The sequence below is a fragment of the Lepisma saccharinum genome, chromosome 4 (assembly GCF_977018435.1).
Source record: "Lepisma saccharinum chromosome 4, izLepSacc3.1, whole genome shotgun sequence".
Classification (NCBI taxonomy): Eukaryota; Metazoa; Arthropoda; class Insecta; order Zygentoma; family Lepismatidae; genus Lepisma; species Lepisma saccharinum.
The window spans coordinates 72622171-72766349 of record NC_139232.1 but is presented as its reverse complement, the minus strand read 5'-3'; the positions used below and the strand labels follow the sequence as shown (position 1 = coordinate 72766349).

Genomic DNA, 144179 nt, shown 5'->3' with positions numbered 1-144179 from the left:
AAAACAAGGAGATGCATTATCTCCATTGCTCTTTAATTTTGCCTTAGAATATGCTGTAAGGAAGGTAAAAGAAACTAAAGAAGGACTAAAATTAAATGGTGTGACTCAGTTGTTAGCATATGCAGATGATGTAGACTTACTGGGGGATGATATAAATACGATTAAGAATAATGGTAAAATATTTTTCAAAACTGCTAAAGAGATAGGTTTGGAAGTTAACAAAGAGAAAACTAAATGTATGCTTACAGGCCGAAACCAAGTGTTAGGTAATAATCAAAATCTAATTATTGATAACAACTCGTTTGAAACAGTTTCCAAATTCAAATACTTAGGAGTAATATTAACAAATGAAAATTATATTAAAGAGGAAATAAAAAGTAGGCTTAATTCAGGAAATGCATGTTACTTCTCTCTTCATAAACTTTTGTCTTCTCGTTTAATATCTAAGAAACTAAAAGTTAAAATATACAAAACAGTAATTTTGCCTGTAGTATTATATGGGTGTGAAACTTGGTCCCTTACATTGAAAGAGGAACATAAATTGAGAGTATTTGAAAATAAGATCCTTAGGAAAATCTTTGGACCTAAAAGGGATGAGGAGACAGGTGAGTGGAGAAGGTTACATAATTTAGAACTACATAATTTGTATTCATGTCCAGATATTATTAGAATAATTAAATCAAGAAGACTTAGGTAGGCAGGCCATGTGGCACGAATGGGAGAGGAAAGAGGAGTTTACAGGATTCTTGTTGGGAAACCAGATGGTAAGAGACCTGTAGGAAGGCCAAGACGAAGATGGAGGGACAACGTTGAGATGGACCTAAAGGAAATTGGTAGGGATGGAAAAGAGTATATAGATTTTGCTCAAGATAGGGACAGATGGAAGGCCTGTGTTGCTGCAGCCATGAACCTTCGGGTTTAAGAAGGCTAGAGAGTTAGTTAGTTAGTTTATTATTATTCGAACATAAACACTATTCATCTGTATATGTAAATTTAATTTTCTTTTCAATATAGCACCATAGCTACCTATTGTGCTGATACTGAGTTTGAATTATACTGACTAACAAGGTTAAAACTTGGGTGTTTTCACAAAGGGTCACCCTTACATCCCAGAGAGAGAACACCAACCGTGGGTCTTAATGCTCACATCCATATATTACAATAGTAATAATTGTCCATTCTTAGTTTTGGACTTTTAACCACTGTTATTTTTAAAATATCAACGTTTCGGAGGCTGATTCTGCCTCCGTCTTCAGGGTAGTGTGTAATCTACTAAATCATACTTCAATCCCTGGACACATGATGTGTTTGTGGATGATAGGTATATAGAGAGTGAGAATAAATGGTTGCCTTGTAGGATTAATGTCGGTGGCCAATTCTGCACCTCGTCTGCCGGTCACAAGGGCCTTTTGCACATGAAGGTGCCAGGAAGGATTATCAGTAGCCCAGGCTCCACTTCGTCTAATGGTCTCGTCAAGATCTGTTTCTATACGTAGGCTGCCAGGGAGGATTATATTGTGGTGGGCCAGGCTCCACCTTGTCAAAGGATTGATACTGTAGGATATCAACCCCCAAAAATGTAATACTCCTTCAGTGCCGCTTACGTTCAAGTGTCAGACTCTGAATGGTTGAGGGCATACAGTCCTCCCAGTGCGTGTGCTACACTGATCCTCGTTTGTATGCTGACTGGCCAAAACAGGGTTGGAGATGTGCAGTATCTTTAAAGTGATCTTTAACACAGTGGTTAAAAGTCAACAACTAAGAATGAATGAATCACCACTGATCTGCTACAAAGAAATAATAATTGTCATTATGAAATTTGCATTTGAATTTTTATTTAACTCACCATGGACGGATAGGCTAATCGGGACTGGACCTACAGTTTAAAGTGGGATCCGAACCACTATGTGACTCCACCGGGAATTGAATCCGTGACCCCTTGATTACAAGGCGACGACGTTATCACTACTCCATCGGGGAGGCTCCAATTGTCGTTATTACTGATGTTAGTAGTAATAGACCTGCAGATTCTGCCTTAGCCACCATAACCGAGAAGCAAGATGCTGGCTTTTAAATATAAATCTGAAAGATAACGTACGAAACAGCGTTTCTGTCATAGCAAGAGAGGGAAGAAGAGTTTCCATAAACGCAGGCGAGTGCGTAGCAATAACTCCAGCAATCACCCGGCCTCTACCCCCATTCGATACGCAATGAAGATCAAATTACCAAGTCGTGATTTGCTGGGAGAAAAACCATTAGGAGAATCGAAGACCGGGGAAAACAATAGCTTCACGTTCGGCCACCGCCTTACAAATGGACAACGCATGTGAGTCAACAATGAACGGATAATGGCAGGAGGAACCAGTAGGCAAATAATGCCAGGTGCAGAATGGTGAGCCTCTCTGTCTCCCTTTCGTTGTGTTCAAATAGAAAGGTTGAGTCACTCGACACATGAGAATCTCTCTACCCACTTTCTCAGCGGAACCGCAGCGCCCCCTCGGGGTGATTTGATGCTCTCGGTTGGGGGAAACCAAATTGCGTGATGGGAAGGGGGCGATGGGGATGGGGGGCATCTGGGGGACTCCCGGGAATAAGGTATTGATGTGCCACCGCGTTCATTCCAGCCGGCGGAAGCCCACATTGCCAAAACAAAAATACAAGGCACATCATTATTTCCCGTTTTTACTGGGAAGGGAAAGAATAAAATTCTCGACGAAGAGAAGAGAGATTTTCCTAACGCAGATTCCGAGTGAGACGACCTATTGTAGTGAATCCAAGCAATATTGTTATGGCTATTTCATTTTATCAATATTGTAAAATAGAAACATAAAAATCACAATTTATGGACAAGACATTTACAGTTGAAATTTCCTGTTCATAATGAAAGTATGATACATAACAATAATAATTCGCAATTTATTTTTAATCTAAACATTACTTACCTAGTTTTGATTGCGATAAGTAGGAGAGGATTTGTAGGTTCTAATAGTCAGGAAAATAATTATTTTTATGTGGTACAAATATTACAAATATAGGAATTGTAGTTTTCCTGATAACGTGACTCGAACAAGTGTTCTCGGGTAACCAGCCAGTTTAAATCGCTGTTAGCCTCCAACGTTTCGAGCGCATTCATTGCTCTCATCTTCAAGGAATGAAGTGAATGAGAGAATGAATCTTCCTTGAAGATGAGAGCAATGTATGCGCTAGGAACGTTGGACGATAAAACCGATTTAATCTGGCTGGTTACCCGAGAACACTTGTTCATATTAAAAATATGTTTAAAATTGGAAAATATTTGGCAATATTTTAAAACTGATCTACCCGTGCTGACATATTTAAACATAACAGTCAAGTTTCGTCTAGGCTTACTTACCTCTTACTTACATAAAAATACATCCCCTTGTGCATTACCATGACAGCATATAGGGGATGGGGAGATAGCGTTCCACACATTCTTGATATCAGCCGGAGCGTGGTGCTGATCACAACACCTCTATTATGATTGATTGATTTGGTTTAAAGCCAAGTAAAGTAAACCAAATCAATCAATCAATCAATCATAGTGAAGGTGATGTAGGCAGCACCACGTTCCGGCCTCGTTCAATCTGTACACATTGAAAAGTTGTTCCTTTTAACAAAATTTTCAACAAAATCGTCCAATATAGTTACCTCTCAAATTGAAAACTTTAACAAATTCCCGCCGGAATGAATTCTTAATTGGGAAAGGAGTGAAATGAAGAAGAAGATATCGGTTAATATATTATATTAAATTAAGTAGATCCTGCAGGCTATTGACCAAAGAAAACTGAATGAATGCAGCCCTATCATTGAGCTAAAAAGAATGCTTGGACATGGTAATGAAGAATTAACCTACTATTACTTTTGTCATCCGTTGTACGTACATACACAGCGCGAGGCCACTGCATCCACCGAGAAGTTCTCTCGCAGTTATTGATGGCCAAGTCTCTGTAAAGCAAGAAAATAGAGTTATCCAACTTTTCCCAAAGGGAAAGAATAAAGACAGGAACTGTCAAGACTGTTCCAACGCATTTCTTCTATCTTTATTTCCCACTTCCGATCTGATACGTGCAACGTCACAGCGCCCCTGTAACCTTCTGCCCTCTACCCCTTCCAATTTAGAGCGGAGAGGGCGAGAGTTCGCGCCACAGAAATTGCATTCTGAGCTGCAAACGTGACTCTGGTTGCCGCTGCGGTTTGCCCGTGCGTCGGAATTCCCAAGTTTTGAGCTCTACGTGTTGGCCAGCGAGAGGAAGAGAATAGAGGCATGTGTGCTTGTTTTCACCTGCAACAAACTACAATTCCCTCATATATTTACTATTACAATACAATCACGAATTACAATAGTTCACATAGCGTCATACGAACTCAGGGAACGGATTTATATGTAAATACATATTTATGTACTTACTTACTCCACGGCTCTACAGCCTTGGCCTCCTTGGTGATAGCTGCTCACTCATCTCGGTTCTTTGCTCTAGTTCTCCATCCTCTTATGCCCATTCGTTTGAGGTCTTCTTCGGCCTGGTCGAGCCATCTATTCCTGGGTCTGCCAACATTCCTCTTGCCTTCTTGTTTCCCTTGGTAGATCTTATGTGTATACCGCTCTATCTGGTTGCATGCTTTCTACGTGCCCCAGCCAGCTAAGACATTTGGCTCTTATTTCATTTGTTATACTTGGGTTCTGGTAAAGTGTAGCTATTTCTTCGTTTGTCCTAATTCTCCACATGCCATGTTCATTGATTGGTCCATATATGTTACGTAAAACCTTCCTCTCGCATATACGGTATCTAGCCTTTCTTCTTTCTTTCTTGTCAGACAACAGGTTTCCGACCCATACATCACAATTGGTCTCATTATGGTTCTGTACAGTCTTAGTTTCAGCTTTCGGTTCACTTGTGAAGATTTTAAAATGCTGATATTCTTGCTTTTATCTCTTCGGCAATGTTATCGTTGAACCTAGATATTTGAAATTTCCAACTCGCTCAAACTTTTGACTGTGTGTTTCAAACTCATTTAAAGTTTTAGACCTGATCTTGTGTCTTGTTGTTATCATGTATTTCGTCTTATCCTGTTTATTTATAGTCCAATCTCATGTCCACTTTGCTGTAATTGTTTCAGGGCATCTTCTTGTACTTTTGGTGTTCTGCTTAGTAAGGCAACGTCATCAGCAAATGCAAGGTATTGTATTGTCCTATTTAAGACGGTTTCTCCAGGATTTATTTCAATCTTTCTAATTACATGTTCCAAACTTATGTTAAACAACAGTGTGGAGAGGCTATCCCCTTGTCATAGTCCTCTTGCAATTTAAATTTCTTCAGATAATTGGTTTTGTATTCTAATTTCGAATTTCTTAAGATCATTTCTCTTAATTGTACTAATTTTTCTGGGATATCCACCTCTCTCTCATTATCTTATAGAGTTTGTCTCTTTGTATACAGTGAAATTCTTGTTGAAGGTCAACATATAATTGATGTATGTTAATTTTGTGTTTAAAAATTTTCTCTAATATCATTCTTAGTACAAAGATTTGGTCTATTGTTGATCTATTACTTCAAAATACGCACTGGTAGTCCACTGTCAGTGCTTCTACATATGGTTCTAGTCTTTTTGCCAGAATTTTTGTAAATATTTTGTATGTCACATTAAGGAGAGATATGCCCCTATAATTCTTACAACATGTCTTGTCATTCTTTTTGTGTATCGGACATATTATTGTTACTGTTCACTCCTTTGGCATTTCAGCTTCTTTCCAGATCTGTTTAATATGCTCAAAAATTTGTTTCTTTAGTTCTGGTCCTCCATATTTGAGCATTTCAGCAAAAATTTGATCTTCTCCTGGTGCTTTGTTATTATTAAAGCTTTGTATTGTTTTTGTGACATCTCTTACTTCAGGCAAGTCTTGTTCTTCATCCCATTGTTGGTCAATTCTTACTTCAGATATCCTATTTTCATCGAAATCTAATAATTCTTTAAAATATTCTGCTTATTATTTTCTTTTATTTCCTTTACGATTTCCTTCTTTATCTCTGCTCAAATGTGTTCGCGGTTGAAATCCTTTCTTATAGTTTGCTATTCTTTGATGCATATTCCTTATTTCTTTCTTATTATGTAGTTCATGTAATTCTATAAGGTTTTCTTTTTACCACTCCCGTTTTTTTCCTATTACATTCTCTTTTGGCTTCTCTTCTTTTCACTATCCAATTCTCTACACTTGCTCTGGTCTTCCTTTGGAGAACTTTATTTCTAGCTACGTTTCTTTCATCTAATGCTTTCTGGCAACTCTCGTCAAACCATTCCTTTCATTTAGTTTTCTCTTCCCATCCTATTGTCTCTTCTGCTGTTTTCTGAATGTTTCCCTTTATTCCTTTCCATTTTTCTTCTATTGTTACGGGATTTTGTATATTTTCAAAATTTTCTTTCAATCTAGTTTGATATTCTCTTCTTTTCTCTAGATTTTTTATCAAAAGTTTCACATTATATTTAGTCCGTTTAATCCCTTGTTCTTTCTTTGTGTTTCAGATCCGCTGTCTATATCTGATGGTTACTAAGTAATGATCAGAGTCTATATCTGCTCTTCTATAGTTTCGTACGTTTAATATATCACTGCAATGCCTTCTGTCTATTAATATATGGTCTGTCAGATTGTTTGTAATACCATCTGGAGACTGCCAGGTAGCTTTATGTATATTTTTGTGTGGGAATGTCGTGCTACGCACAATCTTATTTTTACTTGTAGCGAAATCTACTAGTTTTTCTCCATTTTAATTACAGTTTACGTATAAGCTATGCTTCCCAATAGTTGGTTTATATACATCTTCTCTTCCTATCTTGGCGTTGAAATCTCCAAGAATTATTATAACATGGTGTTTTGGCTGTTTATTATATATACTTTCCGACAATAAAAATATGCCGCCGTGTGACCGAAAAAATTGGGTGAGTTTCTTACAACTGAGAAGGTCCAAAGCGACGTTAAACAAACGAAAGTTTACGATCTTTTAAACCCTCCAATTCAGTTACTTACAAATTTCCTGTCATCACAACAATTTTTGTACACCTCCAACTTTTGCTATTGTAAAACACTTGAAATTTCTGTTTATTTACAATTTTTGTCAATAATAGAGAATGAGGGCTCAAGCATCGGCTCCTGATTGTTACAAACGTAATTTTGGCAACGTTGGAAGAGAGTCTCAAGTCGAGTAACTCATTGCTAACCCCACCCTCACTACTAGTTGCGCGCCCGACAGCAGAGCCAGAAGCAACGATTTTGTGGCACACGTACGGGATTCGCTTCTGGTTTCTCTTCAAGACAGTTACGGTAATAGTTCCAATGCTAAGACTGTATTTTATGTAGCTCATGTAGTGTCTTATATTATTAAAAGTACATTTTTACAATGTTAAGTCCATTTTTAACTCCATAATTTTGTAAAAATAACTAAATATGTATTTACATATTCAGCACTTTTTTACTACATACCTATAAATCCGTTCCCTCATTACTCACGCACATTATCTGCTATGAACTGTATTTTTTACATCGTGCTTGTTTGATCTTCAAATTTTTTACATCTCTAAGCTACATGCGGTGATGAAGATGACTAATCAATTAGTGAAAGATCGTCGCACCAATGCCGAATCGGGAAAGTGCTAAATCTTACCTTCAGATAAAAGCATTTTAATACTTTTAATAATTTCAATGTCCTGGGAGGAAAACAGCTTTTATATCTGGATAAATGCTGTCATCAGTGAAATGTGTAACTACTTATGACTGTTTGTTAGGTTATATGAGTGAGTTAGCATAGCAGTGGCGTATTCTCCCATGTTACCTGGCATTAATGTACACTTCTGTTCAGATAAACTGGCACACTCGTTTGAGTTGGTCCATCTTCGTAGGCGATCGAGTGTGGCAGTACAGCCGAAGTAAAGGTTCGGAAAATCGCACGCTGCAGTGTTGCTTTTTACCCTCCAAATCAAACTAGTCTGCGCCACAGATTACAATACTAGCTACCCTAAGTTCAAAACAATGCTAAGATAGGGCAGTCACATATTGTTGCACCAATGCCAAAACAATGGATGTTCAAATGTTGACTTTTTCATCTAGTGCAGTTTCACATTACTTCTTGTTGGTAGATCCATATGCTACAATAGCGTGTTCTGAAAATTTGACCTGGCTTACCGCAAAAAATTAATTCTTATTTATTGTGTAAATTTATTATACATTAATTCTATATAATAGAATAAACGTACGGACATAGAAATTGTCGGGAGCGCTGCGACGCCAAGGGTACCGGGTTCGAATCCTGGTCGGGCTTGGTTGTTTGTGAATGTCCATTCTTCAATTTCATCATTTCATCACTCATCCCCATCTTCGCAAATTAGCCAAGAGGCACAAAACGCGAAGTAAAATAAACTAAATCAAATCAAATCAAAAAATTGTCGGGAAATTTGAATTTGTGAGACTTTTTGTTTTTTGTTTGCATTAGCGTTTATTCTATTATATAGAATGAATGTATAATAAATTTACACAATAAATGAGAAATAAGTTGTTACGGTAAACCAGGTCAAATTTTCAGAACACGCTACTGTAGCATAGAGATCTATCAACAAGAAGTAGTCTGAAACTGCATAGGTGAAAAAGTCAACATTTGAACATCCATTTTTTTGGCATTGGTGCAACAATATGTGACTGCCCTATCTTAGCATTGTTTTAAACTTAGGGTAGCTAGTATTGTAACCTGTGGCCCAGATTAGTTTGATTTGTAGGGTAAAAAGTTGAACTTCTGTGTTGTGTTGTGTGTATGTGTGCATACAAGATCCACAGTTATTTAACCAGCCATGTCATTTATGCCAATTAAAGCAGAAATATTAAGATTGTGGTCCACATTCATCTGAAAAGTACTGAAATGTTACTACTAAGTTATTTCTTGGTATTTTATGGAAGAGAAGATATTGTCTCCTTACCGTATCTGTGTCTGTAGTGCGTCAACTGTGTAGAAATATGCGAAGAAAAATCTCATCTGGTTTTGTCTCGTATTGATTATGTGCCTTTGAGCTGTATAAAGTATGACGAATTTTTCGCCAAGGGAATATCATATAAATTTCAAAGATGGTGACTCAGTTTCTCAGCATTTCGTCGTAATAGTGCTGAAAGATGTTTGGACGAACGTATACCTATACCTGGCTAAAACTTGGTGGATGATATATCTATTTAGGTATTGAGTCGTTGGACACTTAAACTGATTTGACTTACTTTCGTGGCGGAGAGTATTTAGTAATTAAATCCTAATCTCGATACCGAAAGTTCCGGGATCACCAGTGAGTGGCCTGCACAGAATTTTCGAAAAAGAGGGTTACGTATACTTCTTTTTAGTAGTCAAACCTCAATTTTACCATTTTTTCCTGCCTTTGACGTTCTTTTTGTAGGAACACCCTCCAGCAAACCACCCTTGTCACGCCACTATGACCAGTGTGCTGGATAACCACTCATCTTGTGGAAAGAGTATAAAAGTTTTCCTAAGAATATAGCTAACAAAAATAATATTTTTGGCATTAAATAATAGTTTATCATTATTATCTCATGTTAATAACTATTTTGTTATTATTTCTACTATCAATGGTCTGACTACAAAGAGTTCTGGAGAAGCCCACACACATGGCGTCAGAATTGTACAGAAAGAAATCCTGGGAAGGTTTGTGACTAGCCAAAAGGGAAGTGACAACAATGCGTCGTTTCCGTCATAAAAGAAAGCAGGGACCACATGCTGGTTGCTGGATGCCACTTATTTATTGAAGCAACCAGCACGCAGCAATTCCAGTCATCACCGGGCGCTGCCGAAATGAAAAACGTCATAAACGATGATGACGTTCTTGAAAATGGCAACCTTCATATTGAAAAAGAGGAAAAGAATCTGGCATCGTAGCCTCTACCCTTCATGGCCCAGCAGAGAATAAAATTCAGCTTCATCGTTCTTCCACGGCCATTCCATGCATTATTGCCATAGAAAAAGCACAAGGGTAAAAAAGTAGAAAGGGGTGAAATCAAGCTCTGGGTCTGCAAACAAACTGCGCCCGCTTCTGCCCGTATTCAAATATGCGATTGAAGCTTGCACGTTGAATTACTGTTGTGGACAATGCCGGGACAAAGTGACAGTTATTAAATCCGCCACGTACGCGCTTTGTGTCATTGTTCCTTCTTTATGTCACGCCCTTTCAAGTTTGCTGTGGCTTCGGGGGGTAGGAAACTGCTGGAATGCGAACTGTTTGAACAGTAAATTCTGCAAGCACTGGCGGCCAGGAGTGGAAATCTCTTCTCTCTTCATTTTTAATGCCGCGGGACGTTGCCAAGAGCATGGAATTTTTCCGGCGCCTGTCAATGAAGAGGACATCAGAAAAACGTCACTTTGACAGTATTTCAAACATTTTCCACTGCACTTGATATGCATACCATCCACATTAACTCAGGTTCCTTTATGTTCTATTGGTTTGAAGAATTATAAAAAAAAAACATTCCTCTGCAACAGGAAAGTGCATCCACATTAACGATAGTAAATTCCAGGAGTTTAGAGCAACATTGGTCTAACCCACCTCGACACGATCGTGCAGTTCTTGCTGTCTTTCGTGAGCATAGAAGCTGCTCTAACAAGATATGTGAAAAAGAACAACTACAATATCCCGTTACTAGATAAAGATGTGTCGAGATGAGATGAAACGAGACACGGTCTCATCTCGAGTTAGTCGGGTAATGCTATCGTCAGAGATCAGGCATATTTTTATCCAGAGGCTTCAACATGAAATAAATTTTGGGGGGTAAGATTGGAATCAACAATATTTTATATGTGTAAATGTATGTACTAGCTGTCCCTTTACGTGAATTTGGGGGAACGGGGGGGGGGGGGGGGGCAGAAAGTGCCTTGCACCCTCAAAGTAACTGAGACATTTCCGCCATCACAAAATCTGATATCTTGGATGTTATATATGAGATGGAGAGCTGTACGATATATCAAAACTGTTCTGTTAACTTTGATTCTGATCACAACACCATTAAAATCTTAAATAGGAAAGGGAGTCGAATGGTACTATGAAATGCGTTTCATAGGTTTATTAATTTCAACCAACTTTTACATTTTCCGATATGGATACTGTGCACCCCAAAAATACTTTTCCCTAATACAAAACTTCATAACTAGGTGCAAGATAAAAACATTCCCTGTACACTTCATACATCTGTAAAAGCACAGACGAACAACCAATCTGACTATATACGAAGGCTGTACCTAATATAATGTAAAAGTAGGCATATTCTTTATTAACTGATATAGTTATTTCAATTTGAACACGCTAATACAGTTATTCTTCCTCCATAGTTAGCTCTTGTCCTTCTTTCCTGGTAAACAACGAGATTCAAACAGAGGTAACATATCGCCATTGAGATTTTGACGAAGAAGGCTACAGAATGTTTACTCTGAGATGGTAACATCACAAAAGCAATGTGGACAGATTGATGAAGTAGTTTTTAGACGGAGAAATCAGCATCAAAAACCCATCACCCAGTAGGTGACCATCAACAGCGACACAAATCGTCAGCCACTGGATTCGGACAGATGAGCACAATTCGCGAGCTTAATACAAAAGTGGATTGTGGTCACAACACTATACAGAAGATCGTGGAAGACTTAGGGTGACGGATAGTGTGTGAAACCTCGGCAGTTGACAGCTGATATGAAGGAGAGAAAGGTGGAAGTTTAATCTGATCCGCTGGCTGGCATTTTTTTACCCGAAAATGAAGAATCAGTCCCTGGAATTGCATTACACCTCTTCTCCAAGACCTACAAAGGCTGAGAAGAAAGTACACGACAATGCAGAACTGTTTATTTCTCCAAAAGAGGAATCGAGAGTTGGCCTCTTGTGATGGAGACCATGTTGACTAGTACCTTAGTATATATCAAAAGTTGCTTTATCTACGTGTGCAATTCGACCCAAGTCAGTTAAAAAAATGTTATTCTCAGTTTTCTTTACTTTCGGTACAGCCCTCGTACATAAACTGTTTAATTCGTCTTAATGTATTAGAAAGTTCCGTATGTAACTAACTTCGACATCGGTTTTTAGTTTCTCCCTTCCAATGTTCTCTATGGAAGTTAAAACAAATTAATAAACCCATCAAACGATGTCATTCAATCCCCTTTCTCATTTAACATTTTGAAGTTGCCACGCATGCAAGTCCTTGAGGGGGGAGCACAAAATTCTCTCTTATGTACTGAAACAATGACGTAGAAAGTTCATCAAATTTGTTTGCTATTTCCATAATATTGACAAATATACAAACTATTAAAACCGTACAAAATCCTTTGGTGCTCATTCCAAATCGGTGATCCAAACCATTTAAATTAATAGGCCCTCAAACGGGCTGCTATTTAATATTTTAAATCGCATGTACATTTTTTGAGAATATCCTGATTAGTCTCTCAGCAAGGAACCACTAAGGTTCGAATACCACCTTTCGATTAAGCCTATACATTTTCATGCAGCGACATTCAAAAATTCGAAAATTGTATTATCAGTCTCGACAATATTAGGCTGTAATAGATTAGCACTGTATACAATAACTGTTCCAGTATGCTCTGTCCGCCCGTGTTCGCAGTGCAGTAGACGGCGACGGTCATCCGCTGTTGAACCACGTTGGGTTATTGACTAGACCCCGGATTTTTATGTAACAATAATTTATAAAATATATACCTAAACATGTATTATCAAAAGAACATGTAGCTAAATAAGCATCCAAGCAATTTCAAGAATTCTGCTAGATATTTATTCATTTGAACATATTCAACATAATTTTAAGGACATAAGTTGTTCAAATCAAAATTTGTGTAAAAAAAAAAAAGAAAACAGAAATATGTACATATTTAAGAAACCAATTTTCTCAACTATTAATTACTTTTCACATCGCAAATTAGTGACATTGAATTTTCGCGATGCGCGAAATTACGAAATGTGAAAAAAAGATGCAATTTTGAACATTCTGCACGTAACTACACCACCAATGATGAAATATGCATGAGTTCTATTCGCGAAGTAATGCGAAATGTGTGCGTTTCCACGAAATGAACGCTTTTTCGCGAAATAACCGTGAAATATAATCAAATTAAGTGGAAAACGCGCAAAAACCGGCAATCGATATTGTGTGCGCAAACTGTCGATTTGTAACGAAACGTTTGCCTAAAGTTTCCTACCACTTGCAGCTGAAGAACGTTTTATCTTCGATCACACCAGGAAGACGCTGCAAATTGAGATTTCCCATGCACATAATCTCAGTTCGAAAACTTCGCTCCCTGTCAAACTGCATTCCTTTCTTAACCCGAATGTCTACTCAACTTCCAGTTTCATTGAACGTGCTAGCTGTAGCAGCGATAAGATTAGTCTGTTCCCGCACATCAAGGGAAACAATGGTGTTATTTGTGTTCAGTCATGAATGAATTTTGTTCATCATCATGTGATTTTCAACACGTGTTTGTGTATGTGCAGTAGTGATTATTTTATTTGTTGGACAGCAAGCATATCCTTTAAATACATACAATGGATATATCACTTGAGATATGCAATTTAGAAATGAAGTGATTTTGTGTTGTTTTCTTTTTGGTTGGACAGCTAAGTACTTGTGTATGTGTACAGTATATAAAAATGAAGTAGTTTATCAATTTATAGCTCTTTTGCATTTTGTTTCCTCTCATGATGAAAAACTGTGTGCAAACTTTTTTTTCCACCGCTGGTATATACCGCTGATCTAACATTTTATTTACCGCTCTCATCAGTTTTTATTTACCATAAATGTGTCTCCCTATCGCAAATTATTGTAGAATATGTAAATATGTACTTGTAATTTTAGAACATAATTTTAAGGACATAAGTTGTTCAAATCAAAATTTGTATCAAATTTAAACCCCCCCAAAAAAAGCACAGCAACATGTACATATTTAAGAAACCAATTTTTTCAACTATTAATTACTTTTCACATCGCAAATTATTGTAGAATATGTAAATATGTACTCGTTGTAATTTTAGAAACAATTGTAAAAAGAAGCATCCGCAGAAAAAACAATCGAATGAAAATACATAGCTACTTTTGTAATTCTTGTACAAGGAAACATATTGTGTAACTCACTACGTACAGGAAAGTAACTTTCTTGTCCACCGATGTCAAGTTTCTAGGTGCTTTGCTTAAACCTAAAGGCGAAACGAAAATATGTAACCAGAAAGAAGGGGGGAGTAGAAACTCCAGTATCTTTCGAAATATAACAGTTCCCGTATTTTTATTTATAATTATTATTTTTATTTTTTGTCTTCAGCCTGTCTTTCGATTTGGCAGTCAATTTTAGCTGACCGTAAGCACTAAGCATCTTATTGATTAGGGTCGGCAGTGAAAATTTTTTTGGCATGAAAGAAAGTGTCCCTTTTAGTTTTCGAGCTGCTGAAGACGAATCTGAACTTGGTTTTTGTCCTGAACCTTTAGATTTAGAAATAATGCCAGTTATAGTATCAACCTTTAGACCCCGGCCAAAATTTGAAGGAAATCACAGAGCTCCATGTTGGCGGCCTTTGTGCCCCTCTACTAATTATCCCAGAATCACAAATGATACCTCGTTGGAAAGCTTATGGAACACAGATTCCAACGAGGTACATATGGGACCCATCACGCCTAATTTGTAGAAGAAGAAGATAATAAGAAAATTGGGGAAAAAGTTAATTTAGGAGTACTTGAGGTAAGTTTGCAACACTTACAGTTGCGCTACGCAAACATAAACTCAGTAACACACATCCTAACGGAAGTTGTCCTGTAGGACGAATTTCAATGAAGAATCATATATAAAGCATACATATTGCAATACCCAGGGTGAGTCAAAAGTCCCTGACCACCCTTTATAAAATGAGAGGGAGTGTAGATTGCAGCAATTGGTCATGGTAGCAATATGTTAGGCCTAGGCGGAAGCTTTTTGGTGCATGTCATGACAACGTCCGCTATCTTGGTGACCGCCATCTTGGATCCAACTTCATTTCTTTAAATGGGAAGGGGGGGATGTGGGGTATGGTTTGGCTATAATTTCACCAGGAATTAAGTGGTGAAGTCAGATTTATGAAAACTTTAATGATTAGGAAGTTAATGGCATATATAAAGTTCCACAATGTGTTCAATATGCTGTCCTTCTCGTGCTATGCACATGTTGAGATCGTTCTCCCATGCTCTGTGGACACGGAGCAATATCTCAGGTGTGATTTGAGCACAGGTATCTACTATCCGTTGCTCCAAGTGACCCACATTCCGAATCTTACCGGCATACACGATTGACTTCACATGACCACACAGGTAAAAATTGAGTGGGGACAAATTTGGTGATCGGGGAGGTCATTCCACTGACCCACGTCGACCAATCCATCGACCAGGGAACTGGAGGTCCAGATAGTGACGAACGTGTCGCCCATAATGAGGTGGTGCCCCATCCTGCTGAAAATATGAGGGGAAGCTGCCATACCCTGTCAAAACTGACGGTCAAATGTGTTCTTGTAACAACTGCAAGTAGCCCGCTGCATTTAAATTGTCATGAATGAAGAATGGGCCAATGATACGTGTCCCCCAGATCCTGGTCCACACCATAACCTTCCAAGCGCCAACCATATTGTTCGGATCTCTCCGTAACGGGTTCTCGGAGGACCAACACCGCATGTTCTATTTATTGACTTCCCCATTCACATAAAAATTTGCTTCATCAGAATACAGAAAATGCAGTGCAAAGTGTGGGTCCTGGCGAATTTGCTCCACAGCCCAATCACAAAACTGCATTCTCCCATCTGGGTCGTCCTCAAAGAGATGGTGCTGCAGCAGCAGCAGCTTGTACGGGTGTGACTTAACCATCTTTAACACCCTGCAAATGAAACTCTGCCTGACACCACATTGCATAGACATTCGACGCTGCGGAGACTTGGCAAACGATGCTAGCACTGCCGTAGCTGTTCCTTCGTCAGTGGCAGTTCTGGCCCTACCAAATCGTGGCCTATCCTGGAGTAATTGGGACACTGTAACGTGCGACACTGGGTTCCGTTCGTTAAAATCACGAGCTACAGCACGGGCACCTCGGCCCCTTTCCCCCTCTCCCCCCACAGCTTGATGACCTGTATTTGTTCGGCGTTGGTCAATGGCATGGTTCAGCACCTGCGTACCTATCACATATGTCCATAACTTCCTTATCATTAAAGTTTTCATAAATCTGACTTCACCACTTAATTCCTGGTGAAATTATAACCAAAACCCATACCCCACATGCCCCCTTTCCCATTTAAAGAAATAAAGTTGGATCCAAGATGGCAGTCACCAAGATAGCGGACGTTGTCATGACATGCACCAATAAAGTTTCCCCCTAGGCTTAACATATTGCTACCATGACCAATTGCTGCAATGTACACTCCCTCTCATTTTATAAAGCGTGGTCAATACCCTGTGTATTGCAATATGTATACTTTATATATGATTCTTCAATGAAATTCGTCCTACAGGACAACTTCCGTTAGGGTGTGTGTTACTGAGTTTATGTTTGCGTAGCGCAACTGTAAGTGTTGCAAACTTACCTCAAGTTCTCCAAATTTAACCTTTTCCCCAATTTTCTTATTATCTTCTTCTTTTTCATCTTCTCCGGTAGCAGTCGGAGAGCAACGCGCGAGTGCATTCAGGAAGAGGTGCTATGTGGCTGCAATCTGGTGAAGTCGTATCGCTGTGAAGAAAAGTCGTTTTAGGACTAATAGAAGATGACAGCTCTCATACAGTGTTCCGCCGACTGTGAGGTACGTGTCGTAATCTGATTTTTGCATGTTCAGAAGAGGACGCCGGTAGATATCCAGCGGCAATTATGTGACGCGTACAGACCGGACATCATGAGAGACAGTATGGTCAGACGATGATGCAGAGTATTCACGGAAGGCCCATTCAATTTACACGACCGCATACAGCTAAGCGGACGCGGGCTCTTTTGCATCACTTCAATCCGATCTCTCGCCTTGGGACTATCTTCCTCTACTTCAGCTGAAGACAAGGACGCTGAGGCACAGACACATATGAGACGAGCATAAAAAGATGGCATCAGGCTACGATAAACGCCTGAATAACGGTGGTAGATATGTCGAAAAATTGGTTACGAGTCACTGTAATTACAAGTGTACAACAGATGCTCTTTTTTTATTTTTACTAATCCGAACTTACTTTTTCGACGCGCCTCGTATAAAACTTTTAGTATCTCTCTAAGAGTCTATCCTTTGTCAGGAAACACACACTAGATGCGTGAATGTATAATCATTGATGTGCTTTAGTAATTTATTAAAAGTGCGTTAGTAATAAAAACTTATATCCAGACCCTCGTGCGTAATTACTTTCAAAATTATATATATATTTTTCTGTGTACTGGATCTTTCTTTCTCATATACACTATGTTGCCATTCGTCACCGGACACCTCATACCAGTACGTTAATCCGGTCGCAGCACCACATCAGTATCGTGTAGGACCACCTTTCGCCGCAATGACGTCCACAACCCTTCGAGGAAGACTTTCCACCAATTTGCGATACGTATCGACTGGAATCTTGCCCCATTCCTCCTGCAAAGCTACAAACAGCTCAATGGTGTTTTTTGGGCAGCATGGCCTGGCTCTCAGGCGGCGCTCCAACTCGTCCAAAGGTGTTCAATGGAGTTGATATCTGGACTTTGGTCTGGCCAATCAAGTTTTTGCACACCCATGTCCTGGAACTACGTGTTGATAATGCCTGCCGTATGACATGGAGCATTGTCGTGCTGAAACAGGTATGGGCCAATACCGAATTGTTCCCACAATGTCGGTAGCGCAGAATTGTCCAGAACTTTTTGGTATGCATCGGCATTCTTATTTCCCAGAACTAAAATAAGAGGACCAAGACCATACCACGAAAAGCAGGACCACACCATGATGCCACCTCCGCCGAATTTCACTTTGGGTACGATACAGTCCTGTAAACAGCGTTCACCGGGCATACGCCACACCCACACACGTCCATCGGACCGCCACATCTGGTAGCGCGATTCATCACTCCATAGGATGGATTTCCATCGTTCGAGAGTCCAATGGCGGCGTTCCTTGCACCACTAACCGATAGGTCGCATTGCGGGCTGTAATATGCGGCTTGTAAACTGCTGCGCGTCCATGAAAACCAAGTGCGACGATCTAGCGGTGGATATTACGATCACTTGCAGCACTACTGAAAGCCGATCAAAAGTCCTCTGCCACTATCTGTAACGACGCCTTCCGGTTTGACTTCACCACACGTTTCAAGCATCGACGGACAGGATCTGTTAATATTTTTGGTTTACTGGGTCTGGGAGGCATGTCATAACTCCCTCTCAATTCCACTTCATGATAACATCACTCACTGTCGACCGGGGTATCAGAAATTTGTTGGAAATCTCACGGGTCAAATGCCCAAACCTGTGGGCTCCAATGATCATCCCTCTTTCTGCCTCACTCAGTTTGCGTCGTCTGTCCATATCGACTACTGTAGCTGGTATGAGTGTATTCTCAACCGGCAATGCCTTTTATAGGTTGTATGACGTGTACAGACGATCCCGAGAACTTTTTGAGGGGTGTCCGGTGACGAATGGCAACGTAGTATGTGTGTATATATATATATATAACATAATGGTATTTCTTGATGTTTAGTTTGTTCTTATTTATTTCTCTTGTCTATGTTTCTATTTTGATGTCATTTTTCAGTTGGATGTTATCGTCGGCTGAAATTATTTTGTTGTGAAATTCAGATTGTCTGTGAAAAGTAACTTCTATCAACTTAAAATTTAATCTCCATTCAAATCATGATCGAACGAGACAGGAAAAATGGCCATAGAATTGCAAAATATGAATATCACGTTAATGTATGTATCATCAGACGTAATAACAGCAAAACTGAAGGTGTGCAAGTTGATTCTAAATATAATTTTAGATTGAAAATGAACGGACAGCCACATTTTAATCAATAAACACTTTTAAGACTCGCTCATGTGAAACACTGATAATGAGAGTGAATTCAATACTTTGATGTACATTACACCTCTCTTTCAAATGGATCACACGGTTTTTCAACCACATGTATTTACAATTGAGCATTTTCATTACGGTTCAGCCAGTACATGCATTCATCCCGTTTCATTTGTGTCTCTATCTATTTGCTGCTGGTTGCTTTAAAACAAAAACCGTCAACAATCAGTACCGAACACGGCTATCCAAAACACACTTTTAGAAATTGCTTCTAATGGAAGCTGAAGTATCATAAAACGAAAGTAATTGCAAAAAATGTTAGTAAATAACACATCTGTTGTTCCTTGATGAAAGTCCCAAATTCTTTCAACTCTTTCCCATCGCAATATTTGTCTACAACGAACGCATCAACACATTCAACATGCAATGTCGTTTCGAAGTACAATATTACAAAGGTTACTGATTTTAAAAATACTTCTAATTTGGAATGGTTTATTTGACTTTAGAACAATTAGAGTAAAAAAATACAAAGTTATATTCTGAAGTGGGACATAGGCCTGCCTACCTATACTGAAAATCACTGGCGTACGCAGGATTTTGTTTTTGTAGGGGCTGGAATTGTAAAGAGGATAGTGCATAGTTCCTATCTAGGGACGGCATACAGAATGATATATTTTGCATATTAAAATCTTTCCACTCTCAGGAATGGCAATCTGGGGTCATTGTACGGGGAGTTTGTATTTACCACTCTGGTTAACCGAGTTCTTCACAGCTCTTGTATGAAAATGTTATTTTTCTCAAAATTTCGGAGGGGCTGTAGCCCCTTCAGACCACTCTGCGTATGCCAGTGCTGAAAATCATTTAACGTCGTGTTAATATCTTATCGTCAAATAGAAGTGTTTTAAGAGAAACAGAGAGTGTGTGTGTGTGTGTGAGAGAGAGAGTGAGAGAGAATGAAGAATGGAACATAAATGAAAGTTGGTGTGTGTGAGAGAGGGGGAATTAAAGAAACGAGAGAGAAATAAAAGAATGCGAGATAGAGAGTGAGCAAAATAAAAGAAGCTAAAGAGAAAGTGAAAGACAATATAGAAGAATAACGAGACAGCCAATAAAAGGGGAAAGCGGTAAGACAATCAACAAGAGAGCAAGAACAAGCAAGGAGAAGACGTAAAGGAAGGAAGGCAAGAAAATAGAGAACGGAAAACAGAACAGATAGAGGGAAATAGAACAAGAATTCAAGAATGAAATTACAAAGAAAGTAATAATTTCTGGAGATAACGAGGCCAATTGACTCACTCTGTTTACCCATACTGTAGGGCCTCCCCCATGGCGCAGTGGTAGCGTCGTTGCCTTGTAATCAAGGGGTCCCGGGTTCGATACCCGGTGGAGGCACAAGTGGTTCGGATCCCACTTTAAACTGTAGGTCCAGTCCCGATTAGCCATACTGCGCATAAAGTGGACTTAAAACACCAACTCAACAATCAACAACAACAACCCATACTGTGAACAAGGTACCAATGGCATTGACGGTTAAATTTCTGATGCTAATATATTTTTCTTCCTTTTTAGTGCGATCAATTGCTACGTTCTTCCACTCTGCACATTGTGTAACTGCATCACAGGGACAATCTCAATATAAAGGAAACGCTTTACTATATATGACTTTTTGAAGACAAGAAATGATGGAAATCATGACAGAAGCTTTCCAATGATTTTCATTTTCGAGTAAACTCGAGACCGACAGCCCCCATAAAATACGCCGCTACTGCTATATATATTGGTATGTCTGCTTTGTTATCTGATATGTATACATATATGCATCTCCAACTATGTTGTAATTGCGACTTGCGATTTGTGTTGATTGACAGGACGTGCATAATGCATAATAGTAAATATATGCATATTACGTTGACGATAAATTTGTAGATGAATTATTTATAGTCATAACTGAGAACCAGACATACTCAGTCTCTCATAAAGTATGAGACTAGTTTAAATATCTTATTAATATATCTTCATCTGAGTTTGTAACGGAAAGAACAAGAACCTGGTTCAATAAAGGCTTATCTGGAAGACAAGACAAGGAAGTTAGAATGATTACACTGGTCTAAAAAAATGATTTTTTTCCTTTCACACGAACAAAACTAACTGAATCTAGAAGTACTTTTCATGCTGAATGCGAATATAATTTTAGATTTTTTCCATCAGGCAGGGTTTTTGTATGACAGACGTATAATTTTTTTTTAAATCAGTACTTAATGTACCTCTATATAATAAAGAAATATGTCATTCTAGATTAGATATAACATTGAAGACAATGTTTTGCGGGCATATTTTACACTCGGGATATTTCTTCACTGTCCAGCTGAAGTCAGCCAGCGTACGGGGAGTCCATTTTTTCCATTGTAGAAATCTGCTGGTGTAAACGCTCGCCATGCTCATCGCTGACAACTCCAAACTTTTTTGGTAGAAGTCTATATGAGAGTTTAGGAAGTGAATTTTTAAACACATGTTGCATCCCACAGCTTTGTATGAATTCACAAGATCAGTCATTATATCACGATAAATTTCTGCTTTATGATTTTCAAGAAAATTGCAACAACAAATTTTTTAGAGACTGCCAGGCTGCTTTTTACAGTAGATTTAACAGGTCCTCAAAATGTTCGTCAGCCATTTGTGGCCCTATAGAAATTCCTTATTTCAGTTTCGCATCACTGACGTTGGGAGATGTAGATTTGAAGTACATAAATGCAGCAGAGTTTTTATCCATTGCTTTCACAAAATCTTTTATGACTCCCAACTTGCTGTGCATTGGAGGTAAATACACTTTTTCAGGATTCACTAAGCTGTTTTTGACACATTTTTCTGCCCAGGAATAAAAGATAATATAATATAGTGAGACTTCTACTGTCCCATCAGCAATTGCTTGGCCGGTGGCGTATTCCCCACTCTCCACTCCCCCTTCCTTCTCAACTATTGAACATGTCAAAACATGCATAAACCTACACACACACTTGATTTCCCGATTTCAGCATAACACAACACCTAACGTTATACACCTTGAAGAGAAACACTGCATATAAGTTACATACAGGTTAAAGCATCCCATGGCATGCTATAAAGAACGCTACAATTCAATTTTAAAAAGTTATTGTCACAGAAAAACTGTGCCTGATGGAAAAATTCTAATTACATATTTGAATTCAGATCAATAAAAATACACTATACTCTCCATTTAGTTTTCTTGTGAAAAAAATCATGTTGACCAGTGTTATTACAATGAGTGCTGCTCTTTCATATTTGCCATACCCTGTGAATCAAAAAACTTCGTCGATCAGTGGATGGATAATCTTAATGCATGTACGTACCAGTTGCACTGTGGAATGTTCATGGGAAATGTCATCGAACGAATAACACTGGAGAAGGCTGGAACAGTAAGTTGAATGCATCTCTTGTCACCAAATCACAACATATTCGTTTTCATGCATGCTGAATATTCAGCTTTGCTTCTTAAAATACTAGGCAACCAGAAAAAAGTATACATAAATCAAGACTCGACAATTAAATCTACCATGTAATGATACAGGAAAATGTCTTGCATCACTTTCGTGTAGAGTGAAGTTGTAGTGAGACATTTGTAAAATTACCGCAAAGTCTGAATTTTGGAAAAAAAATATTTTTTGTGAGAATATATTTTTGACCTTTCAAAGTTAATAATTGAAAATAAATGTACCGTAACGAACTTTGAAACGGGTCTTGATGTAACAATATGTCTTCCATCATTTTGTGGGTAAAGGTAAGCTTTGTAAAACGATAAGTAGCAAATTACCTCCTTGCCCCCGGACATGTACGAAAATTCCACGTCACCTGCCACTTATTTAGGGGATGTGGGGGTAGGGCCCCACACATTCTCGATCTCGGCCATTTTGGAGTTGCTGGTGATCAGTACCACGCTCGCTGTACTTAAAGTCCACGAATTTTGATTCTACGCATATTCCATGTACGCATCGTCTCCAACAACCTGTAATTAGTCATTACCCTACGAAGACTGGGGTTCTGATCACGAGCATCAAGGAGTGGGGTTCGAACTGGTCCACCGGCCCCTCTGGAAATTGATATCGTTCATTTCAATTTACAAAAAAAAAAAAAAAAAAAAAAAAAAAAAAAAAAAAAAAAAAAAAAAACGGGCAACTTCATGTTTTTATAGCAAACAATAATTATAAAACAATAAGCCGTGGCTCTACAGCCCTTAAGGGTCTGGTCTATCTCCCTACTGTTAGTCTCCTTCCCACAATCCTACCTAGAACCGTGGAGATCTTCAACCGGTAATGTTGTGACGTGGGGTCATCACGTCGAATCCTCAGCCGTTGTAGGAGGCATCCGTGACCGGGTTACGCTCCCCAATTTCCTCAAGCTGGTGGGTTGCACCGACCCTATCCACAGGCGGAGAACCTAGAGACTGAACCCAGGCGGACTCGAACCCATGCCGTCTAGCAGCCGAAGCCCAAAGCACAGTGCCTTAGACCGCACGCCCGCGGAGGAGGACATAGTAAACAATAGAACAGCAAAAAATGAGGTTGATCGAAAAAAGTGGGTGTAAAACTATTTTACGTTTTCAAAATTTTTAAAAAATGAGACTTTTATGTGAGAGATTGCATGTAAACTTTATGACTAGAAATTTCTCCTAACTTTCACAGGATTTTCTTGCCTAACAAGTGTGAAGTTAATAACAAAATAAAATATTTAATCATTGCAGTGTATTAACTGTATGGAAAACGTAGTAAGGAAGCACAGTTTTATTTGATAGTCTCTCCCCAATGATGGAATAATAATAATAATAATTGTTTGGCAGTAAATAGTGATTTTTTTATTATTTATTTCTAATATTAAATTTCATATCAGCGGTCTAAGCACTCCCTACAAAGATTTCTGGTGACAGCTACGATTCTAGGCTGACTTCCGTGGCGGAGTGGTAGCATAGCGCGCCACGACGCCAAAGGTCCCGGGTTCGAATTCCGAACTTGGCATGGCTTTTCTTTTTCAATGTCCCCTGCCCGCCGAGTGATTAGCACATCGCGCTACGACGCCAGGGGTCCTGGGTTCGAATCCCGGCCTGGGCATGGTTGTTTGTAAGTGTCCATACATCAATTTCATCATATCATTACTCATTTCCATCTTCGCAAATTAGCCAAAAGTGGCACAAAAGGCGAAGTAAAATAAAGCAAATCAAATCAAATCCAGCTCCCCCCAAAAAATTCTGCGTACGCCACTGGATACAACATAAAGGAAACGTAAGAATGCAAAGGAACACTCTTGAAGTGTCGAGCAAATGCCCGAAACCGGGCCATAGAGAAGCAAGGCCACTACTTTCAATTCTTGTAATTTGACGCGGCTAGCTCCATGAGAAGCGGCGTGGGGAGAAATGCGATATCGGATATCAAGGTAGACACCGAGGAAGGAAAGAGTAAGGCGGGCGCGGTCAGACAGACCGGATGAGTTTGTTCGGCGCAATTTCTGCGCGTTGCGCGCGCAACGGACCGCGCGCGCGATCTCCTCGGCACGGGAAGATGCGGGTCGTGAGTTATTAGGCTTAGCCGTTCTTTAGTCTTGCGGGCCCCGACGCTGAAGCCAGTGTCTCCGCACCGAAGAACAGGCCGTGCGCGACCGTCAGCCCCATCTCGCGGCGAAACCTTGAACTACGGAGCAATCGTGTTGCACGTCCTTCCCCTCCTCTTTGTGGTAACTCTGAATGTTTTTTGCCGCTGCGAGTAGGAAACGTGCTGATTTCTATCATGCCAACAAGAGAGTAATTTTATCTTTTTGAGGGTAACCAACGAATAAACACCTCTTGGAACATTGCGACAGAAATGGTCTTGCTTCAAAATGCGTGTGTAATGAAAAACAGTTGCTAGTGCGTGTGTGTCTGTTGATAAAACACTACCAAAACTCGAGATCCAATTGAAAGTTGGGAACTGTATCAGTGCTTTTTGTAAATTCTTCCCAGTTTTGTTAATGTACATTACAAGGCAATGGTTATAAGGCGGAAATAAACAAAGATTTCATTGTTGAATATGAAGAGTGCTGGAATAGTCGTGTATTTACGCATGACAATCCTGACGCTTCTTGCATCGCAAGGTAAGTGAATGGAATTCTTACCCTGAATCTTGGTTCAGTAAAAACTTTGTTGTATGATGCTTGACTGACGTTGCTTGATGCTCAGTGTTAATTGGGAAGTTGAACATTAATGATAAATTGATGCAATCTATAAAGGAATGAGCTCAAATATTCATGCCTAGCCCACGGGTTCGAACCCAGAACCTTTGACTTTGCAACATGTCACGATAACCACTTCGCCGTGCAGGTAGCCTAAAGGAGGTTCGCTAACTGGTGCACAGCGGTGACTTGATATATACAGGGTGATTCAGAAGGCGTGCAAAAATTAACCAGAAAAATGGGTGATGCGCCACCGAACAATTTGAGATAGTCAACCTAGGGTCGAAGAAGCCAGCGTAACGAGATATGGGCTGAGATATGTCGAGCTCTAGCATGTACTATGGTCTATACGAATTACAAATAAGTGACATCAATGGACAGGTAGTAACATTGCTTTTTTACAATGACCAGTGACATTTATTGACTTTGATTTACGTGTATGAACTACTTTGCTTGACATTTGGAAATTAGTGACATAACTTTGACAATCAGATGTGAACAACATACGTATAATCATGTACCTAACAAAAGTTGTTGAAAATGTCGGCGACGAACCAGAATGCAAGCATGACAGCAGTGTACGAAATTCTGTCACACCCTTTAAAATATCCCTCAAAGGCGGCAACAATACTGGCAAGTAATTCCTTGTCATAAACAAGTGATTTGAGACATCCCCAGACGGAAAATCGAGTGGATTCAGGTCGGGTGACGTCGCAGGCCAGGGAATAGAACCTCCACATCCAATCCAGTAAACAGGAAAGGTAACATCCAGCTGATTCCGGACATCCATACTGAAGTGAGGTGGTACTCCTTATCTCGATACCCTGGCTTCTCCGACCATAGGTTCTCTATCTCAAATTGTTCATTGTGCATCACCTATTTCCTGCCTCATTTTTGCACGCGTTTACTGAATCACCCTGTATAGTTTCATGAGAGGTTGTGCGACACTGTAGCGCACACTGTGTATCGAACCACGGAACATATTGTCTGCAAGACCAAATCGGGACCCGTTGTTGAGGCACAGTCAGTATATCTTCATAGCTGTTGCTGTCACCTTTTCAAACTGTTGGTAACGATTTCAGTGCAGACGTGCCGGATGACGCTGTAGTATCGCTATTGCCTTGTAATCAGGAGGTACCTGGTTCGATTCCCGGTGGGATGTGTGTTGCACAGTGATTGGTATCTCATTTTAAACTGTAGACCCAGTTCCAATTACTCTATCTGAGTATCAAACAAAGTTTTGATGTTGCAGTGTCAGTACCAGTGGCGGAGCCTAGCGGTTCTAGGTTCAAAATCTGGGTGAGGCATGCACACAGAAAAGAGAGTGCATCAGTTTTAATTGCAACTGTGTGTTTAATTGTTGGTTTCTTGTTTCGTTATTGTACAGTTACCGGCAAAAAAAATGGGACACTTAGATCCTGAAAGGCGTTATGTGTGTGGCCTGCCGCTACTGCGAAGAGCCGACTTCAATAGCATCTTTTCAATAGGAAGTTATTCTAACGCCGTAGAATTATGCAACACACATAGCGCATTGCAGGGAAGCGAGTATTTCAGGATCTAAGTGTTCCATTTTTATTCCGTTTAGTGTACAAACTTCTGTATTTTTTATGCAACAAGAGAAAGTGTAGTGTTACGATGAATGAGAGATACTCGAATTCTTTTTTCCACTTGAATCAAAATTTAATGCGTTTCCTTGCGTACATCCATTTCATTTCATAATTGGTTACATGAGAGCTTTACTCTGCATGCACTTTTATTTTTTTTAAAATTTGACTTAAAATCTGAAACGTCATCTAAAAAAATTTACTAACATTTAATGGATTGTGTCATATCTGCTTACCAAAACAGGAAATATTATTGTAAACATCAGGATGAACTAATTGTATTTTAAGAATTAAAAATAAATTTTTGGAAGTTAAATTATTTGATAGCGAATCTAGTAATAAAATATTGATGAAAAAACTAGACACAATTTAGTGCATATGTAATATCTGATGCATTTGCATGCTGTATTGAGTATGCACTTCCTCTTTATGTAGATTCCTGCGTTGACTGATCTATTTACTTTTCTGTGTATGGGCTTCTCAACATGTTAGTTGATTCATCAATTTATCAATTCACGGCTGGGTAAGAATTAATGGGATGGATGCCACGGAGTCCTTCCCCTCCAAAACACTCAAGTATCCATGGCAACAGAGGACAATTTTCAACACTGCCACCCCATTCCTTGATATAGAAAATAAAATAATCCTATTTGTAACACGAATGTTTACAAATGTAAACCTGTTCACTTTTCGTGCTTTCAAACATCGTATTACTACAACCACTGACACTGCATTCAACTGTTGTGGAACTGACAACATGTAACAAGTTTATTATCAAAAAAACACTTAACAATATTTTTATGTGTTTGTCGTTATTTGACAACAAAGGAGTCAAATGTATGGATTTATTGAAGGCCTTGCCGGCCCCAATGGCGGAGTGGTTAGAACATCGCGCTACGACGCCACGGGTTCCGGGTTCGAATCTCGGCCTGGGCATGGATGTTTGTGAGTGTCCATTCATCAATTTCATCATATCATCAACTTCTTCTTCTTCTTCTTGAGGCATAACAACTTCGTGTATTTGGCCTTCTCAACAACATATCTCCACTTTACCTATCTTGGATGCTCTTCGTCCAATTCTTTACTTTCATGTTTTTCAAATCTTTGATTACTTCATCTTTCCATCATTTCTTTGGCCTGCCTAAGGCTCGTGTTCCGAGTGGTTTCCATTTACATATTTCTATTACTAATCTTTCATCAGGCATTCTATTTATGTGCCCAAACCATCTTAGTCTTTGTGATTTCATGAAATTTACGATGTTTTCATTCCTTATTAATTTGTTGAGTTCTTCGTTAGTTCGTATTTTCCAATTAACATCAGGTTACAGCAGAGGTCCATAAATTCTCCTTAAGATTCTTCATCATATCATCACTCATCCCAATCTTCGCAAATTAGCCAAAAGTGGCACAAAAAGCGAATTAAAATAAAGCAAATCAATCAATCAATTAATGAAGGCCTTCAATTCATTTACATTATTGAACGCTTATAACAGTTTATAAATGGTTTATGTTGTTTTTCTTAAAACCTTATCAACAATAATATAGAAAGAATTCTAAGGATTTCCACGTCCTTTCTACATTTCGAATTCAACTCCAAAATGAGAACACATGAAGTTCATTAATCTATATACACTGTTGGTCAGAATGTTAAATACCAGGAACTTATAAATAATTCTCTTTGAGGCAAATATGAATACGCATGCATTCAAGTATTTTCCAAGACCCCTTTATACTATAAAAAAGAAAAAAAATACAAATTTCTCAGTGAAAGAACCTTTACAAACTGGTCCATGAGACAAATATATTACAGAGTACTTGGGATGGTTTCATTATGTATTTGTTGCTGTCTATTTTATTGTAGTATAATTCAGCGACTCCGAAAAAAAATCTTATGGGTTACTCGTGTCCGTTTGTGCCCACTACCAGTATCACAGAAACTACAACAGTTGTAAAAATTAACCGGATCTGTCCCCGTGTTATTATTTTCTTTGGGGTATCTGAAAACAGAAATCTTCCAACCAACCCCCCACGGACCCTCAATGAACTTAAAGATCGGATCCGGGAAGAAGTGGCTCAGATTCCTACCCAAAGACTGATAAAGTGTGTGGAAGTAAAGGAGGTCATCGTAGTTATTTTCAAATAAATCAAAATGTAAATGTATTTTAATTTTGTTTGATAGTTCTTCCTCAATGAATAAAGTAGTTAATTTTGATTTAATTATGTATGTTATGTCATAATATTATATGCTATTTTGTCTTTAGTGTGAAGTATTTAAAATCGCCTGATTCATTACCGCACCCCGTGCAAATGTGTGTGTATATATATATATATATATATATATATATATATATATATATATATATTTCTTTAATATTTTGCATCACTATGATCACACATTTTTTGCTTCTAGCCTCTCATGTTGCATTATAATACAAATAAAATCATCACAATTCTTTTAAGTTCCTATCCTAGTACATATTTTCTCTTTGAAACAACTAATCTGTGTATTACCTTTCTTTGCCGCATACACTGCCATCTGTTGATAAAATGTGAAAACGTTATCAAACATCTCTTTGCGTACGAGTGCGAATTCAGACCTTTCAAGATTTCCAATAAAAACGTTGTTCAACACCTTATAAATGTCGAGTTTGTTGGACATTGAACTTTCTGTTTTAATAATAATAATTGAATCGCGTTCGGACGACTCAATATACTGTATTGTTTTCAACAATAAGCTATTCAACGAAGTCGCGACTCATGTAGGTAGAGAGAGACCCCCTGGACTTCTATTAAACAATGGATTATGAGGTGTAAACCCTTCTTCCCCGTAAAGGAATTTCCAAGACTACTTTGAAAAGTGTTTACCAACAATTGTGCGACACGTTAACATACGAGGGCTGATCAAAAAGTTCGTGCCATCAGGTTTAAGGAATCAACGTAAGAAAGGAATATTTTTTCCCCCAACTCCATTTACTTTTAAACAAACAACATCAACTGCACTGTGAAGACAATTGCCAGGAAGGGTTAAAGGGATGTTCTGCTTTTACATTTTGGGAAAAGTAAAAAAAAAAAAAAAAAGCCGGAAGTGTATGACTAAAATACTAAACGGGTGGGTTTGGCCACTTAGAGATTTGAGAACTATCAATCATGATTATATCGATATTTAGGACCACCAGCGGCGGCGCCAGGATTAATCATCTAGGGGTGCTGAGGGGGTGCGGATTAAAATTTATGGGATGCGACGTTGAAAATGAAGAAAACTTGAAATATGCATGCATGTTTTAGTCCCTAAATCAAATATTAGGCAACTTTTGGTAGGCATCTATGTGATAAGCTAATGAAACTGAAGAATCCTATATAGCGACTGCCTTCATTTTTGCCCGATTTTAGTACAACAACGACGTCTGGAAATTTGAAAGGAACAGCTTGTTCAAGGGAGGCCAATGACATATATGGACGACTCGAGGATTTTTTCCATGGATAGGCAAGCATATCCTCCTCCCCAAAATAGTGTTTCTCACTCTCTAAAAAAATCCCTTCAGTTTGAAGTTACCATGTTCCTGCAACGCTCTTATAATAATTAACAATGTTTACGTACGTATATGGCCGTGAATGAAATGTACACTTTTAGATTGACATCCATTGTTTTAAGTTCACATTATGCACATATAGGCTAATCTTGGGTTGGACCTACAGTTTAAAGTGGGATCGGAACCACTATGTGCCTCCACCAAGTTTAGAACTCGGGATCCCTTGATTACAAGGTACAACCAATTGAGGTTCAATATTAAGTTATTAATCAAATATTAAATGCTTTGTACAGGTAACAACAACTGCTGAGTGTTCAGCTTGTGTGCGTTAGGTAAAATAAAGAAATCGCTACTACGCGACCTAAAGTTCTGCTATTTGAAAAAGAAATAACACAATAAGTACGAAATTATGCAGTCACTTTCATGTAATTATCAATTCACTTTTTTTATACAGCTTTACTTTTCTGAAAATGTTCCTTTGCTTTGTTACACCTCTTTTCATATGAGGTCGTTTCACATAATACAGTGTATCAACAGCGCAAATGAAAACATACAACTGACACTGAGTTACATACATTTATCGAAAAACGCAAACAGACTACTTGCAACACAAGAAGAAAAATATTAACAACAATTCTGAAGAAATAAAGACAAGGGGCGCTCATCTTTATAGACTGCCGTGCCGACAGTAGAGGAAAATAAATACAGAATCTCTTTGAGAGTGGGATCAATGCTTGCCTATTGTAAATAATAAGAGAAGTCTCACTTCAGTACCTAACATTCGGCCCTTAATATGACAACGACATGACAGAGTATGACACTGTAAGAGGTAATGTTTTCGGTAGAATATAGATTTATGACAGGGGGTGCTGATGGGGGAGCGGAAGAAAATCAAGCACCCCTTCGCACCCCCCTGGCGCCGCCCCTGAGGACTAATGTATCCCCATAATGTTGGGGTTAATTATCCTTTTGCTTACTGTATTAGTAAATAAACAGTATGATTTTGATACAAATAGTATGCGCTTCACTCACTGTACAATTTTCTAAGTGGTAACTTATATTTTGTTTCTTAGATAAGGGTTAAAGTGAGTGCAGTGAGTATAATATCAGTTTATCCCTAGAGGAAATGCTTGATGTTTTTTCCTTGGTTGAATGTTCGAGAATTAATATTATTGAAAGAAATAACATAAAATTCTCCCCTCCATCTACTTAATGTTCACGTTTACAGGTGGAAATAACTTCTATTATGTTTCTTACACAGTAAGGTTTATAATGAGATCATAAGTTCGCTATGAGGGGGGACGGGCTTACGTTGGACATGGTCTGTATTGCCTCATTTCATGTCGGTGACTGAAACAATGTCAAAAAGAAAATTATCCTTCCCGGTCGAAGTTCATTAGTCATGATTTCGCATAATATTCTCATCAGAACGACAGTTACGATTAATATTAGTGCATAAACTGAATTTTCCAAGAAAAAGCCTCGTTTTTTCGTTCGGTTGATAATCAGCGTCGCTTTTCATCGTCGTTACATCCCTTGGAGCATAATTACGCGACGCAACACGGCCGAGCGCACAAAACGCCTTCATAGGATATGGAACCGCATATCAACGCTTTAAGAGCCGCCAATCTCACCCATCCCCACCCTCCATCTCACCTGCGGCACGGGATACCTTTACAGTGCACCCGCGCGGAACATTTGACATCGGGCTTATGCAGTAACCAGCATACTCCGACGTTACAAAGGAACTTTCTACAACAGTCCTTCGCAGGAACACGGCTTAAAAATTCAACAATCACCATGGCAACAATTAAAGGGGACGAGTTCATAACGCGGCACATGTTACTGTAATCAAAGTGTCTAGTCACGATACTGGATGTGGTGTGGGAGGATGTTGCATATGTTCACAAGGCGTGGTGAAAAAGGAGCAGAATGTGTTGTGGACCATGACACAAATTTAATGGGGAGATTTCAAGGGTTCCTCCCCCTCAGTTGCCCCAAGAATACCAGATACATTTTCATTCCTGTCGATTGATTGAACTCAAATTGTAAGGTTCGTCGGCACAAATGGACATTCTCTACAACCTTCAATATATAAGACGAAATATACCCTTATTTAAATTTTTACTTAAAAATTTACAAGGGGTGTAAAAAGTGCCTTGAGAAGCGTTAAAAGTGCAAGGTTGTAAAGGGACCTGCAGAAGACACACATAACATATTAAAATAGTAAGAATAACCTAAGAGCTTCCTCACAGACAGTGGAAGAGTCCAGATCTTCGCAAAAACATAAAACCAATTGTCGTCATGTCCAAACAGGAATGATAAACTGTTGGGAAGATTAAAAGTCTGCCTGAGGAAAGCATATTCTGATACGTTCTAAGCACAATTACTTCACGCGTCGTATTATTTTACTATTAATATTAACTTAATAATACTCAGCGGTGAACGATGAGACTCGGTGAAGTACACAGACTCCTCTCAGGTACAGGGATAGTGTTAGGCAAAGACAATATTCACAGCACAGAGAAATAAAACCACATTACTGCCGTATGTATAAACTGAAAAGTTTTATTCTTTATTTATTGCAATTATAATGCAACTATACTTGAGACGAAGGCGAGGATTTCGCTTTGTCGATGAATTGACTCAATTAAAACGCATAAAACTCAATGCGTGGCTATCGGCAAGCCTATGATCACATAGACCTAGCTTACGCCCCGAACTACCACACCAAGAGATATGCAATGATAACTGAGCCAATATTTGCTCTTTAGCCTTTTATTTCCAAATTAATCTTTAGGCTAACTTTATTATTTGACGTAGAATGGTTGCAGTATTGTGCATATCATCAATGCATGGCTATCGGCGTACCTATGTTCACATAGGCCTAGCTTGCGCCCCGAACTACCATACCAAGATGTATGCACAACACCGAGGAGTTCTTTTTAAGTTTAAAAGCTTCGTCGATCCGTGGCGAAAAAGTGTGATGATTTCTTACACGACATCCTCGCTTTTATACTAATTTCGAGAACACAGATTAAAGTACAGATGAATCACTCACTATCTACAAAAGGATACTATCAACAAAACTGACATCTATACATCTTTAGAAATACAAATTCGTATAGTGCACTCTTGCAAACAAAGATACATTAAATTACCCATAATGTAGCATAAAGTACAATAAACAATAAACAAAAGATATATATTACAAAAAGGGTGCCATATTACATATAATAACAAAGAAATTACGCTTTCTTTTACAAAAATAAATACATCAGTGACATATCTTCTACTGGTGACGTCGCATAAAAATGTGGATCATATCATCTGCCCCTTCCTTTCGGAAACTAAGTTTCAGGAAGGAAGTTATCTACCTGGAGGAAACTTAGTTTTAAAGTACAAACTCTTTCTTTTTATCCTCCGAAAAACGCACCAGTTTTAGGTTATCCAAGTTAACCTTATCATATAATTCTTTAGTCCTTGGAATTAGCAATGTCACAACATTATTTTCCACTTTGTCCACTAGATAAGGTCCTATCCACAACATAAATAACTTTTGAATGGTCCTATCTAGTGACGAGCTTAAGGAATGGTTTTTAACCATCACGAAGTCTCCAACTGTCACTGTCTTGGCGTTTCCCTTCTGTTTTAAATCCTTCGACAGCTTCTTCTTCTCCCTGACTTGGGATAAGAATAATTTGGACTTCCAATCCGGTTGGGCTTCTTCCCGTTCGGGCCAATTGAAATGAGTTAGGATCTCTCTGGGTATAGGATGATTGAAGAATAGTTCAGCAGGTGAATATCCAGTTGTTTCGGAAATAGAATAATTAATTAACCAAACAACTTTTGATATGTATCGCGACCAAGTCTGATGTTCTCGATAACAAAATAAACGAAGTAATCTGACTATCTCTTGATTTGCTCGTTCTATCATGTTCCCCTTTGGATTGTAAGCTGTTGTGCAAACATGATGGATACCACGGCTTTTGGTAAATTCCTTCCACTGCTTAGAGGTAAACTGAGCTCCTCTGTCGCTCAGGGTAAACGTAACGTTTGGATAGTGAGCAAAATATCCTCTCTGAAGCGTGTTTATAATTTCTGTGGTGCTGGCAGTCCGTAAAGCATATGCGGAGACAAAACGTGTACCCACATCAATAAGGCTCAAGATGTACTGGTATCCATTAGACCGAGGAAGCTTCCCAATCAAGTCCAGAGAAAGCATCTCATGAGGTTGCTTGGGACTGATATGAAGGGTCTCCTTGAGTATCCCTAATTTGTCTGGTTTACTCTGGGCACAAATTTCACAATCTCGGATGTACTGTATCACGTCATCCTTCATGCCTTTCCAGAAGTATCGTACTGCAAGTCGCTTCAATGTCTTGGATACTCCAAAATGTCCAGCTTCATCATGAATTATTTTCAAGAGAGGTTGCTTCATTACCACCGGAACACACAGTTTCCAAAGGGACTGATTGTCTGATCCTCTCTTAAATAAAATTCCTTCTTGAATGCGATAGGAACGATGCAATCTGAGGTTAGGTTCCTGAGAATTTAGAGATTGGAGTAAATTTTTGCAGAATTCATCTTCAGATTGTGCCTCTCTCCACTTGTCGACGTCATCTATTTCTCCTCTTTCGGCCCACAGGTAGTTTATTCTGAATGTCTGCTGGCTATTTTCAGGTTGAATCTGGGGTATATCATCAGCAGGATATCGAGATAAAATATCTGCCAGATCGTTTTGGCGACCAGAGACGTATACTATTTTATACTGGTACTGTTGGAGTTTTAGAGACCAGCGAGTCAAACGACTGTTCCAGTTACGGGCGTCTTGTAACCATACCAACCCTTTATGATCACTGTAGATAGTGAAGGGCCTACCTTTCAAATAAACAGCATACTTCTCAACTCCAAAGATGATGGCCAAACATTCTAACTCATGGATGGAGTAATGGCGTTCGTTCTCCTTCAGTTTTCGGCTTGCATACTGAATGACCTTTCTCTCTTCACCATCCATTTGGAAAAGAATACTACTCAATCCTTTCCCAGAAGCATCGCATTGGATACAGAATTCTTGTTCAAAATCAGGCTGTGCTAATTCAGCATCTCTTACAAGTTCATTCTTCAGTAGCTGGAAACTTTGTTCTTCCTCGTCTCCCCAAATCCAACGTTGATTTTTACCTAACAGCGTGGTGAGCGGTTCAGATTTAGCTGCAAAATTTTCAATGAACTTCCGCCTTCAGTTGGCGAGGCCAAGAAATTTCCGAACATCCTTTCTAGTTTTAGGTTTAGGAAATAACTTAATGGCTGAATTTTTGTCTGGTTGGATTTTGATCGCATCTCCAGAAACAATGTGACCCAAGTAGGTAATTTCCTTTTTGACAAATTCACATTTTCGCAGCTTTACAGTCATCCCCACTTCTTGGAGTCGCTGCAACACTTCGTCCAGATGTTCGAGATGCTTGGAGAGTTCTTTGTCGAAAATCAGCAAGTCATCCATATATTGAGTTAGATACTCTTCGGTTTCAGGACCAAATACAGCATGCATGGCAGCTATGAAAATTGACACAGCACTAGAGATACCAAAAGGCATTCGAGCAAACATCCACTGACGTCCTTTATAGGAGAAGGCAGTACATGGTTGGCAGTCAGTTTTTACAGGGATCTGTAAATATCCAGAAGCCAGATCCAGATTTGTAAAATAACGAGCACCTTTAAATTTTTGTAAGGCATCCGAAATGGGCTCAACTGAATTTCGTGGAACACGTACAATTTTATTCAAATTTCTGAAGTCAATGCATGGGCGTACTGTACCGTCAGGCTTGTCGACTACAATTAAAGGGTTCAAGTAAGGGGAATTACAAGGCATTATAACACCCCATTGTCTCCACCTTTCTAATTCTTCCTCCAGGAGTTTCCTTTTTGCTATAGGTATGGGATATGGAGATCGATACACAGGTTCTGTGGTTGTGAGTTCAATCTCACACTGGAAGTTTTTAATAGTACCTGGTCTCTCGGAAAATACATCTCTATGCTTCAATAAGACGTCTTTCAATTGGCTTCTACCCCTTTCGCATAAAATCTCATTCGCATTGACCTTCTGCAGAATGTCGTCAGGACTAGCCGTCCACTGATCGACATGGGAATCTTCACGAACATTTCTTACATACATCCCTTTCGAAGATCCATTATTCACGAGGTCCTGCTCTACCGGAACTCCGTCTACGGTGAGGGATAACTTCTCGCGCTGTAGGTCTATTCCTGCTTCATATTTCCTGAGGAATGGGTAGCCCAAAATAAAGTCAGCTTCGAGACCCTTCAAGACAAACATGTCCTCCAATAAATTTCTTCCAGCAATCTCCAGATATACTTGTCTACATCCTGCAACTCTAGTTTTGTTTCTCCCAGTGAAATCAGTCAGCCTAACATCTGGACATGTTTGTAACTGCAGTGATGGCAGCTTCTCTTTAATCTTCTTCCAAATGGCGTAGCTCATGAGATTACATTCGCTGCCAGTGTCCAGAACACAAATAAAATCGACGCCGGTTACAGTTGCTTTAATTAACGGAGCCCTGGGTAAATTTTCCTTTCTAACTGCCTGTTGTAGTGCTCTATCTAAACTTTGTTCTCCCTCATTCAGAGTCAGCACAACAAAAAGATGATTATCTTCACTATTTATATCGCTGTCATCGGTTCCCAGAGAAGTCCAAGATTTTAGCCCAACCGTGATCGGGAACGAAGAATTCACGTTGGGCGACTGGCTAAATCCGACTGCATACCACTCGGATTAGCACTAGTCGATGGTGCCCAACAAAAGTCTCTTGTCATGTCGACGCTTTGACGTTGCTCGTTCGTCAAACGTGAAGCAGAAGGTTCAAACGGAGGCGCCGTCGCTCTGAAGTTACTGGGTTCAGAGGCGTTACGTGAAGAGTCACGGGAATGATCTTCTGGATCAGATCTGGAACGACGCGGCCCACGTGCGTAGTTGTTCCTGCCATCCCTTCTCGGAGGATTACGCCGCCTGTTGTAATTGGAATATCCATTCCTCTGGTTCTGCATAACTTGTCTGACTCTGGGTTGTTGGTTTCCAATTCTATTTTGTCTGGGAGCATTTCCCTGGCCTGCACCTTCCCTATTCCACACAGGTTTCCAACTGTCCTGTTCCTCAAGCACCTCGAACCTTTTCAGAAAGTCGGCTAGCTGCCGTACAGTTTGAGGAGAATTAGCTAGACTCAGACTGCGAACTCTATATGGAAGCTGGGAGATGATTAAATTCACAATCTCAGGTTCTATGTAATGGACAGACAGATTGCGGTAGGCTGAGTAAATAGACCAGGCATATTCCTCCATGCTCATACCGGACTGCTTTAAGTATCGGCGAGATCTCACTGCTGTCAGCTGCCTCTCTTTGGCCTCTTCTGAAGCATATTGTTTGCGAAAACGACGGCAGAAATCAGAATAGGACTTGAACTCTAACTGGTTTGCTCGAAACCAATGCTCAGCCTGGCCCTTGAAAAGCCGAGGAATAATTTCCAATCGGTATTCGTATGGAATCTGCATTAAATCAAAATTGATATTAAGTTCTTTTAAGTATTGCTCAGCATTCTGGGCTTCCAGGTCTCCCTTGAACTTCGACAAGGAATTAAGGTCTGCCATCCTTGGAGTTCCAGTCATTGCTGATCGCTGAGTTGTTGGCGGCGACTCATCTGGCCCGCTCCTTGAATTTCCATGCCTTCGTGTTCGCTTCCTGATTTTTGCTTGATACTGAGAATCAGAGCTGGTGCTGGAAGAGGAGGAACTGCGATCTTTCTTCCTTTCTAGACGTTTCCTCTTTGTCCTTTCTTCATAAAGACTGTGCCGGGCCCTGCGAGATTCACGCTCTCTGTAACCTCTGTCATCGCCCGAAAGACTAAAGGTAGGTGGAACAGCAGACGCCACTTCATTAGCTCTTGAATCAGCAGTAACTCGTGGGCGACAGACTTGTTTGTCTTCTCTAGTTCTCTCTCCACCGGCTCTGTCCATCGCTTCATTTAGTTCAATGTTCATGGTTGGCAACGCTGCACTCTCAGCAACTGCAGACGGATGACCAGCTGTTCGAGATCCAGTTTCTGTTTCCGTTTGTCGGGTAACGTGCATGGTCTCTAACTGATTCGTAAGTTGTTCTACTTGAGTTTTTATTTCCTCAACGTCCTTGCTTCTTTGAGACACAATTACTGAAATCTGACTAATATTTTCTTGGATCTCAGCCCGTAACTGTATTTTGTCAGACTCGGCCTCGGCCAATATCTGTTCCATCGTCAGCTGTTTTTCAATAATCTTATTGCACTCCTCAGTGAATCTCGAATTAATATCCTCTGCATCGATGCGAACACTTTCCGTGGCTTTATTAACATCGGCTGCCAAGCTACGCCGGAACTCATCAAAGTCCATCTCTCTAGCCTGCCGAATTTCTTCAGAGAATCGGGCCCTAGTATTCTCGTTCTCAGACTTTAGTTGTTGTATTTCACAGGCCATCTCGCCTATTTCAGCTCTTAAAGCTTTCATAGATTCACCGTGCTGCTTACTGATATCATCCTTTAGCAACGCACATTCTCTGAGGATATCTTCCTTCAATATGTCAGATTGTCTACAGATATCAGCCTTCAGTGCTTCAGACTGTTTACACATATCAGCCTGCAATGTTTCAGACTGTTTGCAGATATCAGCTTTCAAGCTGGTAATGGAATCAGCTTGCTGTTTAATATCAGCCTGCAGTGTTTCAGACTGTTTGCTAATATCAGCCTGTAATGTTTCCATACTTTCAACTTGCTGCTTGCTAATTCCTTCAATCATGGTTTTTAAAGCTTCAAACATATTTAATGGATCAGATGTAATAGTTGTAGACAATGATTCACATTCTTTACAAACGAAATCGGTAGACTCGTGGCTTTCAGTTCGAATATCTAGGCCACAACATTCAAAATGTAGAAGCTTTGTACATTTCTTGCACACAAATGTGGTTTTATCTTTATCAATGTCCCGACAACAATCGGGAACATTAAGTCCTGAACTCGAAGTGAGATTTTTATTTGCGCTACGCAAATGCTTCTTGTCCATATCGAAACAAAATAACTCTGTGCTTTTCAATAAATATGAAAGTTCAGTGCTCTTGCACAATTAATCTCAACTTTAAACAATTGTCTTGCCCTTGTACACTACAAAATCGAGCCAACACGTTGAGCTGCCACTTGATACGTTCTAAGCACAATTACTTCACGCGTCGTATTATTTTACTATTAATATTAACTTAATAATACTCAGCGGTGAACGATGAGACTCGGTGAAGTACACAGACTCCTCTCAGGTACAGGGATAGTGTTAGGCAAAGACAATATTCACAGCACAGAGAAATAAAACCACATTACTGCCGTATGTATAAACTGAAAAGTTTTATTCTTTATTTATTGCAATTATAATGCAACTATACTTGAGACGAAGGCGAGGATTTCGCTTTGTCGATGAATTGACTCAATTAAAACGCATAAAACTCAATGCGTGGCTATCGGCAAGCCTATGATCACATAGACCTAGCTTACGCCCCGAACTACCACACCAAGAGATATGCAATGATAACTGAGCCAATATTTGCTCTTTAGCCTTTTATTTCCAAATTAATCTTTAGGCTAACTTTATTATTTGACGTAGAATGGTTGCAGTATTGTGCATATCATCAATGCATGGCTATCGGCGTACCTATGTTTACATAGGCCTAGCTTGCGCCCCGAACTACCATACCAAGATGTATGCACAACACCGAGGAGTTCTTTTTAAGTTTAAAAGCTTCGTCGATCCGTGGCGAAAAAGTGTGATGATTTCTTACACGACATCCTCGCTTTTATACTAATTTCGAGAACACAGATTAAAGTACAGATGAATCACTCACTATCTACAAAAGGATACTATCAACAAAACTGACATCTATACATCTTTAGAAATACAAATTCGTATAGTGCACTCTTGCAAACAAAGATACATTAAATTACCCATAATGTAGCATAAAGTACAATAAACAATAAACAAAAGATATATATTACAAAAAGGGTGCCATATTACATATAATAACAAAGAAATTACGCTTTCTTTTACAAAAATAAATACATCAGTGACATATCTTCTACTGGTGACGTCGCATAAAAATGTGGATCATATCAATTCAGTACATTCAACAAGAATATGCCGTATACTTATAACGACATTACAAACACGAAACATTGGAGGGTCATTCCTGTCAGTTATTATTTATTCTATCAACACCCCTATCAGCCTTTAATCCCTAGTCAAGTTAGTGACATAAATTTTCCCATTTGTTTGTTTCAAGTTCACTTTATGCGCAAAAAGGCATATTTTTGGATCTTAACACAAAGCTCTAGCAGGTAAAATATGGATTCATGCCCAATTCACAGACTGCCTGAATTCCTTCCCGATTCACCAATCATGACCCCCGGCGGAGTGTGACACTTGCAGTCTTATCGCAACTCTTCAAGATTCACAGATTTCTCCCCTCCCCTTGTCCACAATACGCGACCACCTCCTCGGAGGAAGTACCTTACCACTCCCCCACAAGCTCCACGGATTCATTCAATAAACACACACGAATTGACGTGTTTGTGCGAAATGAACATTTTGTGATCCAAGTAAAAGTTGTTTGGTTTATGAGATTTGAACCCTTGAAAAATAATGATGGAGGTAAGTTTTATTGATATGTAAACTGCGTTACTTCCACGTTACGTACCTGCTCAAATACCGTTATGATGAATTATGTACATACTTTTGTTTGCAGCCATTGATAAGGCAAGCTTATGTAATAGAGGGTGTAATAAGTTTTCGATGATGCCCAATCGACTGAGTCTGCCCATTTTGACTCGGGTTTTTCTCCAGTCAAATGCCGTAATCACGATCTATATTTTTGCTTTGTAGCCATTTAAAGAAACTCTGTATATGTAATATGTCGTTAACAGATTTTCAATAATGGCTATTTTTCTTGCAGATGATAGATTTGCATAATTCTCTCTAATAGGTAGAAGGACAGTGTCCTAACCTAACCTAACCTAAAGTGGGGAGGGGAGGGGTGAAATCTATGAATTGGGAAGAGGTTCTGCACGTGAAAAGAAGACTGCACGTGTGCTGGGGGTCGGGAAGGAATTCAGGCAGTATGTGGATTGGGAATCTGTGAACTGGGAAGTCAACAAAATATGAAATACATCGCCACTGTTCTTTATTTATGAACACGGATAAGTGGCGTATCGGTGAAAACATTTTAGTGCAGGTGCCAGTGGCGGAGGGATTCAGCGTAATTTGCTACGAAGCCAGAGGTCCCTGATTCGATTGTTGGTGAAGCAATGCGCTTTCATAATTCATTTCATATGTACAGTAGAGCGTCGATTATCCGAACGTCGGTCAACCGAACGACCGCTTAACCGAACTGTGTACTCGCTCGCACCTGTTACTCTCCCACCCTACCGTCCATCATCCCCCTCACTCCCAAACCAAGTTTCCCACAGTAGTCGCCGCACTGAGCCACCGCTGGCGGAACATTGCTTCTAATGGGGCCTTCATAAGGCGCTGCTGACCGGCCAAGCCGCCAGTCGCTGTGTTTCAACAATCAGCACACTTCTGTCGGTGTATGTATTGTTCATGCAAAATGCGTATGTAATATGTACATATTTTTGTTTAATAAACTGTACCACATACTATATATTCCTACTAAAGTTGCCTTTGTACGTTACTTTGTAATACTTAAAGAGATGCCTGTTTTTATGAATAAATTTACTGTACAGTACTTCTTTTTGGCAAATAAACATGTACAGTTCGATTATCCGAACAAACCAGTTTTCCGAACACCCATGTCCCCCAATTACTTCGGATAATCGACGTTCTACTGTATATCAATCATCTTTGTCGTAGCGATTAACCCATCATCTATAAAAACGACGAACAATAACCAAAATGGAAATACATGCCGTTGCAGTGTAACCCTTTGCATTGTGTGCTACTCTTATGGTCTTATGTATTTTATAAACAGTGTCATCAAAACATAGCATCTAGGTGAATTAAAAACAGTAATCTTTAATTCGACGTGGAATACAGCTGGGTATATTTTTCTGGAATGAGTTGGTGTAAGAAGAGTAATTCTGGAAGTGATCAAAAAAAGAAACAGAAATTGGCTAAGACACTGACTAGAATGAACTGCCTGCTAAGAGACACACTGGAAGAAATGGTTAACGGGGAAAGGATTGGTGAAGAGGAAGATATCAGCTGATAGGTAGTATCGAATTAATGTATCCTGCGCTGTCATGAAGCGCAGGGAACAAGATCGGAAAACCTGGAGTTTGCAGTGAAAAACTTGCCTTTTAAGGAGAACGATGATTGAAAACCCTGAAGAAGAGAGTGACGTCAGCTCTCGAAAGCTTGGAATCCTTTCCATAAGTCACCGAGAAAATAATTTCAGGATTATTGTTGGTTTCAACCATCTCTAGAAATGAACACTTGTTCTACAGTCAACATACTTTTCCAATGGCTTTTCTATGTTCCTCCGTATGTCGAGGTACCCTTCTGTCTCTCACTATGGGTAGTTGGAAAATCTCTCACCAGATGCCATATCAGATAACTGAAATCACGAATGGAGAAAAAGAAAAAAAACAGTATTGGTTATAGCAGACTACGGAAGAGGGTTGGTTAATAATAGTAATTTCTCCAACGAAAACCAATTCAAGATACCAGATTTATAAATTTCTTGCGTAACAAATAATATTCATATACCGAGATACCGAGGATCCCGTAGGCTTAAACCAAAGATACCGAAGATACTGAAAACATCCAAGTACCGAAAATACCGGTCTCCGATACTTCCAGTAGTTTAAAATGCCAGTACGAATATCCACATATGTATTTTCAGTAGCATTAAAATGTTCACAGTTTTTCAATAATCCTTCTTTCTAGTATCTTGAGGTCCATTGAGGTCTGAATTTAATTCTACTGAGACAGAGAGAGTCTTTTGAAAATGCCGAAAAATGAAGAAATGACCAGTTTTCCACGCACTAAAGAAAAGAATGTTACAAATAGTCAGAAAGAGGCACTACCCTAGCTATTAAACTTTCATATTGTGTGTAACGAAAAAAAATATAAATCTACTCTTCAAAAATTAATATTGCTTAACATTCCAATAGATAGGTAATTCGTTTTCATAGCCAGGCCCGATTTAGGGGAATGAGGAGGGCTATAGGAGGATCTCAAGATGTTGTTAGCCCCGAGCTTCCACATACTGTATTTGAGTCTGTTTCCATTTCTATTGTAGCTGGACCTTCTCTTACACGTATTTGAACATCTGCTTTCCTTCCGCACAAATATATATATATATATATTTCATGATTACAGAAAAATGATGTTCAGGTTTGTCTAATTCTTACAATATAATTTTTCTTGCGCTGAGGGCTGGTAGATGCAGCCGAGTTTTCTCCTCCATGCACTCACTTCCCCTCACGCGTTCATTGATCGAACCTTCGCGAGCCACTTCTTGCGCAGAGGTTTTTTGTACGTTTGCCTGCTCCGGAGATTAGCAGTTACAAGATAACATGTGGGTATTGCAGAGATTCGAACTCGTGACTGTCAGTGTCCCAGTGCTTTAGGATAGTCCGTACAGGCCAAAGGCTGGTGTTTATCACGACCATGGACGCAACTGCGCATGCGCCAACTGGACGAGTCGAATGGCAAGATAGGGGTGAAGGATGCAGTGAAACGAAGACAGGGAAAGTAGTTCCTTAACAATCGCCTGCTGACAGAACATCGAAGTTTCAAACGTATTAACTTCCCTGTAGTAATGAGCTGCCACGAACAACCAAACGCACACAAACGAAATACTGATTTGAAATTAAACGAGTAGTTTCGACCGTGTTTCTACCTACTTTCTCTTTTGTACGAGGGCTGTTCGTTTTTTAATAGGCCCTTCAGAATCACCTACTGCTTCCGATTATGGAAAATGTCTCCCGCGAAGGCGTTTCTTCAAATTGGAGAAAATAAAAAAGTAGCATGTGGCTAGGTCTCGATTGTACGGAGGATGAGCACTTCAAATCGTTTATCGCGAGATATTCCGAATCAATATTTGTGATGTGCGGTAGTGCATAATCGTGGTTTTGGAACCCACAGCGCACAAACACGTCACATGAGTATTTTTTTCTGTTACCCACGTGTGGGTGGCACCCAATTAAATTTTCAGTATTTCTGATAGTACTCTTAATGTTATTCGACGATCTGTTATTTTCTTTGCGTAAGAGCATTGACCGGAGCTCCAGATCCACCTTCCTTTAAAATTGATTGTCTCCACCCTTCAAACCACCTTCCAACTGTCCTATAGGGAAGAACAGACTTTCCATAGGCCTCAGGTGACGATTTGTTCAGACAAAATCTGCAAAATTTCAACGCCACGTATTGTTCGTCACGTGTTACCTCCATTATTGCCATAAGCGAAATTGAACATGCCTCAACCTCGACGGCTGTCACAGGCGCACAACTGAAGTCAAAACAATGAAACTAGTACCGCATGTACATTACACATTAAATGAACAATATATACATAAAAATATGTTTTAGTGTGAGAAATTACGTGAGTAAAAAAAAATAACCATTCTTTATTGAACTGCCCACGCATTCGGACACTGAAGCCAGCATTTATGTTTCAAAATAGACTGCTTGTAAATGCTTCATAATTTTCGTCAATGATGTTTGCATATCAATTATAATCAAGCTGAATTCTGCAGAAACAAAACGGAGGGAGGGGGAAAGTTACGATACCAAAACGCAAAGCCATGCTTTTCCCGGCTTCGGTTATTTCGCCGTTGAGTATTCTAGGAGCCCAGGACGTGTTGTTTTGCTTCGGTGACAGTGATTTTAGACGCGGTGCGCCATTACCATTTGAATCGGCGAGCGATGGAGCGTGTCTGATGCAATTATCGAGTGACAGGTCTCGTCAGGAGACGGCGCTTTCATAATGGACGGGAGTTCAAAATTTGTGGAAACGACGTGATAATTCCCGCAGCTAGTCATGATTTTTAAATGGACATTTTGTGTTCGTCATTGTTTTCATGACGTCAATTCACTAAGACCGTCACTCCTTTTTTTTACTCCGCAAATATGTATGCATGTGTGGTGGATATGTGCATATGCATACATTGAAACAAGGTTACTAAACGACTAGGCAAACTGTTACAGTGCATAGAGAGCGTTTAGATGAAAAAACCCTCTTACGCTGGCCACCAGTGCAAATGTTGCGCTGACTTTTGGAGCTATTTATATCTACCAATCTTCTTCTAGGCTCTGTACCCTAGAACAAATGGCGAATAAATGGGAATTATTGTTGGTGTACGTGTAGGAACGTTAATGTTTTCTACGATCAATTTCAACTATTTTGATTGGTTGAATAACATAGTCAGGTGTAGGGCACACACACACCTTATACTGTCCTGTGACACAACCAATGTTGCCTATTGACAAAAACACAAGTTTTTATGAATATGCCATAATTATCCCCATAAGTCGTCTGTAATGCATAAAATGCGTAATAATTTATCGTTCTTTTATTACTTCGATACATACCAACAGAGATCGATACACAGAAAATTATTGCAGCGACTCCATAGCTGTCTCTTATCCATGTGTCTTTTTACTTCGTACAAAAACTTTTTTTACACCTCAGTAGCTTTTAACTCATTACGTTCATGCAGAACATGACTTTCTTCTTTTAATGTTTAAAAATATCCACATAGATAAAGTTAATACCCAGCGGAAGGTCCTATTGCTTTTTGTACAAAAGTCACATGCGTTCAAAATCTTGCTTACGTGACTTTTCGTACACCCTGTATTATTCAATATTATTGATGAATTGATTGAGTGATGAAATGATGAAATTGATGAATGGACATTTACAAACAACCATGCCCGTGCGGGATTCGAAACCGGGACCCCTTGCGTCGCAGCACGATGTGCTAACTACTCAGCCACGGGGTCCGGCGCAAAGAACTTGGATTACATTTCTTACATAGCAAGGTAAATAATGATATAATTTATTGTACGATCTGGGACGTCGAACCTGGATATGGTATTCTAACACCTGTTCAAATGCATGTTTGTATCACGGAAAGCACCATTATAACTAAACACGTACGAAGCACAAGGCTTGGCTGTTTGACAAAGTTTCCCATGGCGACATTACTGGGTGCAGGAACGAAAGCCTTGCGGTAGTTGATGGACTGAATTGCTTAATAGGGTAGGCGTGAAGGTCACAGGGGCACATTAAGCAGAAGTCATCAGAAAGCTGTCGCCACGAATTGACCTTTGAGTGAGCTCCTTGCTGCTCTTCAATTATGCACTCGTCACCAGATGCACTGTCCTTCGTAACTAACTGATCTGAAACAAAGTTATTTATCCACGAAACTAGATATACTACTTAGAGCCACACTGGAAGTTTAACTCGGTATCAGTTTCGTAGAATATGTTACTTATTACCGCAATAGTTAATACACACGTGATTTACCTTATTTTCATAGCATGTTTCCAAAGAATGAATGAAGTTTAATCGAAAGATTTTGACCTAAACCCCGTGACAAGTTAAGTTTGCAGCAACTTTTAACATATATAGACCCAAACGTGCGCGGAGACTGTAGTTTCGCTGGAATACTGCAGATTTTCTCACTGTCTGTGACATGAACAGCTCGGCGGTTGAGACAAGACTCGCACGGGAGATTCTGAACGTCATTTCCGCGTGGATTAATACATAAAACCTGCTGCAAACATAACCTGTCGTGGGGCTTAGACATAAATAGCTTGTTTAGTTAGTTTCTTTTGTGAGGTAGGAGTACATGCTAGGAGGAGTGTTTTCTGAAAGTTCCCCGATTTCCCCCCGCTAGATATCCTGCAAGAAAATGTGAGTGTGGGTAAGTGACAAGAGATATGGAATTTCGAAATGAAGAGCTCTGGGGTAAAACATAATATGTGACATTTTGGTCATTATTGTAAATAATGTAAATATAGTAAAAAGAGCCCTTCTTCAATTTTCGCGTGTAATTATCATGTCACTCTATTTGCAATGGACTCATTGAACCCTTCTAAAAATAACAACACGAAAACAATTTATCTACAGTATAGCTTCTAATACTCTTTCTGCTTAATGAACTCAAAAATTACCAAAATGCCACTTACCATATTTTACCCCCGACCCCTTCAAAAAATTCCGTTTCTAACTTTTCGACTCAAGCTTACGAGGACTCGGGACAATCCCTCCTAAGCGATTCAAGCCATCACAATTTATGAAGTTCATAAAATATATGTATTACTGTTTTGTGACCTCACAAATAAATGTAATAGTGTAATATCATAGTGCAACCCCCCTGAATAACGTATTAGGAGACCCAAAAAGATCCATTTCTACGTCATAGCGCTATGAAAATGTTGGTCTCCTTTCTTTTACCGTTTTTGTAGAAGTAGAAATGTTACTCCGTAATTTCGATTTTTTGAACTTCGGGAACGTAATTTGTAAAACAGGCAACTACGGTACCATATCAAAAGAAAATTATTTTGGAAGTTATTTGAATGAATTATCCTTCATAGTATAGAAGTTACCTAATACAACATTCACATATAAAATTTTAGAAAATCATAATTCCGTTAACCGAACACCATAATTACGATAACTGTATAAATATTTGTGGCAATAGTTTTTGGTTAGCTTGTAATCACAGGTTACGCCATTGACAAGACCATAGCCAGAATCTTATTTCGGGGGAGGGGGGTCATCCCATATCAGCAGTCGCCGGCCCCCGTGGCGGAGTTGTTAGCACATGGCGCTACGACGCCAGTGGTTCCAGGTTCAAGTTCCGGGCGGGGCATGGATGTTTGTGAGTGTCCATTCATCAATTTCATCATATCATCACTCATCCTCATCTTCGCAAATTAGCACAAAATCGAAGTAGAATAAAGCAAATTAACAACAACTTATCAGCAGTCACCATCTAAAGGCGAACACTTGGGGGTAGAAGTCCTGAATATAAATTTATCAATATATTACAACTTGTTATACAAAGTATTTAATCCTGCTAAGGAAGTAAAATTAACCACTATTTCCTACGAAACATTCGTAAGATTTTGGGAGAAGGGCTTCAGCCCCCAGAGTCGACCCCCCTGGCTACGTGGTTGGTCATTAACAATGTCGGAGGGGATTGAGGAATGTTCCCGTCCCTCAGTCATGATCCTTGACGCATTCACCTCTACTCCTACCCACAAGTAGATAAAAGAAATTTGGTAATTCGGGGAAAATACACACTGGAAGTGCTTAACCGAAAGAACACAATCAGATTCAGCTAGTTTTATATTTGTGAATAAAACTATGGAGAATATAAATATTATGGAGCAACATCAATTTATCCCTAAAGGGGAGGGGGGAGTATTTTGCATGATTATCTAGGGAAACTAGGTGGAAGAAACGGGAAACTTTCAGAAAACGCTCCTCATAACTTTCACCTTACAAAAATATAGCTTTAAGCTAGTTATGTCTAGGTACCCCTCTATTTCATCTTAAAGTTCCTAAACTATAAGTTGTTATTTTCGATTTGTTTCGAATTTTCTCTTGTAAAGATGATTTTTGAAAATCTCAGTTTACAAGCATGAAGATAAACTGAATCAATATTACCCAGCACAGAATGTGTTATTTGAGAATTTTCACTAATCTGGTTCAGTCGTTTGTATTTCCGATCATCCTACATTGACTGACTACATGGCATAGTACATTTCGATGTCAGTCACGAGGAAAGTAGACACCTGCAGCGAATTCAGAACGATTGCATTCGCTCCGTTTTCGGCATAAACTATTTTGTACACTTGACACGGTACTATGCGAAAGATGAGTTCAAATTAACCACTAAACGCAGTAAAAATAATCTAATTCTATTTTTTGGACTACGTATTAGCTTTTGAATATTTATGTATTTTCTTTACTTGTGTGTGTGTGTATGTATATTACACATTACCTGTATTGTTCGCTTTGGTTAAGTGGTAGAACTTTAGCCTAAACTTCTCCATGCAAGCAAAAGTAAAAAGAGATAAATATAAAACTAACCGTTGATTTTCATCTTACCTGGCACACAAGTGGCAGCATATTTTCATCATGGCGGGTAGTGAATTTTGTGCTTGCAGACCTTAACACAATTATCAGTATCTATGAAATGATAAATAAGTCCAAGACACCTTGAACAAAAATCATTATATCAGAAAATTTTTGAGTAAATTTTATGTAATTATAGTAATTTATATTAACCTCTTCCTTAATTAACATAATTCATTCTAAAAAATATTTACAGTATTTGTTTTATGAGTAGGCTACTCTAAAGGGGACCCTTATGAAAGGAAGCTGTTAATCCTCAGATCTCGTTTCTTCTCTACAGTAAGCACATGTACTAGCATGCCAAACAAGACATTTGTGGAATGTACTGTTTTGGTTTTGCATATCAATCAATCTTAGATTTTTAAAATAGTTTTGAGGTGATTGAATCACAATATCTTTGAGAGGTAACCATAAAGATATGATCTTTTTCCTACAGTTAAGAACTGTATGGTAGAAAGTTCCAGTAAAAATGTAGTCTTTGAGACTTAATTGGGACAAAATGAAGGGATATATGGTTAAAATATTCACGGTTTCATATTAAAAAGATAAGCCTAAAATGACTACAGCAAAATTATATTTCATTTTATATTTTGTTACAATATATTATGTTCCACCAGAACTTGCATTTAATCGGTTGTTCTCATCTTGATTGATTCATTGACGTTTGATTTGTTGGTTTAAGTCCATTTATGCAGATAGGCTATTGGGGACTGGACCTACAGTTTAAAGTGGAGTCCTGTTCTCATCTTCTTCATAATCATATAATTGGATTAATGTTATTAATACGAAAGAAAATTAATTTCGTTGTATATTAAATTGTACCGATAACACAATTATTAAATTAACTGAATTAACCTACACGTTAAAAATCTATAAATATATGGAAATAAATATTACTATTCCAAATTTTTGAAATTTTAAATTTTGGACCATTGATCAGATGACCAGATAAGCCAGCTCCACATGATATTGAACACCGCTCGGACGCTTAGTTACCAGGTGCTTTATGAACGGAGGAGTCTTATTGCTTTCTATCGCATAACTAGACTTAGGAATTTTATAACCATCTTAAGTAGATTTTAAAAAATGCAATTACCCCTGAAGAAGACTAGTCACGTACGTTTTACATATAGCTATAAAATTTGCAACCATAAATTGCTACATGTTAAATGAAGTTCATGTTAATGTCTTCAAATGCACTTTAATAAAAGCTTTCACACCATTTCAGCAACTCTTTTAATAGTCAGTTCATTTTATCCATTCATCTCGGTTCTCATAATTAGCAGCAGAGTAATTTATTAGATTTCCCCCAATTTTCCTGTAGGTAAGCTGTGCATTATAGCTGTAGAATAATTTTAAAGGCAGAACACGATACTACGTTTATCGATACTAATTCCAAACGATCAGTCTTCATATTCACTTCTACATGAATGTCTTCCTTTGCACCCATGAACCCATGATGCCCTTCAGAGATGACTAATGCACTGTCTACGGTGGAGAATGGAGCACACAACACTTATAATATGAGAGATAGTTGTACCAATTCTAGTAAACAAGAGACTGTAAAAAAAATCGAGCGTATCTATGTGATGAAATTTAGCCTAAAAAGGCAAAAAGCAGGTGGCAAACCACCATTTTAGGCCATTTTAAGGGATTATAGAACTCTCCCGGCAGGTCTAATTTTGCATGAATCGTAAATATTTAAAACTACTTTTCCATGGAGAAAAATAAGCACTTGCTCAAAAATTCCTTGATCCACACATAACACATAAACTGCATCTTTATTCTGAGTGTATTTTGCAAATATGTGAACTATATGGAAGGATATTTGTTCGCTGTCCCTTTATTACTTGGCGTCCAATAATTCCGAAACGAATCGGTATATAAATTAAAACTGACGACAGGATAAATCAGTTGCTCCTCCCCATCAACTTTTTTTCCACTGTTTCCAACTCAATAAATTCCTGCATACGATATAATTACGTCTCTGTGTGTGCGTGTGAGAGGTAAAAAACATTTGGATTGAAGTGACTGATATGGCAGTTGGTTTTCCCGGCAAGCGAACACCATCGTTATGAGTGCTGTTTGCAGTACGCGGCCGCCCCTCATGCATGTTAAAATGGCGCATGGTAAACGTTTTGACACATACGTGCAAGGATCATTTACCGCGGATGCGAACATGAATTAAAAATGTACGGTTCGTTTTCCATTTTCAGCCCATTAAACGCTTCCCCGCCCGTAAGCTTGTTAACCTAGATGGTCGTGTTAAATGCGTTTGACAGATGGGCCTCGCGAAAATAAAATAGATAAAAAAAATCATCTGTCTTTACTAATTGATGTGCATGGGCTTGCTCTTTCTGCTCAATTTGCAGGAATTAATGCAAAGTCACTTTCAGTAATCACATTTCTGCTGCATTAGTTAAATAAAAAAAAACAAAGTTTAAAATAAATATTTTCATTATCTGGACCAGTAATGGTATTTTGCCACTGTAACAATAGCTATTCCTAAAGTATACAATGCACATTAAATGTCCCCACACGTGGAAGCACACTAAGTGTAAATTGTCTGTTTGAAGACAATAAAACAACCACCCTTTGCTTTACGTATTATAAAGCTTAATTATCCAACGTAAGGACAGAAGTAGGATAACAGAAACACAAGTGAAATATTCGGGGACAACAAGCCGAAATAAAGCTAGAAATACCAGTGAGTAGCAGCTTTCAGTGGAAGAAGTTGAGAAAATAATTTGTTAGATGGTAGATGAAGAAAATATTGGCAGAACTGAAGAAGGAATGAGTAGCAATTATAGTAGAATGAGAAAACAATGAAGAAACAATGTTATCAGATTGGAAGAAGAGAGAAAAAGCAATATTACAAGAATTGGAGATAAAAGAAAAGGTAGCGTTAGCACAACAGAAGAAGAAACAAATAACAATATTAGCAGAATGGGATAAGAGAAAAATAAATGATAGTAGAAAGGGTGAAGAAGAAATCCATGATGGCAGAATGGCAGGAGAAAGAAAATCAGGCTAACCGAATGTGAGAAGAAAGAAATCTAAAGTAATTGATGAAAGGTAAGACTATAAACTAGGAGAGGAATAGGAAAACCAATTACAGAATGGGAAAGGCACCTGCCAGAAAGTGTTGACAAGGATGGGAAGACATTGCGAGAACAGGTTTTAGAAGACAACTGGAGGACACATAAGAACATAAAAGGGAAGAAGAAGTAAGAAAACAATACGAATGAACTGCTAAATATAACAGGAATGACATATTAACGGAGACATTTGTAACCATGAATATGTTCAATTGGGTGGATGCAATGAGGATAAAAATGGCCTAGAGAGAGAGGTCACTCCGAGTAAAAACAACTTCATTTGAATTCTTTATTGGCCCTCGAATATCCAATACCCTTTCAGTTGATATTCCAAGCAGCTTTATACCTTAACGCATTAGTCTGGCACTAGATTTGAGCAAAATCGGCAAACGTGTTTGAGAAGAGTGGACTTCATTCCTACCATACACGAATATTCCAAAATACACTTGGCTCGATCGATGCGAAGAGATATTTTTAATATTATCCTGTCTCTGACTTACTTTGTTCGCTAGGTCTGTCTTACAAACTAAGAAATTGCGACTCTCTGCACGACTTGCAGCTGATTTCCTTTTACTGATTTGAAGCATGTTTGCTCCGTACTGTTGCAACACCTTCCTATCTGATCATCATGGCTAAAAAGGTTTCTCAGGAAAGGGTTGCATCAGCCACTGGGGAAAACTTTATGTGGCACTGGGAGGCTGGCCGATTAAGTGAGAGAGAAACAGAGAGGTGGGGGGGATATTGTTTGTTTGCAGAGTAATCTTTCCCTACAATTATTGTTGTTTTAGACACAAACACTTTGCATACAGAGAGATATATATGAGGAAAAGTTACTATTGATTCAAAAATATTGATATGTATAGTGATTTTAAAATCTTTTCTGAAAAAAAAAAAACAACTTTATTTCTTCAATTCTTTAGCTGTTCTCAACTGGCTCGTACAACATTCAATGTAATCAACCTTTTTCATCAATGACCGCACTGAGATTATGTATTTATTATATTGTGGGTGGGGGAAGCAAAATGATATTCTGCCCTCGTTAAGGTACTTTTGGGGCCCTATGGGCATGTGCAGGAACTCTATATCAAAGATGGTCCCATCGATTATTGAGTAGATCCTATATCATCTGACCTCGAATAAGCATTTCTATGGAAACATCAGATATTTCTTTCTCCTTCTCCGGCTATTGTTCATATCCTCGTCTCTTACCTTCCTAGCCTGAGCAGAAAGGTTCCTCAAATATAATACCTCAAGTAATCATCCACTTGGACTTCTTCCATCTTCTTTTAGTCGTTTCAGACGCTGTGTTTTGTGATGAAGCGTGACTCCTATAAAACTGGTCTTCCTATATTGACCTGGGGATATGTCCACACCGTCCTTGAAGAGGAAGATCTGCAGAATCGATGTCTCTTCCACCAGAAATTTCGAAGCCACTTTCGTCAGACAAGAAATATGCTTGTCGAGGATGAATTCCATAGCTGAGCCTCCGAACTGAGTTTCATTGCTTTTTTTTTCTTTCTTCCCGAAAGGAAATCGAAGCTGCCCGATAGGAGCTTAGGAGGGGGCTCTTAGAAAGGAACTCGCCGCCGAAGTCCGAATCTTAATACGGAGATTTATTATGTCGATTTTTGGTATAAGGACCACGCTGATTCCAATTGCGATCATAGACTCTTTGGAGATAAGTCGCTCCGTACAAGAAACTTTATGCTTGGATTCGTAACAGCCTTCAGTCATATACTGCTTAACGGCCCTGTCTGTCAAACAGTTCTTGATTCCGCAGACTGATAAACGGACATCATATCAGTGGCGGCTCATGGTCTGACTTTATGGGTGTGTACTTCAGTGTGCACTTCAGTTCAGACTCGTGTCCAGAAGAAGTGTTATCAACCCTCTCAAATACTCGCACCCGTTTTTGCGTACATAATGATGCTAAATTTATTGACAACACAAGTTATGACCACCTTCTACTGAAAATGAGCCTATGAGAGAGTTTTATTTCATGAAAAATATCACAAATATTAATATATATAAATTGGAAATACTTCGGTGAATTTTCCGTCGATCACGAGAAGAGCGATGTTATTGGCGGTATAGATAATTCAAAATTCGATAACCTGACAAAATCACTATAAACATAGAAATACCGATCTACAATATTCAATATTATTGTCGATTTGCAAAATATTTAGTAAAAGTTTTCTCCTTCGCTCCACTGATAATAGTGAACAAGCATTATTTGCATACACCCAACAAGCAGGGCCAGGCAATTATCCTGGGCGCCTAACCGAGGATCCTCCTTGATTAGAGGTAAATCCTATTTGTTTCTTTGTTTGAGTTTATTTTTTAGGTCCACTTTATGCACAGAAAAGCAAATAGAGACCACCTATAGTTTAAAGTGGGATCCGAACCACTATGTGCCTCCACCGTCTCTGTGGCTATTTGTTTTAAAAAAGAGTTGGATTTATTGTTGACAAGAATTAATTGAAGTTACTACTGAATAACGTAATAAGTATATTGCAAAATCATGTAGCAATTTAAGCTAAGAGTTTTTTGTTGTTTTGATGTCATGACGTAGGTATTAATTAAACACATGCCTACAATTAACGTGTTCTTCAACAGTATTAAAGTATTTTTAAAATATGGCTATTATTTTTCGTCATTAAAACCGTAAATATATAACATGGTAATGATTTATATTGGAAGAAGGTGGAAAGTAGGGGGCGCTAAAATTCCACCTCGCCCGGGTGAACATTTTATCTCGAGCCACTCCTGCAAACAAGGTAGCAGATCCAACGACCGCATGCATAAAATCAGTTGTAATCTATCTAGCAGTTGTTTACATCTAATGACCGACAGAAGCAAGCGAAATCAAGATAATAATAAATATTAAAGGAAATAACAGTACTTACTCAGTCCATTCCACACTGCCCTCTTCGTACTTCAAACATTTCCTTTCCCTTCCACCGTATCCGAATTATTACTGCATTCACTGCACGCTTTGTAGCTAACTTCCCTCCAAAAAATCAACAACATTAAATATTACGTCTCTGCTTTCCCTATGCACAGTTTTTCCTTTCATTATGAGAGCAAACACTTTCCACTGAAACAGGAACGAACTTTTGACAGTGCCACAATTTTGTAACGCACGAACAGGCACAGCAGACTGGTCCACGGTTCCTCTGCGCGGGTTGATAATTCGACTACAGCGCCACAGGGGCAGTTTATTTTGACGAAGCTGCACTAAGCAAAGACAATGCAAGACATTTCGCTTACAGTTGCTCCCCCCCATTCCGTCCTCTCTTCTTTCTTGCCCCTGTCATGCTGGGAACAGTGTGGGCGAAGATACCATAGAAATTCCCTTTTCCAAAAAAAAACCTCGATTTATTACGATGTGTGGGTTGCCTCTGCTCCGCTACACGATCTCGAATGAAACGGGATTGCAACACTTGTATCGTGAACACAACACTAGCAGTGTGCCTGAAGCCCATAATAGAAGAGGAAATCCCTTCTCTTTTCTTACGTGCTGCAAACAGCGGCAAAGGAGCACAGGGCGACTTGTGTTCCTAGCGAACGTCTCAGCGGCAGGCGCTGGTAATGCGAACCCGATGGGGCGATTTGGCTTCGTAACGTTTGATGTTTTGAAGGAGATAATGTACAGTGAATAAGTTGCCACGTCCCTCGCGTAAACACCTACCAGCTTAGCACAGGGGAGAGACAATGAGATACCTCTGGGCACAGATCAGGGTTACTAACGCTACAAATATATGGAAAGAGACAATAGATTTAACCCACTACGGAGGGTACAATTCGTAATATATTCTTGAATAATCATGTACAAATATTAGATAACTTTGGAAATCTTGTTATACAATAATTTTCTTCTATTTTTATATCTCATTAATTGTAGCCAATCTTCTTCTTTGGGCTTCTTCTTCTTGTAATGGCTAAGGCTTCTTATTATTATTGCTAAGGCTTCTTCTTCTTGTAATTAATAAGGCATCTTCTCCTTATTACTACTAAGGCTTCTTCTTGTAATTACTAAGGCTTCTCCTTCTTGTAATTACTAAGGTAAGGCTTCTTCTTCTTGTAATTACTAAGGCTTCTTCTTCTTGTAATTACTAGGTCATCTTCTTCTTGTAATTACTAAGTCATCTTCTTCTTGTAATTACTAAGGCTGCTTCTTCTTGTAATTACTAGGTCATCTTCTTCTTGTAATTACTAAGTCATCTTCTTCTTGTAATTACTACATATTGTGTATTTTTTCTTCTCTGGGCTTCTTCGTCGATCTTATCCAAATTGACGTAAATATTAAGAAAATCGATCTCCCAGAAAAACAAAGAGAAAGGGGTTAGTTATAGATCGCCGCCTGGCCGGCGCTAACCTTAATTTGGAGCTACAATGTATGCGCCTCCAAATGTGCTTGGGTGCTGCCGAGAAATGGCGCTACACCTGGGGAAAACAACCCAAAAACCGTACGAAACTCTCAGTTCGTGGGAACCGAAAAAGACCCAGAATCGTAATTACAATTCGACTTCTTTACTTTTGTATATTAATCGCTTATGTCATTACTGAATGATAATTCCCCTTTTCTCCTTATTTATATCCTGTTATTATTTTCAACTTATTTATTTATTTCCTTATAATTAGTATTAATATATACAATCGTTATTTCATCACATCTGCTCTTTCCGTTGTCTCTATTTACAATCGTATAAGTTCTCCTAGGTGGTGCCATCTCTTACCCACTTTCCAAACTTATTTATGCAGCATCTTTTATAACCGTTGTTCCTCTTGCATGCTGCCATCTATGGTCCTTTATTTCAAAGAATAGCAACGCAGTTTGTGTACGTGACAAAGTATAATAAAAAAAATAATTGCCTTGCAGATTTCTTCCTGTGTGCACTTGCGAATAGGCAGAAGCCGCTACTGCATCATATCTACCATTGAAGTGATTTTCTGAAAGTTGAGGATTTTGCATTTCACCATGATAGCATTTAACTACATATCCTTCAATAAATCAAAAAGTCTCCTGTTGTCAATAACAGTGATATCGTTTATAATGCTCTCCTTCAATTTTTGCTAATGTCCGAAGGCGTGTACCTAACACTTTTTCCTTAAGAGACCCCTCACAGGAATAAGTCGAGGGGGTTCAAGTCAGGTAATCTCGGTGGCCACAAGTTCCAGGAAATTATCCGGTCCTCAAAGAATCTTTGCATCAGCACCAAGGACTGGCTCATCTTGTTGAAAAATACCCTGGACACAGCTCCGTCATTCAATTATTCATCAAACACTATGAATATTCGTAGCGTGTACTGCATTTTCACAGCGACTGAGACAATATGGCGACATAAGCTACCAAATCCTGCACAGCTGCGCACTCTCTTGAGAATGTATGAATCTCCCAGATATCCCGCGTCATGTGAGACTAACACGGAGCATTACGATGTATCTGATTCATCTACTTTGGTTGTTTATAAGTCATTTTTGCTACTAGGTGCATCATATTTATTCCGTTAAATGAAGAAAAGGAAAGATTTAGGGGGAAACCAAGGGAAGTGTTCAGTATGATTAAAAGAGTGACTCTCAGTAATGTGATAGTAATGGACACGCTGTCGTAATTAAATAATTTAGATAACTCTTGTAGTTAGCGCCATTGGTCTTAGGGGGATGGCCCCCTCTGCCTCCCCGCGATGCCTATGCTTAGTGTTGCCCACGGGACGAGACGGGACAGGCTTTTAAAAATTCGAGACGAGACGAGATTGACCATGTGTCATAAGACAAACGAATATTTTCGAGACGAGGCAGCATTTCCACGAGACTCCACGAGACGAGACAGGCCAAAGTCTCGTCTCGTGGGCAACACTACCTATGCTAATAGCCTATATACAGGTTCAGAGATTATTTTGTGGGGCCTCCCGATGGCGTAGTGGTAACGTTGTCGCCTTGTAATGACACAATGGTTTGGATCCAACTTTAAACTGTAGGTCCAGTCACGAATAGCCTTTCTGTGCATAAATTGGAATTAAAACAACAAATCAAACAAACAAACAGATTCTTTCGTATAGGTGTTTAACTGTGGAAATGATTTTCTTTCATTCCCATCAATTTGTAATACACTGGATTCATTTGTAGGTATGCAAGAGCAAGATTACTTGACAAGTCTTCTTTTTGGTCTTCAAACTTTCAAAAAAGAAATTTTTTAAACGCACGGTAACAGCATCTTTGAAGATCTGCTCACTTTAAACCCACTTTATGAAATTTCGAAATATTGGCGTAGACTTTGTATTACATAGAGATTGCGAAGAGGTGAAATGAATAAAACATGCTTTCATTTGAATCCTGAAAACTGCTGAATCTTATCATCTGTGTTCTGAGTGTGTCTACAGCCGACGGGGAAGCACCTCTCCAACTCCTTCCCCGCCTGCCTTTTCATTCGGGGATCATCAAAAGGAGGCGGCGAGGAAAAGATTTCTCCTCTTCAGTTCATTTGTAATTCAACTGCTGGAGGGAGACCGAGGCAGCAGAAAATAGACAAAACTTGTCTCCTTCTTGCGTTGCTAGTATCTTGATGTGCGTTTTGTCGGAATGTGCACTTAAACAGAGATTTTCTTGCTACGGTCTGTGCGAGAAGTAAAAATTAGTCTAGTCCTAAGATATGTACAGGATGCGGCAATGAATCGGACGATTTTGCATTGTTGCGTCAGAGGTAACACTTACCTGCCACCATTTTGCAGCCCTTTCTTTGCCATTCAGTTATGATGGGGTCTTATAGTGGGGCAGAGCGCGCATTCTCTGTAAAGTGTATTACAAAAACAACAGCGGGGATATTCCTTGGCCCGCCAAATCAACGGATCTGTCCACCTATTATTATTTTTGGGGATGGGAGAGGTATTTTAAAGTAAAAGTATTTCAACCAACCCCACGCACCCTCAATGAACTTAAAGATAGGATCCAGGAAGATATAGCTCAAATTCTACCAAAAGATTGATAGAGTGTATGGAATGAAATGGAGATCGTCGTAGTAATGTTATTTTAAAAAAAAAATCAAAATGTAAGGATTGTATTAGTATTTTCTTTTCGTATTTCTTCGACAATGAAAACTAGTCCATTTTATCTAACTCATGTATGTTTTGTTACGTATTATTTTGTCTTTGTAGAGTATTTTAAATCGTCCGATTCATTGTCGCGCCCTGTATGGTGTTATGTATCTCGGAAATGTTAGCAGTAAAAAAACACAATCTCATAAACATTATTTCAATTGTGCACGTTTCACAAAATCTAATTGCACTCAACGCTCGATGTCGTTAACTCGGTTGCAGTGAACATTCGGTTGTAGTGACCTTAATTCAAATTCAAATTTAATTTATAGTGAATCTTCTACTTCGGTTTTAGAGAACCTATGCCTCTGAAACGTTATTGTAAGTATCCTTACCACACCCTGTCTCGGGACTCAGTGGAATAAAATCACGCAAAATCAGAGACGTCTCGTGAACGCATGCGGTGCAAGCTGCGCATGCGTCAATTGTGGGAAAAAAGGACAGCTTGCTCTGCGACGACATTAATATTTAATGAGCACTTCTACATTCTAATTTCTTCATACAGGAGAAGTATTTATTTTACACGAGAGCGCTCAACTAAGCTTATATTACATTTCTTGGATCTGAAGTGAAGGAAAGTAATAATAATTTTCCCACAATTGATGCATGCTTCACTTCAGTTCCAAGAAATATAATATAAGCTTAGTTCAGCACTCTCGTGTAAAATAAATCCTTCTCCTATATGAAGAAATTAGAATGTAGAAATGCTCATAAATGTCGTCGCAGAGCAAGCTGTCATTTTTATCACAATTGATGCATGCGCAGCATGCACCGCATGCGTTCACGAGACGCCTCTGCGCAAAATGGTAAAGAAGGGGAGAAAGCGAGAGGGCGGAGCAAAGCAGTGCGCGCTGCTGCAAAAGACTATACTCTGTCCTGCAAAACTCTGGACCGAGCGAAGAAAAACAAGTCTCTGCACAAGTGGTGACTCGGGAGGGAACGGGATTGCCTGGAGGGGGAAAAGGGACTGCAGTGAACAGTGGTTTGCAGGAACATGTTCTGCTTTGTTCTCCCCATTAGCTTTCTGCCCTTCTCTGTCGTTATGCGCGACCTTGCTCCAGAGATTCCCTGGATAGAGTATAGTAGCTGCAGCCGACTTTTCCCCCTCCATGAGCTCACTTCTCCTCTCAAGTGTTCATTGGTCGAGCCCTCTCAAGTAACTACTTGCGCAGAGGACTTGTATTTGCTCGCTTGCTCCAGAGACTAAAGAGAAAGAGTGTACGGTACAGTTCTTGAACGGGGAGTCTTACCTGGTTTTGTTTAGGATGGTGTGTTGATTCGGTTTTTTTGACTTTGCTTTTCTGCCACTTTTGGCTAATCGTGAAGATGAGATTGAGTGACGAAGGAAGGGACGGAACACACACAACGAACACCCTTGCCAAGGCCGGGATTTGAACCCGGGATCCCTGGCCTAGTAGCGCGCTGTGCTAACTATGTTATATCATCACACAGATCGACTAAAATAGAACGGACGAGAGAGAAAATTTCCTCTTTGAAAATGTTGAGAAAATAAATTATTCATTTTCTTAAAACCCAGCTCGAATCTTTAGAATCTCTATAATTACAAGCGTGAGCCTACCATTTGCGGATAACACCTCCTCGTTTAATAAAGTAGTTCCTCTGAGCGTATTGATCCGATCCCGATATCTTCGAAGCAAAAAGGGATTTCGTTCACCATTAAAAAATGAAGAGCATGCTTCGTTCAGAACGATTACTTTCAATTCGAAATTTTTAAGAGATCAAAGAAAGAAATTCTTGAAGAGAAAGGAGAGAGAGAGAGAGAGAGAGAGAGAGAGAGAGAGAGAGAGAGAGAGAGAGAGAGAGAAAGGTATCTGAAGGAAATTGGAAGCGGTGGAAAATTTTCCCGAGCAGATTTAACGCCAATGATGATGTAAAACACGGAAGAAAAAGAAGTTTTCCGTCTCAATGTCAGCAAATTTCCATAAATTAAGCCAGCGTAATGAACACAGCTGGCACGGGGGAAAATAATAATGGTCAAAGAAGCAGATTGGGGGATTTTCATCGCGTTAATTCCCATCGGAACGGAAAAAAAGAGACGCCGAACGAAAGAGAGGGGAAGACAGATTTATGTTGCCTCGAAGATGGAGCCGAAAAAGAAAACTTTTAATTGAACGCTTAATTCGTTTTTCCTTGAATTCTCCGGTTAGAGTTGCTTTCGGGAAATCTTACCAACTAATTATACTTATTGTTGTGTCTGCCTTTGTTTTTCTCGGAACGTAACAAGGATTACGAGACACATAGTCTTGGTGGTAAATGCTCATCATTGAATTTCTCATGACTCAGCTTAGTTTATGGTGTGTTTTCCTCTAGAGCCCAGGAGAGATTTCCAATATTTTCGACTCCACTACTCACAGGGGCGGTCCGTGACTTTCACAGCAAGGGAAGCACATATCGTAAGACACTTTAAAATTCATTATTATTATTATTATTATTATTATTATTATTATTATTATTATTATTATTATTATTATTATTATTTTGTACCATTGTTAACTAAAATTTACAACATGTCACTTACTTCTGGAATATTTCCAGATATCTGGAAAAATGTGTTTATTGTACCTGTAACTAAAAACAAAGATGGGAAAGCCAATGATCTTAATAATTATAGACCAATTACTATATTAAATTCCATGGCAAAGGTTTTTGAACACATAATTGCTGACTATTTGTCTTTTTCTTTTAAACAATATATTGATGGAAATCAGCATGGATTTTTTAGAAAAAGGTCTACTATCACAAATTTATTGGTTTTAATAGACTCTCTTAAATCTAACATTAGGAAGCAATCCCAGACCGATATTTTATTTATTGACTTGGCTAAAGCCTTTGATAGTGTCAGCCATCAGTTATTAATTTACAAACTCGACCAAATGGGATTATCACCACGATTTCTGAAATGGTTTTCCAACTTTTTAGTAAATAGAAGTTTCTCTGTTAAGATTGGTGAAACAAATTCTTCTAAACAAGAAATACTTTGTGGAGTACCTCAAGGGTCGCCACTCGGCCCAATTCTGTTCGCTGTTTTTATCAATGATGTTACATTATGTTTTAAATCTAGCACATGTTTACTATATGCAGATGATATAAAAATTTTTAAGAGTATTTTAACAAATAATGATGTCGCTCAACTTCAGGCTGATCTCGATAGAATGACATATTGGTGCAAGATTAATGAAATGGAAATTAACTTGAAAAAGTGTAAAGTTTTAAGATGTACTAAGAAAGTTCATTATATAGTCTCCAACTATTTTATTTATGAAAATAAAATCCAAGTGTGCGACAGTCATAAAGACTTAGGAATAGTAATAGACTCCTCTCTCATATTTGATGAGCACATTTCAGAAATTTGTAAAAGAGCAAAGAGAATGCTTGGTTATATATTTTTCTCATGGAAAGTTTTTAAAAAGGAAGATACCTTAATATTCCTGTATAAAACGATAGTACGTCCTATTCTTGAATATGCAAATGAATTATGGTTTCTGACTGCAACCAGTCACCTTCAAAAAGTTGAATCAGTTCAAAAACTTTTTATCAGGTTATTATGCACAAAGTTTAAAAAAAATTACTATGACCAACATTACTCTGAATGGTTATCACAGTTGAATATGTTTTCCTTAGAAGAAAGAAGAAAAATGAAAAGGTTAAATTTTGTAGAGAAGATATTAAATTTCCAAGTTGACAGTGAATACTTTTTGAAAAATATAGCTTATAAAATTCCCAGATATTCACATAGGTATATCTCAATTCTCACATGCCTAAACAAGGCAAGAGGTTTAGTAGCTGATCTTGTTGAAACCTACAATTTGAATTTAAGTTGATGTATAAAATTGTAGGATCTACTGTTTTATTTTATAATTATGTATTCAATTTTTTTAATTTTGTATAACACAGTGGTTGTTTAATCGTTATCATCACTTCAATAAATATGATCATTATTATTATTAGAACAATACACAGTTAATTGCACAATATTATATAACAATAAACAATTATTAGTATCAGAGATATAATAGATCTCATTGAAAACTGTAACTTGAAGTGTAAATGTGCTAACTTGTTATGTTATGTTATTCTGCAGCTTATGTATTTTATTCGTGTAACTTTGTACTTTTGTATTTGACTTAGTGCTGTATTAGGTTTCATACTGTGCTCAACACTTAAAATAAACTATTATTATTATTATTATTATTATTATTATTATTATTATATTTTCATGTAGCTGTTTCCCAGGATGACTATGATGTACTATTCGATGAAAATATCTGGCCTAAAGGGGTATTAGTAACAAGGTTTTATGGCGAATTGAAAAATGACAATATAGTTGCCAACAAAAACAAAAGTGTATCTGATACAAATAGTAACAGTAAGTCTGGAGAAAACTCAACTTCAAAAAACTAAGTTTGTCTTTCCTTAGTAATAATATGATTAAATGTTTTTATCAGAATGTTAGAGGAATTAACACCAAATTTGAAACATTAGTAAGCAATATAAATATTGAAAATTATGACATAATTTTTCTTACAGAAAGTTGGTGTAAACAAGATAGAGATTATTTTATAGATTTAGATCCAATGTACAGGGTGATAAGAAAAGATAGAAACCTGTATTTAAACAAACAGAAATCTGGTGGTGGTGGTTGTCTTTTATTTATTAAAAACAAGGTTCAGTTTGTGATCTTGGAATCACCTTTTACAGAATTGGATGTAATTTGGGTAAAATTAATGTCAAATAATTCTGATCCAACCATAATAGGATTGCATTACTTGCCACCTGATTTAAACTGTGACTTGTTTGCAAACTACTTTGATTGGGTAGTTCAAGAGATGTTAATAAAACACAATAAAATAATTTTAGTTGGAGATTTTAATGCTGGTGGAATTGACTGGGCTACTGGAAATTTGTATTGCTCTAATTATTATGTTAAAAGAAAGGCTGAAAAAATTGTTGAAATCGCAACACTTTCTAATCTAATTCAGCACAATGTATCGTATGACCCTTCACTGCCTTTTAATGTTTTAGATCTTCTACTTACTAACATTTCCACTTGTAACATTAGTTTTAATGAACATCCTTTATCTAAAATTGATAAGTTTCATCCACCGTTTTCATTTTATTTTGAATTGGATAGGTCTAAAAAAGACAATATAGATACAAGGGAAAATAATATTTATAGATGTCTTAATTTCGCCAGAGGTGATTATGTGAATGTTTATAATGAATTGTTGCATTTACCATATATGGTTGAAATATCTAATGATGTACAACAATCTGTTATGGAACTGACTAGAAATGTGTATGCAATATTAAAAAACAATATTCCTTCAAAAGTTAAAAGAACAAACAATCAACTGCCTTGGATGACAAGGAAACTAAAGAGAATGATCAATAAAAAGAGAAGGTATCATGATAAATTTAAACTTACAAATAAGTGTGTATATTACACTACTTATTCCCAATTAAGGAAAGATGTTAAAAAGGAATATTCTAATGTAAAGGAGCAATACTACTCCTCCTTAGAAAACAATGTTAATGGTGACAAGAATGCTTTTTGGTTTCACTTTAATAGAAAGAAGAGAGAAAATACTATCACTGAAATTATTTATGATAATGATGTACTGTTCAATGAATATGATATTGCTAATGCTTTTAGTGAGCTTTTTCACAAATCTTTCTCAAAAAGAAGTCATGTAAATTTTAAAAATATTATTCTTCATTCATACACCAACTTAATTGATGTACCTGTTATCTTGGAAAAGGATGTAAGTGATACAATTAACAAACTAAAAGGCAGGTCTTCAATAGGTCCTGATGGCATACCTAATTTTATTTTGAAAGCAAACAAAGATGTTTTTGTACCATTGTTAACTAAAATTTACAACATGTCACTTACTTCTGGAATATTTCCAGATATCTGGAAAAATGTGTTTATTGTACCTGTAACTAAAAACAAAGATGGGAAAGCCAATGATCTTAATAATTATAGACCAATTACTATATTAAATTCCATGGCAAAGGTTTTTGAACACATAATTGCTGACTATTTGTCTTTTTCTTTTAAACAATATATTGATGGAAATCAGCATGGATTTTTTAGAAAAAGGTCTACTATCACAAATTTATTGGTTTTAATAGACTCTCTTAAATCTAACATTAGGAAGCAATCCCAGACCGATATTTTATTTATTGACTTGGCTAAAGCCTTTGATAGTGTCAGCCATCAGTTATTAATTTACAAACTCGACCAAATGGGATTATCACCACGATTTCTGAAATGGTTTTCCAACTTTTTAGTAAATAGAAGTTTCTCTGTTAAGATTGGTGAAACAAATTCTTCTAAACAAGAAATACTTTGTGGAGTACCTCAAGGGTCGCCACTCGGCCCAATTCTGTTCGCTGTTTTTATCAATGATGTTACATTATGTTTTAAATCTAGCACATGTTTACTATATGCAGATGATATAAAAATTTTTAAGAGTATTTTAACAAATAATGATGTCGCTCAACTTCAGGCTGATCTCGATAGAATGACATATTGGTGCAAGATTAATGAAATGGAAATTAACTTGAAAAAGTGTAAAGTTTTAAGATGTACTAAGAAAGTTCATTATATAGTCTCCAACTATTTTATTTATGAAAATAAAATCCAAGTGTGCGACAGTCATAAAGACTTAGGAATAGTAATAGACTCCTCTCTCATATTTGATGAGCACATTTCAGAAATTTGTAAAAGAGCAAAGAGAATGCTTGGTTATATATTTTTCTCATGGAAAGTTTTTAAAAAGGAAGATACCTTAATATTCCTGTATAAAACGATAGTACGTCCTATTCTTGAATATGCAAATGAATTATGGTTTCTGACTGCAACCAGTCACCTTCAAAAAGTTGAATCAGTTCAAAAACTTTTTATCAGGTTATTATGCACAAAGTTTAAAAAAAATTACTATGACCAACATTACTCTGAATGGTTATCACAGTTGAATATGTTTTCCTTAGAAGAAAGAAGAAAAATGAAAAGGTTAAATTTTGTAGAGAAGATATTAAATTTCCAAGTTGACAGTGAATACTTTTTGAAAAATATAGCTTATAAAATTCCCAGATATTCACATAGGTATATCTCAATTCTCACATGCCTAAACAAGGCAAGAGGTTTAGTAGCTGATCTTGTTGAAACCTACAATTTGAATTTAAGTTGATGTATAAAATTGTAGGATCTACTGTTTTATTTTATAATTATGTATTCAATTTTTTTAATTTTGTATAACACAGTGGTTGTTTAATCGTTATCATCACTTCAATAAATATGATCATTATTATTATTAGAACAATACACAGTTAATTGCACAATATTATATAACAATAAACAATTATTAGTATCAGAGATATAATAGATCTCATTGAAAACTGTAACTTGAAGTGTAAATGTGCTAACTTGTTATGTTATGTTATTCTGCAGCTTATGTATTTTATTCGTGTAACTTTGTACTTTTGTATTTGACTTAGTGCTGTATTAGGTTTCATACTGTGCTCAACACTTAAAATAAACTATTATTATTATTATTATTGTTAACGCTTTCTTTATGAATTCTTCTATCACTAGATTGTAGAATTCATCTTCTGCATTTTCATTTCAGTTTTAGCAGCTTCTCAATTACTGTCCTTGGGTATTTCTTAGGTGTGAGCGGGATCCCGAAAAGTCGGGACCGGGATCGGGGGAAAAAAAATCCCGTCCCGATCCCGACTTCGGGAAATACCGAATGGTCATTTTAAAAAGTCGTTAATTCTAGACGTTTTTTGCATTGTAAGTTTCTGGAACTTATCGGAAATTGTTAGTTTTTAGTCCAGAAATGCAAAAAACAACAATCATTTAAAATGAAAATGACGTGTAGAATTCGAGATTTCCAGACTTTGTCGGGAAATTGCGAATTTTTCCGGTCCCGAATGTAGGATTTTAAAAAAAATTTCCGTCCCGACCTGGAAAATTCTGTCCGGCACACCCCTAGTATTTCTACATTAACTGTGAATTCGGTAAAATGATGAAAAAAATCGTGCAGCACTAGCACTACACACGGGAATTGTTTAAACCAACTTAAGTTGAACAATTCAAAGAAGTTTTCCTTCAAGTAAAACAAAGGTTTTTGTTCTCCCATCGAGATATATTGATCTGAGGAATAAGCGCCACTTAGTTCACTTCTGTGACGAGCCATGTCAAATGTTGATCACAACTTTTGCATTCTTTTTATCAACTAATTGTAGAAATTTTAATTTTTTTTATTCATTATCTCCAGTTCGGGCTGTTGATCTTTTTGCAAGTTTATTCTCTGCAAATGTTGTCAAGAGAATTTCAGCGTGGATTTGAGTTTGCCGATGACGCTGTGATGTTTAAGTTCATATCATCGAAACCTGAACTGCTCCACACACCCTTTTCACTTGAAAAAAGGTCTCCAGATGGTAGAGTGGCAACGTTGTCGCTTTGAAATGAAGGGATACAGAGTTCGATACCCGGTGGAGGCATATAGAGGTTCGGATCCAACTTTAAACTGTAGGTCCAGCCCCGATTAGCCTGTCTATGCATGAAGTGGGCTTAGGAGCAGAACTCATTTGACAATTGGACCTAAAACCAACAGTAGAGTTTTAATGCCCGAGTGGCGGTCATGCGTTCCCTACGCTGAAGACAGATCCGAAGATCTACGAAGAATGCCGAATGCTCCCTTCCCTTTGCCGAGGATGAGCGCCACGGACACTGATGCTCGTCTCCTACGACGAGGAGACACGTCTCGCGGTTTTTACAGTAGCCCTTAGAAATAGATATACGACTACATAAGAATAGTTTGAATAAAACTGAAAATAAATTGACCACATAAACAGGAAATGCCTCTACTTTGTGAGGGAATTACTCATTCCCTTCATTCCATGGAATAACCGCCCATGACTACTCAAATAAATGAATTTAATTTTTTGTTTTGGTTCTGCGGTTTGGTGAGATTGTTACAAGTGAGGCAATGGAGAGAGAGAGTGAGATAAATAGGCCGTAAAAAGATAGATAGAGGGAGAAAAAGAACGATAGAGATATATAAACTTGTAAATGAGACAACTGATCTTTCATCCTTTCAAATGTCATATTAAATCACTGGCATAACATCGAATTATTATGAATCTCACAGTATACAAGGGGTGAGTCAAAAGTTCAACACCCCCTACAAAATGTAAAGGAGTTAGGCTGGGCACAGTTTGTCGCAGACCAGTATCGAGGGAAAGGTTTGGAATGTAGACTTCTACATTAATAATTTTTATAAAACGCCATAATACATCTGTAATAGATGAAAATAAAAAATCAGTAGAGTAAAACAAATAAAAATTAGTGACAAGCTGAACGATTTGTTAACAAGGTATTAATTACCCTAACGTTTTCACTTAGTTAACATTTCAACTTCAAAAATAAGGATACCCTTCCTTCAAAAATGCAACTTTTACTCAATTTTATTAATCTTTCTTGATAAGTTAGTTTAGCACTTTGCTAATATTTCGAGAAAAATATGTTACTAATACTACTAGTGTTAATAATAATTATAATAATAATGTGCGTATGTATACTCCGAGAAGGGAGCGAATGTTCTTTCATTCCCCGAAAGCATATTCATACACTGGGTATAAGAATAGATGTTTAAAAGCTAAGAAGAAACATTTGAAGTAAATTATATTTTATATGAACGAATACAGGGCATTTTGTGTCAGTTTGACGTATGATTAAAAATTACCTGATAAGTTCAATTGAGTTAGAAGCATAGTGCTTCTGATAAACGAACAAACTTCCATTAACTGATGGCTAGAAAATAGAGCATTGCATGAAAATTGAAGAAGATTCCATTAGCTTCTGCAAGGGAAAGATTGAACAGACTTAATGGGAAAGTTCGGAGAGGTGACATTTCGCTGCTTTCTCCTTTCGGGAAGTAAAGGATGGACCTCATGGAAAGGACAAGATGTCCGTGGCAATCGGTGGAAATTTTCTACAGCCACTTCCAGGTATAAAAGCTTTTACGTGCAATTAAGTTTTAGAATCTTCCTCGAGCACAGGTGTGGCCCATCCAGTCTTGGTAACAAAGTAAGTTTATTTCAGTATCGAAATTAATGTCATTTGGAAGATCCTGTGTAAGGAATTCAAGCTAATTTGGAGTGAATTTAACAAGTCAACGTTTTCCTTGAAAACAACAGAGAAACGATTGAAAATGATTAAAAATTGAGGGGGATTATCATTTTTGAAAGTTGCCAGTTTTGTATTTGAAGTTTTACAAGGTATCTCTAAAGGGGAGATGATTTTATGGGCAGGTTTCAATTCTTCTTCAGTATTTTAATTCCACGGCTCACGAAGATGATATTTTTGTTTAACTTGTTGCGATAAAATCTTCTGGATGTAAAACCTAATCTGAGAGTCCTATTTTAAAGTTATAGCTTAGAATTTACTAAAAATTTTGATTTTTTCTGTAACGACCCTGCGTGGTCGCCACATTTAGCGATCATACGTGCTCGCCATATCCTTTAAAATATAATTATTAAAAGCAAGCGAAATGCTCTGCGAGGCTTACGCATTCAGTTTATATTTTATCTAACCTTATGCACATTTCTGTGATTGTTGTTTAATATGTAACTTATATTGTAGAATCTCTCTGTCTTGTACGTGGATTGTAACTTGTATCTGTAACGTTAATTCTTTTAGCACACAAGGATTAAGATTGTATTAGCACGTGCTTCTAGTAACTTTTTATGTTAGTGATTTTTACAATGTAAAAACATGATAATTCATAGCGCACAGGTTGGAACTCTTAAATGTGAAGGGAGTTTGCAACGCTGCAGCCGCCTTAGTTCCGATCTTCTCCACCCGCTTCTGTGCTGCCACCAAACAGTATATAAACACAGCAGCGAGGCCCGGAACTCCTCTGTCCGAAGAGATGTGGAGTGGAAAGCTCACGGTGAAAACGATGATTTCAGACCATCGAACGTAGAGATCGCCGCGTCATAGACACGCGTTCGCGCGATGTCAGTGAAGAAACTCAACCTACCCGACCCCGTCCAGGGAAATAAAGGAAGACGTCCAACAACCCAATCATCCGATAGGCCAACGAGCTCAACCATTCAGGGGACACATTTAGTGATCCCACTTCATCCCTCAGAACGCCTTAGCGATTCTGATACGCACATTATCGACAACCGGGAACTTCAGGGCATTTGCATCTGAGTACGGCTACACATCAGATTCTGTTGTAAATGAAGAGAGAAGAGTATCCGCTCACACCGAAGCCATCTCCAAGTCGCAGGGAGGGAAAATGCATCCACCACGACGAGTATATTCCAGATCTTCAGAAAACTTCTTAATGAAGCCAACGGATAGAAGAGAACGTCATATGCAATCCACACAAACCAAGACCGTTGATCGCGATGGGTTTCAACTCGTCCCTCCAAGAAAAACAGTTCCTGCTAGTGCGGTGACTGCTAATCCACCATCAACAATTGAAACATCAAACAGATATGATGCGTTCACATCAGACCAACCAGAATTACCACCTGAAAATATGCAGATTCAAACAGAGGGAGAAGATTAAATACCTTCAGTTTCCACACCAAAACCTATTAGAGCACCGTTGTCTATCATCAACCGGCACCTCATAATTTTGTCATGAAAAACATCGAAACTACCAAGATTAACCCAAGGGTGCATTACACAATGGATAGTACACGTTTCCAATGTACTTCATCAAATGATTTCAACAAATTGAAAACATATCTTCAAACAAATAGAGAAGATTCGCCATAGCTCCGAATCGCCAAAATCGTCCACTTCGGGTTGTAATTCGACATCTTCCTATAGATGTAGATACGAAGTTTATCATGTCGGAGCTCATTGATTATGGATTTGAAGTTATGACTGTTCACCAAATGAGCCAGCGTAACCCAAAGGGTCCCGTAAGGAAGACCATACCACTATTTCTGATTACTCTCAAGAGATCACCAGCAGCATCAGCAATATTCGATTTGGAAAGTATTAACATCTATAGGATTGAGGTTGTAGAATATCTGCCACCAGCAGTTATTAATGCCATAAATGCCAACGTCTAGGCCACATCCAGCAACAATGCTTTACCATACCACGCTGTTTTAAATGTGATAAACCACATGAAGCATGTAAATGTCAGAAGAAGAGGGATGATCCCCGTCCACGTGTGCGAACTGTGGGGGAGAACATCCTGCAAACTTTAGAGACTGTCGGATCTTCACTGCAATAGATAAACAACAGAGAAAACCTCCGATGATAACTGCCAGTCAACCTGCCAGAACCACGACTGCAGCTCCCGCAGCTCTGGCTCCAGCTGCAGCTTCAACATCTATCAGGCCCCCTGAAGCAGCACGTTATACATCTTATGCCTACAGAGGTGACACACAGTCTCGAATGGGACAACGTCACCAACCAGCAACAAATACTGGGCAAGCTGGACAAGGTCTGCAAATACTCCTTTATCTGGCTAATACATGGAACTTTACCAAGATATGGCAACATATATCCCGAGGACTACAAAAGATATCCCAAGCAACCTCGGGAATGTCTATAATATCAATCATAATACAAATACTAATGGAAATGCAATCTGATGGCTGTTTTTAGTCGACATAATTTACTTCAACATATCAATTTGCTGATCTACAGTGCCGATGGCATAGCAAATCAGACACCTAAACTCATTCATCTACTTTGCAATAAAAATACAGATATTGCACTAATTAACGAGACTCACCTCAAACCACATATGAAATGGACCATCTCTCGTTATAGAATCTTCCGTGAAGACCGACTCCAACAAAGAAAAGGCGGACTTCTCATATTAACAAGGCAAGGACTCAACGCGGCAAGAATAGCACTACCCACATTTACATCAATTGAGGCAATTGCAATTAAGGTGCATACTACTTCAGAAGATCTGATATTAGTTGCAGCGTATCGGTCTCCAGCTACAGTGCTTGATTATCAAGACGTAATACAATTGGATACACTGGGACCCAACGTTATTGTTGGAGGCGATCTTAACGCCAAACATCCTATATGGCATTCCAGAATATCTAACCCGTCTGGAAATGTTCTACTGCAAGAGCTGCCAGATACTGAATTTTCTATATCTGCTCCACTGGACCCTACTTTCTACCCTAGGGGTAGAGGAAGACCTGATGTCTTAGACGTACTTTTCAACAAAGGAGTAGGCATCAGTACTGCACCACATGTTGAAGACGCTCTTACCTCGGATCATCTCCCTGTTATCGCAGCTATTGCCCAGGGCATCTACTATCGTAGGTTCCAGGTACTACAGGAACCCAAAACAGATTTGAATGCTTTTCAACGGCAATCACATATGAAACTGAACCTCCATCAATCAATGAATACGGCTGAGAAGACCGATGAAGCAGTAAACAACATTACACAGGTTAATATAACATCTTGGGGTCGAACAACGATTACTATGTCTACTTTACCTACATCAATCACTTCTTCAGTACTGGAAATTTTACTTTGTTTGACACGATGGGCCCGACGTCGATGGTATAGAACTCAATCACCATATTGTCTTTACGAATGGAGGTTGCTTGCCAAAGAATTACATAATTTCCTAGAAAGAGAGCGGACCTCCCAATGGGATGAACGTCTACGAAAACTGGAACCACAAGATGGCCAATTTTGTAAGTTAGCGCGCACTCTCAATTCAAGAGATAAGCCGACGTTTTACTCAATAAATTTTCCTGAAGGACCTATAGTGAATCCTCAGGAAATAGCAGAAATTCTTGCAGACCAATTCCAAATGCATTTCAAACTTAATGTAGAACTTAATGATCAAGAAACAGAGCAAGAGGTTCAAAATATATACGACCAACTTCTACAACTTCCATGATGCTCCACACGTAACACCTCGTGAAGTCCAAAGGCTGACAAAAAATCTAAAACCGAAAGCAGCACCTGGCCTAGATGGTATTCCACCTGCGGCACTTCAGAATCTCACAAGAAAGGGGTTTGTACATCTTGCCAAACCTTTTACTAACATTATACGACTGGGCTATTTTCCAACACAATGGAAACTGGCAAAGATAATTCCAAAAATATAAAAGAATCCGTACGAGAAGACAAACTATAGGCCTATAGGCCTATTATCTCATGTTAGTAAGCTTTTCAAAAGGGTGTTGTGCCAGCGTCTCACAGCTATTATAGACGAACATCAGATAATACCAAACCAGCAATTTGGCTTTGGAAAAAATCATGGTACTACAGAACAACTTGTCAGAGTCGTTGACTATATTGCTGTTAATAACAACAGAAAGCATCGTGTCGCTGGTTTATTTCTGGACATGCAGCAAGCTTTTCATAGAGTATGGCACGGTTTACTAATGCTCAAATTGCAACAACTTTCGCTACCTCAGTGCTACTTAAAAACTATGATGAATTATCTGCAAAACAGGAAGTTTATAGTAACTGTGCAAGGGCAGAAATCTACCTCCAGATCTATTGAAGCAGGGGTGCCTCAAGGCTCTGTCCTTTCCCCTACGTTATACTCATTATATACGACAGATATTCCATATCCAAAAGAAGGATTACTAGCAACATATGCAGATGATACTGCATTGTTAGTAAATGCAAAATTACTGTCCACATGCGAAAAACGAATTAACAAGTATGTGCCAGAATTAATAAAATGAACTCAGAAATGGAAAATAAAAATAAATCCAACAAAAAGCAATACATACTATTTGCATCGAGTGGAGCTAGGGAGAAAATCAAACTCCAAATATTCCAGACGCCAGTCCCTACGGTCAATAAGATATAGTACCTAGGAATAAGCCTTGATACAAGACTGACTTTTGGCCCACATCTAGATGAGATGGCAAGCGAAGGGCAAAATAAAGAACAGGATACTCGTGCCTCTACTAAGATCACCAGGGTTGTCAATAGAAACAAGACTCCATCTGTATCAAATGATGATTAGAGCTATATTATTATATGTCGGCCCTACATGGTTACAGGCTGCTAAAACACATTTACAGAAATTGCAAAGGCTGCTATTGGTTACACGCACTAATTGATGCTCCTAGATTAAATAAGGTCCTTGACACTCCCCAGGTACCTCACTTCGAGATAATAAGCGTGAGTGTGCTAAACTGGTAATTTACTTGCGTGCGTAAATATAAATAAAGCTTTACTAGTGGACTGTACTAAACCCCGCAAGCCCTGAGATACTTCGAGTTCATGTCTACGGATGGCTACATGCTAGCGTATTTGGGTATACTTTTGCATCGCTTGAAGGTGTAGTGTATAGTGCGCGAGAGGAACGTTCCATTTCCTTCCAGCATATCAGTGTGTAAATAAAATTATTTTCTAAAGCGTGTGCAAACGAATAGTCTGTTATAAACATGAGGATTTTATCTGTCTTTCTGTGTATGTTTGTTTGTGCGCTGCAAACCGTGCTGTGACGCCAGGGATCCCGGGTTCGAATCTCGCCCTGAGCATGGATGTTATTTGTGAGTGTCCCTTCATCAATTTCATCAATCATCTTCATCTTCGCTATTAGCAAAAAGTGGCAGAAAAGCGAATTAAAATAAACCAAATCAATCAAACAATCGTATGTTTGTGCATGTGCTCGCGCGCGTGTGTGTATGTTTCTGGTTCTAGTATAAACGATTATTTATGGTCGTGTACAAATGCAGTGAAAATGGTATTTGAAAATTTGTCACGTAAGCCTATCTGGGTGGGCTCTAAAAGGTGGGCCAAGACAGCTTCACTTTGGGCTGCAGCCCACTCATGCCCATCCAGAGGAGACACCCAAGGAACTCGGCAATTCGATCCCACCCTCAGACCAGAGAGAAACAGAGTGAAGGCGTTTCAAGTGCTCCAAGGAACAAAGGAGTTTCGAGTGACACTCCTTTCAGCCTTCCAGGGAAGGTCGTGGTTTCTTGACACTCGGGTTGAGAGCTTTATCTTTGTGAACGACCCATCAAAAAATAATGGATTTCACCAAAATGTCACACAATATCATCTACACGATTCTAAGAGCCTACGTAGCGCGACAATTTGACACAAACTTATAAAAAGGAAAATCATATTCCAAAAAGCCACAGCAATGAAGTAAAGCACCATATAAGGAAGTATACATTTTTTATTTTCTGACTTCCTTGAAAATGTTGACAAATATATTACTCTATTTCCATAGAAATTTACTAATCTTTCTTAACATTCGGCTAAATGTTTAGAAGCACTTTATTATTCTACTACTTTTCCATATAATTTGAATGTTTTGCCGTCTAAAATTGTAATATACTTGTACACCCACGGACACTCTTGATTTGGAACGTTCCCATTGTAAATCAATGAGATCGATACATCCCAGAAGTGTCCGTGACTGTACATATTGTGTACATGAAAACTAAATATATATTTATAGGTTATTCATTTGAGTTTGTAATAGCGATTGTAGAGCCGCGGAGAATCAGTCGGTAGGGTGTCTGACTGCCGCGTGAAGACCAGGATTCGATTACTGGGATGGGTGATTTGAGATGGAAATTTCTCCGTCGATATCCATGCATGGACAGACTCTAGGGTTCACGCAGCCTCTAATAAATGGGTACGTGGAGGCAACCCTGAGGAGGAGTGTGGTGCTGATCACATCAGATAGTAGCTGAGATTCTGAATTTGTGCGACCTATCGCCACATCCTTCACGACATGTTGCAATGCTTCCGAGGTAGCTGTACCATTTTTAAAATAGTTATTATTCCATAAGCACGGTTTCGTCAGGATTAAAGCTATTTGTTTACAATATTTATTTTTACAATAGAATTTAATAGCATCGCCTTGATTAAGCGGACGTGTTTTGTCCTCTCGGGCCGCTCTTACAACAAACCCTTGTCAAATACATATCACAATTGACACTTTAGACTTTCTGAAAATCACAGTTACAGTAGAAAACTATAGAAAAATAAAACACATCTACTTGTAATGTAAACAATTAATATACTTATGATACAGAGTTAAATCTGAAACAACAATTAGAGTACCATTGTTACATAGTTGAAAGTAAAACTAAATTTCAGGAACTGGTTTCTTGACAAGAGCTGCTCGTAAGGAAATATTCTTTCGAGCGATATTAGAGTCATTGTCAAGAAGGTTCACTGAAATGATGGTTCTCATCGCAGACCACATGCCACACGTTAATTGTTTAAGTCTAGTTTATACACTGGAACTACAGATGAAAGTGGGATCCGAACGAAATGTTCCTCTATCTGGTATTGAATTTGGAAGCCTTTGATTACATGTCGAAGACGTTACCACTAACCATCGGAGAGGCAATGGAACGCCTTGAGAAAGTGAAATCATATTTGGCGTAAATTTTAAAAATAAGACAATATTTTGAACCGTGGGAGAGGCATAGATTTTTTGTCCAATCGTCCATTTCACGAGTTTATAATTCTTCCTCACCGACATGATTAACACGAGTGGTAGAAGAAAAGCGAAGTAAAATAGCTAACTGAAATAGAAATAAAAGGAAAAAGCGAAACAAATTTTATCCATAATATTCTGCAGTCACTTCAGTCGTGTTCAAGGAATGCTACCTTTAAAGAGAGCCGTGGTCTCTAAATTGTCTTTTTCCCTTCCTTTGTGTTCTCGATTCTCTCTATCAAGATCGGTCTAAAACTAATTAATGCGACGTTAATTAAACAATCCAAACAACGAAATAATGCCAATCAACTTCACAAAACAACATTCCAATTATTTGAGATGCTGTAAAATGAAGCAAGATGCAGTGATAAAGTGGGAATTTGGTACGATATAGAATTAAATCGGTGAAGATGTTCGATTTGATTGGATGTTTGTTATTTAATGTCGCTATTCTTTCACTTTTGGCAAATAGTGACGATGAAGATGAGTAATGAGGGATGATATGATGACATTGATTAAGGGACACTCACCAAGAACACCCATGGCCTAGCCGAGATTCGAACCAGGGACCCATGCCGTCGTAGCGCGCTGTGCTAACCACTCCGCTACGGAGGTCGATTACGAGTGGACATTATACCATATTTTGTGTGCGCAATTAGGATCAATCAATGGAATGACTAGGCATATTATATTATTAAAACATTCATACAATATCACGTCATATTATTCGGCACGAAGTAACATCAGACACATTCAATCTTGCATTTTTGCCTTTCAACTAATTCTTCGACTTCAGCTTAATCACATCAATAAGATAAATTATGAAACAAATGATAATGAATGTGGGATATTGACAGTTATTACGATTTACCTGACACAAGTAACATTAAGCAGGCTCGGTGGGCGAGCTCATTAAGTGGTCGACATTCGATCTCGTCACCAAAGTTCCCGGGTTTGAGTACCGTCCTTGTCACGGGAGTTTGAGTATTTCGTCATTAATTTCATGTAATGGTCACTCGTCCACGACTGGGAAGAAAAGTGATCTTACGTAACAAAAATAATAAATATAAACATGATCGAAGAGTACTTATTTCATCTCTCACGAAATCTCCTACAAAACCAGGATATATGAAATATATGTATCTTCACATACGGGTACGTTTTCAATTTCTATATTTAACTAGTCGAGACCGAGAATGAGAGAGCAATTTTCAATTCGAGAAACCGAGAGACGGACACACTGTTAAGTCTTGTTTCTTTCTTGACATTTCCCTAATTGAGTTGTTGTTCTGTTTGTTAGTGGCTTTGTATTGGCAATTACTGTCATTATTCTTCGCCTGTAGGTAAACCATTACGACGATTTATGATGAAATAAAACAGATGAAAGGGCAAGAACAAGAGAGTCATGCCTTCTCGGGACTTCAACCCAGAACCATACGTATGGAGATTTGAAATTCTGGAGAATGCATCGGTGTCTCGCTTGGCTTTCTCTTTCCTCTACTTCTGTTAATTTATCATACATGTATAATTAAAATGGATCTGATAAAATATGTTGCGATCCGCAATTGTGTTGGTTAGATACTACAGATGTGAAATCCAACATGGAATAAATTATTATTTTTTGTTTCGTATGTGGTTGAACATGAAATTTTTTTACACTGTGACAATTTATGGTTTTAGTTTTTGTTTTGTGCACAGATAAGCTAATCGGGACTGGACCTTCAGTTTTAAATGACATACGAACCACTACGTGCATCCACCGTATATCGAAGCCGGATACCTTGACTATAAGGTGACGACGTTATCACTACGCCATCGAGGAGGCCCCGTGACAAAATGTTATTCACTCGATCTATACAAAAATTTATTTCAACACTTATATTTTCGTTTTCTTCTTTCTTTTTGTTAACTACTCTTATACGACTCATTTTGCGTCTTCGAATTTATTCTTGTTTCAGGAAAATAAAAAAATACATGCAGACCCCCCCCCGGTGCAAATAGATAGAAAGCTCACTCTCGAGAACTAATTTATAAATAACGTTACCATTAGGAAACTATTGGCATATTAACTGATATAACTGCAGATGAAAAAATACTTACAGACGCTAACGAAATATCTATTCTTGTATAAGCTCACAGGCAACAGGTATCTGGTGAGTCATTCACTCTTGCTAACTACGAGCGAAGGTCACAGAACCAAAGGGTGGCGAACAGGCCTCTGCTCTACGAAACTAGGGTTAGCAGACGAGGCCCGTGTTCCTGTTATCAATGACGTACGAAATAAGGAGGAACACAGCTTTCATATCAAACTAGACGTATGTTGTGGTCCCGCCATTGCATGTAGTACACTTTGTCGTCGTGGCCTTGAAGGCCTACGTAAAGGCTTCTCTGCAAGAAGCATAGCTTACCATTGACGGGAAGAAAAGTGTGTGTATCGAGGTCCTTCAACTTTCGTATGCTTCTTCATTTCAGAACGCGTGCTGTATCGTCGACTTAATCCAATCTATCCGTTGTAGGTTTTAGGTTCTGCTTCTATTCGGTTATTTCACATTATCTTTCTGCTTATGTTATTCGTGACGAAGGTTCTGGATTCAATAATTTGGACAATAACGGGATTGCGTTGGTTGGTTGATTTGGTGTCTTAAGACCACTTTATGCACAGTAAGACTAATCGGGAATGCACCTACAGTTTAAAGTGGGATCCGAACCACTATGTGCCTACACATTACTTTGCTACTAGATATTTGCATGCTAAGTTGTAGGAAGTGCTACATTTTCAGTGTGTGGAATTGAGAGTTATTTCGGATACGAAGAATCGGAGAATGGAGTAGTGAGGAAGAATCATCTCACATGTTTGAATTATACCCCCCCAAACACCCCCCCCCACACACAGGATATCGGCCGTGGTTTTTATAACGAAATATTACATGATGAATTGTATCAAGAAAAACTGGAGCCTATTTACATCCCTGCGAAACTTGGAAGAAATTCCACGTAGAGATTAGAAACTTCTGTTCCGACCAAACCTGAAGTATAGTAAATGAAGATGCAAAGTACTACCTTGTGCTTTGCACCAAGTCATGAAGGCGTGTAGGAGGTGTGGAGTTAGGGCCCCACACTTTCTTGCTACGGCCGAAGGTGGGGATAATGTAATCAGCACCACGCCCCTGGCCGCCTTTAACGCCCCCCCACTTGAATTTCCTACAGGTACCCACTTTATACGAAGATGGGTGGGTGCCGGAGCCACTTGAACAGGTGGACAAAATTCCAATTTTCCCCAGTCGGGGATCGAACTCAGATCTCTCGCATGGTAATCAAACGCCCTAACGACCGAGCTACCGCGGCACATATAGTATAGTAGCCTTTGTAATAAAGGCAATAATTATTTTAGCGTTTCGCCCGTCATTAGGCGAATCATTTTCGGAGATATAACGTGTAGCTCTTGTCGGTTCTGCGACATGGCTTGAGAACAGGCGATATTCTGACGAACAACATTCCACCTGACAAGTCACGTGACTTTCCTACATTTCCTGTGTCTGTTGGCTATTGCATGAAAGACGAGTTGCTCTTGAAACAGACAGAACCACCCGATCACCTAAAGGTGCAATGTGTGTTGCCTACCTTTCCGGCATTATTTACTGCCATTAAAGTCTTATGGGGAAGAACTTTTTTTCCACCACTGTACAGGGATAGTGATTTTAATTGTCTGATGAAGGTTTATTTGTTTTCCGTTCTTCCTGTACGGGGCAATTTGATCATATAAATATTTAGGCAAGATAACATATTTTCCCGTACTTACAGCTACTTTAATACATCTAAAATGCACATTTAGTAACTTCTTAACACTTTAGCTGCCATGAGCATTTTAGCGAATTGTCTATGACACGCACAGTTGTACCGCCGCCGGTTCAAGTGTCTGTGTGTTCTCAAGAGGCCAGTTGACCCGATGGCGTTCAAATGGCCGTTGAATTTGAATTTATCATGTTTTGTAAGGCTCTCTGGGCAGATAATTATAGAGTAAATATGGCCTGCTGGGAATAATATTCCCGTTCTATAAGCGCAATATTTATGTCATTACTTTTATTTATTTATTTTATTTGTTATGTTTACACGATTATTGTTTCTTTTGGTACTAGTTAAAATATTTTTGCGTAAATGTATTATGTCTGTTTGTCTTTTTTTTCTTTCAAGAGAGCCACTGTGGTTTAGTCGTTGTCGACATCTGTGGCGGAGTGGTTATCAGAGCGCGCTACAATGACAGGGGTTCGGGTTCGGATCCCGGTTCAGACATGGATATTTGTGTGTCCCAATGAGAATCCAGAGAATTTAGAGAAAATTGATATGTGCGAAACTTGAGAAAAATCTGAAAACTGGAGATACTGCAGATTATAGGTATTGCTTTTACTCAAGAAAAAGTCGGTATGGCGTCTGACTAACACGCGGGAGACCCGGGTTCGATTCCCGAGGTGGGTGATTTAAGGATGGAACTTCTGAGACTCTGTTCCCGCATAAAGCGGCTCTTGAGCTCACCAGCCTCAAATCAATGGGTACTTGGGTGCAATCTGGGAGGGAGGGGGCAAAGGCGGCCTAAACGTGTAGCTGATCACATCATCTACAAAATTGCCTAGATCGAGAATATGTGGAGCCCTACACAAGGCTCTGAATAAGGTAGCTTGTTCTTCCTTTACACGGCAGATATTTTAAATATGCTTTCATGGCACGGTGCTATATTCACGGGGAACTTTACCTTTTTACCTTACCGACATTCATCTTATATTTAAAGGGCTCGGTGCAAGAAGGAGCTAACCCTCAAAAAGTTGTTTTCGAGATATTAGCATTTGAAAGTTTGAAAAAATCCATAAATCTGAATTTTGTTTGTATTGTCGTATAGTTGATTTCAAAAGCATGCTTGAAGTTTCCAGTTTACATGGACACATTCAAATGTGGTACAAATATTGCAAAGATGATTAAATTAGTTTTTTTTCAGTTCATTGTTTCCCATTGTTGGTTAGATCCTTATTGCATCACAATCTTTGCACTGCTGATCACATCTGCCCATTCATCTGTTGTATATCGTATATTATAGGAAAAATGTGAATGACCTCCTGGAAGATTGTCCCTTTCTGTAGCAACGTTTCGTATTCTGAATTCTAATATTTTGCATGAGGTATGTGTTCTGTGTTGCATAATCAGCTAAGTCCTAGAATGTGTGAAAATTGAACTCTGCATCCCCCTTAATTTTGTTCCAGCATTTCTTTGGACAAGTACATGGCTCACCTATCTTCCTGGCTGGAACAACATCCTTTGTGTGCCCGGATGTGTACTACTCCCCTTTATTTCTTCTTCTCTTACGTTTCACTCTCTCCCAGTTATCTTGGTCGCATCGTCTCTTTCTGACTGGAGGATGTTTCACAGGAGATCGCTCTGTCGTCCTTGTGATGTGAAAATCATTATGAAATGGATCAGAGTAACAAATTTATTCGAAAATGTAAACTAGCACTAAGCAATAACAGTCCAATCCACTCGACAAACAGAAATTTCCGAAACACATCATTTTTGCAAATGACAAAACAATTCTGATTATTTATCTTTACATTATTTCTACAATACCGTTCCTGTTGATTGACTGATTGATTTGTTTTTTAAGTCTACTTTATGTACAGTAAGGCTAATCGGGACTGGACCTACAGTTTAAAGTGGAATCCGAACAACTATGTGCCTCCACCGGGAATTGCACCCGGACCCCTTGATTACAAGGCGACGACGCTACCACTGCGCCATCCGGGAGGCCACCTTTCCTATTCTATAAGATTTATCGCAATGCTCTTGATGGTACGTTGTCAGAATTTGTCATTATTAGGGAACCATGTACGTGTGTCATGTCGATTTCTTCGTGATTAATAATTTCAGCAATATGGTGCTAACCTACATTCATTATGTTAGCAGCAGTTGTCATCAGAATAAGTTCATGATTTTACGCTACCAACTTGCAAGAGGCCTGACGAATGCATAGTGAGCTGATTTGCGCATTAACATGCACATCACGACGCACACTTACCAACCGTTTTAACCGTGCCCAAGTCTGAGACAATAAGGTGTTAACTAACATTTTAAAAAATGCCAAAAATAAGAACTTCTTTCTTACCTCAGAGTAAGCTGCTCGACACTCCATACACATAGTCTGGGTCATCAAAGCTGTTGTCACCGCACAGAGGGCCATTTTCCTCATCAGAATCACAAATATATGAGGGAGGAGGTGCTCTGCAGATCTTCCTCGTTATCCGACATTTTCCTGTGGCTTGACACCTTGTTGCACAGAACTTTCCGTTCGCATGTTCCTTTCGAAGAAGGGTACAATGTGATTGCGCGCGAATGTGACACAGCACCTGCACCACCTCTTGGTGAATGCAGCAGACTTTCATGCCGCACGTACTGCACGGTGTAAGTAGTATAGTGGCCGGGTACTGAATCTTCTTTTGAGGCTCGTGAGGCTCGATCGCCTTAATGGATTTCTCTCGTAAGGCATGTGTTGCCAACTCCTTACCCGAAAAAATCACCAAGGTAGTGGGGCTCGTCGTAGCCTTTTATGATGTATATTTTGAGGGGTAGAGTTGGCAACACTGTGGGTTTACTGTAGCTTTTTATGAGGGGGGGGGGTTTATTGCCCTCTGTTTACATCTGGCAACACTACCGTAGATTGACAGTGTTGTTAACCTACTGGGTTTTTTTCACTGTAAATTTTCATCAAAGGACCTGAGGGGTCCATGTATTTTTTATGTCTGGCAATATTGTTGGGGGCCTAGTGTTGGCAACACTGTGGGTTTTTACTGTAGCCTTTTATGAGGGGGGTCTATTGTCTTATGTTTACATCTGGCAACACTATTGGATGTTCTTTTTTTGAGGCTTGGGTTTTGCCAACCCATCTGAAGAAAATTCCACTATATGATCTTTCACTGGCTAAGCTAACCTACAAATAGGAATTGGCAACACTGACGAGTCTTGAATTATTATTTGAGGCTCGTCGGTGTTGCCTACCCACTCTACAAAAATTCTACTATATGATATTTTGAAACTTTTGAATGCAACTTATCGTAATTTTCCAACTGTGGGACCAAATGTTTATATATTGTGACTTTTGTAAACCTCTTTCGGGAACAATGTGTCGCACACACACACGCGCGCGCGCGTGCCTGTATTGTGACGCAAGCAAACAAAAAAAAACTTTGCGTGTCATTACAAAAAAAAACTTTGACCGTATTCTTAAATAACTAACAAAGACAATGAATCTTTTTGGCTTCCGCAAACAGATCAACATGGAGACTGCACCGCCAAATTCCAATAACCTCTTACCTTCCGTATTATCTAAACTCAATGGTTTACTGATTGTTCATCTCAACAGCATTTGGACGAAACTGAATGACGATGTGGGCAAGATGTTTTATGTTTTTAATAACAATTTACATTTCTACGAAATTCCGATCGACGGGAAACTTCAAATCACTGTGAATCCGGAAAACGCAGGCGAAATCAAAATTTCTACTGGCAAGAATATTTTTCGAATCAAGCACGACAAGATACTTTCTAACATTACGTACGATGTTTCTGCAGGAGATTATCTTTACATGGAACTTCTCGGAGATTACGACAAACTCATTCCTCTTTTTGTAGAATTACGAATCGTCTATCCTATTATAAATAACCGTTAACCAAAAATGCCTAACGACATTTTCGGCAACACCAAGCGTGTAGACCACGCAGAAGAGATTCTCATGTTGGACATTCGAGTTAAGAAGTTGAGGACCGATTTGATTGCTTTGCAGGAGACCTTAAACAAAAGTTTAGAGTCGGAAATCGCTACGCTCCAAACGCAATGTCTCGACCCCATTCTGAAAATCGATTCCGAACTGAAAACGCTCATAAAAAATTATGTCGACGTACCTTCTTACGACAGCGTTCAAAATATACAGTTGAGCGTGGATTCGCTTCAAAATGATTTGGCCAAATTACAGCAATTTCAATCGAAAAATGAAGATTTGGAAAAATTGAAACTCGAAATCGAAGAACGAACTTCCGCAATAGAAAAGAATTTCTCTGAACTTCAAACCGTCGTGAACGATATTGATGCAGAACGCTTGCATGTCGTTGTTTCCAAATTACAAGAAGAATTCACCAGCACGTTGGAAGAAATTAAATCCAAGTTGCAGACTTTGGAAGATACAATGACGAACCTACCATCGTCGGACGAACTGCAGGTCTTCGGTAAAAGCGTCGCGAACATAAAAATTCAATTGGAGGCCTATCAAGATTTCGAACACATTCAAACCACCATCGCTACGCTTCAGGCGTCCTTGGAATTGATCAACGAAGAAATTAAAAATATTCACGCTGAAGCAAGAGCGTTGACGAGCATTCAAGACACGTTGAGCACGGTTCAGCAGAAGATCGAATATTTAGAAAATTTAAACGTCGAATCCAATCTCGCTCATTTTCATCACGTACTCGACAACATACAGGGTGACTTGGAATCGTTACGGACGAGCGTACCTTCGAGCGAAGATTTGGAAAAATTGAAAACGGCGGTGACGGCACTATCCGAATCGAGCGACATCAAAAGTTCTTTGAGCGATCTCGAGAGTAGGGTGGCCAATCTCCCCACCTCCAAAGAATTGCACGCTTTGAAAAGAAACATATCTCGAATGCTGAAACGACTGGAAACGGAAACGGCGAACGTGGAACAGATTCGAGACGAAATTAGTTCGCTGGTGTCGACGCTGCCCACTTCGCAGAGCGTCGCCGACCTTCACACGCAGTTTACAGAGATGCGAAGCATCGTGAATGATCTTACCGAGAAGAGCTCGAAATTGAATCAAGTCGAGAACCTTCAGAACATCGTCGTCAACATCAGAGATCAAGTTGGAGTGCTGGAATCCACGCAGGAATCGACGCTGGCCTCTTTCGGTGCCAAGTTGCAAGAACTCAACGAAAACTACAAGCAGTTGAACGTGGAAGTGAAAATCAAACCGTCGTTTTCTGCCGTAACAGATACCATAATCGAGCATTTGCTGCCCATCGAAAATAAACTCGGACAAGTTCACAGTAATCTGCTCGGCGTCGACACTAAATTCGCTAAACTGCATTCTCTGCAAGCCATCGAAATCAACAGCGTACCCAATCAACAGAGAATCTCCACGTTCGTCGAAGGTAACAAACTGTACATGTTGCATCCTTATCATCCGTACTACAAGTTTCTCCTCGATGGCACGATTCAGATAAACGAATTTTCGTACTGGTCTCACGGTAGAAAAGCTAGCGTTCCCACCATGACTTTGATATCGAATCGTGGTGTCCAGAAAGCAGGAAACATTCCTCTGGCGCGTTGGAACGAAACGCGCAACATATATGAAATACACGAAGACGAAGATCTTACCGTTTTCGACGTGAGTGCCGGCGATAAGCTGATCATTCAAAACACGAGCGAAGTGCCACCCTCTTTGAATCCCATCACGCTTGTGCTTCTCTTGAAACGTAATCTCTAAAAAAAAATGTCTAGGCAAGCCATCGTCGAAGAATTGCATAAACCTGCACGCCGTAACTACGAACGTTTGGCTGTGGTAACCAAGGGCATCGACGACCTCTGGCAAAGTGACCTCGTGGAGATGAGCAGCGGTAATTTGAAAAACGTACATAAATTGAACAAGGGCAACAAGTACCTTCTCACCGTCATAGACACGTTTTCGAAATTCGCATGGGCTCTGCCTTTGAAGGCGAAAACGGGAACGTGCGTCACGGAAGCATTCAAATTAATTTTTCGCGAAAGCGGCGGCAGACGACCTCGGTTTCTGCAAACGGACAATGGTAAAGAATTTTACAACTCCGTATTCCAAAAGTTTATTCAAAAACATGGCATTCGACATTATTCGACCTTCAGTCACATCAAAGCCAGCATCGTGGAAAGATTCAATCGAACCTTGAAAACACACATGTGGAAACGATTCACGCTTCGGGGAAATTACAAATGAGTCGACATCCTGTCGGAACTCGTCGACACCTATAATAAAACGGTACACAGAACAATAGGCATGAAGCCAGCCGACGTTACCAAGTCCGACGAGCAGCGTTTAATTTCTACAGTTTACTGTCCAAAGTACACACCCACGACAAAAAAGCTAAATACAAAATTGGAGACCAGGTGAGGATCAGCAAATTCAAACGCACCTTCGAGAAGGGATTCACAAAAAATTGGAGCACGGAACTCTTTACGGTGGTTCGAGTTCTACCCGGAAACCGACACACGTATATAATAAAAGATAGTAGCGGCGAGATTTTGAAAGGAAGATTTTACGAAAAGGAACTCTCTAAAACAAAACACCCCGACACGTACCTCATCGAGAAAGTATTGCGTAGGAAAGGTGACAAACTGTTTGTCAAATGGCTGGGACTTCCGGAAAAAAGTTGGATCGACGCGAACGAAGTGATCTTGTGAGTACGTGGAACGTGGTGAAGCGTCTACCGGATCCGGAAAGTCAAACGAGAAAAAAAAAGAACGGTGAGTTGCTTCCCGACAGCATCCGCTGTCTGATCGTAGGTCCTTCGGGGTGTGGGAAAACGACACTGCTCGTGGACAATTTTCTCCTCGCACCGAATTGGTTAGATTGGAAGAACAGGCACCTGTACGTGTTCTCGAAAAGTTTGGAGCAAACCAAATACCAGCAACTGATGAAACTGTACGATGGTCTGGACATTGCAACGTTCGCCTCGGAAATAAAACCACTCGACGATTGTCGTGAAAATTCAGTCGTTGTGTTCGACGACGCCATCCTGGAAAATCAAAATGAAATTCGCAACTTTTTCACGCAAGGTCGTCACAAAAAAATGGATTGTTTTTACCTAGCTCAAACGTTTTCCAAAATTCCAAAACAGTTAGTACGCGACAACGCTAATTTCATATGTTTGTTTCGTCAAGATCAAACCAACCTCAAGCATGCGTACGATGACTACGTAGGCGGAGACATGAACTACAATCAATTTTCGGAAGGCTGCTGCTCTACTTGCTGGAACGGTGACGATTTCGGATTCGCGACGATCGACATGACGAGGAAACCCAACAACGGAAAATACAGAAACAAAATCAACGACTTTCTAAACGTTGCAACGTTGTGAGAAACGACGTTTATAAATAACGTCATGACGAAACGAAAAATCGAAGACGAAAATCTCAAGCTTCGCGATTACCTCGCGAAACGCTTCAAAGGTTGGAAATCCGAGAATCGCGGATTCTACGAAGAGAAGAAACGTCAGGATCAACCTGTGATCGATGATATCAGCGGTCTAGGTAAAGAAATTAAAAGTGTCACGGAACAAAATAAAAATTTGATTAATGAACTCGTACCGCTCGCAGCTAAAAGTTACGCCGTACCCACGCCCATTTCGAGCATTCCTTCGACGCCGTTCGAACTGAAGGATGTACCGGCACGACGTCGAGCCATAGGCAGCACGTCGTCTTCGGATAAAATCGAGTTGGGACCTTTGGCACGAGACTACCTGAGCACGGGGAAATTCGACAAGGATGAAGTGTTCGGATTGTATCCTAGCATGGAAACCAGCGAAGGCGGCGGTGTGGTGTGGAAGATTGGGAAATCGAAGGTGACCTTCGAAGGCAACGACATTAAAGTCAATTTAGGCGAGAAGGATAGTTGGACCAGGTATCCGGGTACGGTGGGACTGTGGGAACTCGTTGCCAAAAAGCAGCCGAAAGATTACACCGACGAAGATTACCAAAGTTACAAGGTAAAAAGGTAAAGTGTTCCCCTGTGCATAGCACCACGCCATGAAGGCGTATAGGGGGTGTGGGGGTAACGCCCCACACTTTCTTGATCCGGTCGTGACTGGGGGTGATGTGATCAGCATCACGCCCCTGACCGTTACAAGGAAATTCTGATATTGACGGATGCTTTGTACCAGAACAACGACGCCTCGCAGAATAGGGTGAAATCGAGCAGCGGCGAGAAGTACAGGAATCTCATCAAACCGATTTGGAACCAGGTCAAAACAGGCAGCGGCGTCAAACGCTACAACACGTTACCCAAAGAATTCGTTTGGGTGGACGACGTTAGGAAGCTCGTGGACCGATTGTTGGTGATAGCCGGCGAAGAGAATGCAGGCAACCGTAATTTCTACAACGAGAAGGTTGGCATCGTGGACATGATCAGCACGAAACTTTCCAACTTCATCGTGAACGACGACAAGGGCATAGGTTACCTGATCAAAATCATCAACACGCTGCCTCCGAAATTTTGGAACGTGGCCGAAGGAAAGGGACTCGTGAACGACATCATCAACAAGTTACCTTTCGAGATGCATTTACCTGGCTACCAGTACTGCGGACCGGGTACCAAACTCGAGAAAAGATTGGAGAGAGGAGACAAGGGTGTGAATCCGTTGGATGCCGCATGCAAAGATCACGACATCGCCTACAACACCAAGCAGACGGATCTGGACGCACGTCACGAAGCAGACAAAAAATTGGAACATGCAGCTTTCGAAAGGTTCGTGAGCAGAGACGCATCGCTGGGTGAACGGGTCGCCGCACTGGGTACCACCATCGCCATGAACACAAAACAAAAATTGGGGTGGGGTATATAAATAACATACCGTAAAAAAACTACACAAGAAAAAATCTCAGAATATATATATAAATAACATACCGTGAAAATAACACATAGAGCATCAACATGAATCCCAAGGGTGTCGTGTACCAGATACCATACTCCAATCTTAAAAATCTAGGTGCCCTCGATGGGTTACTCACCAAGAAACAACGCGAGAAGAAACGTTCTTGCTTGTCGAAAGGACACGGAATGAAATTACTGCTCAGCACACCTCAATTGAAAAGATTGCAGCGTTCGCGGAAACAGCAAAAGATCGGAGGTTTCATATTCAGCATCCCGGCCATCCTGGCAGCATTGGGGGCCGTTGGAAGTTTGGTCGGCGGAAGTGCCGCCATCGCAAAAACCGTCATCGACTCGAAAAAGAACAAAGCGGAATTGGAAGAACAGAAACGTCACAACCTGGCCATGGAGAAGAAAGGAGGAAAGGGCGTGATGAAGAAGTTTAAAAAAAAGAAACAGAAGCACTCACCAACCGAGATATTGAATCTCTGATCGAACCGTTACAAATCAAACACTTCAGAGGAGTTTTCATGTCCGACTCGTTACCTTCAAGCGTTAAAAGAAGAGAATGCGGAGTAGTCAACTTGGACGGTCAAGAAAATCCAGGCACGCATTGGATATGTTACCACAAAAATGATGATAAAGCATTCGTTTTCGATTCTTTCGGAGGTGTTCCACCTACAAATTTAATTCATTATCTGAAAACAAACAAAACCTCTATATACTACAACGACGAACGCATTCAAAATTTCGGAGACGTGAACTGCGGTCATCTCTGCCTCTCCGTGCTCGCGTTTCTCTCTAAAATAAATAACCCTACGATCGAGGATTTCCAGAAAGCATTGTGGAACCTCAAACAGCATCACTAGGATGGGCGTGTTCCATCTCACGAGCGAATCTTCAATCTTGAAACTCACGCTGCACGACGACATCGTCTATCCTAAATCCGTGGCTCTGCGTGCATTCTACAGCATGTACCTCATACCTAACGTCACGCAGCACAACAACAAAATTAGCGTCGGAAGCGAACACATCGTCGTCACGCCAGGACAATACAATCTTTCCACTTTGCAAGCTCAATTACCCAAAGGCACATACCTTTCTCAAAATTCGGTCACGCACAGAGTGGAAATCCTATCCGCGACGGAGACCGTGGACCTGGGCACCATGGGAGAACTTTTAGGTTTTGAGAACGACACCAAACTCGAAGCTGGCATCAAGCACGTAGCAACCAACATTCCTAAATTCTTGGCCATAGAGACTCTGAACGTACACTGCAACGTGGCGGAAGGTATGATCACGAAATCTTCGGACGGATTGTTAGGAAGTCACAAGCAGACGGGAATCATAGCCACTTTCATACCAAGTTCCGAGTTCATGGAACCGATCATCTACACACCCTCTTCGCCGATCTATTTTCCAGTATGTCGCAACCGCATAGACGACATAGAGTTGGTGGTGACGAACGAGAAAGGAGACGTGGTGGATTTCGCAGGTGCCACTACGACGGCCATCGTGGAGATCAACATATAATAAATAACCATACATGTAAAATGGAGCAAATCGAAAGTTACGAATTGCAATCTTTCCCTCCCAACCGTCGCACGTTCGCCAATCTGAACGAAGCGAACAGGGAGATCGAATACGACGTGGACGTAGGCGACGGGTTCATTCATCCTCACAGAGCGGACCTCTATCTTCAATTCGACGTGGTGAAGAAGGAAAGCGGAGACGCGTTTCCTGCAGCAGCAAACTTGATACTCGTGGACAACTTCGTGCCTCACCTGTTCTCGCAGGTGGAGGTGAGGAAACACAACACCGTCATCGACAGAATAGATTATCCAGGCATCACGTCGACGGCAGTGGGAACGTTGAAATTATCCAAAACGGACGCAGCGTACTACCAGGCCGGGGGATTCGAAGCCGGGACCAAAATATCGACGAGAAGTCACACGGTGCTCTTTCCCATGCGTCTGCTGCCTGGTTTCTTCTCGGACTACAAGGAGATCATGTGGAAGGGAGGACTGAGGGTCACGTTTCGAAGAGCGGCCAACGACAACGACGCACTGATGCGATACGCTACTTTGGGTCCGGACGGCACCACGCCGATAGCCAACACTTTACCCGAAGCAGCGAAATGCGTCATCCGGAGCATGGAATTGAGAATGCCGGTGGTGGAATACGAAACGAACTACGCCCTCAAGTACAAAGCGGAGATCTTGAAAAGTCCGCAGGTGCCGATTCACTTTCACGGTTACCAGTGCGTGCAGAAGATGGCGTCGGGAAGTCACATGGAATTTGACGTGACGACGCAGTTCAACAACATACAGTTCGACATGCCAGATTTCGTCGTAGTGCTTTTTCAGACCGGACGCGATAACGATCAGGAAAAAGATTCCAGCAAGTTCGACGACTGCAAGATCAAGAACGTTTATCTGAAGAACGGTAGGAACGAAGTGTTCCCGCGCGAGAATTACAACCTCGACATGACCAAAGACGATTACCTCAAACTTTACGAAGCTTACACGGCTTACAAACGCGTGACCGAGGGAAGCGTGGACGTGTACTACGCGCCCAGCGAATTCAAAGCACGGAGACCCATGACCGTCATCAACACATCTAAGAGAAAGCAAGTGGTGGTCAACGATCGTACCAACATCAAGATTGTATGCGAGTTTCACGATGCCTTGCCTGCAGATACTCTGTGCAGTGTCATTCTTATTGCAGAGAAAACATTTGTGTATGACGTCAAGAATGAAAGAGTGACTGAACAGTTTTAAATAAATAAAAAAAAAATAGCACACAATAAGAAATGTGGAATTTTATATATATAAGTATAAATTGCAATTAGCAGTTTCCAGAAGTTTAATTTTGCTGTGCCATGCATGCATGTAATCGAGGAAGTGGAAGTAAATTAAAATTGTTTTTTTTTCGCATTGCCTATTACTTTTTGTTGCACTCTGGGCAGGCCTTACTAGTTTGGAGGCGATAGTGGCCCCACGGAAGTGTATGGACCCCACATTCAAGAATACACCTCTTGTCGTCGTGTGCATCCAGAGCAACTTTCCTGACAATATTAGTTGTAAGCACATGATCGACGCTTTGGATACGATGCTCTTTTTGTAGAATGGGCGATTTTGTTCTGAGGCACTCGAGGTAATCCTCAAACTTGAGGTGCTCCCGAACCACTTGCTTGCTTACACCCTTTGCTTTTTTTGTTACAGAACCCTCAGCGCGGATCGCATAGGCTTTGGCACGAAGTCCAGCAAACTCCACAATCACATCCCCGTCTTTCTCGTCCTTGAGTTTGCCGGGTATTTTTTTGTTCCGGGGCAGAATTCCATACCGGTTTAGCTGGGGATAGCCCGATGTGTCGAAGAGCTTGACAAGAGCTGGAACTTTGGCTATATCACCATACGCATCGACCGTGCGAACATGGTACACCAAGCTGTCTGTGTCTGTGTAGAGGAGCGAGATATTGTGGTTGTAGTGTGCACGTAGTATGCCGTAATATGTCTCGAACATGCACAACTTGCTCAGATCCAAAACTGCAGCTCCCACATAGATGGGCTTGTTGAGTAACACCTTGCCCCGGTTCATGTGAATCAGAGACATCTGTTCGTTGTAAATTGTTCGAGACCTAAACAGCGGGCTTGCAACAAGTCGACGACACTGTGTTTTCTTCGTCACCAACCTCACATCAACGCGATTTCGCACATTCTCCATGGTCTTCCCAAATACCGCATTGTTCATTAATTTGAAAAAATCGCGATCAAGTTCCGAAGTGGCATCAGTGCGATGTTTGGTGTTCAGTTCGATGTACGGCTTCAACCATGGAGACTGCCTGAACAAGAGCACGTGGTAAACTGCTTTGACCGAGACCCCTTGCTGCATTAACCACTGGAGGTTCCGGTAGTGTAGCACATAATGCTTTTTGGGCTCCAAGTCCATGACGAGCTTCGGTTGATCCGAGCCAGGTGGACACTTCAATTCCGGAGCAGGCGAAAGGTCACAGAATGTATCCTGCAGCTTCTCGGGGAAGTCAAGGTCCACCTCGGCAAAAAACCCAAACTCGTCGCACTCTTTTTCGATGTCGTGGTATAAAGGATCAACCCACTTAAACTGTCCTGTTGGGAGTGGCTGCATCATGGAGTGCCCGTAAAGATTATTCACGTCAGTGTACATGATGTAGCTTGATGGTTGGGAGGGGTCGTAACCAGTGGCCATGTGGTGATTGTTGGCGTGTGCGAAGCGTTGCGACACTTGGACCATGCCGCCCCGGATAGCTCTCTCGATGAAAAGCATGATATCATTATCGGAGATAAGTGAAAGTTTAACTTTAGTCAGCAGGAGCATGGCCGACCATGCCAGTCCAGGAAGGCTGTAAAAATATACAGGGTCCAGGTTGTAAATGTTTATCGCAGTCGCCCGAAACGCCTGGAACACATCGGCAAGAAGCGTCACATCAAGCTTCAGGTATGCATCGTGGTAATCACCGAAAGTTCGGCAACCCAACTCGACCCACATAGACTGAGCATGCTTGTACTCCTCGTCGGTAATACCAGAACCTCTCAGCTGGCTGTAGAACTTATCCTTGGGAGGCAGCAACTCTTCTTCGAACTTGGAAGGGTCTGTGACGTATTCGTAGGGGTAGACCCCTTTACGTCTGATGAGTGTGACATCTAAGTTCGGGAAACTTGATGTAGTAATGGTTAGTTGGTCGTCTCTGAGCTTCCCAGCAAGAGCATCGAGGCTTGCCTGGAGGAACCTCAGAGAGTCGAGGAACCGAAGCTCGATGCTGCTGCTTGAGTTGGGGATCGGCACCCACTTGCTGATGCTAATATAACGCTCCTCGTTCTGTGCCAGGACATTGATTCTCGCATTGTCGTACCCTAGATGTGTAACCAAGTGATGGAAATCATATCCCGAGCCATTGTGAAAAAAGACCGGTATGAAGCGCGGGTCCCTGGCTCTCAAGTTACATCTGTTGCACCACGGGCCAATGTAGCTTCCGGTCCCATAATGGTCATGGTGGTGGACCTTTTTGTTATCGTCAGTGAAGACCGACTTGCAAACAGGACAATTTAGAGCCATTTCGTGCTGATGCTTGTTTTTGGGAGACAGAGGCAGCATGGGCTTGGGGGCCAACAGCACCTTCCCTATCTTGATGGCTTCCTGTTGCATTCTCTCCAGGAAGTGTTTGACCGGGTCGGGACCGCGATACACATAGGGCTCGGAGGCAATATGTTGGTCTCGCCACACCACAATATAGGAGTAACTCGAGGCCTCGTGGATTTGGAAAGGAATGGTAGAGGATGTTTCGGGGTTGGGCTCGCAGTTAGATAGAGGTTGAAGAAAGGCCTCGAAGTCTGCTACAATATAGGCAGGATGCTTCACCATAGCACTGTGCATGCGAAAGCACTCTACTGCACCAGGTTCGGGCAGGATAATTCGTGCAGGCTTGTTGGTACCACAGTAGAACATGTGGCGAGCTAGCTTCTCAGCAGCAATGTTGGGACCTCTGATGCGCCGGTAATCCTGCTGTTCTCGATTATTAAATGTAGCCAAGCACCTGCGACACACCTCGACGTGGGTTTTGTTTTTGCTCCGTTGGCTCGAAACAAGCCGAGAGAGGGAACGGATAAGGGTGTAATGGTGATGGGTCTCGTCCTTGATGAGCAGGAGGTTGATTTCTCGTACCTCGTTGTTGTTGCTCACGTTGCTCACCCGGATGGGGTGGACCTCATTTTCGTTCTCGGTGAGACCGTAAACATTGATGGCTAATTGTAGGCCCAACAAGTCACGAGCACGAACCTCAAACTTGCGAATATGCGAGACTTCTACAGGGTAGGCAATCCCGGCCATTGCATCCTCCAGTTCCGACTCATACTGCTTGTAGTGTGCAACACGGCGTGGACTGTTTTCCCTAGGTATAGGGTGTAATGCTGCCAGCACCGACCAGAGGAAGCATTTGGTGTCTTTGTTCTGAATATTGAGAACAGCTTTCCTTGCTTCAACCTCGGGTGGCAGGGCAATATAGCTAGACCCTGCCAGTGGCAGGGACTTGCTAAGTTTCAGACAAAGTTCGTGGGGGTCGCCACACAGCGAACCGCCCGAGCCTTTAGCCCGATGCTCCTCGTGCTTTGCCACAAACTCCTCGACAAACTTGTCGTAGATGCTGTCGAGGTCAGTGACATCTGCCTGATGCAGTGTTTTTGCTTTTGTGGCATGGAAGAATTTATATATTTCATCAGACGGTTTCTTATACTTGCAGCATAGCACAGCATAGAATTTAGTGGAGTATGTAGCCAATGCATCGTTGAGGATGGATATTATCTTAGCTCGCTCGCTCTCCAGAAAACTACGCACATCGCAGAAGCTGTCTGATGTTATGTTAAAGTCTTCTAATAAATGCTCAAACGCAATTCGGTCTGCTTTCTTCGCCAGCTTGACGCGTTTGGCAGGTGGCGATGCATCGAGGGAGGTTACTTCTACCTTTCGCTTGGAAGGTTGCGGTAGAGATGTTCCAGTGCTCTTGCAAGTAAGCTGGTGTCGTTTGAAGTTATCAATAGTAAAATTTATTCCACACTTAGAGCACAATTTGGTTGCACATATTCGCTTTCCCGGCACACAAGTACGACAGTGTCTTTGAAAATTTTTACTTGACACAGCAATTTGGCACGTAGGGCAATTTTTTTCAGAACGCATAATGCAGAGATTTTTTGGGGGTATGTTATTTAATACCAAATGCTGTGCAATGCAAAATATAATTGTTCACTTTTTTTTTTAACTATTTTCTATGACCTTACTTGGTTTTTTTTTTTTCCCCAAATTATATGCTTCTAGTCTCCTATACAATACAATATACGTACAATATTGTCAACAGTATTATATTTGAGCAGGTCGCTTGTCACCTAAACACTACAGCTCACAGGTTGGCAAAATCTGACATGAAAGCAGATAATACGCTTATGCCTTATTTATATATAATTTTCACGGGGCGTTCAATATTGTCAACAGTATCATATTTGAGCAGGTCGCTTGTCACCTAAACACTTTAGCTCACAGGTTGGGAAAATCTGACATGAAAGCAGATAATACGCTTATGCCTTATTTATATATAATTTTCACGGGGCGTTCAATATTGTCAACAGTATCATATTTGAGCAGGTCGCTTGTCACCTAAACACTACAGCTCACAGGTTGGGAAAATCTGACATGAAAGCAGATAATACGCTTATGCCTTATTTATATATAATTTTCACGGGGCGTTCAATATTGTCAACAGTATTATATTTGAGCAGGTCGCTTGTCACCTAAACACTACAGCTCACAGGTTGGGAAAATCTGACATGAAAGCAGATAATACGCTTAAGTCTTATTTATATATAATTTTCACGGGGCGTTCAATATTGTCAACAGTATCATATTTGAGCAGGTCGCTTGTCACCTAAACACTACAGCTCACAGGTTGGGAAAATCTGACATGAAAGCAGATAATACGCTTATGCCTTATTTATATATAATTTTCACGGGGCGTTCAATATTGTCAACAGTATCATATTTGAGCAGGTCGTTTGTCACCTAAACACTACAGCTCACAGGTTGGGAAAATCTGACATGAAAGCAGATAATACGCTTATGCCTTATTTATATATAATTTTCACGGGGCGTTCAATATTGTCAACAGTATTATATTTGAGCAGGTCGCTTGTCTCCTAAACACTACAGCTCACAGGTTGGGAAAATCTGACATGAAAGCAGATAATACGCTTATGCCTTATTTATATATAATTTTCACGGGGCGTTCAATATTGTCAACAGTATCATATTTGAGCAGGTCGTTTGTCACCTAAACACTACAGCTCACAGGTTGGGAAAATCTGACATGAAAGCAGATAATACGCTTAAGTCTTATTTATATATAATTTTCACGGGGCGTTCAATATTGTCAACAGTATCATATTTGAGCAGGTCGTTTGTCACCTAAACACTACAGCTCACAGGTTGGGAAAATCTGACATGAAAGCAGATAATACGCTTATGCCTTATTTATATATAATTTTCACGGGGCGTTCAATATTGTCAACAGTATTATATTTGAGCAGGTCGCTTGTCACCTAAACACTACAGCTTACAGGTTGGGAAAATCTGACATGAAAGCAGATAATACGCTTATGCCTTATTTATATATAATTTTCACGGGGCGTTCAATATTGTCAACAGTATCATATTTGAGCAGGTCGTTTGTCACCTAAACACTACAGCTCACAGGTTGGGAAAATCTGACATGAAAGCAGATAATACGCTTAAGTCTTATTTATATATAATTTTCACGGGGCGTTCAATATTGTCAACAGTATCATATTTGAGCAGGTCGTTTGTCACCTAAACACTACAGCTCACAGGTTGGAAAAATCTGACATGAAAGCAGATAATACGCTTATGCCTTATTTATATATAATTTTCACGGGGCGTTCAATATTGTCAACAGTATCATATTTGAGCAGGTCGCTTGTCACCTAAACACTACAGCTCACAGGTTGGGAAAATCTGACATGAAAGCAGATAATACGCTTAAGTCTTATTTATATATATAATTTTCACGAACGTACAATATTGTTAAGAGCGTCAGTTTCCGTAGAGCTCTCTTTTTCCATCTTTCCTCTATACAGTGAAGCTGTAGAAGACACAATTAGCTAACCTAGCATACAACATACCTTCCTAATTAATATGGATATTGTCACACATTCCTCTTATTTTATACTGTTGTAAATAGAAAAAATTATGTACGGTAAATGTTTTGTACATTATAGGAAAAAATGCAAAATATCCCCCAACTTTAATTCGATCCACCTCTGAATCGAATTTTTACATATTCTCACGCCGGCACATATGCTGTTCTATTTTGCTTCTTTTACTTGCCTTGCTTAATTAACTCTCGCTAATTAGCATTTTTTTGGAAGAAGTCAACTAGAACAACATATGGCGGTATGAGAAATATGCAAATCAAGGAACATTTTAGCAATATATGGGCCCTAGCAATTAGCTTTCTCGACTAAGAGTACTCTTTTAAACGTCTTCTGCTGATCGTATTACTAAACGAGGACGTTTAAAATGTTTGGGTGTTGAAAAAGTTTGACCCTACTTTTTTATTTCTATTGTTTGCTAATAGATGGCGCTAATAGTACCCCCTCCCCTCCCCTCTCCCCTCTTCTCCCCCCTCTTTCTCCTCCTCCTCTGCTGTATGACAAATAGCACAAACATAAAAATCAAGATTTTGGAGAGCAAAACATAAAATTTGCATGCATCTGATGTCGAACCAGGAACTTTTATCTTTCGGGGAGTCAACATTATTTTTTTACTCAGTCGTCATATAACATGAACACACGCAAAGATTCACATGTGCTTTTTATTATTTTGTGTTCGGTAAGTACAAGTATATTCTTACATAAATTATTGTTTAATTTAATAAATTGTAAACTCGGAGCCTGCTATACTAACACTCCTTCTGTCTATTGAAAGCGAATGTTGCGTGCATGCGGAAATAACACAGAAAAAAAAAAAGCGGATGGAAGCAATTTAAAATCAGTGGAGCAAGATTAGTATTACGAGAGCGTAAAAACATGTGTTTTCATTCAACTTCGAAAAATAAGAATAAATGTGTGCATACAGAACACATATGCTTTCTTTTCACAGTTGTAAAATCATATAAATTGTACATGAAGTAAGTTACGGGAAGGCTCTCTCTTTTATGTCTGTGTATATGTTGTACAATTAGGTACAAGTATTGTACAATTAGGTACAAATTGTTGTACAATTATTCCTAGGCCCCCAACAGTGTTGCCAGACATAAAAAATACATGGACCCCTCAGACCCTTTGATGAAAATTTACAGTGAAAAACCCAGTAGGTTAACAACACTGTCAAAAAATCTACGGTAGTGTTGCCAGATGTAAACAGAGGGCAATAAACCCCCCCCCTCATAAAAGGCTACAGTAAAAACCCACAGTGTCGCCAACTCTGTGCCCCTCAAAATATACATCATAAAAGGCTACGACGAGCCTCAAATAATGATTCGAGCCTCAGTGAAAAAAAACCCAGTAGGTTAACAACACTGTCAAAAAATCTATGGTAGTGTTGCCAGATGTAAACAGAGGGCAATAGACCCCCCTCATAAAAGGCTACAGTAAAAACCCACAGTGTTGCCAACACTAGGCCCCCAACAGTATTGCCAGACATAAAAAATACATGGACCCCTCAGGTCCTTTGATGAAAATTTACAGTGAAAAAAACCCAGTAGGTTAACAACACTGTCAATCTACGGTAGTGTTGCCAGATGTAAACAGAGGGCAATAAACCCCCCCCTCATAAAAAGCTACAGTAAACCCACAGTGTTGCCAACTCTACCCCTCAAAATATACATCATAAAAGGCTACGACGAGCCCCACTACCTTGGTGATTTTTTCGGGTAAGGAGTTGGCAACACATGCCTTACGAGAGAAATCCATTAAGGCGATCGAGCCTCACGAGCCTCAAAAGAAGATTCAGTACCCGGCCACTATACTACTGGTGTATCTCAATTTTGACAGAAGTGAGGGTTAGCTCCTTATTGCACCGACCCTTCATTTGTTTGCAAATTTATAAAATGCTATTCTAATTAATTCAATATACATTACAACGTACATTACAGCATAAACGTATTACGCACTAAATACTTCTCTTTGGGGTTTCTTCCAGTTTTTATCACAATTAATATGAATTGTGCAATGAAATGCTAGTAATAATAATAATACAATATTTCTTATTATCAATACAATGTTGTAAATAAAATGACAGAAAAAATAGCATAGTATTTTGATAGGCTTAATTCAGTTTTTGAACAAGCTCTGCACCTTGAACAAACGAGTGCCATCATTGTGCTCTTCATTTGCAAATTGCCAAAGCGGAGTAACAAAAAAAAAATACATGAAAGCAATAAAAGGAACAAGTGCTGACAAAAATGCCACTTATCAAATGAAAGCAATTGTAACAATACTACTCTTGATTAATATTCTCTGTGAATGTTCGAGCACATGAAACATTTCAACAATGATAAGCAAGTTTTAATCCCTTGAACCGCCGGCTGTCATGTTGGCCTCACATGCATCAATTAATAATATATCACGAAGAGTGCCAGGGCCTCCCCAATGGTGCAGTGGTAGCGTCGTTGCCTTGTAATAAAGGGGTCCCGGGTCCGATACCCGGTGGAGGCGCATAGTGGTTCGGATACCACTTTAAACTGTAGGTCCAGTCCCGATTAGCCATACTGTGCACAAAGGGGACTTAAAACACCAACTCAAAGTCAAACGAAGAGTCCGACAAAGAAAAAATACAATTATTATATTATTATCAATAATGGCTCATGCAGGTACTTACAGGAAGTAAGAAGTACATTACTGAAGATGAAATTTTGACCTCCTGGGCACACCAACCGAAATCCCTGCTGGTTTGCTAGGCGGTACATGTGGCGGCTAAAGTGTTATGTCGGTACCTCTAGAACACCACTTCATCAAGAGATCAGCTTACCCCTACTGTTCTGAATAAGATATTACGGTAGCATGTTCTTCCCTTACACGGAAGATATTTTAAAATATTTTTCCAAGCTTTCTTCGGGATCTGACGGTGATCGCGCGGACGGGTTGAATAAGGCACTTTGCCCGCTGTCTCTTCCTCTAAGAGAGCGATGTGTGTTTTCCCTCCAGACGAGAAGCGACGGAGGAAGATTCGTGCTTCTTGAGAGGCTGGAAAAGGGCTTGCTCTGTCACATCGCGTGCAGCCGGCATCTCACGACAACGCCCTTCCGCCCTTCTTCCGAGAGATCGTTAGGAGAGAAAGCGAAACAAGATAACAGCAGGCTTTCCCTTCGGCCTTCTTCTCCCTCGCAGTTTACCTTTTATTCGCGGGACGACGAAACAGCGCTGTCGCAAGAGAATTTCCATGTGTGTGGCTTCGGACATACTAATTTCGCCACCGCTACGCTCGAGTACAGTGTTTAACTGCAAGTTAGGGACAGTCCGATGAGCGCCGTCCTTTGTCTGACGATTAGGGATGCTTAAGATAACGTTCCCGTTTCTGCATTGCGTAGCCATTTGAGATGCTATTGGACAAGCAAGGAAAGGAAACGGTATGAACTAAACGTTTCTTTTTAATGAAGTCACAATAGTCGCGATACTTGACATTTATTGAACAGTCTTGCCTAGTCTTACGGCGGGCGGCCTACATGCTGGCAAGGGAAGTGAGAGCGTGGAAGCGACCAATCAGCGCGAAGAGAACCACAGCAGCCTGTAATACGTCCCGCGACGTCGTAACTCTCGGCGCCACCGCTGCTGTCTGGTTGGTCTGCGGTGTAAACCCCGCTCCCCACTTCCCTTGCCAGTATGTAGGGCGCCCGCCGTGAGACTAGACAAGAGCTATAGGCAAAAGTGAAAATTAGGAGTTTTAACTCTTTTGCTGAGGCCCGCTTTGGACTAAAGAATTTACCTTAACATTTATGCCATGACCAAAATGCTACCATGTAAAGTTGAAACTCTTATGGCATTTCAGATGCCATGGCATATTTAATGGCATTTCTCAAGAAAAGAATTCAGTAGTATTTTTCGTATCATAACCAATCGGAAGCGAATCAAGGGGTCTCGGCTTCGTTACCCAGGGGAGGCACATTGCGCAGTGGTTCGTATCCCACTGATAACTATAGATCCAGTCCCTGTAGCCTATCTGTGCATAAAGTGGACTTAACACAACAATTCAAACCAATCAGGAACGACCTCTTGGTCACGAGTGCAGATGTAATGGCGGCCGAGTGAGATGTAAACAACGTATCACTTCACATTTTTAAAAGCCAATAACTATTCAACCGGGAGGAAAAAAACGTTTCCTATAAAAATGTGTTACGTACAAATTAATGGTGCTGGTTAAATAAATACTTCATAGCGTACAGTACACGTAAGGAAGAATATTTTTAGTTATTTCAGTTGTAAACGCCGTCCACTACATAGATGGGGAAACTCGGTGTGCCTTTCTAGCTGTATATACATATTTATACATAGCAATCGTAAAAGCTAATAGGAATATTACACGAAATACTTCCGCGAAAAGTACTGTCTGCTATAAGATTTTTAGAAGCATTTACATAGTATTTATGCTAGCAAAAATGTTAAGGGAAATGCTCCCGTAAATGCTATTTTCACTTCTTGTTTGATTTGAAGGTTACATACAATTATGCATTCGTTAGCCACCTTTCTACGCCTGGCATATCTTTCTTTCTTTCTCTCTATCTCTCTCCTCTTTGTCTTTCTTTCTTCTTTCTCTCTGTTTGTATTTACTCAACTAAATATTTATTTACTCAAGGATCAAGGGTCAAGGCTGGCTACTATCATCCGTAATAGCGAAACAATGGATTCTTCTTCTTCTTTTCATTTGAAATTATTTGTCTTAATATATTTTCTCAATTTTTCTATAGTATCTCTCTTCCTGACTATTTCTTTATCTATGTTTTCTCTCACATTTTCTGTCTTCTTTTCTTCTACATATTCTTTCCCCTCTCTCCCTCGATCTTCTGTTACTCTTCTATCTTCCTCACCCTTCCCATTTCACTCCCTCTGCCTCCCTCTGTCTCTTTTTGTTTCTATTTTCACCTTTCTTGTCTTTCTTCCTTATCTTCTTCTTTATTTATCTTTTCTTCCTTTTTCTTCTCTATCTCGCCATCTCTGTGTTTGCTTTTTTTAATACTCTCATTTTCCTTCATTCTATCCAGCTTCTTTTACACTCCTTTTTCTCTCTTCTTTAAAACTTTTCTTACTTCTGATAACATATAAGCATGACGTCATACACTCTACCTAAGGATACAACTTTTCGATTTGACCCTCCACCCTTGTAAACTTTTGTGCGTGGGCTCCGGCCTCTTTCATCTTTACCTATCTCCGTTACGAAATTCCTGACCACGTCAGTGGGTTTGACTGATGGAAATTTATATGAGACGCGAGGCTTGTTCGAAATAGGTTAAGGATTAGCTGGGATGTAACTTGGTTTACAAAATTCTAAAAGTAACTAAATTCTATGTAAGTATCTAAGTTCTATATACAGCGTGTCTATAAAAACATTCTGTGATTATAAACGACCACAAAATTTTAATTATGTATATTACGAAATTTATACCGATACAATACGAAAGAACAGCTCAAAGAATTTTAGGGATGTGTAATTGTTGGCGTTAACTACAACAATAGATGGCATAACAATAAAATAATGAAAAAAGGAAAAAAAATAGCCAAGAGTAGTAGAAAAACACATTTTAGGATGTAAGAGAAAATTAATGAAAATAGTCATGGACAATTTGCATGGTAATACTCATGGATCGCACTGTACAAACCTAAACATCCAGTAAACATCAACAGTAACACAATTTGCTTCTGACAGCAATTCCATTTACAATAACACCTTAACAATCGAAAGATCTTTTGGTGTGTTCTCTCTTGTCCACCATTACTTTTCTTATTATTATTATAATTTGAAGTTTCTTTGCAACACTCATTCATACAGCATTGTACAGCGGGATCCATGAGTATTACCGTGCAAATTGTCCATGACTATTTTCATTAATTTTTCTCTTACATCCTAAAATGTGTTTTTCTGCTACTTTTGGCTATTTTTTCCTTTTTTTCATTCTTTTATTGTTATGCCATCTATTGTTGTAGTTAACGCCAACAATCACACATCCGCTAAAATTCTTTGAGCTGTTCTTTCGAATGTATATATAATTAAAATTTTGTGGTCGTTTATAATCACGGAATGTTTTTGGTGGACACGCTGTATATTCTCAGAGTGACAAGAAATGCAAGCTGCCCCTGAACATTTGTCACCATTTGTAGGGGGAAAGAATTGGTACTTGAAGCAACGAATGAAGGTCCGTTACCACAGATACGATTTGTTTTTGTTTCGCATTGCAATGCCATAATGGTTTGGCAATAGGGGACAGGTAACTTTGTGGACCTCCTTATAGAATGTTCCAGTAGTCTGTGGAGCAAAGCTGCGCATAACGGTTGAAAGGGAAGAAATCGAGCGGGCGGAGCGAACAATATGCACTGCTGCAGACAGTTGGTACTTGTGACTTGCTGAGTCCTCTCGACTTGTTTCCGTTCGCTTGCTCCACAGTCTCCTGAAACAGAGTATAGTTCAACTGCGAACGGCTGGCGGCCAAGGGTTGATGACTGAGGGTGAAGCGACAACGCTGTGTCCATCCTTGAAGTCGGAAAGATCTGCCATATTTTTTCATCGAGAGGACTTTAGCTAAGATTTTCAACATGTTTTGCCATCGATTTTCCAAAAATTTCTTCAAGAATCCAATTTTTCTTTCAAGAAATATATTTTTTTTGCACATTCGATTTTGCTCTGAATGTAATAAAACTCTGCAAAAATCAGGAAACATTTTTTTATCGCACCAGAAAAATAACCAACCCATTTGAATACCCAAATATCATTCCAAAAATGCGTTTCTTTTTTTCGAGGGAACGTTGTCCTTTTTATTCATGATGGGTGCATTCTAAAACTTGAAAAACGAGCGTCATTTTAGGTTCTGGACGGAAGAACTACATTTTTGGTCCGCAGCCAACTTCTGGCTGGGTGAAAAAGGTAGATTGCAGACCCACAATCCTTTTCTTTCCCCCAAATTGCACTATTCGATTACGCAATTGCGGGCAGAATTTTCCTTGTTGATGTGTAAATGCCTTCGTTCCATTGCACCATTCGGCAGAGGGAAAAAAATGAGGTGGCGATTCAAACCTTTTTTTGGCAACTGGAGCTCGAGGAATTTCTATGCAAGCCTATATTTTTTCCCTTTCAGGAAAATCGTTCCTATTTACATGTCGGTGGCGGGAAAAAAGTCCACTTCTTTCCCTTTTTGCATTCAGCAAGAGTGGGAACATTTCATGCCTGCGCGAAAAACATTAACGTGAAAAGTATGTTCGATTCTTTCTTGTTTTTTTCCCCCTTCCCCGACCCGCCATTTGTTTTGTTTTCCTCTCACCAGTTTATCCGGCAGATGGCTTACTAGTCGCCTCTGTTGCCGCTACGAGGATCCCGTGGGATTTCACCGGCTGACGTGAAAGTTGATGAGAAGTGTCACTACCAATCGTACGGACATCCATAACACGGCGAGAGGTGTGTGCTTCCACACGCGATACGCTATCAGGTTGATTGCGTTTCTTTTGTTCTCCCTCTCTCCCTCCGGGAATAACAGCAATTGGCACCAACGATAAACGATGTAGATTGCTAAAAATATTTAATTTGTTTCACCTCGGTGAGCACGTGCGTCAAATATTGCACCGAAAATTGTTAATTTTTTTTCTGTTTTGATCTACAGTTGGAGATCGTAGAAACTGATACGTCGCCGTTCCTTAGATTTGAGGCAATATTTTACAAGACAAATTCAAATAGGTGCATAATTTATCTTCGGAAAATAACATTACGTTAGTCATTATTTGTTACGTACCTTTGGAATTTTGAGTTCTTTGATTTTTTCAACTGTTCAGTGTGTCACAGACAACTAGTATCAGAAGGACAAGTTTACAGACTAACCTGTGTAAGTTAACTTGGCAGCGGGATATACAGGCGGCAAAACGGGCTTTTTTGAAGGACTGTAGCGTCGAAACGACGCACCAACGATAAAAATGTTACCGAGAAAAGTTGTTTGTGTTGATGTCCTCTATACGTTTCTGTGCTCCGTGGGCGCTAATAAAATTACACCCTGTAAAATGTTTTATTATCCTACTATACAATTGCCAGCTCGTCACCCAAAAGGAATATAAATGTAGTTTTTTTATAAAGATTTCATAACAACAGCAATCTCTTCTTGGCTGTACAGTCTCGGACAGTTCTAAATTGCAACAATTCCATTGACTCTCTATCAGAAATGTGCATGACTGTACATATTTATATTTCTCAAACATTCAACCAACCAAATTTAGGTACGCTGTAGGAGCCATGCAAAACGCTTCTTGCTTTAATTTTCTTGAGTTTACATAATTCGTTATCCTTACAGCATATTTGAGGTAGTTACATAACAATTACACATGAAAGAACAACACTCTGAAATATGAAAGGGACTTTTTGTGCTGTATGGATAATGCTAACTAGTAATTACTCAAGGACAAGCTACTAAGGATGTGTATAGGTTGCGTCTCTAACAGCATTCAAATTAACCATCATTTTCTTTGGATCTGGAATACCTTATGCTTATTGGAGTTTCGTGTTTCAATAGTAAATGCATGTGCAAGCACATAGATCTGTGTATATTTTAATTAAATTTGCCTTAGATTTGCTTTTCTCTTTTTTTTTTTCAGTTGCTTCCAAACTATACCTGAAGCATGTAGATGTTCCAGAAGAAGCCGAATTTGAAGACACTGTGAGCTTGGGTTGCTATTTCGACCTGAACGAGAGTAACCTATACTCCGTGAAATGGTACAAAGACGAGCACGAATTCTTCAGATACATGCCAAGCAACTGGCCGGAAATACAGATTTTCCCGATCTCCGGAGTAAACATAGATGTAAGTTGATTTTGTTTCAGAATTTATGAACTGTGGACTATAATAAATATATTTCGAGTTAAAGTTAATGTAGCTTGGTGGAAACGATACGAGGTGGTATCCAAAACTTTTCGGACTGATGCTATTGGCGATTCCTAGTTAAGAATACAGTCTGTGGCTTGTTGCGAACAGTGTTGCCGGATGGTGTGCAAAAGAAGTTTCCCCTGCGCAGTAGTACACATCGACACAAAAGTTAGTACACACACCGACACAAAAGTTAGTAAGCCACCTACTGTTTTTGGCGTTTCTTTCTCTTGGTGTTATGAAAGGACTCTCTTAATTTTGTAAACAATATTGCACGTAATTCCAGTCGCTGCAGCTGGTTCACTTAAAACCGAACTAGTACTTTTTTTCCTGATTTTTCTTCAATTTGCCCTCTTCCCATTTAAGACACTGGACACTTTTAAAAATCACTACCATTTGCCATTATAAAAACTTGTTCAAACTTGTACTGTCATGGTGAAACAATCAGGCGGACATGAACATTCAACAGACTCATCCAGCTGTATGTAACTCGGCTGCTGGTTCCCAAGACATATGCAACCATCTGTCGTTGACTTTGATTGATTGTTGATTGATTTAATGTTTTTAGTCCACTTTATGCACAATAAGGCTAATCGGGACTGGACCCACAGTTTAAGGTGGGATCCGAACCACTTTGTGCCTCCACCGGGTTCGAACCCGGGACCCCTCATCTGTCCTTGACGAGCGGATAGGGACAGAATTAGCACCTTGGGAAATACATGCAAACAGCACCAAATCTAGCCTGCCTAATCTATCCACGCATGCATATAATAGCTTAAATAAACAAAATATAACTTGCCAAACCTATCTACATGCTTGTTTATGCTATTATATGCATATATGGATAGATTAGGTGCTGTTAGCATGTATTTCCCAAGGTATTAATGCTGCCCCTAGCCGCTCGTTCTGTCGTTGCATAGTGATACTACAACTGTTCTCTAGATGGCAGCACAAACGCGGAAAATTTTCGATATCACCTCGTACATGAAGGAAAAATGTGAAAAGTTCTTTGGAAGAATAATCTACAGGATTTCTGTAAATGTTATTTACGTTTACTGAAAACGTAATAAATTTATAGATTAATTTCATGAAACAAGAAACGAAATTCTCATTATCAATCCTTGCAGTTTGGAATATCATTCATTAACGAGCTTCCACCGACTCCTTTCCATAAGGTAACAGGTTATTAAAAATGAAACACATTATTTTGTTTCATGTAAGTGTAATAATTATCAAACATTGAAACTGCAAACAACTTTTTTCTACTTTCAGGTAAAAGAATCAAACAAGAACTTCATAGTACTATATAATTTGTCTTTCAATAGTTCTGGAATGTACAGATGTGAGGTGTCGAGCGAGGCACCAATGTTTGAAACTTCATATAAACAGAAGAATATGACCGTCCTAGGTAAGCTTTTTGCAATTAATTTTCGAAAAAATAATTGTGTTCTATGTAATTAACATACATACAATTAACATTGTACTGTAGAGGGAAAAACTTTGAAGGGGTATTGGAAATTGAAATTGGTATTTTACAGCACTCGTGATAAGTGCAAGCTGTGGTTGACGAAGTAAAAATGGTTTATCATTACAAGTGCTCCATAATTGTTTATAATTTTTTATACTGAATTCAGTTTTAAGTGCCGTTTCAAAATGTTAAATTGCATATAACACACTGAAAGCACTTAACATACCAGAATAAAAATAAAACGTGGCGAATGTGCAAAAAAATGCTGAATAATATTTCCACTAGTTGCTTCCCCAGGAGAGTCCTACAGTAATTACTTCGTAATTTTCACAAATGCATGTATCTCCATACGAATGCGTTACCTCTTACATTTCTTAATTTCTTTCCATCTAGCCGAAATTGGAATTAAAATGTGGGGAAACAGCAAATTCTTGCTCGAATGGACTACGTGAGCAAATTAGATTCACCGTGGGCGAAACAAGAGGTTATTGCCACAGCAAACTAAATGGGAAGCAGAGACAAGAATTGCTTCTCTTTTAGATTCCTGAAAGGGACAAATTATCTCTGTTACTCAAACAAGGAACGTAGAGGAGTATAAGTTTCATACGGGCAAACAAAATAGTAAAATCGGCTGATTATCGATTTTTGTCAAATTGCGTTCAACTTACTTCACATCGTGGGCTTACTTGTGTACAGTCAACGGCAAAGATAATGGTAGGCAAATTGTCCACCGCTATTTTCATTACCTTTTTATTCTACATCCTGTGTTGTTTTGAGGAATGCAACTATGTTGGTTCGAAGCAGACATTGGCCTCTGCTTATAGACGTAATTATTTCAGTTCATTATCATCACATTGTGTAATACAGATCGAATGAAAATGGCGATGGACAATTCGCCAACTGTTTCTTTTGGCGTTAAGTGTACCAATCGTCGGGGCACAATGGCCCCAAAAGGCATCTAGGACATGCTAGGGATATAGAAAATAGACGTGAGGCCAGAAATAAAAACTTGAAGCGCTTTTTAGGCAAGAACATAAAAACATGTACATTTATTCCGAAAAGCTTGAATATACTCAGTCTAAAGAAATCTTGATACAGTTTATAACCAGTTTTCCCGGTCATAAAATTATTGCAATTAGAATATCATTACATTATCTCAGAATTTAAACAAAGAAACACACTTTTCCGGCCACAATAGCTGAAATATAAATATTACTGCTCAAGATCTTTCGACCAATTAAACCGAGGCTGTAGCATTTCGGTGCTGGTAAAGGAAGAACCTTCTGCGTATTTAAGAGATTTTTAAACAGTATGCATAATCCTTCTTTCTAGAGCTTTATTTTTCTCTGGCATACCGTGCCATTGTTCTAACCACTAAGCTACCGAGCCGGCCTGGCCTCGCCTGATTTTTCGCTGTCGCTGTCGCACTGGCAGAGACGATTCCACGCAGGCAAAACAGCGACAGCGAAAAATCAGATGAGGCCAGGCCGGCTCGGTAGCTCAGTGGTGTCGGCCTCCGTGGCGGAGTGGTTAGCATAGCGCGTTACGAAGCCAGGGGTTCCGGGTTCGAATCCCAGATAGGACTTGGACCGAGAATAAAGAGAAAAACTGATATGTACGAAATATGAGAAAAGTGTGAATGACGGGGGATACCACCGAATAGGAATATTTCTTAAAAAAAGTGGTTAGAGCAATGGCACGGTATGCCAGAGACCCGGGTTCGAGTCCTGGTCGAGCCTGCATTTCTCGCTGAAAATTTCTACATGGTACATCCTGTGTGTGCCTAATCTTCAATAACTCTTGAATACTATCTCATGCAAGTCTTGTTAGAAGAACTTGTCCAATTAAGTAACCTTCTAGTTTGTAACTGTTTTTCTCCATGTTTGATAACAGAATATAATGTTATTCTCAATAAGACATATAAAACATTCTATCTTTTAGCATTGCCGAAAGGGGATCCCATCGTAGAAGGAATACAGACTTACTACTCAATAGGAGACCGTGTCAAAGGAAACTGTACGTCCTGGAGGACTTACCCGGAAACGCAACTGAGATGGTTTGTCAACGGGAAAGAGGTGAGTACATCAATTGTAATATTAAAGAACATATATTTGTGTAGGGTTTATAAAAATTAATTTATTGTGTCAATTTGCTCAGTTGCGTCTTTAAGGTTCTCTTCCTGGGTCCTTCTTTCTTAGCAGAGTGAATTAACATGTATTTGCAGTCGCCATATAATTGTACTTTAGGAATGAAAAAGTTTAAACTATAAATGCAGTGGCAATAAATACAAATTCGGAATTCATTTGCAGTCAGTCGATCAATCGAGTTGGTGTTTTAAGTCCACTTTATGCTCAGTAAGGCTAATCGGGAGCGGACCTACAGTTTAAAGTGGAATCCGCACCACTATGTGCCTCCACCGGGTATCGAACGCGGAACACCTTGGTTACAAGGCGGCGACGCTACCACTGCGCCATCGGGGAGGCCCCATTCGCAGTCAACGATAATATTTTGGGTGGTCGAGAATATTCGTTGGACATTATTTATACTTACTTTCCTGGAAGTTGACTATCATTTTGTGAACTTTTTAAATATAATACTATAAGTATAATAAATATTCAATTAATGAACATTTATGTGCATTTTGCAATGGTACATTACGCAAGACAATTCATAATTCCCTCAGCAAGCAGCAACAAGCATATAATTAGATACGTGGCACATGAACGATGAGAAAATTTTGTACTCCATATTAAATTAAAACTTGGGAATGGTGCGGAGCACAGCCAGCTTGTAAAAAACGCCAAAACTAAATGCTAAGAGCTCTAAACCTGGCCCTCCTAATCCAGCAATTCCTGACCTACAATTCTGCTTAGGTTTAATAATGCATGTGGTTACGTTACGTTAGGTTAGGAGGGGCAGGTTTAGAGCTCTTAGATTTAGTTTTAGCGTTTCTTTCAAGCTGGGTGTGTCCCGCACCAGACACTTAAAACTTCATGTCTTGGTGCATCACTCGCTTGTGCACAGTACACAGTGGCGTAGCAACATATTGCGAGACCCTAGGCGAGATTAGAATGCGACGTCCCCATCCGATCTATTACTATATTAATAGTAATAAAAAATTACTGACGAGAATGATATTTAATAATATACCACAGAGAAATTTACACTTGGCGGAGGTATATTCTTGTTAGACACTAATGGAATTTTCTTTAACCAAAGTAGTTGTAATAGTACGTCCTTAAAGATGCTCTTCAGGCACTGACATAACTGAACTTTCCTTAAATATATTAAACTTCTTTAGAAAAAGAAATGCAAACTACGAATCTTTAAATATAATCTATATTATTTTTAATGAGTTCTTCTTTGTTTCCTGATTTCAACTTTTGTAGGATTAAATGTCACAAACCATGGCATAAGAAGAAATTATCGAAGGACGCACATATTTGTTTTTTACGTAAATGTTTCACACGAGAAATACGACAATAATTTCTACTTTTCTCGGGCCCCCTTAGGCTTACGGCCCAGACCGCCTGTATGGTACACCTCTGATTTGACGTATTCATTAAAATTATAAGGTTAAACCAGAATTTAAAGCCAGATAAAAACAGAATGTTTTAATTTTAATGTCCGCAAAAAATAGTATTTTCCATCTATTTTTCTCACGTCTATTTATTATATTTTTCGCATCAACCCAAAGGGAAGTGAGGCCCCAGGTGATCGACCACTTCACCCACCGCTGACAGTACTTGTATTATACAAATTTCGTCTCAGTATTAAACCACAAGTAAAGCTTCTTGTGTTATATTTCCTTCAAACAATATGTTGTGTACATAGTATAGTTTTAAGTGTACATATACTGCTATGTGTTCAGCCAGAAGGTGTCCATTAGAAGTTTCGCTTTCTTTATTTGACATTTAAGCCATTTTGTTTAATAATGATGAAACTTAAAAAAAGAAAGGGGATCAGAGCAGGAAAATATGTATGTTCAATTAATTTGTTTCCTCAGAGTACGGCATCTGCCGATATGTGATTCCGGAAGAGAAAATCGATAACACATTCATAAAGCTCTAATCCCACATGACGTTTGACTTCAGCGTACATTTAAAGAGAGGATTGTCTGTCCATTCCATTTGAAGCAATAAATGAATAATGACTAATGACATGGCAACCAGACGATGAAGTTTGAATAGAATCTGCAGCGGAGAAAAAAAACAATAAATGGAACCAGGATAGGATTTACCGTTATCAAACTATGAGACCGGTTAACATTTTCATTTTTCCGTTATCCGAAATGTAAATACAGAAAAGCGGTGGGTTGGCATTGAGAGAACTGGGAGAATGCAATGCTAGTACAGTCACGGACACTTTTGAGTTGTAATGATCCTGTTGTAATGATCCTATTGAAAGCAAATGAAGTCGTTACAACCAAGAAGTGTCCGTGACTGTACACTCACCTCAATTAGTACTCTGGCAGTTTGTTTCTTTATGCAGCATATTTGCAAAATATACAATTCAACCTACAAGTGTATCAATATACGCTGTATAAAACACACCTTACTCTTAACTTCGTTGATCTTGCACGTGCATACATGAATAGATGAATAATGAAATTGTTAATAGAGAACGGTATCGAGGTGAGAAGAGACAAAGCTAGACAGACTATTGTCTCGTCTCTTGAGTGTGAAGGCATGTTTCGTTCTCGTTCTCGTCCTCGTCCTCGTCTCGATTTGTAATTGCCTGTCTCGTTTTCGGCATCGTCTCCATTATAACCACTTGTCTTGCTCTCGTCTCGTTCACCAAAACCATTGTTGCAGTGAGAATTACTTCAACATGAACTAAGAAACGATTGGCTGAAAAACCTATTTTTTTAGTCTACTAGCGTGGTAAAATTTTCACCAACCATAGTTTAGTAGTGTTTCCATGGATCATTTTACAATTTCTGTAAACGAAATAAGACCTGAAATTTATTAAAACGATGCGTGTTGCCATCTCTCCTGAGAATTAGAATTAAAGGTGAGATGCCCGACATGATAAATATTGTCTACAATAAACCGAAATACTTTAAAATAAAGTTGCATCGTGAAAAACATGTGCATTAACAAAAGCAATCGTTTATTGAATGAAAAGGAAAATATTTTCAAATCATTACATGAGTAGTGGTATTTGTGGTATTATAAACCCGAGAAAGTACGAACCCCCTCAAGCAGATTTGGCTACACTTAAAACAGGCTCAACATGCCCATATGAGCTTTTTGCTCAAGTGTGGAATCTTGTCTAATCCAAGATTTTTGTAAAAATGCCCTCGGGAATTTCCTGAGAAAGTACGAACCCCCCTCAGATTGATTTGTCTATACTTACAAAAGGCACTTCTGTGAGATTGTTGTCCATAAACTTGTCAAAAATATGCCCCTCTTGGGCCATACTTAAAACTAGGCTATACCCACCTATATACACCTACACCCACCCACACCCACCCACGCATATTCACTTCCGGTCCACTTCCGGTCCACTTCCGGTCCACTTCCGGTCCACTTCCGGTTCACTTCCGGTTCACTTCCGGTCCACTTCCGGTTCACTTCCGGTTCACTTCCGGTCCACTTCCGGTCCACTTCTGGTTCACTTCCGGTTTGCCTACTTCCGGTTTGCCCACTTCCGGTTTGCCTACTTCCGGTCCACTTCCGGTCCACTTCAACGTATGTTGAAACGTTTATATAGGAACAATGGGCATTAATTGCCATTTTTCAAACCACAATGACCTATGGGTTGCAAACATACTTTTAGATTGCTGTATAATTGTAAATATTGTTTATTTTACAGCCTATTCTGTTAAGGCAGTCAAACCCTGTCAGAACAAACAGCAATCAAACCTGTAACATTACAGAGTGAGCATGTAGAGTGGCACAGAGTGCATTCAAACCTGTAGAATAAACAATACAGAATAAACAGCAGTCAAATATGTAGAGTGAATAGCAGTTAAACCCACGTCAGGATTAACAGCATTCAAACCCTGTCAGGATAAATATTTAAATATGTATGTATTTATAAATTAACACAAGTATTAATATGTATTTCCTGTTCAACAGGTACAGCAAGCAGCCCTGAGTATCTCAGCAGGTTCATAGAAGGCATAGACAGCAGACAAGGTAATATGAGATTATTGTTGAAACAACAGAACTTTGTACCTGTCAAATATTTTATATGCTAGGAACAATATTAGGTTATAGAAGGAGTGGCATATGTGTGTTTTATCTTTGCATGGATAATTCTGCTACAGGATTTTTTGAAAGAAGATGCATTTCAAAATACATAAAATCCAAGTCACTTGTCGATGATTTCAAGCTTAGATTCTCTGGCCTATCTGAGTATGACCTGTTTGCTGTACAGAATGAAACTGAAATGCAGTGGGTGCTTATGAGTGACAAGATTTTCCAGTACCTGTACCTGAAACTGCTTAGCAGGTTTGAAAAATTTGTATACAACAGGTGCAGGAGAATTGTTGGATTTTTTATCAATTTTTACACAGATGAATATTATTATTACTGCATGTTGAAATTGTTTGATAATTACTGGTTCAACAATTGCTATGAATTGTTTGCAGAGTATAGGATGTATACAATTTCAGATCAGAGTTCAAATTGGAAGCATTACAAATTTTCAAATAAAATTATTGACAAGAAATTAATAGATGAGAATATTGAATTTGTTACAACAGATAATAGACACTTGTACAGCAGGGAAGATTTTAAGCAAAACCTTGTCTGGTACTCCCAGTATACACACCTGAATGAGCTTATTATGTATTTCCTAAGGCAAAGATTTAGGGATTGCACCTATGATTGTATTGTTGAATCTCTAGATGAGAACAACCTGAATGATACATGCAGCTGTGGTAAACAATTATCCAGTCTGTCAGTGTAATTTTTCAGCAGTGGTCAAGTGAGCATGAATCTAGTGTTGCAACAGCCCTGAGCATCTAAGCAGGCAAACAGGACAGAGACAACAAGCAAGGTAATTGAGATTATTTTTATTGAAACAGAGCTCTGTGCTAGAAACAATCTCAACCTAGGGCAGGCAAGCAGGGGTGTTTATGTAAATTGTACATGTATCTTGTTTTCTATTAGAATTATATGGAATTACCTGATACAGGATTTTTTGAAAGAAGATGCATTTCAAAATACATAAAATCCAAGTCACTTGTTGATGATTTCAAGCTTATATTCTCTGGCATTTCTGAGTATGACTTGTTTGCTGTACAGAATGAAACTGAAATGCAGTGGGTGCTTATCAGTGGCAGGATTTTCCAGTACTTGTGTCTTAAGATGCTTAGCAAGTTTGAAAGGCTTGCATACAACAGGTACAGGAGAATTGTTGTTAATTTTTACACAGAAAAGTGCCATTACTATTCCATGTTGAGATTGTATGACAATTATTGGTTCAACAATTGCTATGAATTGCATGCAGAGTATAAGATGTACATGATTGCAGATCAGAGTTCAAATTGGAAACACTACAAATATTTAAATAAGATTAACAGAAAATTGATAGACAAGAATATTGAATTTGTAACAACAGATAATGGGAACTTGTACAGTGGTGAGGATTTTAATCCGGATCTTGTCGGGTACCCAGAGCATATACATATAAGTGAGATTGTTCTGTATTTTCTGAGACAGAGATTCAGGGATTGGAATTACAAGTGTATTGTTGAATTATTACATGATAATAATTGCATATGTAAATATGGTAAACAATTATACAGTCTGCCTGTGTAATAATACATACAATATGTATTTCAGATACAGGAATCTGGAGATAGGCAGTGAGCAACAGCCTGCAGCAGATCTACAATATTGACAGCAACAGATTTATATTCTTTCCCGTATTGTGTGGAAATAATGGCATAGATGTGCCACCCAGCAATTATATTGGGGGTTGTCTTACAAAATCCATCTGGATAATATTCAATTCATCCCCCAACACATTCCTAAATTATTACACATAACCAGGTATAAAATTTAAAATATGCAATAACACATATAGAACAACACCAGATAGTTCCATCAGAAATATATCTGAAAAGCAAGATCTTGAGAATATTAGACAGAAAAGCTATGATTCCAGAGACAATATTGTTGTTGATTGAATTTTGCAATTGCAACATGGGCATCTTGTAATATCATCTGTTACATGATTCATAAAGCAGTACCTGCAGAATAAGTGAGAACAACTGTATGCAACATCACTATTGAACACACCACAATTGCATGCCACACGCTCAAAAAGCATATATGCAATATTCTCATCTTTAAAATTTCTCAGGTTATTGATTCTGGTGTCAAGATTTTTGTTGTAATATGGATGTGTATCATGGAAGTGCTTTTTAAACAACCTGTCTATCCAGAATCTTCTGAGCAGTTCTATGAGCATCCTCTGCTCAAAAACATCTGCAGGTGAAAATTGGAAGGGGTCACTTGTCATGAGGTGATGCCTGTCAGAATTTATTTTTTCCCTGTCATCCAGCCACCAGTAGTACATCTTATTGTGATCTTGCTTATTTTGCTTCTTCACATGTACCTCAGGGCATAGTCCCAGCATGTTTGAAAAATCAGACAGGTACCTATCTAATTTTTCTGAAGATTCTATAACTCCATTTAAAGTGCACTCTATCTTGATTGTCAGGGGATCCTCCATATATGAACACACATCATGCTTAAACATAGCACAGTACCACTTGTTTATAAAATTAGTTAATTGAGATTTTGTAAATTTTGAAGAAAATATAAACTTGTGAATTTCATCATACAGGGTAAGATCCCACAATTTATCAACAGGATGGTCTATCTTAAATTTCTTCACATTGTTTAAATATTTGGGCACATATGAACATAATTCATGAAACAGCATAACACTCTGTGTCCAGAAATTAATAATGTTTGTCCACACATGCAATAGGATAGGCCCATCTACAATTTCAACATATTCATAGAGCAGATTAGGCAATTCTGGATTATACTGGTGGGCAATTTTGAAGGGTATTCTTGGCTGAGAGTGATTATTATTTCTGTATATGTTGAGTGTACAATAATAATAATTTTTAAAATCTTCTATAGATACAGGATCATTTTGTAAAATTCTGTACCATAATGCACCTACACAAACTCTACAATTCTTGTGTATCTCTCCCAGCAATTTCAGGCAATAGAAGAGCATGTTGCAGGTCTTGTTGTGTGTTAGGAAATTCACATATATTGCCCAGTTATCTGTGTATGGCAGGTTCAAAACATTCTGGATATACTTGTAGGGGTTGGGTGCAATCTTAATTTGTTTCTTGACAATTCTTGTTAATTTAATAATGTCTACATCTGAAAGTCTATAATAATATGGGCCCTTGTAGCATGGACCTGACAGCAATTTTGACAGATTGTAATAATTTGTAAAATACACACACCTGTTTGGGCACTCTAGGAATTCAGAGTATAGATGTGTTTTAAATATGCTGTTCTGCAGATCCACAACAAACAGGCCAGAGCTGTATAGTGCAGGCCAGCTTCTTGCAACAAACTTGTCATCATATCTTGTTTTGTATATCCTGTTTCCTATTTGTAATGCAAAATATCCTGGGAGCAGGAAACAATCTATTGGAATATTGGGTAATAATTTATATCTGTGATCTTTCTTGTAGAACAAGATACAAATATTCCAACGTATGGATGCACTGTATCTACTGGGTGCAAGTATCTTCAAAACACCAGGTACATCATAATCAGCCACAAATATAAAATGCATGCCATTGTTGATCAACTTGTCAAGATCAGCATCTGTATTGTTGCATAAAGCTGCTTGTATGTTGAAATAATCCTCAAACCTGCTGATATTCTTAAATTCTATCAACATGTTTTCAACAGTGCAGTATGATCACCAGGGCTACACTCTCTGCAAAACAACTCCTCAGACAGTAATATGACAGGATTAGACACTTGTTCCTGGCAGCAGCTGCATATCCAGTTGTGTATAACATAGGTCCTATTATTTGTTTTGTTATATTTTGGACAGCATGCAGTTTTATTCTCAACAACTCTGTTTAGGAAACAATATCTGCAAAATACATGCCCGCATTGAAATGCAACATCAACAGGAAACAGAATATACTGTCACAGCCAAGGTGCAGAGTTGTTATTCCCCTCAGCAATGTTTCCAATCACAGCAATATTGTGCCTGTTGTAATTCTTGATCCTTCTAATGAGAATATTCAACTCCTCGGCTCCTGTTGCCCACTGCCAACAGGTCATACTCAGAGAATCCAGATAATCTGATTGATATTTTCCACTATTGTTCATATATAAACGTTTCAACGTATGTTCAACATATGTTCAACATGTTGAACATATGTTGAACATACGTTGAAACGTTTATATATGAACAATAGTGGAAAATATCAATCAGATTATCTGGATTCTCTGAGTATGACCTGTTGGCAGTGGGCAACAGGAGCCGAGGAGTTGAATATTCTCATTAGAAGGATCAAGAATTACAACAGGCACAATATTGCTGTGATTGGAAACATTGCTGAGGGGAACAACAACTCTGCACCTTGGCTGTGCCAGTATATTCTGTTTCCTGTTGATGTTGCATTTCAATGCGGGCATGTATTTTGCAGATATTGTTTCCTAAACAGAGTTGTTGAGAATAAAACTGCATGCTGTCCAAAATATAACAAAACAAATAATAGGACCTATGTTATACACAACTGGATATGCAGCTGCTGCCAGGAACAAGTGTCTAATCCTGTCATATTACTGTCTGAGGAGTTGTTTTGCAGAGAGTGTAGCCCTGGTGATCATACTGCACTGTTGAAAACATGTTGATAGAATTTAAGAATATCAGCAGGTTTGAGGATTATTTCAACATACAAGCAGCTTTATGCAACAATACAGATGCTGATCTTGACAAGTTGATCAACAATGGCATGCATTTTATATTTGTGGCTGATTATGATGTACCTGGTGTTTTGAAGATACTTGCACCCAGTAGATACAGTGCATCCATACGTTGGAATATTTGTATCTTGTTCTACAAGAAAGATCACAGATATAAATTATTACCCAATATTCCAATAGATTGTTTCCTGCTCCCAGGATATTTTGCATTACAAATAGGAAACAGGATATACAAAACAAGATATGATGACAAGTTTGTTGCAAGAAGCTGGCCTGCACTATACAGCTCTGGCCTGTTTGTTGTGGATCTGCAGAACAGCATATTTAAAACACATCTATACTCTGAATTCCTAGAGTGCCCAAACAGGTGTGTGTATTTTACAAATTATTACAATCTGTCAAAATTGCTGTCAGGTCCATGCTACAAGGGCCCATATTATTATAGACTTTCAGATGTAGACATTATTAAATTAACAAGAATTGTCAAGAAACAAATTAAGATTGCACCCAACCCCTACAAGTATATCCAGAATGTTTTGAACCTGCCATACACAGATAACTGGGCAATATATGTGAATTTCCTAACACACAACAAGACCTGCAACATGCTCTTCTATTGCCTGAAATTGCTGGGAGAGATACACAAGAATTGTAGAGTTTGTGTAGGTGCATTATGGTACAGAATTTTACAAAATGATCCTGTATCTATAGAAGATTTTAAAAATTATTATTATTGTACACTCAACATATACAGAAATAATAATCACTCTCAGCCAAGAATACCCTTCAAAATTGCCCACCAGTATAATCCAGAATTGCCTAATCTGCTCTATGAATATGTTGAAATTGTAGATGGGCCTATCCTATTGCATGTGTGGACAAACATTATTAATTTCTGGACACAGAGTGTTATGCTGTTTCATGAATTATGTTCATATGTGCCCAAATATTTAAACAATGTGAAGAAATTTAAGATAGACCATCCTGTTGATAAATTGTGGGATCTTACCCTGTATGATGAAATTCACAAGTTTATATTTTCTTCAAAATTTACAAAATCTCAATTAACTAATTTTATAAACAAGTGGTACTGTGCTATGTTTAAGCATGATGTGTGTTCATATATGGAGGATCCCCTGACAATCAAGATAGAGTGCACTTTAAATGGAGTTATAGAATCTTCAGAAAAATTAGATAGGTACCTGTCTGATTTTTCAAACATGCTGGGACTATGCCCTGAGGTACATGTGAAGAAGCAAAATAAGCAAGATCACAATAAGATGTACTACTGGTGGCTGGATGACAGGGAAAAAATAAATTCTGACAGGCATCACCTCATGACAAGTGACCCCTTCCAATTTTCACCTGCAGATGTTTTTGAGCAGAGGATGCTCATAGAACTGCTCAGAAGATTCTGGATAGACAGGTTGTTTAAAAAGCACTTCCATGATACACATCCATATTACAACAAAAATCTTGACACCAGAATCAATAACCTGAGAAATTTTAAAGATGAGAATATTGCATATATGCTTTTTGAGCGTGTGGCATGCAATTGTGGTGTGTTCAATAGTGATGTTGCATACAGTTGTTCTCACTTATTCTGCAGGTACTGCTTTATGAATCATGTAACAGATGATATTACAAGATGCCCATGTTGCAATTGCAAAATTCAATCAACAACAATATTGTCTCTGGAATCATAGCTTTTCTGTCTAATATTCTCAAGATCTTGCTTTTCAGATATATTTCTGATGGAACTATCTGGTGTTGTTCTATATGTGTTATTGCATATTTTAAATTTTATACCTGGTTATGTGTAATAATTTAGGAATGTGTTGGGGGATGAATTGAATATTATCCAGATGGATTTTGTAAGACAACCCCCAATATAATTGCTGGGTGGCACATCTATGCCATTATTTCCACACAATACGGGAAAGAATATAAATCTGTTGCTGTCAATATTGTAGATCTGCTGCAGGCTGTTGCTCACTGCCTATCTCCAGATTCCTGTATCTGAAATACATATTGTATGTATTATTACACAGGCAGACTGTATAATTGTTTACCATATTTACATATGCAATTATTATCATGTAATAATTCAACAATACACTTGTAATTCCAATCCCTGAATCTCTGTCTCAGAAAATACAGAACAATCTCACTTATATGTATATGCTCTGGGTACCCGACAAGATCCGAATTAAAATCCTCACCACTGTACAAGTTCCCATTATCTGTTGTTACAAATTCAATATTCTTGTCTATCAATTTTCTGTTAATCTTATTTAAATATTTGTAGTGTTTCCAATTTGAACTCTGATCTGCAATCATGTACATCTTATACTCTGCATGCAATTCATAGCAATTGTTGAACCAATAATTGTCATACAATCTCAACATGGAATAGTAATGGCACTTTTCTGTGTAAAAATTAACAACAATTCTCCTGTACCTGTTGTATGCAAGCCTTTCAAACTTGCTAAGCATCTTAAGACACAAGTACTGGAAAATCCTGTCACTGATAAGCACCCACTGCATTTCAGTTTCATTCTGTACAGCAAACAAGTCATACTCAGAAATGCCAGAGAATATAAGCTTGAAATCATCAACAAGTGACTTGGATTTTATGTATTTTGAAATGCATCTTCTTTCAAAAAATCCTGTATCAGGTAATTCCATATAATTCTAATAGAAAACAAGATACATGTACAATTTACATAAACACCCCTGCTTGCCTGCCCTAGGTTGAGATTGTTTCTAGCACAGAGCTCTGTTTCAATAAAAATAATCTCAATTACCTTGCTTGTTGTCTCTGTCCTGTTTGCCTGCTTAGATGCTCAGGGCTGTTGCAACACTAGATTCATGCTCACTTGACCACTGCTGAAAAATTACACTGACAGACTGGATAATTGTTTACCACAGCTGCATGTATCATTCAGGTTGTTCTCATCTAGAGATTCAACAATACAATCATAGGTGCAATCCCTAAATCTTTGCCTTAGGAAATACATAATAAGCTCATTCAGGTGTGTATACTGGGAGTACCAGACAAGGTTTTGCTTAAAATCTTCCCTGCTGTACAAGTGTCTATTATCTGTTGTAACAAATTCAATATTCTCATCTATTAATTTCTTGTCAATAATTTTATTTGAAAATTTGTAATGCTTCCAATTTGAACTCTGATCTGAAATTGTATACATCCTATACTCTGCAAACAATTCATAGCAATTGTTGAACCAGTAATTATCAAACAATTTCAACATGCAGTAATAATAATATTCATCTGTGTAAAAATTGATAAAAAATCCAACAATTCTCCTGCACCTGTTGTATACAAATTTTTCAAACCTGCTAAGCAGTTTCAGGTACAGGTACTGGAAAATCTTGTCACTCATAAGCACCCACTGCATTTCAGTTTCATTCTGTACAGCAAACAGGTCATACTCAGATAGGCCAGAGAATCTAAGCTTGAAATCATCGACAAGTGACTTGGATTTTATGTATTTTGAAATGCATCTTCTTTCAAAAAATCCTGTAGCAGAATTATCCATGCAAAGATAAAACACACATATGCCACTCCTTCTATAACCTAATATTGTTCCTAGCATATAAAATATTTGACAGGTACAAAGTTCTGTTGTTTCAACAATAATCTCATATTACCTTGTCTGCTGTCTATGCCTTCTATGAACCTGCTGAGATACTCAGGGCTGCTTGCTGTACCTGTTGAACAGGAAATACATATTAATACTTGTGTTAATTTATAAATACATACATATTTAAATATTTATCCTGACAGGGTTTGAATGCTGTTAATCCTGACGTGGGTTTAACTGCTATTCACTCTACATATTTGACTGCTGTTTATTCTGTATTGTTTATTCTACAGGTTTGAATGCACTCTGTGCCACTCTACATGCTCACTCTGTAATGTTACAGGTTTGATTGCTGTTTGTTCTGACAGGGTTTGACTGCCTTAACAGAATAGGCTGTAAAATAAACAATATTTACAATTATACAGCAATCTAAAAGCATGTTTGCAACCCATAGGTCATTGTGGTTTGAAAAATGGCAATTAATGCCCATTGTTCCTATATAAACGTTTCAACATACGTTGAAGTGGACCGGAAGTGGACCGGAAGTAGGCAAACCGGAAGTGGGCAAACCGGAAGTAGGCAAACCGGAAGTGAACCAGAAGTGGACCGGAAGTGGACCGGAAGTGAACCGGAAGTGAACCGGAAGTGGACCGGAAGTGAACCGGAAGTGAACCGGAAGTGGACCGGAAGTGGACCGGAAGTGGACCGGAAGTGAATATGCGTGGGTGGGTGTGGGTGGGTGTAGGTGTATATAGGTGGGTATAGCCTAGTTTTAAGTATGGCCCAAGAGGGGCATATTTTTAACAAATTTATGGACAACAATCTTACAGAAGTGCCTTTTGTAAGTATAGACAAATCAATCTGAGGGGGGTTCGTACTTTCTCAGGAAATTCCCGAGGGCATTTTTACAAAAATCTTGGATTAGACAAGATTCCACACTTGAGCAAAAAGCTCATATGGGCATGTTGAGCCTGTTTTAAGTGTAGCCAAATCTGCTTGAGGGGGGTTCGTACTTTCTCGGGTTTATAATACCACAAATACCACTACTTACATGATATATAAAGACTCGCGTACTGTCGACGTGGCCTTTGGCCACGTCTTGTACGCTCGCATGCGTGACCTTCGGCCACGTTGTGATCTCAATCATGTTTTAGATGGGGTTCCTCAATGATCTTAATGACTTTGAAAATGTCTGCATGTTGTATTGGATGATGGGGAGCATGTGTACAAGTTCGCTAATTTGAAAAGTTTAGAAAGTAACTTTATGTGTGTATGGGCTCTAATAAGGTACAAATATTCAAACTATTATTGTCTATTTTCTTAATAATGAACTGAGTAAGTAATAACCGTTTCAAGATAAGTAGTTGGATGTCTTGCATAAACGAATTGAATAGCGACTAAATTGAAAATGCAATATTTACGTATTTTGTTATTTTCACATTTTTGAACGTAATAGAAAAAGAATTGTTTTCCGTCGTTCCCATCAAATTCCTACCTCTCCTCCGTAATAAATTCTGACGCTCATGTTTTGAAATACGAAAAGTCTAGCATAATTCCCTTACAGTAGTTTTGGGGGTGAAAATAAACGTTCTTTAAGTTCCCTAGCAACGTCCGTTTCCATGGACAACAACAAGCACGGCAAAAACTCTAAATAATTGTTTGATATTATACCTCTAAACATTTAGTTAAAAGAACCACGATGTAGATAACATTTTCGCATTGAGTTTACCAATATATACGTAAGTAATTGATTCTGGGCTGAAACTCCTTATGTAGATGTCACCCTTGTTTAAGGCACCTTTTTTCACCAGGTGTTGATTCATCTGTGTGCTATTGATCTGTGAGAAATATAATGTATCTCGACAATTAAGAATTGAAGGAAACAATGTGTGCAAAAGAAATGCCCGTGGCAACGGTTGCTAAGGACGTGAAAAAAGGGCATTTTCACCCTTAAGGAAGGGCCGATTGAGCGATTTTTGAATTTTCTCGGCCTTTCGGGACGATTTCATGGGGGTCGTAATCGGGCGTTTTTCGCCTCCGGAGCTTCCTTCATGGAGAACATTTATGTCAGTGAGTGGTGGGATTGGGGCTATATATATATTGGAAGAGAAATACTGAAAAATTTTCGACAGTTTTTTTTTTAAAAAATAGGAAACGTTTCCTTAGTAGACTTATTCATATTTCTCTCAGGCTTATTCCTAGTTCTTTATTTTCTCCTTTCACTCACAAATAATACACTTATCACCATGCAATTCTAACAGTCATCTCTAGATGTTGCCTTTTCTCAGTCTTCTAAGCATTCTAAACACTTCAATTCCCTTTCTAATTGTGAGTCCACGTTTTCTTCGTCAGACGAGGATTCCAGAACATTGGCTCCTACTTTATTGTCATCATTTATTGGCTGAACTTGTATTCTTCATCGTGCACGTTCCCCCCTTAATTGATGATTTCTTACTCTTTTTCTGTAATTTCTTCGAATTTACTCAAGATTTTACGAAATATTTTCATTTATTCATTTTTAAAAATTATTACATTTATTCTTATAAAGTAAATTAGGAATGAAATAAGGTGGGGCATCTTCTTCTCCAAGAAATTAATGGGGCATCTCTTCTATCTCTGAAACGGGGCATTTGTCTTTCTGTCGTGCTCGTTGAAAATACGACATGACCGTGAAATCGTAGGAAGCCATTTTTGTGTACGTTTCTAGCGCCATTTAGCACAAAACGCAGCCAAATTAATCATTACAGTAGAATTACAACTGTAAATTAAAATTAGCTATTTTACTCTTGATGTAGAAAAGTGATGAAACTTACCTTTTGCCTCTATTATTTAAAAAAATAAAAGACTGGTCAACTCAGATTTCACTCACGATAGATAACACCTGAGAACAACAAATAACAAATAGAGCATTCTCGCAGAAATGCGCTGAATTACAGCAAATGGGGCATCTCACTTGAACTGACCCTACATGAAATTACGATTTAGAAATCGATTTGACAGATTTTTCTGTTGTTTGCTACGTAAGAACGAACTTTTTCATACTCTTTTCAGGTAATGAGGGTTGTCTAAGAAGCCAGGGCCTAAAATAATTAGGATATGCCAACGTGGACACAATATCAAATATGTTCATGTTGAATATTTCCAGGTAAAATACTTATGGCTCTTCTCTCGAAAGAGAATCTTGATGTCAGAAATTGAATATCTGTCACAGAATTATTTTCCCAGAGGAACAAAGATTGTATAAGAAAGGAAAATTCAATCTGGGGTGTAAGTGGTGACTCTTTGCGAAGACACGCAAATGCCAACCTGCATTCCACGTAGCACTGCATTTTGCAGACTAGCGATGCTCTGGCGTCTGTATTCCCAGCCAGTATAATCCTCTGTGGGGCTCGTATTGCGTCGTTCCTGTATGTTTGTGATTGTCCCTCACCTTATCACCTTCCATGCTCCTCTGGAGGCTAGCCAAAGTGACAGTAAAGCGAAGTAAAATAAACAAAATCAATCAATTAATAAATCTAGGTTTCGAAGTGAAGTTACAATAGGCAATGCATATAAGAGTAATTCATTTCAAGCTGAAATGATACGTAAAAGCAAACAGGAATATTTTGAATACAACTCAATCCGCAGCATTGTGTAACATATTTTCTGATAAATGGACAAATACGGATGATTTTCAATAATAATAATGTTAATAATAATAATACCGTGAAACTAAATTGATCCTTTTTAAGTTACTTAGAAAATATGTTAGACGAGTACACTTCCAACATGTCACCTGTACAAATAATGAAGTAATTTAATGCATATCTTTGGTCCACTTTACTTCCTTTAAGTTACTAAACTTTGAACTTAAAGCGTGAATTTCTCTCCCACTCCTTGACTAATAAAGACATCTTATTGTGCGTGAACATTGGGGTTCCGCAGAGCCCCCTTAATTCGGGAGACTGCTTGGAAAACAGGAATCAAGGGGAGGCCTCCGCGTTCATTTACAACGCCTGCGGGATTTTCTTGCTTCCTGCTTCACAAAAGACGAATGAAGATGGTTTCCCCAGACAAGACAAATAGCAGCCAGAGGGAGGAAATTGGGAACTCCCGCCCTATGAGCAATCATGGCTCCATGTGTGGGGTGGTGCAATGGTGCCATTCACCCTGATTCTAGGTGTACATACCCGTACTCTGGTTGGAGGAATGGAAGTAAATAATTTCGGGTTGACTTCTTCCAATTGCTGAAAAACTGAGTTAGTATTTCCTTTGAAGATGGATTATGTTTTATTTCTGTTCATCAACATGTGCACAGAGTTACATGGATTATAACAAAGCTTTTTATTGATTGATTGGTTTGTTTTACTTCTCAATAGCATAAATAATTTGAGCCTACCCGGTGGCGTAGATGTAAAATCGTCGCCTTGTTATCAAAGGATCCCGGGTTCGACACGCGGTGGAGGCATTTCAGAGTGGTTATTATCCCACTTCAAACTGTAGGTCCAGTTCCAATTAACCTCTCTGTGCACAAAGTGGACTTAAATATTCAAATGCAATACCACAATCAGAAGAAAACTACCTTTTTAAATGGAACTATTAACATACCATAAGAATCTTATAATTGCTATTCTTATCTACTAGACCAGCCAGGTTTAGTAAAAAGAGACAAAGCATGTTCGCAGGGTTATTTAACAAGTTACGGTGTAGTAACTTCAGCATATTTTTCGGTAGGTTCCTAACATGGATTTAATGATTGAATTGCTTTATTTTACTTCGCCTTTTGGTGGCAATTATCACTACCATTATTGTGAACAAAGTTCCGACTCTATTCATGATACGTGTAATAGTAAATAAACATTCCATTATTACGTTCCTGTGTAAAGAGTGGCGAATTGAAAATCCACACTCGCGGAGAAAAAGGCAAACATGTCATTGAACTGTTGTCCGATTCGTTACGCCGTCGAAGTATAGTTATTTCATCAGAGTCATCGCGAAGAACGTGAGGCCTGTGTGGGGTGAAATTTAAAGACAGCTTGCATTTCTCGTAATATTCTATTGATATTAATACTGTGTAATTATTACCTTTTGTTATTAATCACCACACACAGGTTTTCTCCGTAATTTACGGTTGAAACATAATTTTCTTGATTGATTGGTTTGGTTTATTTTACTTCGCCTTTCTGCTACTTTTGACTAATCGCGAAGATGGGGATGAGTGATTAAATTAATGAAGGAACATTCACAAAGAAAACCCATGCCCAGGTTCACGATGTGCTAACCACTCCGTCACGGAGGTCGGCACATTTTCTATAATTATGTGAAAATATCAGTAAAGATAACCTAATCTCAAAAACTGATACAGGACATACACTTGCCAAGAATTGACATGAAGATGTCGCTGAGAAGAAATTCAACTGTCTGACGATAGAAATTTTCAGAACATGCTTTGGTATTACAGTAAAACCTCGCTATTAGGACCCCGATAATCCGGACAAGCCAAAGAAAAAAAAGCAAACAGAATGCAAAGTTTTAAATGTGGCTAGAAGTCAACAAGAGAACTTCCCAAAGAAAAGGCAGTCAACCACTGATGAAATTCTGTTTCCCGCAGACTTTGTACTGTACTGTGTAGTGTATTAAGCCTATGCCCTTTAAATGCACCATAATAAACGTGTTTTGTTGCTATAATCGGAGTTTTAATGCACTTTCGACTGTTTTTGTAGGTTACTTCAGTTAACCCGGACTTTCGTTAAACCGATCAACTTATCCCCCATAATTTGTCCGGATTAACGAGGTTTTACTGTAACAATGTGCGTTAGTTATTGCCATATCTTACGGTTACCGTTTGAAACTACTGTTTCCTTTTTCTATAGTAAGAACTATGCTGATATGAAAGTTGCATTACAAATGTAGGTTTATTCTTTTTTCTTCATTTGACCACTCTTGCATAAGGAATGCATGAATATACGCTTCAATAACATTAAGTGCATTTGGAAAGCGCAAGGCTCTCAAAACATGAGGACACACATTAAAAGGCGGGCGCCTGTCTTTCATTCATATTCTCTTTAAAGAATACAATGCATAACCTGCTGCGTCATGATGTTTTTCATATCCATTTGTGCTCATATAAGTTAAACTGACCCACAGTTTAAAGTGACTTCCGAACCACTGAGAAATATGCCTCCACTAGTGATGGAAAGCATGCCCACTGGATTACAAGGCGACAGCGCTGCCACATCACATTAATTTAACAACTTCTGCATATTGTATTTATATACACGCTACACAACTACAAGATTGCAACATCAAGTAATCTTTCAAGACCACTGAAAAGTTTTTCGAAATTATTTTGACCCCCACAACGTAATTGCCTTTGTAGTAAATCGGCTGCGACTCACGATCCGGGTGAACCGTAAATAAACCATTTTATGTACAGTCAGTGAAAATTTTCTTAGAGTCACTGTCGTTCATGGAGTCAACAGCCAGTGTAATGATTTTGGGAATATTTCCTTAACATTAGGTTTCTTGGTGACAATAGGTTTGCCGAAAGTATCCATCAGTCAAGCATCAATTTGCATTAAACGATTTCTTCCAGCAGGTTGATGCTCGTCATCACTTAGCAGAATTCGTCTTACGTGGATTCCAAGACCATGAAAATGACTCAGTAATGGAGCCAGAGGGAAGACAAGGGATGACTCGACCTCCACCCTCCCAGGAAACCCAGAAAAACTTCACAAGTAAATGTCTTTCAGACCAAATATGCATTTTTGTATGGTCCGAAGGGCATAATAAGTTAGCTTTCCCACAGAAGATATTCTCCCAACTAATTTTTTTTTTGTGGCGCCTTCGCTGGGATGATTTGAGAAAAGCCTAGTGGCCTCCTAAGTAGCCAAATCTCAAGGAACATTTTTCGTATAAGGCCTCACCGAATGTTTGAAGAGATAACTCAACACCACAAGTGTATGTCATGCCATGCAAGCTGCATAAATCAATACCTTTTTTGAGAACGTGTCAGAAATCGCGATTCCGTTCATAAAATAATTAAACCTGTTGTGAGAACTAAGCGAGATCTGACATCTTGCTAGTTAGTGGTCCCATTTCTGGAAATACTCACATTTCTTTATTTTTATACTTTCAGGTCAGCCGATACCAAAAAGAATACTATTCCCCGAGCATGGACAATCAAAATCTCGTCACCTCCACCCTTGGGATCAACCTGGAGGTGGAAGGTCACCACTTCAGCCCCGACCACCGGATGGAGCTCAGGTGCACAGGAACTGTGCGCGGCCACAGGCGTCAAACAACAATAGTAGCTCATCAAACGCGTGCCAACATAGAGAAATTATACTCGGGCCACAACAATGGCTCCGGCAAAAGTAGTTGTTCAGGTAAGGATCCTATGGGCAAGATATGATTGTTTGATTTGACGAACTGTATTTTTGCGGGTGAACCTGATCAAGCTGTTGCTAGGAAAAGAGCTGTTATCACAGCCACTACACCCTGTCCCAGCTATCTCTAGAGCGAGGTCGCGCATAGCGGCAGAGGAAGAAGATATCGAGTGGGCAGAGAAAAGCAGTACACGCTGCTGGGAAGGCTGGTAACAGCAGTCGCTTTCCCCCTCCACGCAATCCCGTTCGTCTCACGTGTTCATCGGTGGAGCCGTCTCGCGTCACTACTTGCGCAGAGACTTGTTTCCGTTCGCCTGCTTCAGCGATAGATGGGACAGTGTGTGGTTTATGCTGATTTTTGTATGGGAATAAACAATTAAGGTCGAGTCAAGCTTACTTCCGGCGTGGGACCCTTCCTTCTGGTAGTGACGCGCTGTTGCCACGTTTACCTACGAAGAAACAGTCAACCAGTCCATTAGGCCTACGTCTGCCCGTCTCTTTCTGCAACAAGCGGCAACCTTGGAATCCCCCCTCCCCCAAGTGGCCAACAGGATTTTGTCAACATAACCGTTCTGCGCTGTGAATGGGCGCCGGAAGTTAGCTTGGCCAGGGTATAGCTAACCGTTTGTAGTAAATCATAGAACTGCAGATATGAATAGGAATACATTGTAAGAGTTTCAATGTTATGTCTTCGAAAACTGAAATTTTAACTGAGTAGCCATTCTAGGGTTAACCGTGGCGATAAGAATGAATGTTAAACTCATGATATGCGCGATGGGACAAACAAAATGATACAACCATGCCTCAACCAGCATTCGAACCTTGGACTTCTGCTTCGTGTTCCGTCGACCTCTCCACCATAGAGGCCGGTCTTATTTATCCTCATGGTCGTGGCGTAAAATTACAAAAAGTTTAAACAGTCAACTAAAGATGTGTTTACATAGACAGCAGAGGTGCATCTAAACTTGTTAATAAAAATTTAATTTGAACACCAAGTACGATTCACAGTCGACGCCTCTGTTCACATTAGATATCAAGGAGTCCCTGGTTCGATTCCCAGTGTAGGTATCTTTTACAGGTGTTCAGGTCACACTTTGAACTATAAGTTAAAGAAACAAGCCCTAGGTGTTTGATCTACCGCAGAACATCTTAAAGAATAAGTATATCCATCTAGTGATTTACCCTCACACTCTCAACGGTCTCAAATTTCCTGCAATACACTCCAGGGGTTTATCAATAATGTATCATTTGGGGCGGTGTAAGTCCGTATTGAGCAGGTGCAAGGTAAATCTAGATCCCAAATGACCATGAATTGAGTCTTTGTGAAAGATTTTAGGGGTGCTGAGGAAATTTAGGGGGTGTTAAAGGGGTGTATGATGAATCACTGATCCCCGTGTCGACTATAGAGAGAGCTTACCACCAGTTCACCTGGTAAAAACCAACCAGGAAAGCTGAGTAGGTCGTTTCTTCATGAATTCGGGAAGTAACTAACGGATCCTCCCTCCGTTCGAACACAGACCATTTTAACAGATAAGAAGAGACAGCTGTACGAATTGCGTTCTGCTGTTATTCGGGCGACAAATGTGAAGTGGGTTGTGGGAAACCTTCTTGACGTGGTTCAACATTTTTTACCATCCTTTCTTCTCTTTTTTTATTTCGTTTTCTGGACTTTTCTCCCCCGCCTAACTGCTCCTGAAGTCCCCAGAGGCCGCAACTGCCAGCCTCAGAGCAGTGTTGCCATATGAAGGAAAATTTCCCTTTCTGCAGAGACAGTTGGAACGAATTTTAAGCGAATAGGTAAAACAGAAATTCGATTAAAAATACTAAAAGTTCTTCAAATTTTCAGTTTTCCTTCAGGTTATATTTTCTTCCGGTTTAATATCCAGCATGAGTGATGAGTGGAATGAGTGATGAGAACAAACACGACTGCTTGATCATGGTTCGAACCTGGGACATCTGGTCTGGTAAAAAGAAGGATGGCTATAAGCATGGATGTGATGGATTTTAATTTTTTTATATATACACACGAACATGGGCCAAAGAAAGCATTACTGCTGCTACTACTACAATTAAGACTAGTACTACTAGAGGAAAAGGTCTAAATATAAGCCCCCTTTTTATTTGTCATTTCCGGAGGAAAAAATAATATATCAAGCACCTGCCTTTAAAATGCATATCTATGAAATATACTTAAATGTAATAGCATGCTAAAGTATACAAAGTCTCCATTTTTTTTAAAAAAGAAGCAATTTCCAAAAACTGGTAAAATGATGTATTTCAAAATTGTGGTCTAAATATGGGCTACTAGTGGCAATATCACAGAAAGCAATTAAAATTTTAAAAAACAGTCATTTATCGCTAAAACATTATAAAATTCATATTTATGAATAATCTGTTGATTTGAAAGTCACGCGGAATGGGAAAAATCGACATTAAGAAAAACATCCAAATATTTGTTGAAAATGTGAACTCAGCATTAGACTTCATGTCATAGCCTATATTTAGAACTCTTCACTTTATTTTCGCCCTATGTGGTATATATTTCACAAACAAATCATGGCTTATAAAAGCCCACATTTGTTTTATGTACCGCTAATATCATAACCTATAGAAAGCAGATGAGAATTCAGAAAACGATGAGTTAAAACATGTCTGCAGAAAGTTTTCGGAGGTCGCAATTCTATAACAGCGTCCAAGGCCGAAACTAACCACCACTTTCTCTTGCGAATTGGCGCCGCAACCTTTGTCCTTGACAGATAACCAGTTCCATAGCCTCTGCCAGGCAGCATCCGGGAGCGCTGATAACTCCAAAACCCATATTTAAACCTTCGCCCATATTTGTACCTTCTCCTCTACTAAATACTACTTATTATTACTCGTATTGTTATTATTATTATTACTACTACCACTACCACTTTATGGTGTAAGGGGTGACTCTTCCACGTAGCACACCCAACTCACTTCCACGTAGTACACCCTGGACTGCATTTTGCAGACAAACGAAGTCTGGATCTACGGCCAATATAATCCTTGTAGGACTGTGTGTGTGTTGTCCTGTGTGTTGTTTGTACGTGTGCTGAGTGCCCCTTCACAGCCTCAGCCTTTAACCCAAGTAAGAACATTTTTGCCAGACATTACAGTTATGATATATTTGTTATATTTTAGTTATGGTTAGGGGCTGGACCCCGTATAGTGTGACGGGTGCAAAATAGCCTAAGTGCTGACGCACCCAAACGTACAATTTCAATCAATCAAACTACTGCTACTTTAGATGAAGGGAAAAATTGAACAAAACGGGAAATTTTACTCCTTGAAAAGTGAAATTGTACCCTCAGATTGTGGCAACACTGCCTCAGAGTAGGGGACGAGAAGGAGGAGGTAGTATTTGAACAATTCCGCCTCCTCCTGCCCAGAAACCAACGACTTTGGAGAACCGCCAAGCCAGAAATGGCCGAAGAGTCTGGCCGTATAGCGTCAAAACGCGCAATAGTGCTTGGAACTGCGCTTTCCCTCCCTCTGCTTCGATGTCCTTCCCCACTAACTTATTTCCTCTTTTTTTTCCCTCTCTCTGCTTTCCCCCATTTGATTTCTCTCCTGACTTCCTTTCAGCTTTCCTCTTCTTCAACTCTTTTCTCCCCTCCCGGTAGAAAAATCCAGAGAGTGTTGGGCTTTCTACCATCCCTCTGGATCGAGTACTGTTACATTCATTTCCCTCCATTTCTCCAACAATGGAGTGTCTTCTAGAAGTCATGGTACCTGTTGATGTAAACTAATGCATTCGCGAACGAATCGAGGGGAAAATGTAAAAGGAGGAGCATTTGCTTGCCTTTAAAATTGCATGGCGGAAACGGCAGGACATTTGGGAACCGTGAAAGTTGTGTATAGATTTCCAGCTGCTATCTTGCTGCCATTCGTGGACGGAAGCGACGACAATGAGAATAAATGGTTATGGCAAAGGGATAAAGAAATACTCATACACTTTGCAGCAATGATTTAAACATGTGAATCTCACATGGAAGTGGTGAAAACTCCCACCTATATCTTCAGCTACCACTTACTCTAGAGCCCAGTGACGGCTATTGGGGGGGCAGTTGCCCCCCACTTTTTGCCACTTTTGCCCAAGCACTGTGCTAAACCTTATCTACAAGGGAAAGGAAACTGTCCGGGCCCCCCTTATTTTTAAAACTTATCCCCCCACACACAGTTTTGGAACACAATTGCCGCCACTGCTAGAGCCTGTAGTCAACTAACCAGGTTAACTACAGTTTCTTCGTGTGAAAACATTTTAATTAAACGATTGTTTTACAAACTGGAGTACTTCATCACGTTTAGTCCATGCGTTTGCTTCGTTAACTTCGAAGAACTAAAGAAAGCCGCCACAAACGTGGGTGGGGATAAATAGCGGGCGAGTTGTTTTCGTCCAATGGCACTCAACCTTCAGCCAATGGGCGCAGCTGTCATTCTGCTCGTCTACTCCACGTGGAGTCTCAGTCACATGACTGCGGATACGCTGTTGCCGTACTTTGCAACTTCAATGTGGAGACCGTGGGAAGGTGCTTGTGCGCGGAGGGACAAGGTGGCGTAGAGTAGATGTGTGGCAACACTGTACGGTGAATTTGATTGTTGGAGCTGGTGGGCGCGCTCGGTCGACTTCAAAGCCAGCCGGTTGTTAACGTAGCTAGGGCGTCGACTATACTAAGATTAAATATTGCTCAACCTTGATTCTCAGGCATATTTTACCGCATTCTAATTTTTATAATTTTTTTTTGTACTTCTAATGATCTGTTTATTATTTCCCTTCTTTATTACATTTTTGTCTCAAAATGTGTATTTGTTTTCAAACAACATCGTCGAAGCGAAAAACTCTCAGCGCTAACAAAAATCGCATGTTGCTCAAAGCTGTCCTGAAGAACACTGGGGCAGTTCCATCTGTGCTCAACAAATCTGATATAATATAAAATTACTTAGACACTTTTCGCATTTTCTATCAACACGACAAAAACATATAGGTACGAAAACTCACTAGAAACAGTGTAAATTTATTGACTAAATAATACACAAATCTAAATTTTAAAAAAAAGTTACGTAATCGGTTGTGGGCGAGTGCTATGTTCATTCTGACAACACTCCTTTCACAACAATGGTCTCTCTCATATTGCAGTTTACGTCATCTCATTAGAATGTGATCAGGTCACTCGTGGCACTGTAAAAGTCAGCTAGAGAGCACCACAGACTAATACTTTAAATACTCTTAAAATGGCACTTCATTGAAATTGAAAGTGAGCGCGGCTCTCACCCGCGACCGATCACGGGTTAAGCGTGATGGATATTAACCATATAAAAGATATACTTGTATGAATATCCACAGACCAATAGTCTTTGAACAACGACCTTTTATACTACACAACCAAACTTACACAAATTGCTGGTATGTTACATATAGGAGTACTTTCTTGGTTATCACGTGGACAATAGATGTGCGTAAAATGTGCGAGAAGACTAAATCACGTTAATAAATAGAAGTAGTTTTATACAACACAAGATATAAAATTGTTTGTGAAGAGCATTGCAGAAATTAACTTTGAATTTTCTCATTACTTATAATTTCATAGTTTCCCTTTTCTCTCAATCTCTTCTTTCAATTTCTCTGTCCGATAAATGAATGGAAATAATAAAGTGATAAGAAATAAAGAACGAAGGATACAAAGGAGCAAAATCAAATAAATCACGAGTTACTTTCATGTTCTTGGCTTTTTTAGAAGAAAATAAATAGAATTTAGTGTACAGGGATTTATTTTTATTTTTTGTGTGTCTGTATGTGAGAGAGAGGTGTCAGTCATAGCAACTATTTTCTACTCGCAATGATTCCGGACCGGCACAAAAATTCGAAATATACAAATGGAAGGGGACACATTATGGAACTGAACAATGTATGGACAATGCAGATCATGTGTAATAGGGGTTCGTAGGGAAGTGCCAAAAAAAATCATTAAAAAAGTACCGCACTTTGAGAAAAAGATAGGGAGAGGCGGGTGTGAAGAAGATGATTGTTTTTATTTGCAGAAAATAGTCTGCATTTCAGCCACTGAAGCACTTGTCAAAAAGTGATAAGAAACAAGATCTACAACATCATATTTAATGTAAACATTGATGTCTTGGTATATAAGGCTGTTAATATTTTGGGGAAGTATAAAATCTTTCTGGTATGATTTTCAGTTTTGACGTGTGATTAAACGCAAAATCACCAATTCAAATTTCACATTTGTAATAAAGATTTTAATTGCATTTCTATGTGTTGAAATAGGCAGATTCTTACCTTTTAATGTGTCATTATTAATGTCAACAGAGTTAATCAATTGCACAGCAGTGCTAAAAACATACCAAAAGTGTAACGTATAATATCTTAGTATTCACAACTCATCTTTATGCCAGCTCCAAAATATTCTATATCAAACACAATGATTTGTATTATGTCCACTTATGTATATTGTATTTTCTTTCAGCATCGTCTTCTTTGTATCACATATGCGTCCTTCTCCTTTGTTCCATATCCTGGAGGACACTGTTTGTGAAAGCTGCTTCATGACAGTGAAAAATGGGGTCGTGATTTTCGCCTTCAAATATTGTAAAGACTTTGTACATATGCATATTATTGTTCCTTTTACCTGAACTCTCGACATGCCATCGCAACCATACAATTTTTCTGTCTGTTATCGGTGTACGTGTTCTATGAATAAATATGTTGATTGTAACTGAAACAGTGTAGTTAATTTAGTACAAAATTAATATTTTATCCTCTTCTTAGTACTTTACAAGGTTAAGATTTAAATGTATTACACTAAAAAATATGAAATAGCTTTTATATAAGGTTAGTCTTCATGTACCGTCAGACTCATATATATGGTCCTTTTGAAAAATGTGAGGAAAGGGCGCAGAAAGAGCCCCCCCCCCCCTAAGTTAGCACATATGGTAGACTTTGTAATATGTACAGGTAATGTAATCTATGCAAACAACATGACGACAAGCGTATGTTTAAGGGCGTTGTAGAGCTGAAATACATAATATTTTTGTCTCATATGCCATGAATATAATATTGCTATATTACCTGAAGAATTTCCATAAAAAGGATATTGACCAAAACTGTTGTGAAGGATTTCTGGCAGATGTTTAACAACTTTTACATCCTTAAAAAGGCACACCGCTTAGAGACCTAGCTGTCAGTAATTTGAGTCTCTGTAATTGAACAAAAGAGCAAAGAATTTCATAGGGTCATCACAAGGGAATGGATTTATGTGTAACAAAAAAGTGTTGCGAATAAATATTTAGTTATCTCAAATTAAAATATGGAATTAAATATGGAAATTTTCATTAAGTAAGCGGCTCAATTAGTTAAATAAAATTACAAAATATGCTTTATTTTCTGTTACCAAACCAATTGATTGACATGCTTCGTTTTGAGTGCTGATAGTGTATCTCCTAAACATGAATATCCCATAAGGGAGATTTATATTGACAGAAACTGCATGAAGTGATGTGAGTATATTTAAAATATCCAATGGATTTCACCGCAAAAGCTCGAGTTTGTATTCTCTATCGTCGACAAGAATGTTAGAATAGCAGATGGATTGTCTATTATCAAGATTTATAATAGAGACTACAAAACGAAGAGAATACAGATGAACGGAAAACTAGTGAATTTAACACAAGAAAGGAAATGTAGTAATAGCATGAATGTGGAATATAAGTTGGAAAATGTTTTAAAATATGGAAGTTAGGGTAATAGCACTTTAAGCACACAGTTTACGAAAAAATCCAATTATCTTTCTTTATTTTTGTTGAATGCCACACACAAAAAATCACACTTTCTTGAACATTGGGAAAACATATTTTCAAGCGGAGGGGTGGGAGGATTTGACAAACAATTGAGTTCTTAGGAAAAAGAAATAATAATTACATAATAAATCCCAGTTGTTGGTACATTTTCTCCATTTATTGGCAACTAAAATTCCAGCTATTGGTACAGTAGATTATGTGATTATGTTTGTAATATACAAACAATATTGAAATTTTGTTAATTACAAAAAATAGTAACAAAAATAATAATAATATTCATAGTTACTTACAAGCTCTATACTGTGGAAAATATAATTTGTTTAGTTTGAACAGTTCTTGAGTGTTCAAAAACCTGACTTCAGCTATTAAATCATAAATATTGTCATCAACTGGAAAACATATTCTGAATCATGTGGAATGTGGATTTGATGTTCCTTATGGATGTATTTTTCACGGTACAACTTCTTGCAGGTACTGCATTCGAATCCTTTCTGTTGATATACTGTGATTGAGGTTGCGCATATAGCCTAGATAACTTAGAAATTACCCTCGACATATTGGAGATAGAGAGAAATAATTAGTTTTAACATCTCATGGTGTGTGCCTGTTCGCTACAACCATAGCAGTGGAAGAAAACTCATCTTAAGAATGGTTATATTTTTGAATGACTAACTCACAACAACTGCTGAGGAACAAAATCATAAATAATCTTCTAAGAAGTAAGTTCTATTGATAACGGATATACAAGTATAACAACGCTTGAAGAGAATAAGGCAACAGGAAAAGCCATTAGCATCCAATCCACACCGCTGCTGCATCTCGAAAGAGACATATAGAAAGGGTTAGAAAGGAAAGAAGTCGTTGAAATTTCGTTACCGTTAAAGCCAAAGCATATGAGTGTAATGGAAGCAAAGCATTCGTGCAGTTAAAGAAAAGAGATTCATGAATATTGCAGAATTGCAGAATAAAGAGTTCCGCGCAAGGAGATGGAAATGTTATTATCTCCAAATTGCTCAAACGAAGGGGCCCCCTCCCCAACCCCCGCTTTGCTGCCAGCCGAAAATTTTGCAGTGCCGAGCAGGTATTGATCAAGAAGAAACGTGACTTTCATCTGAAGAGGATTCTTACCTCTCGTCCTCAGATTCCCTTTGTGAAATCGAGGGAGGCGTCTCAGAAAAAATGTGGCATTTCTAACGTAGAATTTTTATTTTTGCTTTTTTCCCTCCACTCCATTTCCATTAAAGCGTGAAGCAAAATAACTCACTTTTACAAGCGCATTACTCACCGGCATGCCCACGTGTAAGAAAAGTTTGAATTTGAATTTTTGACTCGAGAAAGTGGTGAAACAAGTTAGTAAGTGGACAAATCAATTCTAATAAAATAAAAGAAATAACATCAGAAGACTTTTGATATTCCGGACAGTAGGTACCACAGGCTTATTGCTGAAAATACATACTAGAATGTAATTGTTTATTAAATATAATGTAACAAGTTTACTGTGTATTTTTATTCTTCTTCCCCTTTGTGCTGTTAGGCACTGGGATCCTTCACCCACTTTCTAAAAATGTTCTCATCTTACTCCATTCTCACAACTTTCGTTACTGCCTTCCTGCGTTAAGGTTTAGAATAAGATAGGTGTGTAGAATTTTGTGTTTCTCTGTATTGTTAGTAGTATGGTCCTGATAGTTATGCACTTAAAATACCAAAAACATGCATGAAAATATTCACTAAAAAGGTGCAAAATATGCAAATAAATATGCACTTTAGAAAAACACCTTATCTTTTTTAAAAGATTTCTTTCAGTTACCGCAAAAACCGTACACGTAAACAGATCTTCGTTCTTTTTTCAGCTCATACCATTTAACATGTCGAAAATGTGAATGTGGCAGTTCTGATTTATTCCATACACCCTTCTTTACTTTGCACCGCTCTTTTATAAATGAAAAAAAATTACGTCCCTTACAGATCATGACTGCACTTGTTCACAAGATATCTAACACAAAATCAACCTTGACATTTCTGTTTTCGACAAGAATATTTTTATACAAAAAAATAAAACTCGCTCTAATTCACAATATAGAATTGGACAATATTGTTAGGGAACAGTATCTGATACGCCAAGTTCAAGATCATCCAGAGACTCTTCATTGCATTCTTGTCTCAAGAAGAAGAATAGTTGTTTCATTTCATTTCATTTCTTTATTAGTCTATCACAGAACCGATGTCCCATTTATGCTGAACATAATGTACACAAATATAATTTTTACAATGTAATTTTAACAAAATACACAAATGTTAATAATGTTAATGTTGATACATAAAATAATATTAAGATTTATGATAGTGTGGCAACATATAAATACAGTTAAAACTCCTTTACAGAAAAATCCGATAAAATATAATGTTTTACAAAATTTTGCTGCTGATAGCATAACATGAATCAAAAAATATATCCAAATCATGCACTAAGGATAATTCATTAAACGATTCCTCAACTCTTATTATTAGCGAGTTTTTGTGTATGTTTAACCTTGAGAATGGCGTGTAGAAAGGTGTTCCGTTCCTCGCTCCTAAAGGTGTTACATGGAAGTTTGTTCTCTCTAACAGCTCAGAACATCGCTAATCTCGTCTTGCTAATTTGCGTAAAAACATTAGATCATTAAAAACTCTTCTCTTTTTCAAGGTATTCATATCAAAATGGCTACATAAAGTTACATAATTTCTATTATGATATTCAATATAGCTTTTAAAACACAACCATTTGACCATTTGCATTTCTTCCTTTTCCACTGCGTCCTCCAAGTCTGATGCTCAGGATTCCAGATTGAACTGCAATATTCTAACATCGGACGAATGAGTGAGATGTATATCCTATTTACCGCTGAGACTGAAAAATTATGCAGAAAGTTTCTCCTGATAAAACCTACAAGCTTCAGACTTCTTTTTAAGATTGCTTGATAATGACAATTAAATGTTAAGTCAGAAGTAAACGTAACTCCTAAATCTATGGCACTGTTTCTTCGTTGAACGTTTTGTATTGTCTATACTATAGTCGTAAGAGACAAGTCTTTCCTTATTACTAAAAGATACAATATTGCATTTATCTACCTTCAGGACCATTCCTGTTTGTGTACACCACTCGGCAAAATTGTTCAAATCGTCTTGCAGTTTTATGCAGTCGTCTACTGACCGAATCTGGTGGTAGAACTTTACATTAAGACCTTAATTTTTTGCATTTTTAGGGGCACATCGTTTACAAATAATAAAAACAAGTATGGGCCTAAGTTGGAACCTTGGGGCACTCCAGACGGCACCTCCCTTTCAGCAGATGAAAAAGCGTTCAATACAACAGTTTGCGTAAGGTTTGATATATATCTAGTAAACAGTTCTTATAGCTGACCTGATACCCCCACTGAACGTATACTTTGTATGAGAATTACGTGATTCAGCTTGTCAAATGCTTTACTCATGTCAGTGTAAATAACATCCATTTGTTGTCTGGTATTAAAGCTATCAGCAATATCCTGTGTTATTACAGCTACGTTTGTAACCGTTGATCTCCCGCGTGTAAAACCATGTTGTTGGGGTGCAATTGCATCCCTCAGGTGCCATTTAAGGTGGTCGAATAAAAGCCATTCCAATACCTTGGAAAAAATAGGCAGGAGTGATATAGGACGATAATTACAAACGTTATGCTTGTCACCTGATTTATGAATTGGTGTTACTTAAGCTTCTTTCCATCTCAGAGGATAGATACCGTTTCTGTACAGCATTGTTAAGGGATATGAAAGCTCACTGGGCCAAGCGGAAATGAAATGTGAAGGTATTAGGTCAGATCCCATCGATTTCCCCTTACGTAGGTTACGAAGGTTTACGTGTTCCCGCGAGAATGACGAAAGAAGTTTTATTTCCTTGTTTCGTGAAAACAAGTGGAGAATAAACAGTAGTAACGTAAGAAATAGGAAGTTATTTTATTAAGAATACGTCCAACGAACAGATGTAAAATACAATTTTAGTAATAGTTGTTGGCTCCAAAATATGTAAGACATTTATACATATGCTTCATGTATGCAATTGCACATGCAATATGCAGAATGCATAATTATCCGGACTCTATTATTAGGATATTCCAGGTTGAGTCAAAAGCTCGTTCGTTTTTTCACGTGAGAAACAGTAAAGATGGAGAAAAAGCCTGGAAGCAATACGAGCACTTTGCGGTGGGCCCGTGACGTGCACGCCACCTGGTACAGTGGAATCCATGAGTATTACCGTGCAAATTGTCCATGACTATTTTCATTAATTTTTCTTTTACGTCCTATGTGATTTTAAGCGATGGATTTTTATGTATGCTGGTGCAGAAATTGACAAGAGCTTGTTATGAGTTTTCTTTTAATTCTTGAAGCTCTTATTGGGTCAAATAAAGTGCACAACATGGGGATGGACAATTTGCACGGTAATACTCATTGATCCCACTGCACATACATTCACACAGGCAAAATGCATTTCGACAAGGCACACTCCAATTACCGCGATCCGTCATGGAGGTCGACAAATTGGCCGTGCCTATCTTTTTACGACTTATTGGAAAAAAGGGGTGAAAGCTGCGAGTGATGCGAGGGAAATTTGTGTGGTGGAAGGTGGGCGCACGGTGAACATTTGGACAGCACAGAAATGGTTCAAGCGGTTCTCGTCTGGGGACATGAGTGTGGAAGACAAGCTCCGGTGTGGGAGACCGGGTGCCATGGATGCAGATGCCCTGCTACAGCACGTGACAGCCGATGCAAGCGTCAGTACACGGCAACTGGCACGACAGGTTGGATCGTCCCAAAGCAACGTGGTTCGCTCTCTTCATCGAATGGGTTTTGTCTCTGGACGGCCTGGACTTGTTCCCCACGAGTTGACACCACAAGAGGCTGAACGACGAGTCTCCATCTGTCGACAATTGCTTCAAAATCCGTGGGACGACAGGCTTTGGCGTTGAATTGTCACAGGTGATGAAAAGTAGATCTTTCTACGATATTTTGCCGTAGGTAAACAGTGGTTGCAACAAGGCCATGTTGTGCATATGGTGGAATATTGATGGCCCAGTGTTTTGGAAACTCATAACAGACGGTGGTGCTGTTGACGGGAACCTTTACGCTCTACAACTACAGCGGGTCCACGATGCTATGTTCCAGAAGTACCCAACATTGATGCGTCGGAATAGAGCCTTGTTGCAGGTTAATAACGCCCCATGTCACTGGACACAAATTGTTACCCAGAAACTGCAGGACTTAAAGGAAATTGAAGTGTTGCCTCATTCACCGTACAGCCCTGATCTAACCCCATTCGATTATCATTTGTTTCGCTCTCCCGCGCATTTCCTGCAAAAGCGACAGTTCGACACA

At 39.0% G+C, this 144179-nt stretch overlaps 1 protein-coding gene across 1 annotated transcript; it reads left to right on the top strand.

The window, feature by feature from the left end:
- Positions 1-24675: 24675 nt before the first annotated feature.
- On the top strand, positions 24676-137711 carry LOC145987197 (uncharacterized). Its single transcript, XM_083121714.1, has 6 exons — positions 24676-25194; positions 107314-107519; positions 108855-108990; positions 110992-111125; positions 130710-130959; positions 137463-137711. Exons 1-6 carry the CDS (start codon positions 25131-25133, stop codon positions 137543-137545), a joined length of 873 nt encoding a protein of 290 aa, XP_082977840.1. The 5' UTR covers positions 24676-25130; the 3' UTR covers positions 137546-137711.
- The last annotated feature ends 6468 nt before the right edge of the window (positions 137712-144179 follow it).

Bases quoted from the DNA above. Each gene is read 5' to 3' on its own strand.
- LOC145987197 (XM_083121714.1), top strand. From the start codon at position 25,131: ATGAAGAGTGCTGGAATAGTCGTGTATTTACGCATGACAATCCTGACG. The intron at 25,195-107,313 runs GTAAGTGAATGG...TTTTTTTTTCAG, and splicing joins GACGCTTCTTGCATCGCAAG to TTGCTTCCAAACTATACCTG. The intron at 107,520-108,854 runs GTAAGTTGATTT...TTCTACTTTCAG, and splicing joins TCTCCGGAGTAAACATAGAT to GTAAAAGAATCAAACAAGAA.